Genomic DNA, 144179 nt, shown 5'->3' with positions numbered 1-144179 from the left:
TTGTTGAGCTAAAACATCTCCTACACTTTGGTCTTTGGGTTCTCATGTATGTCCATCTTAATATTTATGTTGCTGGCTTGCAAGGCTGGTTCCATTTTGCGGTCTTTCCTGTGCAAGGTCTACTCACCGACCTTTACCTAAGAGTGATAACATTACAAAACAACAGATTAAATTTGTTTGCATGACTTGCATGAGTTGTCTTGTTCTTTCAGATAAACATATTAACATTTTGATATAATGTATTCTATATTAGACACATAATAACCATACCACATAGTCATACTAGTCATATATGAACATACTAGATGAGGACCTGGTGGTAGGATAATAAAGTGGTAGGCTAGCCTTGCAGAAACAACTGCACAGAAACAACTGCACACACAGTGGTTTAGTAGACACCTTGTAAACACCACAATGCTTGAGACACGTGTTGGTACCAGACTGAAAATACAGGATCCTGGTGTTTGAAGGAGATTCCAGAAACCAGAATGTGAACTACTACACACAGAATTAATGTTATTACTGGCTTTAAATTTATATATGTGGTAAGGATTTTCCCATGGCTGGTCTGGAGTCCAGGACAAGATTACAACTCTAGCAATGGAACCTGAATTAAAATCAAGGTACAAAAGGGGCAGGCAAGAGGCCACATCTACTGATTAGGGCAGGCAGCAGAGGTTCAGCAACAGCGAGCCCATGCAAAAGGTTGGTAAATAAGAAAAAACGGACTTAGTAGCTCTAAAAGCAAACAACTAAGATCTTCTAAAGTCCTCTCTCTATGAGCTACAAGGACCGGATAAACCCAAGAAGCATGACTACCACCCTCTTCTTTTCACAAGGTGGTTGGGGTATTTATAGCCATGCCTACAGCCGTGCTGCCATGGCTTCATCAGATCTTGTCAGCTCCTAAATGTTGACTAAGGCTGGCCTAGTGTGGACATTTCCACTTTTGCACACATGTGAAACATTTCCCCAAACTAGAGATGCAAAAAAGTACAGTATTTCCTCTTTACTCTTTGCTTGTGAAGAAATCAGTTGTCTTTAGCAAGTTATATTTACAAGCATTAATAATCAACAGCCTGGTTATCCCACTCAGTGATTTTCATGCCGTACTTTCATGGTGTCATCAATTCTCTACACTTGATGTGCTATCTTCGTGCATTAGATTAATGACGTGAAGGGCTGGACACAGAAGAGGCTGCTTGGGATTCATTTCAATATTTCCAAATATCCAACGCTGACCTTTTCCTCTTGGAAATGAAGGCGTGGCTTCCTGTTTTTCACAGATTGTGTAAACGTCTTGAAGTAAAGTTAGAGAGAAGAGCTTGGGTCTGGAAAACATCCCATGTGAATGTTGGAGCATGAAGCCCCGTGATTTTAAACTTCCTTTTACTTCATGTTTTATGTCAAAATAGCTAGAATAACAGAATGGAGTGTTTGTTCTCAGAAAAACATAAAACACATCTTTTTTTTTCTTCTGCCAGAATAAAAAAAAAAATGATATTAAGTGAGCGTTTCAGAAAAACTGTATGAGCAAGAATATTTATTTCTTTGCTAAAAACAAGGATTATAGGATTTGTCAAAAAGGTTACATTGTTTCTCTTTAATAGGGAAGTACAGTACTGGAGTTTCTCACACGCTGAACATTTTCATTTTTTCTCCGCCAGTTGTATAAACTTGAATCGGTTTTCGAATATAAATCAAAATCAGAATTCAAATGGGTGAAATTTAAATCATATGGAAAACTAATGAAATGGTTCAGAATGCAATGTACAGATTTTTTTTATATATATATTTAAACAGATCAATATGTATATATATATATATATATATATATAGATATATATATATATATCTATATATATATATATATATATATATATATATATAGTGAACATATCATAGATATACAGGGGCAAGAAAGCGTAAGTGAACCCGTTGCAATTACCTGGTTTTCTGCATTAATTCTTCATAAATGATATGATCTACATCCAAGTCACCGTACAGACACACACAATGTGCTTAAGCCAATAACACACAAACAATCTTTATTGAATACACCCATTAAACATTCATAGTAGTGATAGAAAAAGTAAGTGAACCCTTGGATTTAATGACGGGTTGAACCTCATATGGCAGCAATAACCTCAAGCAAGCTCTTCGGGTAGCTGCGGATCAGATCCGCACGACGTTCAGGAGGAATATTGGACGATTCTTCCTTACAGAAGGGCTTAAGCTCAGCCATATACCTGACAACAAAGAAACCCTACCACCATACCTCACCATTGGGGAGAAAAACTACACTTAAACACCAATAACCCCAACAAACATTATATATTTTCTGAAGCCACAACTCTATGCAGAGCTGGTGATTAACGCTAATATTGATGTGGAAATATAAATATTCATGTGGGGGGGTGTTATACAATGAAAAATGTTTCGTTTTTATTTCTTAACGCTTTAACCAAAAAAAAAAACATTGCCACCTTACGAACAGTTTGAACTGTGCATTAAAATAAAATTGTGCAGTGATATATAACATTTCAATGTGTCATGTGTAATTCGAGAGAATAGGTAAGCTTTGTAAGAAACGACTCCCGGGTGTCTTGCGGGGCCGGCGGGGGACATCTACGCAATACAACTTCCGGTGCCAGCACTGGATGTGCCAGCACCGGAAGTTGTATACACGTATTGCGTAGGGAGTCTGCTCCGGTAAGTCCGGGGGGGGGGGACTTAGACAACCTCCCATGCCGGCACCCCCCCGTGGGAAGTGCTGGCAGGGGAGGCTGTCTGAGCGTATCGGGGAGTAGGATGCAGGTCCCCTGCACCGCTGCGGGGGATCTGTATCCTAACCCCGCTGCCTGCCCAGCGCCCGGGACTGCATATAGGCCGCACCCCCACTTTAAAGACTTAAAGTGGGGGGAAAAAGTGCGGCCTATATTCGAGCCAATACGGTATTTGTTTGCTCTGGTTTTCAGCAAGTACTGTATTTGGGTTTAATGTGGACCCACCACATAAAACAATGTTACGCTACCAGACAATGCTGAAGCAGCTACTTTTGGTTTGGCCTCACCATATAGCTGAACGGTGGCACTGGATTGGTGGAGGTTCGTTCATGTGTTGTATAGAGTGGGGTACATGACCCCTGTTGGGTGGAAAATCATATGCACGGGAGAGCCTCTGCTTACAAGTACTGTCTTTTGGGGCAGTAGCTCTGATGCGTGTGGATGTAAGAAGTGGAGAGGGGGGTGAGATAAACACTGAAACCTGGGAGGTGCTGTTTGAGGTGGTGCCAAGAGTGTCGGAAACAGCTTCTGTTATTTTTGATAAATTAGGGTTGGAAGCAATTAGCTATCTTCTTTCATCTGCCTGGCTTTGTGGAGTAGATTCTGTAAACATAACTTAATGTGAAATATTGCTTTTAAAGCAATACTATCTTAATCAAGTAATACTACTGGCAGTGGTATTTATTTTATAGGACTGTGGGTCTTGGGGACAGCAAGTCCCAGGCTAGTTTACTTAGGGTAGATTGCCCATTTGGTGTTTTGGTATGCCTCATCTGCTTTATTTTTCAATAGGCTGGTTTGGGATACTAAAGAGCTCCATTGGAGCCAGCCTATGTATAACAAACATATAGTGAATATATGCTAAACAAAATGTGCATCACAGAAGAAGGGCTTCCACACTAAATCTCCTTACTAGGGTGTCACATGCATGCAAAATTCAGAATCAATTCACATTTAAACAGTTGTGTTTCTTCTGCAACAATTATGATACCAAAGAGTCTCAGCAATCGTTACTTAGAACTTTGTCGTTACATACACCACTTTAATCTGAGGCTCTACTGCTTTTACTGTGTTCAGTTTTATTTAATTCTGTAATATTAGGGTTCTCATATTTTTATCCTGTGATCCTGGGTATTATAAATCATACAATACAACTGAGCTGTAACGATGGGCACGAGCACCAATTAGCAGTATAATCATTTTAAGCTGCAGGCTCATTGGATGTGAGCTTGACCTTAAAATGTTTGCCTTTTTTCTGTATTTATTTTCTCTAGTGATTTCCCAATTTACAGCTAAATTGGAAAGTTAAAATTAGCACTAAAATACTTGCTTTGGCTTAATCTTTTTGTACTTTGGGGACTTGTGGGATGTAAAATCATGAAAAGCTCTATAAGTTTCCTCCGCTTAATTCTTTTTTCAATGAAAGAATGGAACATTGTTTAATGGCAATTAGGCTGTATTGCATCCCTACTCCAAGTGACTGTACAGGAAACAGGGTTAACCCCTTTGAAGGAATGAGGTGTTCAGCACATTCCAACACACCAGACCAGTTTCTCTTCCATTTTAAGGGTTAAATCACATTGCTTTGCCCTATTAACATGACCCCTTCACTACAAAAGTAACTTTTTCCCTGGAATTGACCAGAATTCACACATTGTAGAAAGGCTGTACTGGCAAATTTGGGAACTCCCTCTGTAGTCGATGAAACTCTTGTAGTGCTTAGACATCCCAAGGCATGGCCATGGATCATACCAACATGAATGTCCTACCTTCTCGGGAGATTAGCCCACTGCTGCTGGAATCCAAAAGTTAAATAAGTAATGGCAGAGTTTGTGCATTAGCCACCTAATAATGTTCAAGGTAAAGTTTTAAGGCCTTAAATATACCTTATATATTTTTATCAGGTGGCCACAGCTTAGAATGTAGTGTCAAACTAGGCACAATAAATATGTTATGCGAATGTCAATAAATGCTTTACATCTAAAATAAGTAAGTAGCGTTATTTTATCCTTATAGCAATTCTTTTCTTTGGTACGAAAGAGGTCTCCAGAGGTCGCCTCCGAAGAGACCTGTCACAAGTAATCATGTGGCCCGGGGCATTTTAGCAAACCAATTTGAAGGCACCGTTAGAGGTTGAGGGTCAGAGTGGAGCCGTCACTTAACCCTTTCCTGCCAGCTGGGCGCCCCAGTACTGAAGAGCAATAAATTGCTGGTCTTGCTGCCTGCTAAGGGTGTAAACAGCCAGAGGCTGCATTTGAAAGAACCCAACTGAAATTTTTGTATTCACTTGGATATAATGTTTCCTGTCTGAAGATGCATTAAATGGATTCATTCATCCAAATCCTAATCCATCCATTTTTAACACTGGTTAATAATTTAAAATGTTTAAAATAGTTTCTTCTGTGGACGACCCAATTTGAAATCCGGGCGCTGCTGTAAGAGTTTACATTTCAATGAAACCAAAAAAATATGAAAACGTTTGCATTGCTACATGATTAGTATTTTTATATTAACTTAAATACATGGAACAACAACAACAACAAGTATTTATACAGCGCTTTTCTCCCAATTGAATATAAGCTTTTTAGTTTCACCTATGGTGCCTATTCACTAAACTCTTAATTATATTTATATATATCTTTTTTTATTATTATTTATTTATAAGTGATTGAGTATACATGGGTTCAGCTCCCCACTTACATGTCGGGGGGAAAAAAACACACACACACAATAGAAATGAATTTGGGCTCTGTAATTTGACCAGAGGCCATAGCTTTTTCTCAAGATACTTTCTCGATAAGGATTGCATTAAGTATGAAGAAATCGTTATGTACTGGTGGACAAAAGACAATACTCAATCTCTAGCAGTTCTTGCTAAGCGTCAAAGGATTCCTATTCTAGAGAATGTGCAATGCCAAATCGGTGTATTAGAAGGAAATGTAGGCAAATCTAATTTTCTCTGATGTTCTCACTGATGAGCAATGCCCTAGAATGATATAGCCCCATGTGTCATGGTCCTAGTGAACCTTGATTAAATGTTCCCCATCCAAACCATTGGCCAGGTCTACTTCGGATTGTGCTGGAGCAATATATTACAGGCAATGGTGGTGATATCTGTGTATTTTCTGTAGATAATAATATCTTAATTTTAGAAAGTTTTAGCAGTCGGATTGGCAAATTTGGTACTTTATGTTTTAGGCTCAGATGTGGAGCAGCAATTGGATACACATAATACATGTCCAAAACCACACTCACATCATGAGCATGAGTACATTGCAAGAGCACATTCAATGAAACCTGGCCATTAATATGAATTAACCCTAATTTGAACCCTAAATTTTCCTGCAACTGACACCTGCAGAGAAGTCATCCACGATCCAGAGATATTTACTTTTCTTACATTAAAAATGTTATGTCATCGCTTGCGGCAATGCAAAGAATTCAGGGGAAATGCCTGAATTCAAATAAACAAATGGAACCAGCAGCCTACAGCTTAGGAACAATCACAACCATTTGTGCAGATTTGTCTTTTTTCCTTAATATTCATCATCATAATCTGTTTCTGTTTAACCAAATGTCCACCAATACAATTCATGAAAAGCGATACTGATAGGCAGTTGCCATAGACAAGAGTCAATGCCCTTTATCATTATAGTAAAACTATGCACAGGGAAGGTCTCCGTGTTCTTATATCAAACACTATCCTCCCAATTTGCCATTAAAAAGTATCATGTTTTCGGCAATTTCCATACCTTGACTCGTGTTTACTCTACTCGCTAACACAGTACTATCCATTCTTGCTGTTGTCATAGAAACTAAAGAGGCTTCTTAAAAGTTTCTGCGTTATTTTATATGCGATTAAACCTTCAGAGGAAAGAATAAAATGACAATTCTGCTAAGGATCATTGACTTAACATACTAGAGAGTGAATTATTGTTTTGCACTATATAAAAACAAACATAGAAACGTACATTGCTGGTATATGGAGTGGCTCTTATTTTGCTAACAAATGAAAAATGTTTTAACCATTTGACTTTAGTCGGCTAGTATTTTCAACGGAAAATAATTATCTATGGTTTAAACAGCAAACAAACATGGTATCCATACCTGGGAATGCGACGCTTTCCCAAATTTCTTAGTCGCTGTGCACGCCCAATTCCCGCCCTTTTCTCCTCCCACCCCCATAGAGTTCTAATGTAATCGGGCAGTAGCCCCACCCCTCTTCACACCACTCCTCCAAGAGCAGAGGTAGAATTCTGCAGAATTTGTAGCCCCCCCCTGCTACTTTCAGATCTACTTCACAGGAGGTCTAACAAGACTTTTAAGAAACCAATCAGTGGCAAGAAGCTGTGTAGCTGCAGCTTCTCCCTAAGCTATTTTATTTAGAATTTTTCCCAGATTGCCTTATAAAAATACCTATTTTTTTGGTAAGACTGTCAGGGACATTATATTGTCCCTTTAATAAGAGATAATAAGAGATCATACGGTATCCATCTGAAGTTTACTATATGGTGCAGGGCATCAAAGAGAACAAAGCTGCATTTCGGATCTCATTCTCTTTGCTGTTGGTGGCATAATAAACGGTGAGTGGTTTTAATACTCTCTGTGGATGCTTAGAACTACAGGGCTTAATGTTTTCAGACTTAATTAACTCCTTTTCTACTAAATTGTTGAGAATTTGAAATTACTGAGGGGAATCACCCAAACAGATCTGATCAGCAAAATTCTCCACGCAAAATACATGATTTGTCCCAATAGCAGCTGAACTATCTGGCCGACATTAGTAGAGAGTTTTGGTTTAAAATGACATAAACACATAACCTTTTTTTTATTTCCAAAATGAGTACCATTCAAATTATTAGAGCAGGTGTGACTGGGAGGCAGGGCTTTAAGACTTTTCATAGAAATCCATTACCAGCAGGAGCAGTTGGTGTAACTAAGCAGGTAGTATGTCATTTAGAAAATGTCATTTAGAAAACATTACTGATACCTTTATGGCTGTAGAAGCGGTAAAAACACTCAGCTCCCCCCCCCCCGACATTTCAGGTGTCCATCCTGACACACCTTTGTTGAGCGCATAGCCCAAGGTGGAGATGAGTGGGGGCATATCTCAGAAGGAGCAGGACCACCTGAAAGGTCACCCTGCTGTGCTCAGCTTCAGAGCTTTGTGAGGTGGCCATATGGGAGCTGTAATGGAGGTCCCTTGGCCACTCAAAGGAGATCAGAGGATCTTCCCATATGGCCAACAGTCACCATGGGCCACAGAAGCAGGACATTGGGACTGTCCCCAGAAAGTTCGACTGTCGCACAGAAAAAGGGATACATACCTTATAAACATTCTGAGATCCTAAAAAATTAGAGGAAAAGTGGAATTTGAAACCCAAAAAAACAGAATGTCACATTGTAAGTTTTTCAGTCATTTTGGTTTCAGATTGCCTGTCTGCCAATATATTTAATATATATCAAACACTCATCCTGGCTTTTCATTTATGTAACCAGAAGTGCACTTATTTGCTGAATTTCACCACAAAAATGTGAAATTCATAGTTTACTAATTCAGAATATGACAGTAAGTACTTTTTTGCTGTTTGAGAGGAGGGACGACTTGTGTTCTTTAGTTGAATTCAACTGTTTGAATACATTTGTATGTATGCATATAACATTGCTCATTTATTAAATCGCTATCTTTTACAACCGTAAAAAAAGAGCACTGTTTTTTGTATGTTTTGCCTAAACCTCTAAAAAAACATCTTTTATCATATAAAAACTGTTCGATTTGTTTTTGCCACTGTGTGATTGAAAGTGTTTAGAATGACTAAAGGGTGAGACCAATAATTATCAGTCTGGAGTGATTCAAACACTTAGAAGATAGAAGGGTAATTATGTATTCTAAAAGTCAGGTGCTCTGAATCACATTCAGCTAGGCTTACTATCTAGTGAGGGTTAAGGTGAAAACACAGGGAAAAAAACACTTTCTTTCCATTGTTCTAGTGCCGCTATGTCTAGACTGGAACTCCCAGTATAAAAGCACACAACTTTATGTACTCCGTTATATAAAAACAGACGTGTCTAGTGTTTCTCTAATCTCAATGGTTACATAAGACAGCACGGAATAGTGTAATCAGACTGGTTTCAGACACTGGGAACTGTTTTAATTTGCAAGGACAGGAGCACGGAATGCGGAGTATAATTTATGAATAATACAAAACCTGAAAGACGCTAAACCAAGAATGATAAATGCACAACGTTTCTGTTCCACCTAGATAAAACATTAAATAACTTTACCTTGCTAGGAAATAAATCTTATCAGATCTGTCATTTATTCCATAAATTTCAGTTTCTATGGCAGCAACCTATCAGTGTCTGCTTTTTGTGGCACATGACAATTAAGGGTTCCTGGAAAAAAAAAAAATATGAATGAGCAAAAAAGATATATGATTAAAGAACTATATCAGGGGAGAGATTTGGGCAGTCGACCATGTAATATTTTTAATGACACGCCTAGTTACAACATTTTTAAATCCATCCTACTTACCATGGTGTTGTATTCATTCTTGTCTACAATAAACATGTTTTCTGGAAAAAATAAATAAAAATCCAACAGACTTGGGAAAATATCTTACCATACACTCAGTATCCTCTCAAGTGTCTACATTGTGGAATAATCCAACCTATATGCGCAGTCCAAACTCATGGCAATTTTCTTACAAATGGGAACCAACAGACTTAAACGTTCTTCCCATAATGGTCCTCATTAGTAATAGCTTTTCCTTTAACAGTTACTGCTGTATTAGTAAGTGTAGTCAACTTTACCTTACACTCAAGTCAGACAAGCTGATTACATTGGCCTGGGCGGAGGACCTAGCATGAAAGTCACTATGAATATGCTTAGGACAGTTTCCAAAGACTGTGATTGAATATGCATTGGTTTAAAACGTAATGCCAATCCTTAGCTTGTTCTAAGTGTGTAGGAATGTAATGGGTTTCTAAAACTAATTGAGTGTGAGTTAGCATGGTCCCACCTTTCATGTCTCCACTTTAGATAAGCCTGGCCAAGTTCTCTCCACCTTTCCCAGATATATTTGTGACACAGCAATCGCTGAAATATGAGAACCTGGAAATGAAAGCAAGTCTAGTGGCACATTTTACAGAGGAATTCTAGGCATATCAATAAATCAGTGTGGGAGATATAATATACGGCTGTACGGTAGATTGTTGATTAGTGTGTACACCCAAGCACCCAGCTTTCATGCAAAGTATGTGGTGTGGCCTTCATAGGAGTCTTATATGAACAATTTCAATTTATAGCTATGTGGTGTGTATAATGGAAACCAAACCAACTGGCATCTTCTAGAACATTCCCTTGACCAGAATTGACAAATAATCTAACCTTCTTGTAGTCCATATGTGAGCACCTATCTTATTGCACTCCATATTTTTGGACATTGGTCACAATCCTCATGCATGCCTGAAAAGACTACCATAAAAAATAAGGGAGTTATAATTGTATTGCAGTCTTATGAACGTTCGGTGGTACGGTAATCTTACAACATGTCATGCGAGGTAACAGCCCTTCAGGTTTATAGCTACCGTGCACAGTTTCTCTAGCATGGATTACTGTATGATGCATTTTGCTCATTAAACAGTAGATAGCACACAGGAGATGACAGGAAGCTTCAAGTCAATTCAGGACAATGCTTCCATATGTTCTGATCATGAACAAATAATCAAACAAGGTCAGGTGGAAAACAAAGATAGACAAATGGATAAATGGATCCGTGGCTGGCAGGAGAATGTGGATATAGTGAAATTGCGTTAGTAATCGTATATAAGACACAACCACAATGTGGATCATTATTAATGACATATTTAAAGAGTTATGTAAAAAGGAAAGGAATACTAAACATGCACATGCTAAGCAACATACAATAACATGGGTTTACTTTAAATTTTGATCTTTACGGCAGAAGAGGAAGAAAAGACAGTATAATGCATTTGTCCATCTACAAGATCTTAGGTTTGAAGTCATAAGTAGACCTTTTATTTGTTTTATAGGCCATGGTTTGATAAATAGTTTTATAGAGTCGCCATGTTCACTAAGCACACCATTAGTGATAAGTGACTGACTTTAAACAATTTAAAACAGCAGAAGTGGGTAGAGGCTTACTCACTGAGGGCATTTACAATGCATAGGCATAACGCTATCTTTAATCTAAGACAAGACCAAAAGGTTGATCGTGAAACTGGGCAGACTAGATGGGCTCAATAGTTCTTATCTGCCGTCAGATTATATGTTTCTATTATACTTAGGGATTTTGTTGACTTCAGTATATGGTTTAGTTGCACAAGTTCCTCATAAAGGTCATTTAGATATATTTGTACTATACATCAGGGGTAGGCAGCAACATTGCTCATGGTGGACATTAACCAGGGTCTGTGATGTTCTATAGGCCTTCGCAAACCTTGCCATGGACACTGGTGTCCTCGTACGGACACTTTGCCTATCCCTGATATATGTATATGATTATGAATTATGTATAGACAACAACTGCAAATAACCCCTTATAATAGGTAATCACTGATATTACTATTACTTAAAAATAATACATGCATTTAGGTGTCAGATTGATGGTTTAAATGTATATTGGACGGAATCTTTAATTAAGCCTATTCTATTATAAAACATGCCATGTTTTAGACAGCTAATTGACTTGACCTGCTTCAAAGGGGACGGTGCCAGCTAAAGCAGATTATTCTGTCTAGTACTGCAGAGACTGTGTGTTAATAAAATTTATTTCTGCAGTCTTGCCCAACTCCCTAATGTGTACTCATGAAATGTACAGGCTCCTAGCCAGTCATCACATAGTAACAGCTACAGAATGCTCAAAAGACTACTTCTCTACCTAGCATTCTGCAAAAACACAGAGCCGCGTTGGCAACACTTATTTCCCAACAACTCATTTTTGTAGTAAGCGTGAGAAATGAATCTCTTGTTTGAAGCAACACGCATTTTCTTATATTTCTATACCAATTTATATTAGATTTTTTTTTTTCTTTTCCCACTCATCTACGTTAGACATCAGGCCTTCCGGGTTTACATTGTGATTTCAATAAACATTTTAATTCACAAGAGAAAAAAAAATAATGTTTCATTTTTCTTTATAATTACTTAATATATATTTCTAAGCATTTTTAGCCAAATATATATATATATTTCTAGATTGCGCTTGGGAATTTAGTTGACATTAGTATGTTTACTATGTATCATGCTGTCTGGCCAGATGAACTGATGTTATTATTATTTTATTTCTATATTTAAAACGCACTAGCCATGCTTGGGAACATGATGGGTCAGTCATTGAGAGCTTGGTATGAAGTAGGGAAAGTTGGCAGAACCCTGGTGTTCGGAAAGTGAGTGGACACAACAAAAGCATTAAGAAGCATGAATTTAATGTTAAAAATGCCCTTGCCTCGGAGACCCAACTTAAACTCAACACAAAAGTAACCGGATTACAAGAACCCCTGTAATTACGCTAGTCGTTTTAGGAAGAAGAAAAAAAAAATTATTTCCCCAAGTACATAATGCTTAAATATGCAATTTGTTCCAAATGAAAAGAAAACCAGATGATAGTATTAAATATAAACCTGTTAAGGAAACCTGTTAACGAAGGATTTGAAAATTACGAATGTTTCGAATCCTCATAAAGCTTCGTCCTTTTTTTTTTTAATACCATGATATAGGAAGAATTGGTTGAGAGCTTCTTTTTTTCAATCAACAAATGAAGATAGCATAGAAGGTCGACTGTCTGAATTTCACTACACCCCAGACATATTCCTGGAATTTTTCATGTGAAATTCTGCCTTAATCAAATAAATGTCACAAAACAAACTATAAGGGGCTTTTTATCTAAACAGGGGCACCACTACAATATCAGCAGATTACTTACTACCCCTATTAGTCAAAGGAAGGAAGCGCAAAACACAGACTCCTCTTAAACGTAGGTGACTATTATCATACCTTGTTGCTAAACAGAATGCTGATTCTTGGTCGCTGGTCTTTGAAGTGCGACCCCTCTTAGTCTTTCCGCTTAAAAGTCTGGAACTCTCCTCATATCTACAGATGTTGCGCTTTTGTCCGTCTGGCATATTTGTCATGCCATGTGATGAGAATGAATATGTAAGTCTCAATCACGGCTGATCAAGTTGCCCTGAGTTCTCTGTAGTCATTTGCGTACACTGACTGATTGTGGCTGGAGGCAAGAGAGGTTATATCTTCATAGTTAATGATTTTACAAAGCTGCACATTAAATGAAGTGACTATTAAACAAACCGTGTCATGGTGCTACAGTTTAACCTCAGAACTGCAATTTTTTTTTTAATTTTGCAAAACAGTATATATTTAAGGCCAAGTATTTTTTTCTTTCATTTACAGATGATTAAAAAGGGTGTAAAAGACAGGCACTTGCTGCAGAACTCAAGGTGTTTTTGGTGTGAAGGCCACCTTAGGTTTTTGAACCTGAAGGGTATTAGCAGAATACTACTACATGACATTTTTATATGCTTACTGGGGAACTTTCAAGGTTTGACCTGGAGTCTCCAGTCAGAGCTAGCCTCGTTCCTAAGGGATTTTGATCACTAAAGGGAGTTTGCAGGAGAGTTCGTGGTCAGTTTATTTTTTATCACTCTCTGACCCAACTGAGCCTTGCAGCAGAAGGTGCTTGGCAAGTCCAGTATAATGCATAGTTAGATCATAAGAGTTCTTCTAAGTCTCCTGACACACAGAATTATGCTTACTACAGTGCCAGCACAGAAGTTCCTAATATGTCTGGAATCTACCGCAGAGTAGGTGAACGCTAGTGGCACTAGGAACCATCCCCAAACCATACCTAATATCTGAGAACTCCTCAGAATTGGCTTGAACTCCCCTTGTTGTTAGAAGGCAATGCTGGCTCAGCAAGGAGTCACGTTTCTAGCTATAAGAAGGATATATTCATATTAATGACTGTCTATTGACAATGAGAGTGATTTCTAAAGCACATAAAGGTGTGAAGTCTAATTAATCCTTTGGGTGTCACCACTCCAGGGATAGTCAAAGTGTCCTTACCTGAACACTGGTTGCCATGACAGTGCTTTTAGAAGTCGTTGATGCCTACAAGGCATTTACTGAAATGACTACCAAAAAGCCTTTTGCTGCCTACTCTTTCATGCTGCTTACATTCAGAGGGTAACACGTAAAAGAGATATGTGTAAAGCGAACAATTTAAAAAAAAAAAAATTCACATTCACAAATCTTGCATTTAACAAATCAATATACTGAATATTTGTATGTCATGAATCTTGATTTCCTCATTATAATTGATTATTCTTCTCTTTTAAATAATTGCTCCCCATGTTGAATACGTTTGCTTCCGGTAGCCTTTGATTACATAGTGTGGAGAAGACAGAAGGGTTCAGAACTAGAGATGAATTAGTAATGCTGGTTTTGCCTCCATCTGCCAACGAGCTCAGATGTGGTAGAATAGTAACGTACAGTGATCAATCAACTTTGATTGTCCTCATTGTGAAATTATGCCATCAACTTATCCAAAAGTTGCATAGAAAAAAAATTGGTCTAATCGAAGACACTTTATCTTTTGGTGATTTCCATTCCCGTACATAATTAACTTCTCCCTCTATACACTGTGAATGGCAAAAATATGACACTGTATAAGCTCATCCATAGAAGCTTTAGAGTTAGGAGGACGTGTTCTGTAACAAACATACTATATGGAATTTTTTCATGAGAGTAAATTAACAAATAACAATCTCTCGAAAGAAGTCCAGAAAAATGCAGGAAAACAGTCATTTTACTGACATTTTTAGACGTCATGGTTGTGTAATCTACTTCAAACACCAACCGAGAGATTAATCCACTCCAGAACCTTTGGCATGGCAGTCTAATTTGGGTGATTTCTAATTATCAAGAAACAGGTGCTTACAGGCATCTATTTTATACACACACACCAACATTCTTAACCTCTTTGCTTCCTGCTTAGATACAGCTTGTAACAACCTGACTACGATGAGTGGTCACTTTTGAACTTGCATAATATAATCACATCTGTTCTGTGATGGATCTAAAACCCCTGAAGGCAGGTTGAATATTTTACAACCATCTCTGCCATTGCTGTATACTGGCCTAGGCCAACTGGTCAAGAAGGGCCCTAATGAGCTCCATGTTGGGTTACCACTCAATGGGCAGATTGGGGTGCACTATGGAGGTCTATGCTTAGGTGATAAAGACCGTTTTAGTATCTCTTCATCACGAGCCCTGGGATGTGGAGCCCCAGGATATGCCCTAGTGCTCAGCATAGAATGCACACAGGGTAAGGAAGAGGTTTAATAAAGCTCCTAGGGATGGCCATGGGGCACTGCACAACAATACATCCCTGATGCCTGCTCTGGAAAATGGTAGGGGACTCTACTACCGGCATGTACTAACCTAGAATGCTGCCAATAAGTTCTCTGTATCCCCTTACTAGTGTAGGTGAGTCAATGGAATGTGGGGAAATTGTGCATGAAGACACTTATATGCACATGTTTGTAATTATTCTAATTAGTCATTAGTTTAATTAAAAATCTACTAATCTAACTGAACATGAACTTGCACGTAATAGACCTTTCGCAAATACACTTATTTATTTTAATGATCTGATTATATAACAAAGCTGGCATAGTATTGAATGACCACATCCCTCTTTCAATCACTGACCAGAAACCTTTTTATAATATTATTGTAGTAAAAAAAAAGTGTGCTAAAAATAATGAAAAGAACAGATCAGGGGCGGACTGGAAATGACGAGGCTGCCCTGTCGCTTTAAGTCTAGCGGCTGCCTGATGTTGTAAAGTCGGCCAGCATTTGCCCAATGTGCCAGATGCCCAGTCCAGACCTTGAACACATACAACTACACAATTATCTGCTTTACGAACCTAGGTTTAACGAACCAATGCAATGGTGTTTACAGATTAAAATAAGTAATGCACAAATATCTTTATGAAACAAATTTGGATAAAACTGCTTTTCCAAAAAAAGAAAAACATATTTAAAGTAGCAACAAGACCATTGTGAACCTGAACAGTGTTACCAATCCCTTTAGAACTTGCCAAGCACTATGTTCATACATTTCATTGAGAAATGTCTCTATCACTTACTCTTGTGCTGCTACAGATGAAAAAACATTTACATAACCGTGTAAAATTCGATGGATGTCAAAACTGTGTAGTCTGTATATTCTCTAAACCACAGAAGTACAGTTACAAAATGTAAACACTTTCTAACATGTTCCTCAACTAATATTATAGGTATTTCTGTTAGAGTGTTTGTGCGGTTACCAATATATTGGGAGAACCTCAAATTACAGAAATGGCTTGAGGAGCATGGTAGAAATGAACAAAAAGGCATAACACAACATTCATTGTCCAAACACCTCTCAGAAAGCCATACTAACAACCCCAAGGGCATGGGTTTTGTGCAATACATAAGGTTAAAACACATTGGAAAGACAATATTAAAGAGATGGGAAAGTAGGTGGCTCCCCATTTGCAGTTGTAACAGCTTCCCCTCTTTTGGAAAGGCTTTTGGAGAGTTTCTGTAGGAATTGTTTCCCATTCATCCAGTAGAGCATTTGTGAGGTCAGGCACTTATGTTGGATGAGAAAGCCTAGATCTCAATCACCATTCCAGTTCCTCCCAAAGGTGTTTAATGGGGTTGAGGCCGTGGCTCTGTGTGGGCCATTGTCCAAAACGTCTTGGTATCTCACCTTCAGCATACCAAGACATATTGGACAATGCTATTCTTCCAACTTTGCGGGAGGACTTATCCCGCGTGCTGGCAAGCAGATTTCACAGTACAGCAGATGGCATGAAAAAAAATCCTCTCTGGCCAGGGCTTTCAAACAGTTCCACACTCCATTTTTTAGATGTAATAAACTTTTTCAGACTTGCTGGCTGTTGTCCTGTGGGCAGCCATCCCTGTTGCTCACCCATTTGCTTTCTTGTTTTTCTTTAATTTATGCAGCTTTTAGATAACGCATTGTCTGCTTATTGCATCTTTGGAACTAAATTATTACTTTATTATATTTCATAAGTTCCTTGACCTAGGAAGGCTAAATTGAAAGCCTGATTTTTGATTTTGTTCATCAAAGATATTAATATGATCCATTTTTGCCATTTGTATTTTTTTCTTTAAATGAAAATGAAACTTCCCTTTTCCATGATTGTTGCATCCATCTTATTGGGTCAAGACGACTCTCCTAATGTATTAGTACATCCAGGATTTTTTTTAGTGACAAGGAGATGTTCCTGCTACTGCCCAGGAGATCCAGTTGTCTAGAGATAGCCTGGGCTACCAGGAGCAAGCATCAATGGCTCTGTGCTGAGAGAGCCAATGTAACGGCACCCTGAGCAAGAGCTGATACACCCTTACCGTTTGAATGTCTAATACAGAATCTGAGGCTGCCAGCATTGACCACGCAAAGATACTGGTACTGTGACACCCCACCAAGCTAAACCCCAATAAAACATATAAAAATAAAACAAACACTCAAAAAAGACCAACTGTATAAAAAATTAAACAAACAAAAAAAAGACCAATGTCCTTGTTTGGACTCTCATCACCCTCAACCAGGTGTGCAAACATAGCTACCTATATTTTGTGTCTTTTAGCATAAGTCGACACCTTTTAATGTGCCTACCACCTGTATTGGCTCTTTCTGCAATCTACTCATATGTACCACTACATAAAGATGATAAACTCACTAAGATGGGTGGGGACTATTTCCGAAAAATTTACACCACTTTTTGCTGTGTGTTTTTTGTTTTTTTTGTAACATATGAGGTTATAATAATGAGAAAAAAATGTTGGGTTGCCTAGGTGTTTCTGCATAAGCTTAACTTCTCCTGAATAAAAATATGTCTATTCCCCAAGGTGTAAACTGTTTATGTGGTTGTTGCCTAAATCGAGACCCCCAGGACTCTAAGGGTTAACTTTCTGTGCCCCTATAAGACTGCTTTAGAAATATTATTGTTTAATTTGAATGCTGTGCTGGCCCTTTTATGATTATCTGTTATTGGATTCGCATGCTTCTCATATGGAAATAGACAATTCCAAGTGTGAATTTGTATGATTTTTATAACACTGTGCTAATAAATATTTTTTGTACAATCAGTCTCAAAATACATTTACAAATCAGTAATTATAATCTTGTTATATATCTAATCAAGTGAGCTAATGCTTGCAAGTAAAACAGTAGTCATTCAGTATTCTAATGGTTTACATTTTTTGCAAAATGTTGCAGTCAATCGAAAATACCACCATGGGTTCTGTATGTACACTGCAACCAGAAATGTATTTCATGAGTGACAGTAAGTATGTGGCATATACACCGATCAGCCATAACATTATGACCACCTGCCTAAAATTGTGTAGGTCCCACTTTGGCGGCCAAAACAGCCCTGACCCGTATCTGTGGTATCTGCACCAAGATGTCAGCAGCAAATCATTCATGTCCTGTAAATTGCGAGGTGCGGCCTCCATGGATGGATTCAGGTGCCATGTGTTCTCCAGGTAAGTGACGCACCCGGCCATCCACGTGATGTAAAAGAAAACGTGATTCATCAGACCAGACCACCTTCTGCCATTGCTCCGTGGTCCAGTTCTTATGCTCACATGCCCCTTGTAGGCACTTTGTCAGCATGAGTGCCCTGAATGGTCAGCTATGCAGCCCCATACACAACAAACTGTGATGCACTGTGTGTTCTGACACCTTTGTATCAGAACCAGCATTAGCTTTTTCAGCAATTTAAGCTACAGTCGCTTTGATAGATACTGACCACTGCAAACCTGGAACACCCCACAAGAGCTGCATTCTCATCACAATTTGGCTCTCGAAGTTGCTCAGATCCTTACGCTTGCCCATTTTTCCTGCTTCTTACACATCAATTTTGAGGACGAAATGTTCCCTTGCTCCCTAATATATCCCACCTACTGACAGGTGCCATGATAACAAGACTATCAGTGTTATTCACTTCACCTGTCAGTGGCCATAATGTTATGGCTGATCAGTGTGTATATATGTATTCATTTATTTCATAAAAAAAACTATTATAATGGTTGGAAATCAATAAATAATTAGCTGATTAGTTTTATAATTGAGAGTCAATTATACTAAGTGTATAACAGAACTGCTTTATTTTGGGGTGTATTTAGATTTTAAGTAATGAAGTGTTGTCTCCCATAAAGACATACAGTAATTTATAGGCAAAGATTTCAGGATTAACTAAATGGGATATGGAAAGTATCCCGTTCACTATGTTTATAATATTCCAGCAGTTGTAAAACTAATATTGTTAAATAGCATGTTTCCATCTAGCAGACATGCATATCAGAGGAAGTCAGATGCACAGTCTGAGCACAAGAGGTAAGTAATGTAAGGGATTTTTTGTTGTTTTAGACAACGCTAACACAATACACAAATTCCACTGATTAGTGAAAGATGTATCCATAGTACCTGATGTCTCCAAACACACGCTCCTGGTATTAAACTTTTCATTAATAAGGAGCATCTCTTATAAACATGGTGCTATCAGAAGTAACACAAAGTATTTGCATTCTCCTTGGTTTGGTGAAACTACTTGCAGTGAGAACACTACTAGCATACCTTCGTAGGCTCCTGGAAGCTCTCCCTCTTCTGATGGAATGGCTTTACAAGGAGGCATATGGATATCCATGTATGAGAATGTGGCGAGCCATGTGATGGGGCTAGTCCCAGGCAGCATTAAATAGGTTGTAAATGAGAGGAGAAATGGGTGGAGAAGAGGTTAATAAGACTGCTCCCCCTGTCCAGGAGAACGAGGAAAGTCACCCACAGACCTGAAGAAGCAGAGCTTCATCCAAAGCCCCCAAATCAAACACTGAGTTCACAAGAATGAGTGCCAGCCAACATTTTCATAGGGAGAACCGAGACCCTGCTACGGCAATGATGTAACATAATGACTGTTCACAAATGTTGGGGCTCATCTGGCCTTTGGTATCAAGTCAGACACCCTTGAACTAGATTTTGTGGAAAATAATTATTAAGAAAAAAAACAGGAAAGAAATTAGAGATTCATTGAATGCATATTTAGTATAATGAAATTTGAATTTCAATGGTCGATGCCATCTGGAGATATATTCTTGTGTGCAGTTATTTATTCACTTTTCTTGTTTTTATATTTTTGTTTAAACCCTTTGAGTCCCTGGCAAAGTCTTATATTATACAACTACTTTGCATTTCCTGTCCAACAGAGAAAAATAAATGGAGAACAACTAATCACAGTCTGCATGTCTTTCCCTCATTTGAGGGTCACTATACAAACTTCCACAGCTTCCTGGAATTTGGAAATGTTTTAGTACGATAATATGAGCAGTATGTGTGTGTGTGTGTGTGCGAATAGTGTTTAAGAAATGGAAAAATGCTGGCCATGTGTTACCTCCCCTGACCAGTCCTAAGAGAATGCCGAGAGGATTAGCTCAGCTGTTCCAGAAACATTCATGGGGTAATTCACTTCCATTAGCAAATTCGCACTGACATAAAGAACAAGATAGGAGTCAGATCAGCCTTTTAAATAAGAAAACAAATCTAATGTATGCAGATTTCTGATGATTATCTTGATGGGCTCCAAGCCTTAAAAATAATGCATTCCTTGATGTTGAACAATTCAAATTTCTTAAATAATTTGCAACCAATATAATGCTTCCGTACATTATTCCAAGAAGGAGAACTCTTTCAGCAGGCAGTAGATAACAGTGTTTCATAATATGTATATGTTACATTTACCGTTCAGCAATGGAATTTAAATATATTATCCTCAATTGAATGTTTTTATTTTTCTTTTATCATTCCTACTTCATGAAGCTGCAGCTAATTGTACTAGAATTTTTATTATGTTTTTTTTGCTCAGCCCGGACCCAAGTAACACAGAGCAGTAACACTAAGTACAGGTGTGTTCTTATTTAGTAGTAAAGCAGTGTTGGTGGTACTTTAAGCATAAGCAGATCTCAGCCAGTTAAATTATTTCCAGACTCAATATTGAAGTGCCATAGATTGGCCCAAGGCTGCCCAGGGCAACAGCAGTAGGATGCAGTTTTCAAGAGCTACCATGTCAAAGAGGTACTTTAATGACTGAAACGCACATGCCTAGGGAACCGAACATTCAAAAATGTATACTGAAAATGTGATTTTGAAACATTTAATAAAATGTAAACATTTGCACATTAAGTAATGATAACTGAGGATACGGTGGCATGAATGTCATGTGTGAATACCTGTTGCAGAAGGTCAGCAGATTGGAAATTCACTCACTGCCCATTTTGGAGCTTAAGCTCAGCCTATTTAAACTATTAACGCTATCCTAGGCATTCAGTTGAGTAAGTTCTTCAAATAAATAACCAGTACAAGAAGCTCAGTTTACTTATGTACCATAGGGGCCGCCATCTTTACTTCTTGTTCTCAGGATCTATATATTATGATATTTTACCTCTATAGGTAAATTTTCACTTTCGGTGAAAGCTAATGCTTCAAGATGGTTCTTATATAATTTGAAAGAATAGGAAACAAATTGATAGTCTAGTTTTGCCACAGATATTACCTTCAGGTAAAATACTATATGATCTATATACATATAATATATATACATCTATATGAAATAATGTACACTTTATTGCACACATAATTCATGATTACATTTATCCAGTATGACATTTGTATAAATGTTACATTTGTCAGTAGAATAACTTCATATTATTACAGTGATATATTATATTATTTACGTATTTAGAGAATTATTTTCATATGCAACAGCCGCGAAACTGCATACATCTACTAATGTAGATTTGACTGTAAAGTCAATTAGTTAATGCATTTAGTGTGATAGCGCCACACCATCTAAAGCCAATATCACATTTAATGCTATTTAAACACCCATCCACTTAACTATTTATATGTATTATACTTAAAGAGGAAATTCCAGAAACTGCATTTTGATGGCATCATGGTAGCGGAAAGAAGTGAGTTGTAGGAAATGCCTGTTACGTGGGTCCAAATGATGTCATGAACTCTGTTGAGTACATCAGTATTGGCACATAACACTTAATATAAACATTTGTTACAAAGGACCTTACACCTTTCTTGTAGTTGCCCCTTAGAATCGTATCGTTAGTGTGAGAGACATACGCAGTGTAATAAAAACCAGAGAAAGAGAAACACAAAGAAAGGATCGGAAACAATTTAAATAATGACAGGCAGAGATGTGGTGAAAAAGAGCATCTTAACTCCCATCTACTCCAATAGGAGTGCTACTGAGCGTGTGCAGGAAGTAAACTTAAGTCTGCTTCCTGCTTACACTTCCTGGTTTGAAGCTGCTGGGGAAGGAATTCTAACTCGAGAAAAGGAAAGAATGCCTGCATTAATTTGCATATAGTAAAAGCCAATGGAGTCTACGCAACATTCATTTAAAAAATATTTAAAAAAGAAAATGGGGTTTAAACTGCTCATTTAATTAACCAGATTTATATATGTAAATAGCCATAGTATATCAATAGACCATCATTTGTTTCTTGGAAATAAGATACATGGATTGTACAATGTTTCAATAAAACACAACAAAAAAGCACAATTGAATTTAGTCACACATCAGTGGTGTGACACAGCCTCAGCATCATTTTTAGTGACAGATCCTTTTCAATAACCTAGGAGAAAGAAAAAAAAAACACTAATTAGCAAATGTATCAGTATCTCGATAAATCAAAATTGTGACCAGGCAGGATTTTCTTACTGCCTATTGTGTAGAGAACTGGCAGCATCCTATCTAATTCCCAGATGGGCTCGGCTTTAGTAATCCATTTCCATACATGTTCATTATCTCTGTTTTGTTACTGAATGCACATTTTTAGCATAAATTTGACATTCGGTTATCCAAGGAAACCAAACCTCAGGCAAAGCAGCTCACACATGTCCGTATTTCCATTGACAAAAAAATAGAATGATGAGGGAATAAGTGTTATTATTATTATAATTATTATTATTTTGTTCCCAAACTTGATGTATTCTAATTGAAATTAAAGGGGAAACATCACATTCCAGATTATCCCCTGTGCTAATTTTTACATCTACATACATCATATCAATCATGTTTGAGTATTTATTTTATCTTAAGTAGAAACAAAAAATTAATATTTAATATTTTTCTATTTGTCTGTAAAATTAGTCGGAGCTGCCATCTTGCTGACATAAGATATTTGTAATATGATTTATTGATTTATATAGGGCCATCGTATTCAGTAGCACTGTACAGTAAGGAACTGCATAGTTAGAAACAATCACTAGCAGTAGAAGAAGGAGTGTGGGATCTCTTAAAAAATCAAGTAAAGATACCTGGGGTACGGTAGATGGCTCGGGAGGGAAGCGAGAATAGTGCACAGAGGTAAAGCTCTGTTCCTTCCAGCTCTAAAGTTTGAGTAAATAGGCTATTAAAGTAATGAAAAAGGCATGGGCTGCAACGAACCTCCCTCCCAACCCACTGGTTCCATTGTTGGTTGTGTTAATATTAATATCAAGTGGGTTTGTTTTCTGTGGGTTTTTTTCTTCTTCATTCTTCTCTTCTCTTTCCAGTGTTGTCATATCAATGGTTGTTTGTCTCACTAGCCTAGTTCAGTGAAGAAGATTGGGGCAATTGGATTGGCCTGATGGGCTATCTGAGGTGCTAGTGAAGTGGGGTACATATATGTGCCCAAGGCACAAGCCATTGGCTCACATGTTGTTACCTATCGTTGTGTCCATGTTATTTATTGGGTGAGGTAAGAGGTTTATTGCTTACCAGGGGGGTTGGATTTTTATATTATGTTAGAACTGTGGGGGCTATGTCAGTCATGGCTTTCAGCACCAGATAATATTATGATTGCATCTCATGAGACAGTTGAAGATTAACAAGGAGGCTTTTCAAGTGTTCAAAAAACCCTCTCCAACGGCCCTCCAGTAGAGAATAGAACTAGATTTCCCAATCAAGAAAATGGCCAAATGCATGAGTACTAAATGATCTTCTTGCTTTGCAAACAGATTTACAAAACAAATACATAGATCAAAAGCCGGGCTCCCCTTTGTCACATCACCTCGCTGTACTATATGTAAATTAACTACTGTACCGAGGAATAATGAATTTGTTACTCCATGTAATTTTTTCCTCTTTCCTAATTTATGCATTCCTTCATAAATCTTCTGTCAATATGTACAATTGGTTGTTGGGTATCATTCCCACTGTGGTTTAGGTCAGAGAATGCATTAAGTGTGCTTTCTCTATAAAGTCAATTCTGATTTTAGAATGGTAAAGCTTTTCTCAGTATAGACACAGAGGTCCTGACAATGAATAAATGTCACAGATTTAAGAAGGTTAAAAGGCTTTAGAGCAGATTAGGAAATGGGCAGACTGGGTGAACCAAGTGGTCATTATCTGCTGACATTTATTGAGCTTCTATGTTTAGATTATTTCAGTAAATTATAACTATAGTCTTTATCTTTCCCAGACTTGATAAAGTAGGGTTGTTTGCATGAGGTACAACTAGGAAGATGGGGTTACCCATTTGGTTCTTTTTATGTGCAATGACAAATCAATCAAAAGGTACATGTATGTGTTCATACAGAGATTAGGTTAGAGACACGGATACATACACACACAAAAGAGAGTTAATCTGGTTCATATAATAATCTTGACATTTGCAAATGTGATGAAACATACCATCTCACCAACTTCAATGTTCATTATATAGGACTGAGCTGTCCCTACGCAATGCATTAGTATGTATTAAACCAACATGAAAGGACAGCCCTACCGTATAGGGATATAGGTGGCTGTTTAGGGCTCCATACTGGTGGAGTATATGGAAACAAGGATTATGTCAACAAGCAAATGCATACAGAAGTATGACATTGACAACATAGCATGTTTAACTACTTTGTGTTTCATTGTTTTCATTTAATGTCATGTATCAGAAGAGTACAAAAAGAGCAGGATTTTAGCACATGTCTCTCTGTCATTTGAGATACTGAAATTGGGTTCAGCCCATCATCTTAAAAATAAAATATTAAGGAAGTCTAATTTGTTCTAATAAATTGGGATCTCCATAACACCCAAGCTCTTCTGCTGTGAACCTTCTTTTTTACTTTAGTGGAACCTGGTAGTGAACTCACACATATACCCATATTTATATACTGTTCTGTTTTCACTAGCCCAGTCACTACATTCTTCAATGGGTATATAACAATTAACAAAAAAAAGCACCTCATATAAGTCATAAAGCTACATTTGAAACAACAGTTACATTTACAGTATTTGGAAAGTCTGTGGATCTTATTCACATGAATTTGGCTCTGTTAAAGCAAACCCTTTGGGGGCCATGAACAATGCATTTCAAGGAAACAAGTCCCCTACCTTTTGTGGAACACAAGGGGTTGATAGGCATTATTGTAGTAAAAGGGGAGATGTTGGGCTCTTTATTTCAGATGAACAAATCAGTGCATGTTGTTGGAAAGCCCTTTAATTAAGTATACACTTAAAATGCCTTTTCCAAACTCCATCGTCTCTGTTTCGTGATTCTAAAGAAATGAAAATCAATACAATGCCAATTTCATACATTTCCTCCAGCGAACACTGAAACGACCTAGTAAGTTAAACACTGTGAAAAGAAAATGGCATCCATTAGTACAGTGCAGAATTATGCTAATTACACATTATGTAGTGTATTGCAGTATGGTTCACATATCTGCTTATTCCCTCGGTGCCAATAAATGAAGACACTTATTTAAGACTTTATTTGCAAACGTTTTTTTCGACACGTCTCCTCCGCAGTCAGGGTGCTGCATTTATTTAGTGTCCTTTGTATTAAACCTGTAAAAAGAAGGTAGATAGGCAACAAGTGTCACTGGCACTTTATGTGGCCATGCCCAATAATAGATAATGACACAAAGGTACAGTTACAATGAATGGTCACATAGACTATAATAACTTAACTATAAGTAGAAAAACATCAGATAACTTGTTGGTCTTGGAAATTAGGTACATGAAGCTGAAAAACCTTTCCATTGTATCCCCCCAGCATGACCCTTGTTGTATGTCTGTCACTGGCCATAACTTCTGTTTTGGACTTAACTCAACAGGATTTGAACATCCGTGTTAAATTGCAAGTTAAGAGTCATGAAGAGCTGCAGTCTAGGAGTGAGCTTAGCAAATCTTGAGCTTAAAAGCATAGAACCCAACATTTTGCTGAAATATCATTACAATGGACTTCCCAATCCTCATGAATACAATCTCGATATAGATAGAATATTTTCAGTTCATAGGAGAGGCACAGGTATGCCAGACAAAGCTCATTTATATCAACTCCTTCATCCAGAATTACATAATTATTTTACTGTGCATAGTCATCATGTTACCTCGCTGCTGAGAACAGAGGGAGCAAATGTATTTCACAAGGTCACCAATAATGAGCTTTACTGACTCACTTCCCTCAGACCTAAAATCAAAATTAGTTACTGTTTGCATTTCATACAAAACTTCAAATTTCTTATCTGTGTTGGTACAAAATTAACCGCTTAATGACAAAGCCCTTACATGTACGGGCCCAAAATCTATTGCTTTCAATGGGTTTAGGGACCGCCCATTGTCCTTAAGGGGTTAAAAAAAACAAATTGTAGAGGAAGCCCCTGTTACTAGCCCTTGGCCTAATACTGGTCGGGTAGATGTGGAATAGAATAATGCCAGATGTGGCAATACTGTCTGTTGTACCCTTAGCTCCCTCTTCATTATCTCACCGTACCTCCTGCACTTGGCTCCTTCTTAGATAAGCAAACAACCGCCCCTCCCCCACCACATCCCATTGAGACATTCTTCAAAACTCATTTCTGCAAACTCTCTTTTGCCTGAAGAATGGCGGTGGCTGGTTTAAACGACATAATGCAAAGTCAATTTTATCTCATACAGCTAATACGTATTAAACCCTATTAATTATTGTATAATAATTATTGAGTGCTGCGGAATACGATGGTGCAAATAAATCAATAAATATAATAATTTAGGGTTTATGCAAGAAAACTCATGCTCTTTTTCTCGCTCATTATATGTCTATACGGTACTTGGGTTTTAGCTTGACTCGTCGAATAGCTCCCAAGTGTCCTATGATAACTATTTTTAAAGCTGAACTCTGCTATCCTAGCTTTCTTCTGCAGTGTCATGGTGTTTGGTGTATGAAATATGTATTCTGGTCATAACATAAAGCGCCGTTCCACTTAGACAAAACATTAATTGTACTGCCTAGCACACAAAGCAAATACGTTTAACCAGTCTGTTGTTTTATCCTTTCCTGTGATTATTTAAACCCTTAAAAACACACAAATTTTTAAGGCGCCTTCTCAGTTTCTGCAGCAACAACCTCTTAGTGCCTGCTTTTGCATCACATGGCATTTAAGAGTCCCTGGCATAAATTCTGAATGATATAAAATTTTACGCAATTCAAATTATTATTTTCAGGAAAATTTTGTTCAACCATTTTGGGGAAAAAAAATAAAAATTAATCAGTATTAGGTGTTTCTAAAGTAAGTGTTGAGTAACAGAAATGTTAAATAGAGCAGGGCAGATGAAACAGTACCTTTATGAAGGACATAGTGATTGATCAACTTGCTGTGGATATGCTGGCTAACATGGACCTAGTAGTGATGCCCCTAAACACCTGCACCCTGACCCTCCAGAAATGTTGAGGGTATAGTCAAATTGCAAAGTCTAAGACAACCTATGTAACTGCATGCTCTGTTAGCACCATAGGTGATATTAGTCAACCTCAAGCATGTTAATTTACCTGTACATGGAAATCCAATGTCTTTGCATCAAAAGAACAATTCTTCATTGAGATGTCCGATTCACTATGCTAAGGTAAGACCTCTTTCTGATCCCTATAATTTACTTTATAGAGTAAACATTAAAAATGTAATAATGAAGCTGTCTTATATGGAGGACAACCATGAGAATAGGGTATATATGATTAAGCATTTATTCAAGGAGATGGAATAACAAAATGTATGACCCTTACATGACATTGTGAGTCTCGAGGTGGATGAATTAGCAGTTGTGTGGCATGAAGTGAGCCTACAACAAGTGAAACGATCAAATATGAGACAGCTTTGGCATGGCTCATTCCCATCTTCCTCTTCACGGCCACTACAAATCCAGGCCACATAGTATATAGATATAAAGATATACACATGGATATTGTGAACTGCAATCGTGAGTTCTTGAATAGACAGTAGCAGCTACCATTGTTTTTACTTGTATGTCCTATTTACATTCGAACAAACACAATAACCTCTACTATTTTTAGAAAAGACAATAAGAAAAGGTTGGATCCAAAAATTGCTAACTGGCCTCTTTTCTCACATCTTAAATCTGAACACCCTTGAGATGCTTGAAGATACAGATAGAATACAATGAGAACTTTGAAGGCAACTAGTAATAATGTAACGTGGGTCGACACATTCCTCTCTATTCACTGGAACTGGGTATCCTCACCATGGAAACTCCATAATCACATGATACATGGGCCATTTATCTAGTACAATGGGCCTTCTGAAAGAGCCATGTTCCACCATGTCATGTGAACCTTTAAAGATTTTACAATACAGAGTTTATATTATCAATTGGATTGAGAAATCATTGCTGGGATATCGATCATCAAATTATGTTTTCTGTAATTTTGACACCATGAACATAATTACAGTCGTCTGTTCCTTTAGTATTAAAACCTCTTAATTTATAACAGACATTGAATATTCACCCTTCTGTGGAACGCCCTGAGTACCATCTGCTTTTGGTATCACAAAATTCGCTAACAGTACCAGTGTGCCCCACAAAATTGCCTTGCAGAAAGAAGTCTGGTAGTAAAACACGGCACACTTGATTAATATCAGGCATAACAAATGAACAATTGAATTATTTAAAAGATTATAATGCTTGTACAGCAGTGGTGGAAGATTAGTTTATCAAATTAAGAGCCAAGAGATATATCGAGCTTGTTTCATTTTTCCTGCTCTAAACAGTTGGACAAGATTTGGTTCATAGAAATCTGGTATGTCCAGACATACTGAAATTAATAAATGTGAATCTATTATGTATACAGCATTTCTCCTCACTTAATATTAGACAAACTGTCTTTAGCTTCTGTCTGTTTTGTTTTGTAGTCATTGTATTTTCATTTAAATGTGTCACCTACATGCCGGTCTACCACCGGGTAGGCTTCCCAGTGCCATGGGATCCCGTCCTCCAGCTATCAGGGCCATCCACCGACCGCTGTCCCTCGAAGCCCGAGGGGGATACTGCAGCCACTCCACCCGCTGCTCCAGCAACCTCTAACTAACTTTGAATTTCTGAGCCAAATCCGAATTTCTCCTATTGTCTTGTCCCTTTGCGTTCCTATAGTATTGATTCTGTGTCTCACCAAACTTGAACTTGACTACTCTGTTCTCTGGCTTCGGCGCTGTTATACGATTACCCTGAGCTTCGGCTTCCTGACAACGACTTGTTTCTGGCTATCCTATGTGTGCTCCCTTGGAGTTTGTCCCACGGCCACTTGAACCCAAAAGACTCAACTCAAGAGGAGAACTCTATTTTAATTATTATGATGATTATTATTTTAGCAGCGGTATCCAGTGGCATGCGGGGCAACATTTTTATAACCATACTCCCAGGCCAAGCAACCCGGACGTCTCAATCCTCCGGAGCAGGGGTTTCCTGTAAGGGAAGGGCTAGTCCTAGAGAAGCTTTAGTAGGAGGGAACTGGGCAGAGTTCCGTAGTGCAGGCAAACCTGGAGAAAACCTGGAGTAAAGAGTACAAGACAAAAGTACATTTTATCAATACAATATATATATATTAGCTTCTTATATGACTTAAACACCATTAAAATTAAACTGCGCCCATAACGTAGCAAAAGCCTACGTTATTGAATTTCACACAGCCCTTACATGAAAATGTTGGACACTTATTAAAGTAAGGAAGAAGAAAACATCTGACATTACTGAAGACAAAATGAGATCATTAAAATAGATCCAAAGTCTCCATTTACAGTGTTTGTGATTGTTCCCTTGGCAACTTTCAAAAAGTATTAAAAAAGGACTAGCATGTCTAATTGTTTTGAATCATCAATCAACACAGATGAAGCCAATACAAATATCAATGACATTAGTTCACTTTTGCTGTATATGGGAACTTAGCTACAAGACGTTTCATATTTTCCTTTACTCATCTACAGAAATGTAGAATTTGACAGCAGTCAAGATCCACTGGTGATATTTTATTTTTCTGTCTTTGGTTTAAAATCCCTGCGTGTGCATGTATTCTGGTTCTGGCATTAAGGTGGCCCTAGATAGGAATGCACACAGGTACAAATGGAGGTATGATGCTCACCTAATGACATGTCCACTCACCCATATGTAGACACTGACTAGGACAGACAGCTATAATAAAAATGAAGTGTCAAGGGTACCAGTTCAAACCATAAGGTGCTAAAAACAATATAAACGTGACTTCCAGTGAATAACTTAATACTAGTGAATATATATATAATAATGATAGTAGTACTTCCCCAGATGCTGCCTTAGAACAGCATTCTCCAGATGCTGATATCAACAAACCACACTTCCAATACAGGGGGGGGGATATAGTGGTGTATCCAGTAATAGTACGTGTAGTTTATCAACCAATGGTAAGTATTGCACACAATATCTTTCCATCTGGAATGATAGATAAAGCAAGAGAAAAGGAAAAACAGCTGTGCAGTATCTTGCCCAGGTGTAAAAAGGTAATAATAGGAGTGCATGCCCATTATTCTTCCCCTCCTCTTTAGAACAGAACATACACCGATCAGCTATAACATGACCGCTTACAGGTGAAGTGAATTACACTGATAATCTTGTTATCTTGGCACCGGTCAATGGGAGGGATATATTAGACAGCAAGTGAACATTTCGTCCTCAAAGTTGATGTTAGACACATGAAAAATGGACAAGCGTAAGGATCTGAGTTACTCTGACAAGAGCCAAATTGTGATGCCAAACGACTGGGTCAGAGCATCTCCAGAACTGCAGCTCTTGTGGGGTATTCCCGGTCTGCAGTGGTCAGTACCTATCAAAAGGGGTCCACGGTAGGAAAAGCGGTGAACCGGCAATGGGGTCATGAACAGCCAAGGCTCATTGATGCGTGGGGCACACTGCCGAAAGTGCCTACAAAGGGCACTTGAGCATAAGAACTGGAGCAATGGAAGAAGGTGGCCTGGTCTGATGAACCACATTTTCATTTACATCACATGGCACAAGGATGCATCCATGGAGGCCGCACCTCACAACTTTCAGGGCATTAAGGACCTACTGCTAATGTCTTGGTGCAAAATACCACAGAACAACTTCAGAGGTCTAGTGGAGTTCATGCCTCGGTGGGTCAGGGCTGTTTTGGCAGCAAAAGTGGGACCTACACAATATTAGGCAGGTGGTCATAATGTTATGGCTGACCAGTGTATACTGAAGCTTGTAGAGGCTTGAAAGATTTAAGGGGGGATATTACATACAAGTGATGAAAAGGATAATTACACAAGAAACAAGCAACATAAGCTGATCTTTTACAGTGATATAAATTCCACCCCCTCCATCTCTCTGAAGGGGCCCTTAGCCCAAAGGAGGCCATATGTAGCTACTTAATATTTTGGTAATGCCACGTGTGCATATATTAGAGAAGCCTTTGTATTTCGTATTTTTTTTTCTATACATGTTGAACCTGGTTTAAAAACCAGATCAATTAAGCCATGGGTTTGCTATCACTATGACAGCATTGAAAGGTAATTTCTACTCACTAGAAACGTACCAAAGTCCTTTCTTCCAGTGTGACAGTTGGCACATTAAAGGAGTTGTGTTTGATGACAAAATTTTGATGACGTATGACAAAACAACCTTTAGTGACAAATGAAAAAAAAACGTAAAAAAGTAAATGCCTTCTAACTTTATCCTTCTGATGATAATTCAGTTTTTCTGCAGTCTAACTTTCTTATCTTTTTCCTGCCATGATAGTGTTTTGACTGTGACACCACTGCGTATATCACATCTTCAGCAGAAAGTGCTGAAAGATAGATGTGGCTCATGGCCTCTTATCAACGGAACGTTTGTAAACTGAACGAAATTAACGGTCCCTGAAAGTTGCAACAGTTCTGTCTACAAAGTTTCTTACTACTTAACATTACTGATTGCTGATTAACAGGAAAAATAAGTTTGTCATTTGGATCACCCACTGTTTGCAGACATACAGAGGGTAATATTCTTTTCTACCCAAAGACGTAATAAGTCATCAATATTCTAATATTTTAGGATCTCAAAACACTAAACCGGGGCATTGATGTAAGTCAGTAATATATTTGCAAACAGGGAAAAGAAGAAATGTCGGTGCGTTAAGCTAGTCACAGGCTCAAATAATACAAATGTGTAATACGAGGCCTACCAAACAGGTGTAAGCATGCTGCAAGAAACAGTGTATTGGCTGTACAATGTATGCAAGAAACAAAAACTGTCTGCGCTTCTTACCCTAATAAAGTTGGCAACAAATATATAAACATATCGTATTTGCTCGATTATAAGACGAGGTTTTTTTCAGAGCAAATGCTCTGAAAAATACCCCTCGTCTTATAATCGGGGTCGTCTTCTAATCAGACCTCAAATAGACCTCAATATATATATACCGGTATGTATGTATATATATATATATATATATATATATATACATACATACCGGTATATATATATATATATATATATATATATATATATATATATATATTAACACTATATCAGCAACTATAGTCAGCACAATACTGGGCATATCACATATAAAATAATGAGCTTCCTCTGTGGCAATGACCTACGCTAACATCAATTAGAAGTTTTTCTTTGATGTTATCAGGCCCACATTGGTTTACATGTGGAATCAGCACACGCTGCTCTCTGATGATCAGATGTCTTTGCTAATTGAGTATGTGTAGACACTGACTACAAAAAAACCCCAACATTTTATGTTCTTTCCTGTTCTGAGTTCATAACTTGTAAAAAGAAAATATTGAAAGCAAGCATTTTCCTTTCCTGTGGTTTTAATAAAAAAAAAAAAGATGCCACAGTTTAATTAGTAAAATACTTTTAATATAAATCCATGGTTTACCCCTTAAACTTCATCTAACGTTTGAATAATTTCTAAATCCTAAATTCATCCCTGTGTTACTGGAAGGGAAATAAGTCCCAAATGTCTTGAAAGAGCAAATAAGGAACAGGCAAAATATCCATATGAACGTGCAGAATTCTTCAGAGCAAAAAGTCAATTCTAAGCTATTGAGCTAAAAATTCAGAATGGTAAATCATAGGGGATAGTCCAACGATTAAAATACAACGCTATTGCTAGGTGGCTCTTGGTTATAGAGAGCACAATTAACTTCAGCATAACTTTTTTGTTTTAGGGGATGTGGTTAGAAATGTGGCCAAAGGCAAGGATTTACTAATTTTGTTTTTGTGAATTTGTGTCTATTTCTAATAATAATGTATTTTATTTACAGTATAATTTCTAAACATATTTCCTGCTGTTTCTACACACATTACGTTGTGATGTTGAGGTGATAAGTCATACTTATCAAACATTCTGAGCTAACAGAATAGGGAATTGGGTCCCAAAGAGGGACTGTCCCACTAAAAATGGAATGATGCTTCTAATGCAACTCCCCTCTCAGTCGGGGTACCCCAAGACTCAGTCCTATGACCCCTTCTGCTCTCTCTTTGTGCCTGTTAAGGAAAGTTACGGGGATTTGCTCTTTGAGAACTTGTGTCCTCCACTCAAACTGAGTTACCGGATGATGCATGTGTATAAAAATAGATGACAATCATTCCTCACCCTAACCCTAGTTTTTACGGTTGGACCAAGAGGTTTTTTTTTCATAAAAAGGTAGCAGGTCATGCGAACGGACTGTCATTTACTGCTGAGTAGAGCGAGCTTCACACCTTTTGCAGCCTGGGGAAAGCACACCACTTGCTCGGTTACAGGAAAGAAACCTCCACTGCAACAATGTTGGTTGTAAATGAAACTGAATTGTTAACATGATGTTTTCCTGCTTAAAATCAGCACACACTGGGCCACCCAAAACATTTAGTATTCATGCATTATGCAATTTAATATCTCCAGACATATAAGGGACACTTTTTTCGGGGTATAGCTAAGGGGTAGGTCTTTATGGAGACTTTTTTAGGTGACTTTGTGACCCGTCTATACCTATTTATGCAAAGGAGTAAAGCTTTTAGAACATTTTAGATGCACAATGTAATGTCTATACCCATTTTATGTTCCTTCTATACACATTAGATGTGTATGTCTGTAGGGCACTATACGCTCCCACCCAGCAAATATTCTGTGCTCCTAGAAAAGAGGGACTGTACCCCCTCAAAAAGGGACACTTGAGACCTAAGCAACCTAACATTCCAAGTATTGCCACCTTGAATACCTACGTAGGCCATAATTCCAATTTACATTAGTATTAGGAGATCCAAGTGTTGAGTAGTTATGGTTTGTTAGTCCTGTTAATTGCATAAGTCAACATTAATGATGCATTACATGATCATTTATCTATATATTACAGGGCTGTATTATTCTGTCTTCTTCATAGACAAATTACACAAGTGTTGATTTATGTTATTGACAAACTTGTCAATGCTAATGTTCAGTGCCCCAAGATGTAGGATCAATGTGATTAGCTTATGCCGGTTAATCCCGTGACTTCTTAACACACAGCTATGAGATTTTAATGTGCAGCATTATGAAATGAACAATGGAAACACTTGACACACTTTTTGGTGTGTAAACTCCAATGTACGAGTTGGTAACCGGAAGAATGACAACCCAGTATTGGGGGCATCCATTAAAGAATATGCCATGTGCTTTCAAAGCTCTCAGGAGCTGTCTTCTTAATTCATAATATATTGTATGGTTTTGGTGCTTAAAGGAGAACTAGTGTATCTTATAGCATAATTAAATTAATTTATTAAACTACGTATGGGTTATGTTGTTTGTTTGCACATCTGTAATTGTTCCAAATATTTACATTAGAATGTTACTTTATGGATATTGGCAGTGGCTGCCTGTGTCAGGGCCAGCATCAGAACTCTGCCTAAATTACCAGTATATGTCCCCCTATTCTTCTCTGATGTCCTTTTTTTATAGGACCTCAGACTATTTGGCAGCCGTATGTAGCCCTAAAAGGTACAATATTGTGTATATCACAGCATGATATTATTTATTAGCATTATTATATTTTATTTATATAGTGCAAACAATTTAAGCCACAGTGTTACCATATGAGCCATGCCTTTTCCCTGCATCCCATTATGGTCATTTGAAATACTGTATAACGCAGTGGGGAAAAAAATATAAATAAAATAAAATAGTGAAAAAATATATTTTTTTTTCTTCGGGTCTTTCTTTTTAAATATTTACCAGCGCTGTAAAAATATTTTCTATTACTGTCTAGAATAATGACTACCAGTTACAGATGCGTCATAACATTAATAGACAACAAAAAACACTCATAATAATCATTATTATGCTAATTTGTATTTACATCATTTAATGCTTGCTTCTCTAATAACAATTGCTGTAACTGCAGGGGTATGTTCTCCTCCTCCTCCAGGGTACAGGCCTGAACTACAACTCCTATCACACCAAGGCAGCAGAAGCCGACGATCAAAAGGAGCCTCCATGGCACACTGGGTGGCTAATTGTCAGGAATGTCTTGTGCTAAGTGAATACTTGATTCCCCTTTAAGACTGAGTGAGTGCTTAATGTCTCCTCCTCCCTTGGTGACACATAGTTGTAAGTGTCCTATCAGTAATTTAAAGCCCACAGACTCCTCCTTTAAGTGAGAAACTGTGGGCTGATGGAAATGTAAGCGAGCAGTCTGAGACAGGCACTGGGTGAATCATTAGCCAACTGCTTCATTGGGGTGACTGTGTCTGGAGTGTAAAAGGGAGGAATACTCCTAGATCCTGCACGATCTGTTTGTCTGACTTTGTATTGTGGGCTTTTATGAATACACTAAAGTGGATGTAATATCTGGTGGAGCTCCAGTCCAAAATGCTGCTGGTATCCCAGCGCATACAAGCACCACGCATGGAGCCATACATACCAGTAAGTACCCCAGTGGCATGTTTTACAATCACATTAACAAAGTGGCATGTTTTACACTTACCCCCCTCATCCCACCCCACCTGCCTTGCATCGCCCTCTGGTCCCAGGGAGGGTGTCACTGCTCGTAGTGCGAGGGTTCGAATGGCTTTGATGTCAGCCAGAGCCAAGCTTTACCGTATGATCATTGTCTTTACTTGGATAAAACTGGGGAGAGAAAGGCTTTTTTTTTTCCTGCTTCGGTTATAGCGAAGTCCTCGGTGTTTAAATGGTTTCAAAGTGAGAGGGTGACAATAGTGTTTAAAGGGAGTCTTTGTTGTGTTGCAAAAACAGCAAAGTGTGTATTGATCACAATGTAGTGACTGTAATTCGTGAGTTATTTCATAGAACGAGTTCTTAGACTGAATTAAAGTGGTATGCAGAATGTAATCCATGAGATCTAGGTATCATATATATATATTATATATATATATATATAGTATATATATAGTGTGTGATGGTAATGTTAGAGATCAAGGACAGCTGATCTGGAGTGTCAGACAGTTGTGTGTCTATTTAGAGTGCTCTGTATCCTCTTGCTGCAGGTCCAGGGCTAGTAGGGTGCTGTCTGATTTATCCTAGATTAATGCTGACCGCACAGGGACTAATAGGATTAAAAGCTGCCAATAAACTCTGGGTTGAAAGCTCTAATATCCCTGTGTAAACAGAGCTGTACAGGAAAGGTCTGCTTTATATCCTAATGATCTGGGTCTTTTGAGAGGAGGATAGCACACATGCTGCTTTAACCCTGTTGGCAGCCAGAGGGGTTTTCACCCTGGCAGTGAATGGGTTACACAAGCCTCCATGTCTTTTCCTTGTCACCTTACAGCATGCTGCACTGTATAATGGTAGTGAGGATCTCTAAAGAAATACCTTATGTGATGGTGGTTTAGGGGTCCCTCTACAGAGCAATAAGTGAGGGTAGTAGTTACTTAATTGCACTGTCTGGTGTTTTATGGGGGGTATTAGAGACACTCAGTGTTAATGACTACTTCATCTGCAAAGTCAGATGGCTTTATCCATATGTGTGTCATTTGCAGTCAGTACACCCAAAGAGCTCTTATTACATGTCAAGGGTTAATCCTTCCAGCATAACCATGTATATTCAGAAATGGTATAATTATTATTGTTGTCTATGACATTTGTATCATTGTATGTGCATCAGTAACACATCTGAAGCCTCTGCTGCTTTATTAGAAGGTAATGTGTTATAAAAAAGCTATTTTTAATCCGACTTGGATTGCTTTTTTTGTGATCACCGGTTTGTAGACTTGTTTAATCCTGCTATTGTAAAATGACACCTGCCCGGCAGTCTTATGGTGTGTAGATAATGACAATGCTGAGCATGGTGTGTAGCAGATCACTGGAGCCCTGTCCAGCAGGGGGTGAGGCTGGATCTCTATGTAGAGCTCTATGACATTAATTTGGAAATCATTGTGTAAATAAATCCATCTTTCCAGCACTGCATGTGTTAATTATTCTGTGCGCCCCCCCTGAAAAAAAACGGGGTAAAATATTTCAGACACATCAGGGGGTTGATAATGTTATTCTTGTCTTAACCCTTTGAAGTCTCCTGATGTTGGCTAAACGGTTTATGAACCCCCCAGTTTCAGGCACCTGTAACTGAAGAGGGTTATCTGTTCGCAACACATTATCTGCAGCACTCCACAATAAACTTAAATATTTTCTAATTCAATATTTATTGTTTTGATTATTATTACAAACTAAAACCTTTAGACCACATGACACACCAGAAAGACTGAAAGCTAGATCAGATTGATACCTATGCATTTGGGTACCTAGCATTCACTCTTTACTCCCCATTGAACATGGAGAATAAGGCTACTGAAAAGGTAGTGTGTAAATTTAAGGGTTAAAGACAGTAATCCTTAAGGAGCCACAGCTAGTTGTAGTTTACGTAAGCCTGTATGCGTATATTATACCTTTTGCATGGCGGAAGTTTAAGTTACAGTATTGAAAAGGATTTCAGTTTGCTTAACCCTTTGCCTGCCAGCTGGGGAGGTCAGTCTTTTCTAATCAACATAATACTGTGATACAAGACTCTATGGACTAAGAGGGCTTATACATGCAACACTCTACATTGGATGGTATGGGAGAACACGGCTGTCCTGAAGAGCTTACAATTCAAAAGCTACTTTCCAATCTATAGAACCACAGCTTTTGCACTATTCAGCACCACAGCTTTTGCACTATTTACAAAGACTTGCAAACCTGATTTTGGAACCCCCCCAAATAAAACCGTTTATAAAAAGGCAAACTGGTATCACAGTGTTTTAACCCTTTGTGTGACACAGACTAATGTTATGGATTGCCCCTAGTCTCTTTGAATTGATATAGCCCACTGTGGAATGTGTGGGTATTTTATAAATGAAATACACATGCAAGGTTTTGCACGTGTCTCTGGCACTGAAAGGGTTCATAAGGGTCCTTATAAGCCTGATTTCAATTTTGCCAACACATTTATAATGTGTTTAACTCTTTGTGCGCTAGATGGATGTGACATTTTCTACTTGTATGCTACTGGAAGTAACAGTTTATAACAATGTTTGAATTGTCATTAACACATCGTGTGCCAGCAAGATAAATGATTTCAGTGTTAGTACAATGACCTCTTTAGTTCCTTGGGAAGGACCAAAAAAGTTTTTTGTGTATGACATAGTACCCGCTTTCTCCTCCCACCCTCTTGTCCCAGCGGTGCCAGGCCCTGGATCACAGACTTGGCTTTTGTTATTGTGGCATCCTGAGGCTAATCCCTCTTGTCTGTATCTGGAAAGCAGAGCCAATACTTATTTGCACTGCCATGGAAAATAGGCTGGCGGTCATGGAAAAAATAGATCAGGGCCTTTTTTTTTTCCTTTTCAGATAACCTCCTGACACTGTATCACAGTTATTCAGTGTATTTTAATAAGCGATTATTGAAAAGCCCAAATAGAAGTTGGCTAATAAAAGACTAGTTCGCGTAATCATTCTTGCAGCTAGCATGAATAAAGCTGCAGTTCCACTGGCTATAGACATTAAAAATGCAACATCTACAAATAAGCAGGAATTCTATTCCTATTGTATAGCTCCCACGTATATCCCTTTTCTTTGTCGAAGCAAACAAAACCGAGGAATGCCGTTTCACATAGTACTCTTCTGAAAACATTCTTTATTTGTTTTCCTTCTTTATTTCTGTAGTGTAGAATGTTACTGTGTCTTTTTTAAAATTAAATATTTAGACGTTAACCACACCTGAGCAAGATCCTTATTCCTTTTTATTTATTTCTTTAAATCGTCACAATTTCTAACATTGGTTGAAACTCCATCTATCTATTATATATAATTAGCAGTTTTGTTGTGTTTTCGATGTCATACTATATGGTGTAGACAATTACTTCTGGTGTGATTATATGCCTTCAAATTCCCTACTTTCTTGGCATGATTGCCTCATCATAGAACGTTTGGTCACAAAATCACTTTTGCTTCAATTTGAGTTTTGTTAGTAGTCACATTCGGGGTTACTAATGACCGTATAGTGTGGATTTGTATACTAGAAGTATAACCTATAATATTGCCTGACTGTGTGTTATGCATTGACGTATCCTGGCTTAGGCAGACTAGGCCCAGGGCGGCAGGTCCAGGGGGCAGCATCAGGACTACATAGACTACATTAGAGGGCATTAGGGGCCTTTAAGACGCCGTGCGCAGGGATTAAGACACGGCGCTCTATGTCTTAAAGTAGTGGCGCGTCTTTCAATGCAGGGAAGACGCTGACCGTGGAGGGGGTGGTTGGGGGAGCTGCCCTAGGTCAGGAGAAAGGCAAATACAGCTCTGGTGTTATTTACCGTATTTCCAGGATTTCCACCACTTCCACACATCAAATACTTAGAAATGGAAGCGAATGAACTATAGTCTATCCCAGGGATCGTTTAAATGGTTGCCCTGACTTACTTACTTCATGTTTTTGTATGGCTCCCAGCCTCGTTGGTAATAAGTAACTTTGTCGTACCCCTGACCAATGTTTTTGGGATGACAGCTATTTTGTCTCACTACAAGTTTGTCTAAAGCTCCGTCATATTAAATGTTTGAGGCCTTGAAATTAAAATCATGAAATAATACTGATATTTCAAAACAGTGGGACATTCTAAGGTCGGAATATTTAATGTCCCTCAGATGTGAAACTGACATGTGATTAGCATATTACTTTGGAGCATATAGTGGCCCTGTTAACCCTTTCTAAATGCAGAGTGTAATACTTGTGCCCTGAGTTTGATTCTGTGATAATGACAAATTATTGTCACCCGTCCCCTCCCAGATGAACTTTAATGTTTGTATATATTCAGTTTTAAAATGTAAGCTGTGATCTTCTTTGTTTCCATGACACTGGAGAAGTCTTTTGAGATTCCTTCCCATAATTCTGCCCTCCTCCCCTTGTCTGCATCAGTCAAGGCACCAGAGATGGATTTGCATGGGAAATTGTTCAGTTTGCAGAGGATGGGGGCAGTTGTGGGGACAGACATCCAGGGTGTGAATTCCCATCTCTCCCTCCTTCTGCTCAGATACTAAGTAACTCAACTAAAGAAGAAGTGCAAGAGACGTATGTTTCTGGCATGGAGACGCATGTTTCGGGTATAGAGAAGTGCAAGAGATGTATGTTTCTGGCGTGGAGACGCATGTTTCTGGCGTGGAGGCGTATGTTTCTGGCATGGAGACGTATGTTTCTGGCATGGAGACGCATGTTTCGGGTATAGAGAAGTGCAAGAGATGTATGTTTCTGGCGTGGAGACGCATGTTTCTGGCGTGGAAGACGTATGTTTCTGGCGTGGAGACGTATGTTTCTGGCGTGGAGACGCATGTTTCGGGTATAGAGAAGTGCAAGAGATGTATGTTTCTGGCGTGGAGACGCATGTTTCTGGCGTGGAAGACGTATGTTTCTGGCGTGGAGACGTATGTTTCTGGCGTGGAGACGTATGTTTCTGGCATGGAGACGCATGTTTCGGGTATAGAGAAGTGCAAGAGATGTATGTTTCTGGCGTGGAGACGTATGTTTCTGGCGTGGAAGACGTATGTTTCTGGCGTGGAGACGTATGTTTCTGGCATGGAGACATATGTTTCTGGCGTGGAGACGCATGTTTCTGGCGTGGAAGACGTATGTTTCTGGCGTGGAGACGTATGTTTCTGGCATGGAGACGTATGTTTCTGGCATGGAGACGCATGTTTCGGGTATAGAGAAGTGCAAGAGATGTATGTTTCTGGCGTGGAGACGCATGTTTCTGGCGTGGAAGACGTATGTTTCTGGCGTGGAGACGTATGTTTCTGGCATGGAGACATATGTTTCTGGCGTGGAGACGCATGTTTCTGGCATGGAGACGTATGTTTCGGGCATAGAGATGTATTAGATGCAGGTGTTCCAGGAAATCCAGCGGATTCATAGAATAAATTGGTGCCATGATACTAAGCCACAAGAAGATAAAACAACTCCATGGACAGGATCCTGAACCCCTAAAGGATAAATTAACCCTTTTTGTGCAGCAGGGGTTGGAGTAGTAAATGTGTGAGCAACACATTTCTAATGCGACTTTTTCCACTGGTACTCAAACCATTACATTTAAGGTTTTAATTCATAAGTTCCTTTTCTGTAGGACATACAGCAAGTTGGTTCTTTCTTAACTCCTGGCTTCTCTGGCTCCAAATGAGCATGGTCAGGAGAACGGGCCTGATGCACAGCTGCGCATGTTGGTACAAGGACAGAGCTTACTTTCCCATGCTCTAAATGTATTCCCTCGGAAGCCTGGTACAGCTGGCACCCTATGAGTGCCAACAGGCAGGAAGGGCCATGAGCAAGGCAAAATATACCGTTTCTCATGTAAATGACGCAAGAAATCAAGATGTACTTTCCCATGATAAAAAATATCGCCGGCTGTTCTTTTAAAGCCAATCAGTTCTTATCTTTCATACATGTAACTTGAAATGATTGTAACCAATTTTTGGACAGGGGGTGGATTCGCTATGCTACAGTCAGGAAGGGGTTAAGCCTGATCCGATGACACATCAGTAACCGCATAGGATAGGTTCTTGCCATAAATAGGCTTATTTCCCTACCGGTTTCCTGTTGCTGTGGTCATGTTGCTTTTGTGTGTCCTTTTCATGGCAAATCTCCATGGCTGTTACTTAAGACTCCTATTGAAAATACAGGGAGTCACCTCCGCAGCCTCTCCGGTGATGTTTAGTAAAAGTTTGTTTTAAAAGAAACCCTTTGACCAGAAATCCAAACTTTTTTATATTGGAGCGTGCATTTAAAACATGTTTATAACAACTATATTCTGTCGCATTTGTTACAAAACATTCTCTGTTGTTACATGTATCTCAGATGATAGTTCTGGAAATTGCTTAGTGGATACCGTCATGTTCCGTGAGAGATTTCTGAAACATAAAGTTTATCAGCAAGGCGATGCTTGAAAACCGAAAGGGTCTGGCCAACAAAAGAAATTGCTGTTTTATTCTTTTAGGAAGGCCGGTGGCAGCTGAGAATACAACATTGTAAAATGTAATGATACCATATTATTATTTAATCACATTAATGTCTGTAATACCGGAACCCAGTCGGAGCACAAGAACCCAGAGAAATCTGGAGAAAGATTTAGGGATTATTTAAAGGAACCACAACCAGTTTAGTCTCTTATACAGCCCTTGGGAACATGTATTTAAGCATAAGTGGTTGACACTTACAAGGTTAACTAGCGTGTATAAAACTGCAAGCGGCCCTGTCCCCTGGTCTCTCCTTCTCTTTCTTTATGTTGAATTCACAATCTCGCCTTCTGTACTTCTGCAGAGTGAGATTATCGAAAAACCAAAGCTGCTGATGTGAGAGATTTAACATATGGTGTCTTCATAAGAGGGAAATCAGAATGGCCTTGAACTTGCCGGACTGCCCAGCTGCTTTCTGCCAGCGAGAACGGCTAATCAGCTTTTTGTTTCATCAAGGAGTCATCTTCTCAAACGAGCAGCTCGTTTTCCAAGCAGTATTTAATTAGTTGTGTTTTTTGGAAGGTTTGCTGTCGGTTATGTAACCTGCGTGATATGGAAGGTGTTGGGGAAGACTTACAGAGAGTATACAAGAATGTATTATTAGTTAACAACATTTATTATTTCATTTCACTTGTAATATTATCTTGAAGTATTCTACCTATTTTAGCCAAGTGTGAGAAAACGGTGTCCCTGGGGAACATAAGTATTTTTGGTTGAGCAGTGTTATTTTTTTGTATTTTTGTAACTTTCAGCGTTCATCTTCGGACCTGACGGCTGTCATCGGAGCAAGTCAGTGATAGTTAGTTTCCACCCCCTACTCAGAAAGCACACTAAGCTGAGTGCCCCAAGAAACTTTTACTCATGGACTTTCAGATGGTCCTTTCTAAAACATAAAGATGGAGGCAGTTTATGATTCACCATAAAGGCAATTGATATGGATCTTATCTGTGTGTGTGCTAGATTAGGATAAGATAGTGAAACACTTACACAAAACAAATATGCACTTGCCAAAAACATTGTATTTTGAGAAAAGTATCGTCTCCGTGACATTTGTATGGGGATTAGTATGTCCAGCCATCAGCTGCACTTGGCTCATTGGTGGCCGCCAGCCGTTTAGCGCCAGGGCAACCACGCCGTGCCCAGTCTGGACATGACATCAAGTGTACCCTCAATAGTTCGTCTTTCCACAATTACTTACTTTTCTCTAACGTTACCTCCCATTAATTTGCAATTTGTCACTCAACTCTCCAGAAAGGATTTTGTTTCACTTTAGCGCTACCACTTCTTCATGTCATCAAACCCAATAATCTTACGGCACTATAGCATCAAGTCCTATACAGTGTGTTTATGGTAAGGTAAGCCCTTTCCTATATTCCAGCTATTTTGAGCTACAAATCCCAGGAGGCATAGCCAACCACTTGGTCGGCCAAGCACCGTAGAATTAGTCACCTAGCAATGGCACATTTTGCTTATTCCTTCTTAACACATTGTGTAGTTTGCCAGTTTGGCACAGGAATGGTTAAGGAAAGACCAGGATATTCCAAGCAAAGTTGAGGCGTTCTAACGTTTTTCCTACTGCTGACGTCAAGGGTGACAAAGATGTGTTGTGTGGGTTGAAGCCGGAACGTCACAGAGTTTTGAGCTCGACCAGGAAACAGCCTGTTGCCGAGAGGTTGGAAAACAAACAACATATCATAGAATTCATGGCTAGCATCTTGGAGTTTTTTTCCCAGCGAGTCAGGGTAGTAAATAGTTGTGGTTTATTTCACACAAGGTAGTTTACAGGCGCTCAGTCCTTTTCTGTGTGTGTAAGCCGATATATATATAATTCTCCACATTAACATTGTTTATTTTAACCCTGTCAGGGTCACAGCTTTAGGCATTAACCACCTACTGGTAAAAGTAACATGACATTGTCCTTTATACCAGCAACCTGGATGTTGTATAATGAACCTCCACCTTTTGAACATAATATCTGTGTACTGATGATGTGTGTGCAACACCCCGCATTTAACCACACTTGTTCTTTAATGCATATGGTCCCTGAGTGGTCCCCGGACATTTTTGTGTGGTTCCCTTCCAAATACACACTGTGCAGGTTGAAATAGTATGTGCTGTTGTAGAGATGTTATTAGACTGGGCACTTTCACTGCAGCACTACAGCCGCCACCACCGTCCTCTGCAGAGCTCCAGGATATGACATCATAGTCCAGCGCTCTGCCTCAGAAGGAAGGATGGCGCTGGGTAGGGCTACTCTAACTGGATCAGTTACAAGAGAGATCTTTGATCAGCGGACGCAGCAGTATATCAGGGAGCATGACTTTCCAAGAGAGTGTCTACTCATGGTTTCACCAACTCCTAGGCTGTCTCTAAACAAGCTGATGCCGGGTTTAGCCTGAGGGTGTTGCACCCCTGTCCTTGAGGGTATGCGCTGTTGTCATAATGCAGGTATTGAATTAAAATAAAGCTTTCGAGAGCTATACTGGAAGAGATGTGGCACTTTAGAGTAGATAAAAAAATATTTATTGTCTTAAGAGTTTATTTAAGAGTTTAGTATTATATTTAGGCATATCACATATATTCTAGTGAGGGTTAGTTGTGCTTGAATAGGTACGTGCACCACCCCTCCCCCACAGACAGTACATGCTGGTCCCTTGAGAACTACTCAGAAGTATCCAGAGAACTACCAGTACTGGCAAGTTACCTGCCGAAGAACCCCTTCGTCTGAACTCTCCTTATTCTACTCAAGAACTTGCGGCAGACCTTGGACGCTCACTTGCCTATTAACCCTTGTGTTACAATGCAGTCCAGCATTGCCTTATTGCCACTGAAAGTGAGATAAGAAGTCAAAGTGCTTTTAGACTGTAAGCTCTTAAAACAAGTAAAGCGATTTGCCATCTATTGAAAAACATTGAAAGCTGTTTTCTCTATCTTGCCATAAAAATAGCTTTTGTCAAGGCTGACTTGCATTTCTGAGTTGGATCAAATGAAATCTTCATCACTGAACCTCTCCAATCTCAAAAAGCACAGCGAGGTCGTTATTAACGTCACGGAGGTCTCACCACTGTTAACTAGCCGCGTAATTTAGAACCTCTTTTTTTTGGAGAATATGATACAGAGAAGAAAAACCCCATTATTTTATAATACTGATGCTGCTAATTCGAGACCAATGTAATAATTCCTCCATTAGGCTATTTAGACGCTGGAGTTGGGGCATACGGAGGGGTGCGTCTCTTCTCTTTTGAAAACTTCTTTGAGTTGCTGACATTTTGTAAGTTCCAGATCTGCATTCCTAAGTAGTTAAATAATGTTCTGCAGTGACAATTATCCTAGGTAGAAAAAGTACTTTAAAATGTATGTGTATATATATATATATCTATATATATATATATATATATATATATATATATATATATATATATATATATATATATATAGATATATATATAGTGAGGGTGTCAGGGACAATAAACTGTCCCTTTGAAAAGTACCCTTACCCTGTACTTGTTATTTTAGTCACCTGGTGTCTTTAATTTCCTTTTTAACTCATCTTGTTTAATATTTGTACTGTAATACTGTATGGTTTTGTCTAATGTCATAGGGGACTTTATCAGTTTTTTAATATTGTAATAAATCAATAAATGTACAGCATCTAGATAATTACAGTGCATTTCCGTCCAAGAAAGTGAGAGGCCCTGTTTCTATAAAGGATCTGTAATTTTAGTCTAGATGATTTGTACATAATATCACTTTCACTTTATTTGTTATCATTTAAGGCTCTCGGGGAGTTATTTTTGCCAAGCTTTTTATTTGATCTCTAGTGTTTAGAACCAAATCTGAAGGCTGTGTTTAGGGGCATTTCGTAATAATAATAATGATTGTATGAACACACATATGTATATTTCTATTTATTTTTTAAGGGGGTAATGTTATAAAGCAGGGCTTTTATTCCCGTGAGCTCTAGGGCAATTATCTTGCTGCCATAAATGTTGAAACACACATAATGGATGTAACTAAAAAATCTCCTTATCCAAGCAGAAAAGGCAGGGTGTTTGTTGGAGCAGACAGAATGCTGAGCGTGTGAATAGACAGACCCATATGTCACTGGCTCGGGAGATAAATGATGGACGAACAGGGTCTGGTTACTATGGATCAGCACAATAAACCAATTCCCATCATACACCTCTCCTAATAATATACAGGTTTAATGCCATTGATGGGTAACCTAGGTAGCACCAGCCAAGTGTAAGTTTTTCTCAATGATCTTTTATCTATCTTACAAAAGGGTTGTTTCAGATGTTGGTGTAACATGGTATACAAAATAAAACGCAGCAATTTATTACTAATATTTTTAAATGTATTTTTAGAAATTTATATTGTAATTATATATTTATTATCATTAAAAAGTAGAGACATGATGGTTGCCAAGGCCTGGATATTAATTTAAAGTTACTGTTCTACCTACTGATTTTTCCCTCCCATTCCCAAACAATTATTTAATTTCTCAGCGGTTGTTTAACTGTCACGTGACAAAAGCAGGCAACAATAAGTTGTTGTCATAGAAACTAAAAAAGGTTTGAAAACATTGTTGTTTTGTTTTTAGGTAGTTAAACCTTTAGCAGAAAGAAAATCATAGATCTGTTAAGGATTATTTGTTCAACATGACAATCATTTCAACTAATGTTTTGTCTAAGTGGAACAGAGCCTTTAAACAAGAATGTTATATCAGAAGGATGTGATTTGTACACTAGATAATGAAATTTTTCCTAGATTTGCCATGATTTATTGGGGTTATGCGATTATGTGAAGGCTGTCCCTTTAATTATGACTTCACTGGTACAAGAGCCATTTAAAGTTAAGGTGAAGGAACTGGGGCAAACATAAGGAAAGAGGAGCGCTAAAATAATAAGATGAATGAATGTGGTGAGAACTGCAGTAAACGAGGAATTTGAGTGAATGTAGATGAATGGAAACGTTTGAATGGGTGAATGAATGAAAAATCTTAAATTGTGGCTTAGCCTCCTTCCTAGAAAGATTTTTCAGTGGGTACCCATGCTTCTTGAGGATCTAAAGTCATGCAACATATCAATCTACATGTATAGATTTTAATGTATTTGAACACCTATCTTCCTTTAAAGCTTACAATCTACTTTAGATCAGGACAGATTTTGTACAGTTATAATTTCGTCTCTTTCAGTAGCTTTTTTTTTTTGCTCTTTTGTTCAGAGAGCCCCATATTCTGGCCCACCCCATGACAGTAGTGGCACAATGACAAAGTGATTGAATAGCGTCAATCATTATTTCCTGCAGCTGCTCCCTCTGTAATAGAGATCTGTGATGATAACCTATGCGGTGAGGTGCGCAGGCACGGTTCAATGGTCTGATAGGTGTAAAAGAGGCAGTCCTTTTGAATACAGATAGATACTGCACTGAACAATCAACCAGTAAGAAGTAGCAGACAAAAGCCAAAAAAAAATATCTTGCTTTGTATTTTACATATTTATGTGGTAATATTTTACTTTGTAACCTCTAAGGAATTGGGCAAGAATTCCATTTCGCTGAAAGGGATGTAGTGATTTTAATATTTATTGTTGACTGGGAAGTTACAAACAATATGTCTAAAACTAACAAGCTTCTCAAGTTAAGCTCAATTCTTATTAAAGCCACTGTCACTTTCGTAATGTGATAATTTTTTTGGTTTTATTATACGTGTAAGAATAACTTAAAATAAAGTCTTTATATGGATTTTATATATTTAAACATATGCTTTGTAGCTTTTTTGTTTTAAAGTAGACCTGCTTGATCCGCAGACCTGGAGGTAGCCATTGTAGGTGGTCATGTGATATTTGGTTGCCATCCACTGCTCACAAACTGCTCCGTGCTGGTTGCTTTGTAGCAGAATTGCCTTTAGCCGTACATTCTTGTTAGTCCATTTTTTTTGTCCTGTGAGATTGGCAGAAAAATTTTATGGCTTACAGAAAGACTTTATGGTTTCCTGCTCTACACAAATCATGCTAAAACTATTTCCGCGTTATAGTTAATTATTATCTAAAGATTATTCCAAGGGACTACATTTTGGAGTTGCAGGAGGTGTGACAAGGACCAAGTACCAATATTCTGTATTCTTGGTCACATATGTTTATTGTCCTGCAACCCAAATGTCTTTACTTTTGAGACTTTTGATGCTGGTTCTAACTTTTTAACCGTGTAGCTGGCTGTATACATATTCCAGGTTTAGTTAATGATTTTCATGGTAGTGTAGATACAGAAGCCTTGAGCTAGTGACAAGCACTGGATTATGGTACAAGAATAAAAGCTATCAAACCTGAGTGTATAAGTGACACTGTAGGTATGTTAATTACCCCTGTCAGATATAAATAAATCAAATAAATTGGACAGCACTGTGTTATAGTAGTAATTAGCCTGTCACTCTCCTAGTCATCCCGGAAAAGACATTGTCTTTAACTATTGGATATCTCTTACTTGTACTTTTTTTTAGTGTTTAGAATTTTTTTTTCAAATATTGAGCTACAGCAACCTGATCGATTGGTGCGGAAGATCTTTGAGTAAAGGTGTTTATATAATCGCTGTTTTACTGTAGATACGTTTACCAATATAAATTTTCCAGGATTTTCCGAGTCTGGCTGGTCATTAATATCAGATTACAGGCCAGCCTGGGTGCCTGGCTTTTACCAGACTTTAATCTACACTGGGCTGCACACTGATGTGGGTTTTTTTTCTTCCCAATCCAGCTATTCCATCTTTTTCTGTCTGTTCAGTCTTTTTTCATATTGGAAAGTTTGTTTGCAAGAGACAATTTATGATTGATTTCTGTGGGATCTCTTTTCCTGCCAGTAAGCAGCTAGAATTATGAAGAGTGGAGAGGCCATTGTTATCAGATAAGATGTAAAAAGGCGCACGTTGGTATACCTCGTCTTGTCTGCTCAAGAGACAAAAAAATATAAGTTAAAATAGAATGCTAATCTTTTATTAAAAACTTCCATCTGGTATGATCAATGTGTAAACAAAACATGAACTCTGCTTCTATGCTCTATAGATATAGAGTCTTTTTAAAATGTGTAAACCTCAGTGGACTTCACAATGCCTTCCATGTCTAGTTTACCCATTATATTGCGGTGTCACGCACTTCATATTTTTTCGGAATGGTATCTAGGCTGTTGTAGTGTTTTTCTGTGCAAAGTAATGGGGTTCCTCAAAGGAGACGTTAGTTAAACTCAACTTGACAATGCCCCTTTCTCAAATGAGTCTGTGTATTTTTCATATTGATAGACTAGACATTCCCAACACAAGTATTGATTTCACAGCTCAGCTAAGTTTCCATGATAAGACACTGCAAACCGACCCAATGTGGACATTTTGGGGATTGTGGTATAATATGGCCATGTGAAGTATACAAAACCATTATCTGTACTTTGATTTCTGTAGAGCTCCTGTGTTCTGGATTAGGTGCCCTTTTCTGTACATGGCATTCTATCTGCCACGGTTACCGTTATGTATTCTTAAGGGGACGCAGCTGGCCTGTCAGCCGGGGATTGATTACCTTAACCTCTAATTAGTACGTATACACTGCTACACGTGTTCTCCAAAAAAAAAAAACACGTTAGGTCTTTGGTGTATCACCCTTTAAAGTACAAGATGCTTTGTGATTAAATCATTGTGCTGACTAATATCCTTCTGTATGTTTACCGGCCACCTGCAAATTCCTGTGATCTCAGTGGTTTTATGTTGAAGATATATTCTACTTGGAACACTTCAAAAAGGAGGAGATAATCTTATATTGTTGAGATATTTGACAGTTGTTGACCTGCTGAAGGAAACTAGTTATCATCCCCATAACCTATGCTTTCTTAAAGTGGGTCTGGGTTTAATCGTGTTCCCATTAGACCATTGACAGAAGACACCTGTTTCCTATTGGTCACATAAATGGACCGTTCACTGTCCCTGACTGACCCACAACCCCCCCTCCACTAACCTGAGGTAGAAGCTGCAGAGCTGCAGTTACCCTCCTCCTCCATGGTCTGACAATTCCTGTTAGTGATTGGCAGTTTGAAGCAACCAATCAGTCGCAGGGAAGTGCTCCCGTTCAAATTAATGGGAATGCTTTTTGAACGTGCAGAGGGTTCTTTATATATCACCCCACACAGTATTCTCTGAGCCAGGTCTGGAGCTGACTGGTAGTAATTACATTATGTGTACGGTGATGTGTTCAAACACATTGTCTACATGGAACATTGCTGGGGGAGGGCATATATATATATAATGACTGCAGTGTCCCTTTAAGGGAAATCGATAGATAACATGTCTTGCATGCTTTATCTATCTATCGATCTATCCTGAGGATGTCATCGACAAGGTACAAACTGGCAGCAAAGGAAGAGTGATTTCAAGAGGAACATCACCATCACACCTATTAGCAGAACTAAAATTGTTTTAATTATTAAAATGACCTATAGCTTGTGCTTTTTGATTTTCATTCTTTATTAACTCAGTATATCTCAATGACAGTAAAATCTCCTCAGAGTGAGGTATCTAGTTTTCTTTTACATTGTGCTGGAACAGTCCCTTGTTGCTTCTAAATGTCAGCTGTTAGCATGGAAATGCTATATATTTTTACCTTTGTGGGTGTCTCTGTTAATACAGATACAAGTAATGTTCATACTACACCCTTCGTGTGGGCAATGATAGCCAACGTCAACAAAGCAATTTGGGGAATAAATGTGTGTGCTTTTTGAAGATAATGGCCCAGTATTTAGATTAAGTTACGGTTTGTTGGATCTCAAAAACTTGATAAGCTCATAGTTGAATAGCCAAATGGAACAGGAGATGAAGTATGGTGTCGGAGAGCTCATTTTTCCAATAAAAAGAGTAAAAGTAAAAGAGACATGTTACACCCACCAACTTCACTCTGTCACCTCTCTGATATCTCTGTGAATAAAACAGTATATTGATCAGCAGGGCCAGGAGTCGGATTCTTGCATCTTCTGGAAGGAAATGCATTACTGCCATATATTTCTTTTATAGGTTTATAATTCTTTATCAATCTGCAAGTAAAATAGTAGATATGGTGGCAAACCCTTATCAAGTGGGCTTAATAGTGTGAGCTTTTAAGTAAGCATCTTTTCCGTGCCATGCTATACGAGACATGCACAAATGGGAAATTTGATTTGTCATGTAAATGTTGATTAATCTGCATTTTTTTAAACGTTAATACAGATCCCTTGTGGGTTGTTTCTTCTCATGAAAAGTTAAGTCAGCAAAATCAATTTTTTTTGGCTATAAAATCAAATGCATGCAGTGCTGAGAATATCTGAACAGAACACGTTCTGGCTAATTGCATGTTGTCTATTTTTGGATTGGAAATTTACATGCTTTTAATTTTTTTTGGGACAGTATATATAAAACAATGCGTCTGCAGGGATGAGGGTCATCCACTGCAAGAATAACATTCATACACTTGATATATATTGATGTATTTCCTTCTGTTCACTCACTTTGCGTTTTGTTAAGTGATAAAAATAAACTATTAACATTAAACGCTTTCTCACTTTACAGTTTTTTCGCACCTGCCTAGAACTTTGGCACAGTACTGTATGTATGTATGTATGTATATAGTATTTATATAGGAAGGAGGCCAGAAGGTCAGTAGAGCTTTGAAAACAGTGGTAGTTCCATTAGTGGTTACATTGAGGCTGTGGGAGGAAGCCTGTATTATAAAGTAGCGTCGGATGATACTACAAAACGGGTACTTGATAGAGTCAGCAGGCAGAGAGAAGATGTGAGAGGCAAACGGAGCCTGCAATGCTACTACACAAAGAAGATTGAAGATGAAATGCCTTGTGATAGCCCCAGAGCTCTTCTTACAGCCTGTCAGCTGTTATGGAGTGATTTGATTACTCTGTAGTGTTAAACTAAAAGAATAAATCTATGTGCCTTGGGAATGGGGAGCCAATCTAACAGTCAGAGGACAAACAAGCTGATAGATGTGAAGTACTTCTGTCATTACTATAATGATGGGATGTTCTTGCTTCCCTTGGACAAAGGTATTTCCAAAGCCACTATTGGTTTTCACAGGGTCATTTAGCATGATGCTTACCAGGCCAAGAATAGTTATAAAAAATACAAGAAAGTAAAAGAACCATTTTATCGTATTTATAACATGACAGTCTGGTTTTGCAAGACCAGTAAAAGGGACAGCTTTGTTGCGGTTTAAAGGAAGTCATATAAAAAAAATAGTTTGTCCCATCTACGCTTCCTCTAGGTTTCTCTGCACTTTACTCTGTGCCTTTTACCTTCATGACCTGTTAGTCTGTTTGGCAGGATAATGTGCCATTGGCACATACAGGAGTTGGCAAGTTTAAAGTCTGCAAGTGAAACTCGACTTGAAAACCAGCATATACTACTTTACTGCTTCTTGGAAGGAAAAAGGGACATTACTGCCCTTTGCTTTAATAGGACATAATTATGTATTTAACTATAGTGCAATGGTTACATAGTAGTGTTTTGGAATCTAGCCATTACATCGTTCTGTTATGATATTTTGTTTCATATATTGTTTCTCATCCTAGTTGGTATAGGTTTCTTATCTGTGGCTTATTAGCGAGCAATGTATTTACATATTCTTACCTGCTGTAACCATTGATTCTCCATTATAACATATAGAAGACATCTTGCCCTCCAATACTTTGAGTGCCTGACAAAAGAACACGTGGTACCAGAACTTTCAAGATTACCAGACCTTTCATGACTATAATGCATCCATCCAAAGAGAGAGCATAAAATCCTAAACAGAGAGTAACTCCTGGATCCAACATGATATACTCTCATGCTCAAAATGCAAAGAATCACGATCATGGTCCATTGTGGGTAATGCATGAATGCGTCCTGCCTTTTTTGTACTTTGGATCAACTTAAGTGCTGATTGCAGGCACTTTCAGACTTAAAATCTGTTTAGATACTAGAGCAACAATGGTTTTTTTGTGTTCAGACTGCGCTATTGAAAGCCCTATAGACTCTTTTTTTTCTTTGTGTCGTGAAAGAGAATTCACAGCATATCAGGAAGGAATGCCTTCTTTTTTCACCTGGCTAATAATATTCTGGTAGACAGCCTGAGGTCTGTAACTGAGAGGTGTTCAATTACAAGAAAGAAATGGGGTGGGGGGGTCAGCTTGGTTAATGGGTAGCAGAGCTATGCACTTAAACTAATTTATAACAGCAGACAGGTTTGCTTAGCACTGAATCCTCCGGAAAAATTGTAAGTGTGAATGCATCCCTCTGACTTTAATTGTGACAGCTTGTGAACATAGAACAATATTAGCATGTGACTGGTTAATTCTGGTTAAGCAACAGGAACAAAAGTAATCATAATTTGGCAAAATGCACCACAGTTTCTCACCAATACATAATAATAAATAATACATGTGTTCTACCTTTGAGTGTCCTCCTAAACCATGTGGGCTTCGGTTTTCCTTTTGGGTTTCCATCGCTTCTCACCCTATCCATGGATAAGTCATTCCACAATCTCATCCAAGATAAGCATGGATTGTTGGCCCAACCATGGCATTTAGTAATGGCGAATAAATTCAGAAATGTCATGTTGTTAGTATGGCAAACAAGTGTGATTAATGCCCACCTTGCATATGTATGGAGTTGAAAGGGCAGACAAATGTTAAAGTCTTATTGTATATTTATGAAACAACATTAGACTGGAACATTGAAACAGATGGCCAGGCATGTTTCACTAAGGTTCCAGTTGTCAGTAAAGTTAAAAAGGTAACTTGATTGACTGAATTTGAAAAACAACTCTCCAGTCCTTGAAAGCAACTTTTTCGAGACAAAAGGTTTAGTCGAGCATTGTTAAATTCAACTGCGTTTCACTACAGGTTGAGTTTATTGCTGTTTGTCAGTTGAGTCGATGAGTTGTGCAAATGAGCAGTCGAGTCATGCAAGGCTGGGTGGATAAACCCTACTAGGTTCTGAATCATGAGGAGCAGAGCTGATTTAGAGATTTGAAGCCCTTTTCCAACTTGGCTGCCAGCTATGCGCAACTTGAATGTCTGCGAATATGAGTTGCTTTTCACAGCAACTCGCTGGGAGCTGAAAGTCAAGCCAACTTTAACTTTAGTCTCGCTGACAGCCGAGTTCACAGCCGAGTGAATAGACAAGTGACTCCACTGACATGTAGTTTGGAAACGCCTGCTGTAAAACATAAAGGAATAAACTGAGGCCTTTAACGTTAAGTCTTGACTCATGAGATAAACCATTCAAGGAATGCTTAACATCTTACCTTAAATTCAAAAGTATCTACTTGAAATAAAGTGGCAATATAATTACCCAATAACTTATTTGCACCTGTTAAATACTATCTGGCATGGAAAATGATTTCTTCGTTATTTAAATGGTAATACAATCCTGTCCCCAGTACTACTTTTTTTCTTATTTTATTGTTTTCTTCTCTTTAAGCTATTGTACATGTAGGTAACTCTAAAAAAGGCATTTAGTCATAAGAATTAAAATACCACTCGGTCAAATTCCATAAGAAGATTTCTTATAGAATAAATGTGAATCTACTTTAAAATTGAAAAAACTGATGGAGCAGATCCAATTGTGTATACTAAACATTTATTTAAACTGCCATACATAAAATATTAAGCAAACCAATTTCGATTCCATTACCCAATATAACTTGGAAGAAAACACACAGAGAGCTGCCCAAATGTTCAGCTTTGCAAATGCTTTCAGTTTGCTCAAGCATGATCGCAGCAAATAAGGAGACGACAATTTAATTAATTACCGTAAAACAAAAAGGAAAGGCTTATTATAAAGTAATATTTTTATAGTTTAGGAAACATCAGGATTCCCTCAATCTCTCTCTCTCTTGTCTTCCGAGCCTGTCGGCAATTAATTCCCATCTCCATCGTCCAGCTTTTTACTAATTGTATTGATTTTTATTAAAATGTGTACAAATCAATTTTATCTGTTATTGCCCTGAAAGCCTCATTTCAGCATTCATGATTTTTTTTAACTTCTGCCATTTCTCCCCATTATCTGGTACGCACGTTCCATTTGCTCATGTCAGATTACTCAAAGCCCTTTCTTCAAAGGAGGTGGAGAAGGAGCTGTCAGATACATTATTAGAGGAGAAGTAGCAATAATTGTAAAATATTATGTTATATATTGAGGTTTTCCCATCTACTAACACAAGGATTCAGTAAAAACTCAGAGACATGAATTTTCAAACATTATTACAATCGCAAAATGCAGTTCTGGTACATTTTGAGTATACTTAACTTTTAGAGGTGGGGATTTGTTATCCTTGGCATAAACTGCAGTAAAAGCTCTCAGCCAATGACCCTGTATTGCAATACGAAAAGCCGAAAGCAGACACTCCTTTAAGCATATGTCCAAAAAATTGGAGCAGTGGTATAAGTGTCTGTGAGGGTGCAGGGACGTGGTGGGATAGACAGAAATATATTGATGCAGTGGCTATTCAAAAAACAAGTCAGTGCCAGTCACAGTTTTAATATTTTGAGTATTTACTGCCTAATGTTGGTAAAGGAATACAAGAAGATGAGATGAGACATCTCTGTGTTTTTAATATGGTTTAGGTAATAGCAAATGTAAGAATAAGAGCTCAACAAAGATGCATTAGGTGGTTTGTGCATCGGATATATGACGCCATGCGCCACCTGTATTTATGCAGTTACATCACACACTACAATGTGTGTGATGTAATCGACGCAGTGTTCCAATCTTCATGAGGTTTTCAGGTTGCAAGGATAAGCATCACAAGCATAAAAGAATCAATCATGGGTGGGCGAGTACCTGCCTGAAACACTAAAGTAAAATTACGGGAGTTTCACTTACATACTTAATGCTTTATTAAAAAAAAATATTGTACAGGATAGTGAGAATTCTCCTTTAAAGAAAAAACTCCCACAGTAATACTACAAAAAATGTGCTAAACTCAGAACAGGCAGAAAGATCCCAATTTCTTATCATTCGAATATTGATGTCCTGTATATTTTGCATCTTAAACAATAGGCTGACACGATATAGAAGCTTATGTTTAGACAAAAGAAACCCAAAAAACAGAAGGACCCTAAGTGTGTGCTTGACATTGCCATTATATCTACCCTATTATGTTGTGGGATTTTGTAACGGGGGACACTATTTAATTGAAAAACAATCAAGAAATAGCCTGGGCTGTCACAGAAAACTGGAGATTTTGCAAATCTCCCTGCGCTGGGCATCAACGAAAGCTCAACTGCTCACTTAATCTGACACCAAAATGAACAGTTCAGCCTGAGTTGTCAGACAATACATCAAGATCTCACAAATGAGTGCATTCCCTAACACATGGGAAATAAACAACAACTTTATTTCATTGAATGTTGGGGGAAAACACAATTCATTTCATTTATTTTAGAGCTGAAACAACGAATCGATAAAATCGATAATAATCGATAACGGAAATCATCGATAACGATTTCCGTTATCGATTAATCGAGTGATCAATTCGTTGTTGGAGCACTCGGCTCCTTTTACTTACCTCCGCGAGCGTTCCCCGCTTCTGCTACACGCTCTGCAGTCTCCGCCTTCTTTTAGCTACGTGACGGATGTGACGCGTTCCGGAGGTAAGTATTCTTCATGTCTATGTACACGGATCGCACAGAGCGAATCGCTCTGTGCGAATGGAGCCACTCGCACAGAGCGGTTCGCTCTGTGCGAGTGGCTCCACTCGCACAGAGCGGTTCGCTCTGTGCGAGTGGCTCCATTCGCACAGAGCGGTTCGCTCTGTGCGAGTGGCTCCATTCGCACAGAGCGGTTCGCTCTGTGCGAGTGGCTCCATTCGCACAGAGCGGTTCGTGAGTGTGGGTGCAGGGCAGAGTGGGGGTGGGGGTGCAGGGCAGAGTGGGGGTGGGGGTGCAGGGCAGAGTGGGGGTGGGGGGTGCAGGGCAGGAGACTGGGTGCAGGGCAGAGTGGGGGTGGGGATGCAGGGTGTGAGTGTGGGTGCAGAGCAGAGTGGGAGACTGGGTGCAGGGCAGAGTGGGGGTGGGGATGCAGGGCAGGGTATGAGTGTGGGTGCAGGGCAGAGTGGGTGCAGGGCAGAGTGTGAGTGTGGGGGCAGGGCAGAATGTGGGGGCAGGGCTGGGTGCAGGGCAGAGTTAGAGACTGGGTGCAGGGCAGGCTGTGAGACTGGGTGCAGGGCAGGCTGTGAGACTGGGTGCAGGGCAGGGCAGGGTGTGAGACTGGGTGCAGGGCAGAGTGGGGGTGGGGATGCAGGGCAGAGTGGGGGCACAGTGCAAAGGGGTGGGGGCACAATGCAAGTTGTTTTTAACATCTAGTTCTTAAAATTATTTTAAATAAACGAAAAATTTGCATATTGATTTTTTTATCCGATTAATCGATTAATCGAAAAAATAATCGGCCAACTAATCGATTATTAAAATAATCGTTAGTTGCAGCCCTAATTTATTTATGCTTTTCTGTTGACTGTTTTATACAAATGAGATTTTGCTCCTCTGTCAGCCAGAACTCCTATACCGGAGAAGTGATGAAGTTACCTTGATGGTTGTAGAAAACAATGACATACAGTTGTGTCTACATTCCAGTCACATTAAGGAATATAGCTGACAAAATATGAGAGAAATGTCAGTATCTGTATGGGGCACAAGAACATGTTGCATGTATATTAGTCATTCCATTGGACAAAGATGGCTACCTCAGTTTTGAGCCAATCAGAATACAGCCGTGAATTCAAATCATTATCATTGGTCAGAAAATGCAAAGATAAACAAATGTGTCTTTCAATAATGGTAAAATACTACAAGAACAAAATATGTTGGGTAAATCACTGTTAACTACACAATTAATCTCTCCTTTTACCAATCGATTCATGTTTACTCTTTATAGGGGGCTACATAAGGGGCAAAATCTGGTGTTAAGTAGTAAAAATTAAGCAATCAGCCGGAACATTCCACTGGTTGTGTTGGTGTTCACACACTTTTGCTCCAAAGTGCTCTTTATGCATAACCACCATAACACGTGAACGGCTTTTGAGGACGTCTAAACCTTCTCCATTACACAAACACGGCTCGGATTGTTAAAAGCATAGCAATTAGCTAAATGGCTTATATATGTTCGGTTTATTGTGTGCACATATTGGTTTTATTTTCTTTCTGGTTAAAACTTGGTAAATTTTGCAAATTATGTAAGTCATTACAGGATGGATGCAGATCTGTCCCAACGTTCGCAATGACCAAAGAGGCATATGGCTAGGTCCAGGATATTACTGATTATTTGGCCCTGCTGTAAGATATTTAATAAAAAAAATATTTTTTTTAATTACCATGTAAGCAAAAATATTAACACATCTTTTGTTGTTTCTATACACGTTATTGTGACTTTTAGGGCTGTAGAACACTTTGATACACTCAAACGTGGACAACATTCTTAGCTGCAATAAAAGAGGAGGAAAAGGGGACTAAGGGATTTTGAAGAGTTATCATTATTTTCATTATTCTAAATACATTTCCTGATGACATAAGCAGTATATGACTACATACTCCATTATACAGCGGTGCTAAATAAAATAATAATAGTAATATTAGTTATTAGCGGTGCTAGCCTTCAAATACTTGGTATTGGTCAACCAGTTGTGAATATGGTCAGCGCACATCCCAGGCCTTCCTCATTACTTATTTATAAAGTGCCAACACGTTCTACTAGGCAATATATCTCAAGTACCATGTTGACAGACAGAAATAAATGTATGTTTGACTAAGATCCTTTGGGTGCTTTTCACTTAGTCTTTAATTAAGTGTTTCTTGAACAATAAAACCGTCTCATTGCAGTGAATGGTTTTTTTGGGTCTTGCCGTTTAGGCCATATTCCCAAAATGGCAGTAAGCTGCGCGTGTTAGGAGTCCGCAGAAACAAACAGCACTACAAGTTGTGCCTTCTGAGCGAGACCTGTTGGAGATTAATCATGTGGGATGCTTTGTTGTGGTAATAAAATTGTACCCTATTGAATCATGACAGATGTTAGCTGCCCTTGAGAGAGAGGAGGAGGGATATTTCACTCCACTTCTCTCAGTGTCAGAGGTAAATTGCAGTTTGTATTTAACTCTTAAGATCAAGGAAGGTGCAGCGAAACAGGAACAAAGGAAAGATTTTTTAACCCATTTCATAGACGTATATTTTGGCTGTGGGCTTTCTTTATCTTGACACAAACGCATTTAAAGTCTAGAGCTTTTGACAGAATTAGGGATCATTTTACCGGGGGAAGCAATTACCCTGTGCACTTTAGCATGAGGCTGCTGAAAGAATGAGCAAAGGTCCAAAATAAAACAGAAACAAATGAGATGTTTTTTTGTAGACATAACATGGTGGGTACTAGTCACAATCGGATACAGGCACTCATATTTCGTACGGCTTTTTAGGACAGCACAAAGCAGCCTTACAGAAATAAATAGATAATCTCCTTCTGCTTACATATTAACAAAAGGCAGTGGCAGGGATCATAGATGGAGTAGCAATCAAGCATTCTAGCTCAGAGGAGGTTCTAGTTCCTCCATGCAGTAGAAACTAATTTGAATTGTTCTGTGTAAGCAAATCCTGAAACATTCTTGAGATTTATGGTGTGAATGACCAAAATACAAAAAAAGGAAAATGATGGTTTTTTATATATATAATAAATTATTTTTCTAAAATGCCTGCAATGTAGGGACTGTTTAAGAACATGGTATTCCATGTCACTGTCTGTAATTCATACATGACCCATCTAGAATATTCAATATTGATTCTACAGATGGATACACCTTTATTTACTAGAGACTTATAGAACCCCACTTACTCCTAATAGTGTTCTAGTCTAGGTTATGTACTCCTGATGCTTTTGCTAATGGATGCAGATTGATATATCTGTGCAATCACGGCGGAAGCTGGACTCAGTCAAGCCAAGGAACTTTATGTCTTACAAATGCAGCAAGAACGGTGGAGAGAGGTCATGTCTTCTAGCAGGCAGTCTAGGTGAAGGTGAAGGAGAAAGTGGATTGCAGTGCTGACGTAAGCAGAGAATTGGCTGCATATGTGCAAATAAGAGATTTGAATGTGTTTAGCATGTCCTGTGGCTTAACACATTGCTATCTCGGTGCAAGAACACTTTCTGATGGCACGTCTTCCTCGATAACCCTTTTGTATTGTGAATCGCACACTGGCTAAGCTATCCGAGGGATCATTATAACACACAAAAGATAAGTGTACTTGTTTTGCTAGAAGCTGTCTTGAGGCCTTTTGTTATATGTATCGTACACTGTCACTACATCACAGACTCATCCTTGCCCTACAAGCCTGTCTAATGGGATCCTCCAATGCTGAATCCTGCTTACCATGACCTACTTCTGCTCTTGTGTCCCAGCAAGCTGTCAGGAGCTATCAGAGCACTGAGATCTGAAATAAACACTCACAGAAGAGAAAAGGCGAGTGTGTCTACTAAACATAATTAGCCCTTACTGCCTTGTGCTACTCTGCAGTGGTTTTACTGCTGTTTTTTTGGAAAGAGTTTTCACGTTCAGATATATTTGAGTCTAGAATTTCACAGGATTGAAAAATGAAACATCATCCCTAGGTTTTAGTAAAGGTTATGTAAATAGCTGATTTTCGTAGGGTTTTCAAATGAACAAAACGGTATTTGGATACTCTTTCCATAAAAAAACAAAGGAAACAATCCAGGGTTCTATAACCTCAAGCTGTTGGTGTCCAATGTATGTTATCGGTGGCCATTATCTCATTAAATGTCATCTATCAACCCTAGCTCTTTCTATTTATTTTTATATATCATATTAATAGGTTCGAGCAGGTAGCTTTCATTAATTTGGTATGGGTTTTGTGTTAAAACTTGCTTTAGTATTAAGGGCCAGAGGTCGGCGGGTTTCAAGTAAACCAGCCCAAAGGTCGTGTGGTCATCAACCTTGTAAATGAGATATACATGGGCGTCCAGGAATTTTCCTAGATTCCTAAGTGGTATATCATGTCTTTTTATAGAAAATTAATAAGAGTGAGTGTTTAAACAAAAAAATAATTATAAAAACCTATACCATTTTTTTTAATATACTGTTTTTCACCTATACTATCATTATATGTAAACCTCTTGTATGTTGCAGGGGACACAACAGAAGAGAAACATGTACTATGGTTGCTATGCATACATGCAAAATGTAAATGCAGCGTATGGCAATATTATCAAAATATTAGCTTTAACTATAAATCTTATAATTTTCTTCCGTTTAACCCTTTAATATATCCTGTTGGTCTATAGGCTAACCATTTTTCCCCTCTGAGCTCTCTCTTTCTCCTTTGATTGTATATTCCACCCAATGTTACAGGATATGTGCTTATTATCTTCTTTAGTGACTCCGCATGTCTAGTCTTTCCTCTTTAGATGAGTAAGCTTTTTGGGTCAGGCTCCTTCGTCTGTGGTTCTTTTAGCCTCCCTAGTACTGTAAGTCGCATGTCTTTATATGAACCATTTTTAGCATTTCATACCTTTTTCCCCCCAGTAATGCATAGTATGGACATAATGAGTATACAGCTGATCTATGTGTGATTTGGCTGTCCTCCTGCATTAAGCAAATACGTTGTCATGAATCACTCAACCCTTTGTTTGTTTTGACTGTTTCAAGGATGAGTGGGGTACATAAATTATTGAGTTTTACACCTATTTCTGAGCCTGAAAGGGTTAATAGGTTATCTCAGGCAACCTTCCTTGAACCATTTTCTGCAGCTCAGCTTGGTATAAAATTAAACGCACGGTAAAGGGATGCTTCGCTGCCCATTCACACACTCATGTATAGAAATGCTCTGTGATACAGGGAGATTTTTTTCCATTGTCTGCCGGCAATCACCAGCCTGGTGAACATGTATCTGCTCCTGTATTACAGTCAAATCTATATCATCATTTTTGCTTTGCAGAAGAGTAAGGTTTATTATGGTGGAGATCAGACTGAATCCTCACACTATTGCTATTACAGCAGAAGTTTTTGCGTCCATTATTACTATTTATAGATTTATATAGCTCCATCATATTCCATAGCATATAATTCTCCATGCCTTGGCATTTTTTAAAACATGGCACAGCCTAGTGGGAAGTTTGGCACTGACGGTGAAAGCTAAATCGTTAAAAATGTTATTGTTTCTATATCGCTGTTGTATTTTTTGTGTATTGTATAGTCTTGAGTGTCATTTTTATCACCCTGCCTAATGGCTGAATTAATTCTACTGTACAGTTGAATCTTTGGTGATCACAGGCGCGTGACCCATAGCAAATAAACTAAACGGAGTTGGTTAACTCCGAGTTAACAGTAATCGTGGTATATTAGTGCATCCTATAACTTCACCGACGTCTAATCAGGCCTGACTACATACAGTATTCATAATTTGTAAGGTGGTACCCAAAACAGCCTTATCGATAGCATACATAAGTCATCCTGGACACATAAGATAAACCGTCCACTGACATCCTTTTATAAAACCAGGTCCACCCTTTGTGTATCCATTTCCTTTTTGACTGTAACCCTTCTCTTCCCAGCTTGTTACTATTTGTTGCCTGTTGAAAAAGGCAAAGCATGGCTATTCAGCACGATATCATTTCATCATCAGACTACACCGCACCATTTGTTTCTATTTTTAATTTGTGCTCAATTGAAAGGATACCTATTTACGATGATGGGTCAATGATCTGCTTGCAAAAAAAAAACCGGGTCCCGGCATTTGATTGGTTAAATCCTGCATCTACATGTGATCTGTTGAAATATTTAGAGGCCCAATGAGTCATTCCTAATTACAAAAGTACTCAGATGGCAACCAATAGGAATCCTCTGCAGTAGAATTCGCTGGAAGAACTGTTCAGCCTGCAAGGACATCTCTTGGCTGTAATGTTCCTATTTGGGTTTTAATCAGATGAGTTTGACTTTCAGCTTCTAGGTCAAGTGAGTTAATGTGATGTCGCTCTGCATCTAATTTTATAAAGCATTATATAAAGGCAGCTGAAAATGTAACACAGCGCTAGTTAGCCATTAAAGAGACACACCAGTGTCCCATCCAGGCTCACCGATGAAGAATGCATATTAAAGTTCCTCCGACAGAAGGCAAATTCATATTAGGGGATTCCGCGGAATCTCGCCATGCATTTGCAAGGGGGGCACACAGAAAGGGGACACTAAACTATGATATGCGCTAAAGTGCTTGTGATGGCTAAGATCTCTCCTCTACATACGCTGCAGGACTAGTCCTGACAAGGACCACGTTGGGCCTAGCTGGGTCAGAGAGGAGGAGGCAGGGGTAGGAAGCAGGAGGAGCCAAATAATTAAGAGATTAGGCCAGCCGCAGAGGTCCATGAATCATTTTGGCTTTGGGACATATAGAGGTCCCAGGTGTGCAGACTGGTGTATACAGTTCTGTAATTTTAATAAAAATAGTCTTAGGACTGTGATCTGGGTCAAGCACCAGCTCTTTTTTTTACCATTTGTTTCAAATTATTACGGGGAAAAGCTTAAAACAATGTTCTAGCAGCTGGCGTTACGCTTCCCCAAATAATCTCCTTTGCACAAAATCTTTTTTTTTATATATAGTTGCGGATGACAACCAGCATGTAGGCTAGAGACGTCAAGCTCTAGGACTCAAGGGCTGGAGAAAGACCACCGGTTCTGTGTATCCTTGCTAGGGCAGTGATTTAAACAATGTAACCCCTTTGAACTTCCTGCGTTGGTTTGTTTGAGATCCTGAAGGCACGGAGGACTGCTCTAAACAAACAGGTCAATTTATAAGGAGCTGCCCGTGGTGTTAAAGACAGGGTAGCGCTTGTAATTCCAAGTATCTCCTGTTCTCCTGGATTTCCCATGGACAGCCTGATCATCAGACAGGAATAAATAGTAATGATTAGATACCATACATGTTGCTGGGTGGATACTGCCTGGGGTTTTACAGTCTGTCCCATTAACATGCTAAACATCAAATCAATATTAAATCTTTAATTGTTTATGTAGTGTCCAGTGATACCATATAGGATGATGTCCTACTTTGTGTCCCTTTGTTAATCTCGTATGGCTAGCATGGACAAATATTTCCTCAAGTCCGCACAGACATTATTTGTCCGTTTAAAATATAATTTTCCCCTTGCAAATGCATGGGGTCGACTCGGCAGCCAATCAGTGGCCAGAATCGTCAGCCCATGTGGTGGGAGGGAGCTGCAGCTCTGTAGCTTCAGCTTCTCTACGGTAAGTGCTTTTTTTAAAAAAATTTCTTTTAAGAATGCACATTAAAGCAATCATAATGTACTGGCTGCCTGCGACATAATACTTCCCCTTCAGGTTTTAAAGTTATGATTGTTTCAGCACGTGGGAGGCACAAAATACCCCCTACTCTTTTTAGTTTGATAACTAAGGACCAATTTGCTTGTACGCTGCTCCACTTTTGATTTGGTAGATGTGGACCAGGCAAATTTACAGTCGGCCCCAATTTTTATTTTATTTTAAAAATAAAAACAGTAGGAGCGGCGTATTTTGGACTAGGTGTAGGGCAGATCATCCTGTTTGGCGATCTAGTCTGGTACACAGTAGCTCCTTGGGTCAATTCAAACTGGCCTCTTCAAACTTTTACAGGGTTACCCATAGGCAGGGGCTAGGATTTCAAGTGTGAGGGACAGCTGGACCTCACTTTCCCTAGGACAAATTCTTCCTTTCCCGGGCCCCAAAAGCCAGGAGAGCAGCCCAGATACCTTAAATTTCTAATGCCATTTTCTGTAAACTGGATTGCAACCAGAAAGTTCTCCCATATACCACAAACATCAAGCGTCAGTGTATGGAGAAACCATCTCTGCACACCTCTCTTGGGTAGTTAACCTATAGCAACAAGCTTCTTACATCTTGATGATCCTGCAGCGTGTTGCATCGCAAGTATCCAACGCAACGCCCCCGTTACGTCTCCAACCATTGAGATAAGCAAATCCCTATTACATTTCATTTCAAGTTAATACCTGTTTGGCTTGGTTATGTTAAATGACTCTTCCAAGAGAAAATGATTCCTGGAATCCTTTCAAACTCGCACAGCGGTTCTGCCAATCTCCACACAAACAGCCCTCTGTTGTTGTCAATTGTCAGAGGACACAAATGGCTCGTAAACCCGAACACTTCCTGCAGCCATACAAACCACACATCCAGCGCTGCTGCTGGTAATGCTCTGTTTCTTCATATTATATTCCAGGTAAATGCAGTTTAAAGGACATCATTGCTTGCGTGTAAAGGAAACAGGATCCAGTATTCAACAGCACAAAAAATCTCTACATGTTATGATGCATATCGGGATTGATATATATATATATATATATATATATATATATATATATATATATATGTATATATATGTATATATATATATATATATATAATTTTTTATTTTTTTATATATTTCTGAGAAGTACTTACTAACCGCAACAGCCCTTTTTAGTTTTTTGTTAATTATATGCATTGTATGCACCTTTCAAAGATGTGGATGTGTGTTAAAGTACAGTTTTTAATTACATTGTACTTGCCTAATAGCTATAAAATGTACAGACCAAAATATATTTCCTGGATTTTTGTATTTTTTTTCTTTTTTTGGTTATCGTGGTGTCGAGGATTTACCAGCAGTAGAACCTAGAATGTATGTTGTTATGCAGCTGTAGCACTTTTAAAATAAAAGACGTTTCAGTCTATACATTTGCTATGAATTTATTTGGCACCATGCATAGATCAAAATATGAATTACCAATGTGTAGAATACCCTCAAACTTAAAAATCCGTTAATTAGTGATTTGTGTATGCCGTGAAAAAAAACAAATCCGTTCTGAGTTGAGCTGGTCGAGTTTTATTCATTTTCAGAAAATTGGATATAATTCCAACATGGCTACAAACACAAAGAAGTGCTGTCTATAATGTGAATCTAGCGGCTTTCCAGAACATGGCCATTCATTCTTTAGCTAGATGTTTCTATAAATAATTGATTTTCTCGGATGTTAGCCAGAGGCTAAGTGACAACATCATTAGCAATCCTTGCTTGCTTTCTTCGGGGAGGATAACAAAATTACACCAGAATATCTAGAATAGACTATCTGGAATAGAATTAAAAAAAAACAACAACAACACAACAATCATTCTTCCATTAGAGGCAATAAAGATTCCAGAAGTCACCTTTAATTGGTGTTATTAACAAGTAACGAGTAAGTAGAACAGCACCTGTAAAGGTGGAGTCTAAGTTCTAGATGGTGTGACCCAAACTCCTGGGACAGAACTTAATTATGCGATGCAGGTTTTACCCTGTAGTTCTACGATGTGGAACTGCATTCCTTTAACATTTACCGTGAAGGCAGGCGAAATAAACTACAGAAAGTCTGTGCTGCTAGGAACTGGGATTTCTGTCATGCCCACTTTGATTTATACACTCCCTAAGGCCTGGACATGATTCATATCTGGCCAAGTAATACACTGCTTTTTAGCCAAAGCGACACAAACAAAGCTCTCTTTGGAGAAGAATGAAAATTGGAACAGACCTAAAGCTGTTATTATTATGTCACTTGTTAACTTGAGATGCTGTGACAACAGTGAATGTACTTTTTGTTCGGTGCTCAGAAGCTGTATTTGGTAAACACTCGTAAATGCTTTGCTTCACCCCATTAGCTTGTTACTTTATCAGATTTGCTCTGTTTAACATAGATGTTTACTCCCCGTATCTCTTCTAAGTGTTTGCAAAACACTGCTTTCCCCTTTTGTTCCGGATCTTTGTATGTCATCTGCTGTTAGATACTAAGCCAAGCCAGCATGCACAGGGGCATTACACTTTTTTTTTAGAAGTCTGGAATTATTATATTATTATTATAATCTAACTTATTATTTATTTATTATAGCACCATCCTATTCTGTGGTGCTGTATAAATAGGACTTAACCCACAGTACATAGCAGTGAATCTTACCATTTCTTTCCTGTGGATTCTTACCAATGCAATAAGGTTATATTGTTTCTCCCCTATTAAGAGCACCGATAAGGCAATTAATTCACTGCGGAAGAACAGAAAAGTACTGAACCGGTCTCACCCCGGTGAAGGGAGTAACTTTACACCTTCTTCTTAATGGTTCTATTAGATGGGTCTCCAACCGGTAGCGTGAAAGCTAGTGGCTCATTTACTGCGGCAAAGAATCGCAAGTGATCAGCTTACTTGCCTGCTGGAGGATGGTGGCGTATATTATAATACAGCTTATCATTGGATAGAAGAACAGAGAAAAAATAAACTGATAGATCGTAAATCAATACATGAATAAACAAGTCGTGAAATACTTCACGGATCATAACTAGCTCTTATAAAATGTAAAGTGGGAGACCTTTGCACCATAGCTGCAGGTGAACATCTAGACTAACATGAAGGAATTATGACCAATCCCTGTCACGGCATCTGCTGCCGGATTGCGTTGGAAAGAGAGCGGCTTTTGTGCATGGAGATTCAGTATAATATGCAGGTGACGCTATTACCCTGATTTGCTTTTTCTCCCTGGCTTAGCGTTACCTGTCCTTGTGATATGTGACATAAGCAAAACCTCATAAGGCTGACCTGGAACAGCTAATGTCGTGGTGTAGCGGACTGTGTAGCAGCGTTGTGCTAGTAATATGGTTTTTTTTAAATCAGATTGGTGGCTGTTTCCGTAAATTTGTCAGAGGCCCCATTTATATTATGTAACTATTTTACAAACTTTTTGACGGACCACTTTTCTTCGATATCCACTAGTACTGTGTTATCCATTACAGGCCATGAACTTTGACTCAAGCACACCTGGCTGACAGCCTCATTTGTGCAATTAGACTTTTTTTTTACCCCGATTCGGTGGGGGTCCCTCCAAGCTCAAGCCACATTCTGGGGTCAGTGATAGAAGAGAAGAACAAGTCAGAGCTGTAGCTGATGAGTGAGATCCCTCACTCCACAAGTTCTAGAGGGTACCTCTGGTCACACATGGTCCTTGTGTGTCTGCTCCATGAGCCAGCCCGGGCTCTGCATTGGCCTCTGCCATTAGTGCCCATTTTCAGGATTGCCCACCAATAATATTAAGCACCTGGCCCGCATTTTGTCTAGCTATTCACAAGCTGACTTTAAAAAGAGGATCTGAAAACAATCGAATAACCTGATAGAAGCCATTAGATGAATCAATGTTGCTAGTTGGATCAAGGGACATCGCTTAATTCATTGTACATATCTAACAATAAATTGGCTCTACCGACTTGTCAGGTGTTAGTTCACTAATGCCTAAACGGAATGAGTTTTTCAGAAGTGAAATTCAATGGGGATAGTCCCTTTAACATAAATTGCTGCTGTCTAAGTATAATGCATATATAATTTGACTTCACTAGAGGGATTGTGCTTACAAATTGTGTTTTTCCATTCTCCTTGACCAGTGTAATCAGAAATGTTTTACATTTCACTTTACTGGAGAATGAAGCAATTTCTCTTAAAGGTTATTGAATTGCCTGTGCCAGAGAATGATTTATCGTTATATGAGCTGCGATATCATTAAATAATTTTCAGAGGCTGGTAGAGGCTTCGTTAATTTATGCTACAAAGCTCTGATTGTGGCGAAATCTGCTTTTAGCAGCGTTGCCTTTATATGTATATATGAGAGCAAAACACTTGTAGATTGTTAACGTTTTCAGTTTTCGTTAGCCGGGCAATTTGTGAAGGTTAGTGGAAGTTTAGGCTGTTAAGTAGTCTGTAACTTAAGACGGCCAACGCATTTAGCATTAAAATAACAAGAGATTTAACCTCTTTTTCTCCTACAAGTTAAACAAGTGCTTTAATAAAAAAAATGTATCTTTGTAATGTTTGTATTGCTATTAAAAAAGTTCATACTCTTAAAGAATACGCTTCTTTCCGCTTCATTTTTTTAATTTTATTTGGGCTTGAAACCCATGTCTAACTTTAGATATTTGGAACGTTGTAGCAGACAGTGTTAATAATGTCCCTCTGTAACAATGCCGGAATATACCTCCTGGTGATTGTATAATGTGCTGGTTGTTCCAGTTGGTTGGTAAGCTAGATTCTTGGCTATGTCAGCAGGTAGACACCGAGGAAAGGCATCTTGAGGTCATGCCTTGAAGAATTGCACAGTTACTCTAAAGCACAGTGAAATTTAATGTCTTTTTTTTTTCTTAATTTACCCAACAAGGTCATAAAAGGTCACGGTTTATCTCACACTATCTTTCACTATACCTTTGTTCCACTTGAATCATGGATCGGATTTGTAGGTACATTTTGTCATCGTTGTGGATTTCCTGGAAGGCTGTGTGATTTTCGTAAAAAGATCAGGCTTTTGAAGAAGAAGTGATACATGTAATAAACTTTTGTTTTATTCCGGTAATTATTCTGGAGCCTGACATGGTTTTTATTAATCATTCTATGCATGCCCTTCTTGCTACATCTCCCAAGGAGTTTGAAGTGAGGGAGGGAGACGAATTTGGAGGAAGAGGGATAGTCTGGAGACGGGCAGGGAGGAGGGAGACTCTGGAGCCGGACAGGGAGACAGTATTTTTACCAGACTTTCTGACACCAAAAAGGCTGCTAAACTGATTTACTTTGTTTAACTGATTGTGCCATCATTCTACTTTAGTTCCAGGTATGCATGTTACAGGCTAATGAGACACGTTATGTTAGCAATGGCATGTATGTGCTCATTAACCTTTAATTAGAGGTGTTGTTCCACTTTAAAAAACAAGCATTAATTGCTCTCGCTGGCATTTTAAGAATATAAACCTTAGCAGATCCACCTAAGGATTAACCGCATAAAAACAACACAGAAACATTTAAGAGGCAACAACATAGCAGTACCTATCATATATGTTCATATATGAAAAATGTGGGAATAGTTCCTGCTTTCAATAGCACTAGGAATGTTGTTTCTGATGTTGCATTTACTTACAAAAGTATGAAATTTAGCAGACTTGGTGGAACAGTGCCTTTTTATTATGTAATGAAATAAAAAATATTGGCTAGGGGCCAACCCTAGTCTTAAAGTGCTTATTTTTCTTCTTTAAGCCTCCATTAAAGGGAGACTCCAGCCATCATATTATTATTTATTGTTTTGTATAGCGCCATCATATTCTGCAGTGCTGTACACTTTAATGCAAATGGTAGCTCTGTGGTCCCTTTAAATTTTTATGTGGTTCATTCTGCAAATGTATCAGGGGATTCTTCAGAATCCATCCATATGCATTTGCCCCTTTCCATACCCTGCAGCCAAACACAAGATACTCCCAACTCCAGTCGGCACCAGCGCTGGTCGGGCAACGCTGCGGAATACACTAATGTAACGTACTAATGTGTATATATATATATATATATATATATATATATATAAATATGTGTGTGTGTGTGTATGTATATATATATATATATATATAAATATATATTTTGTAAATATTGTTTAAGAAGTAATAATACTTGGCTCCTACTTCTTTATATAGTTAGCCTGACTTAGTTACTCTCATTAAGGTTTGATTAAATCCCGATTGACTCTGCTTTTTAAGGGAGAGATCGACATGAAATTGTACTCATTTGGCTGTTCATTGACTTGCTCCTGGAATGTGGTGCCTGTGAATTGGCCAGCTTTGTGCTTCGTAGAATCAACTCTTTGTCTGGAGAAGAACAGTCGTTTTGTCTGCATTCCACTGGAGCTTTGTGAGGAGTCTTTCTTGTTTGTGCCTGCGCTACTAATGCTACAGAGACGTAATAATATCTATTTGTTATGACACACAACCATTAATAATTATTTTAACTACTTCTACACTCAAATGGTAAGGCAGGCGAATCTTACCCAAACTGTAACGCGGTAAACAGAGGAACGTTGCCTCTGGCGTCCAGTGTTTCTGCCCATCGCACGGCCAAGATGTTTCATGCTTTCAACTCTCTACACACACAGGATGTGTCAGTAGGTTTGATATACTGTGGTAAAGGCCACTACCTTATTAAAGGTCATTGTGTATTTGTTGTAGACTCTAGGGAATTTGTTCTACAAAGAAAGGAAAAGATAATAAATTGAGGCAAAGAAACATTTTGAAGCTGGCAGAGCCACCGTCTTGCGCGGTGATCTTTGTCTGCTTTATATCTTTATTAAAAAATCTGATGCGTATTATAATTTATTTTCTCCAGACAGCAAGAGAAAATGAACTGTATCAATTTAGATTTTCATTTTTTTTAAAAAATATTATTTCAAAACACGAATGCCATTACTGGCCAGGTTCAGCTGGACATGGATAGGTAATGGCCTGTGACATTTAACTCAGTTTCTCTCTATGCAGAATGTTATGTATGCATCTGTTTTAGTAAGACCATGGTTTGTAAGACCATGGCGAGGACTTAATGCCCCCCCCCACACACACGATCTTAATAGATTTAAGGAATATGCTCTTATTTTCCCTAGTGTTCTCCTTTACCAGGAACATCCTTTTTCGGCTTATTAATGTTTTCCACTCTTTTGAACGATGCTAATATGTCATGACAGCTTCAGAATAAGATGTACAATGAAGGCAGATGGGCTCATGACAGGGGAATTAATTACTATGCAAAACTGTCAACACAAGGCAGAACATGGCACAAGGTGGAGCTCTGCAAAGGTAAAATTGTCCCTGACAAATAATTATAATATCTGAGATATAATAATATTTAATAATAATAATCTGCCTGGACGCCAGTGTATTTTACTGCATACAAACCAGTGCAGGCATTCTTTAGCTACTGGAGTTACAAAAGAAGCCTCTGGCATTTAACTTTTCCTCCAGCTGCATCGACTGAAAGCAGGAAGCATACTTAAGTACACTTCCTGCATATGCTCTATAACACTACAAATGATCAGATGATCTTCAAGTGGCATACACAGGAGTAGCTGCTGTTACTTGGTATATTCCCCAATCGCGTTCTGTAAATAGATGTGCCACGTAAGAACGTGTCCTTATTCAAATTATTGTACAATAATCTGAAACATTCCAATGAGCGATAAACATTTTTTTCTAGCGAGCGGCCAGCGAACGATCTTAGATGTAAAAATATGTGATGACTGGTGCGTGCTGCAATGTTGCAGAAGTCACTGAAGCCGAAATCTGGCTCAGTTGTTTTCCCTTCTCCAAATTCCTGTGAAATAATGAGAGACACATTAACTCTAAAAACATTGTGTAAACCTGGTGGGGTTCTGTACGGACACAATTTAGGGCATACTAAAAATGTTACATATATGTACATTAAAAACACATTATATAGAATCGATGATTTTTGCATATTGGTTCTGCACTTGGTTGAGTTCTGTTTTTTGTTATTCTCAAGGTAGATGTTGTTATACAGCAAAGCCTTTACGCTTATTTCAAGTAGGTTTGCCACCATAAACTTTGTCCCCACACTAACTGTGAACACAAATACATATATTTTAAGAACTCAAGTCGTATTATTGCCCTTGTTATTTATCGCATATTTTACAAAAGGAGCACGCACACACGCATATAATATTTTCTGTATATATAGCTTGGGATAGTTGTGTTAGTCCAGTAGAGTAAATTGAAGGGGGGGGGGGAATGAGTACAGCAATATTAAATAATACCTTTTTATTGGACTAACATTCCGTTTTAAGGATGAGCTTTTGAGAGTATAAAACCTCCTTTTATCAAATCAAAATCAATACTAACCACAAAGCATGTAAGTAAGACAGGGGCAGCAGTATAGGGGTTGAGGAGAAAGCTAGAGACTTCTAAGATACAGGTCACAGGAGTTTAAGATGGTGATAAATTAGTTTATTTTGTTATAATTTGGAGCTGTGGGGGGGGGGTGATAATGACATTGTTAAAACAAAAAACTCATACACGGATCTTTAAAAAAAATAAAGTGAGGCCTGTTAAATGCATACATTAGAACAAAATCACAATACATGTACGTATATATATATATATATATATATATACACACACACACACACACAGTATATGAAAATAGTATCTTCCCTTGTATGTTATATTTTGGTACCGCTTTAAACATTTTTTAATAAACTGTTTATTTTCTTAGTTTTTGTAAAGTGCTTTATGAGTCATAATATAAACCAGATAATGTGATTTATTTCTTGCTTGTGTTAATTGTACCCAAGGTGATAAATTAGCTAATTTAGCTGACTTCTACTATGTCTGTTGAAATAAGGACACATGAAGATACAATTTATTTAGAAGTTTATTTAAATACCAACCACAGAAAAATAACAATCCAGATTTTGACTTGCAACCATTGAAGCTCAGGAGTATGGTCCAGTTTATCTTAGATTCACACTAGGATGCCGTATTTTTCTGGAGACCATCACTGAGTAACAAGCTCTATCGTGACTTGATGTCTAGGTCCCAAATTTAAAAAGGCATCTTTCAAGCCCATCATATGGCGGAGGAGGCCACCAAAATCCTAGACTTTACAGTTTAATGCACCACTTGTGCCTATTTAGTAAATTTATACACCAAGATTAAGCACCATATGTGTAAAGCACTTACATTGGGTGTACACCGGTGGAGTAGACCACCTTAGCTTCCTGTTCTCAGGACCTTCATGACTACTCCTTCATGGTTATTGTTGATTGGATCAGGCAGCCTTTGCCAGGGACAGGAGATAAGCTCAGGACATGGAAATGATTAGATTGTTTTGTACACGTTATATAAGAATCACGCTGCACACAACTGCATGCTTCCATATAGTGACATCTTTTGTATTAAGAACCTGGGAAATGAAATTAGAATATTTTTTCACAGTTATAGATTTTATACATAAAGAACATTTATAAAAATGGAGTAGTCAACAGGACATTCAGGTGGCTGCTTTGCTCCTATTTTACAAACTTGTACATGGATGATTGTAAGTAACTGCTCCGGGAATTGTCAGGGTTATGATAAGAACGGGCGGTATTTGTAAGCAGTTGTGTATTGCAGGTTTTCATCAATGTGCTTTTTGGGTTCTCTGCTGAAGACGGCATGGCTTCCTTACTAAATTATAAAGTTAGAATACATTTTACTTGTTTCACTCCAGAATAATCTCACAGGGAAGCAGGGTTATTGGGTTCACCTGCGGATTTCACCAGCCATTTATTATAGAAAATCCCACATACACTGCAAAAATAAAAATTTCAGAAACACAATACTAAAAAATCTCCTTTGAAATGTACTTTTTATAAAATTATTTTTCCGGTATGCAGGTGGGTCAGTTCAGTAAAAGATAAGCATATTCATAAAGTTTTTGTTTCACGATGGGCAAGGCAAATTGCATAAAACTAGTTCAAACTAAAGCAATATCCCTCTAAAATAAAGGGGGAAAAAATCATGATCATGATCACATGACCTCGGACATTGCTCTGGTTTTGACGCAGTCCCCTACACCAGAGGCTCTGATTTAAATCATCAAATGTTCAAGGTACACTTGCACACAGGCAGCCTCAGTTGCTTCTTTCTTCATGTAATCCCAGACAAATTTGATGTTGAGGGCTGGAAACCCCTGTCTTACTTGAAATGTCTGCCTGAGAGACCTTGCGCATGCAGTATAACTACCTTGTGGCTCGTTGCTGTGCTCAGTCTTGCCATGATCTACGACTTTTGCCATTAAACTGTCTTCGGCAACCTCACCTTGTTTGGCTGTTCCTCATCCAGTTTTATTCCTCCTACACAGCTGTTTCTGTTTAAGTTAATGCTTGGTTTTCAACCTACATATTAAAGTGATGATCATTAGCACCTGTTTGGTGTAATTGTTTAATCATACACCCAACTATATGCCTTCAAAATCCCTGCCTTTGTGCGGAAGTGTACCTGGAAGAATTGATGCTGTTTTGAAGGCAAAGGGTGGTCTCACCAAAAATTGATTTTATTTATGAATTTTCTTCTGTTCATTTTGTTTGATAAAAATAAACTATTAATATGTCTATTTTATAAAGCATTCTTACTTTAAAGCACTTTTTCGCTCCTGCCTAAAACTTTTGCTCAGTACCGTATATACATAGACAAAAGGAACAATTCTGTTCAGTGACATTATCTTTTGGACAAAAGCGTATTATCGTTATCAAATTTTGTATTGTGTGTTATCATTTATAATTCAGAAGATGGTCGTAGAAGCTGCATTTTATGTGGCTTATTAAGGCTGTGCGATCATTATTAGATCCTTAACGTATCCAGAGCTAGAGGGGCCGTTTGATTGTGCTGCAGATTAATAAACTAACGTACCACAGATTAATCCATTCCAGGCACTTTCTGTAATATGTCTAAGATTTTGGTTTTGTCTTTAGTACCAAATGAATGAAGGGATCATTCATAGTCATATGATGGCTTTAAGGTTTCTCAAATTGGACTGGAGGTTTCAGGTCACATTCTGTTATTTGTAAGCATTCTATTGTAATACTGTCATGTTTATATATCACATACACTCTATGAATTACGTTTTGAAACGATTCTATGAAGATTATGTGATTCTGAGAAAATCAGTCGGATATTCTTCAGTCAGGAAACTGAAAAGGGTGTTTTAATTTTAAAAGCGAGAAAGAGATAACCATGCTTGTTAGGGTATGTATGGTTTGGGCCTCACTACTGTGGAGCCAAATGGAGACAGAGGTCTGGAATGTGGCAGGAAATCTCCATAACAATAGCTTGTATCCTGTGGTAAGGGATTGGATTCATCCAGAGCCGCTGACTGAGTTTAAGGTCAAAGAAAAATAAATATATATATATATATATATATATATATATATATACATTTATTATAATTTTTTATACTATTTAGCTATTGTAACCGTAGCTATTGTTACTTATAAACACATTTTGGGGATTTTTATGTACGATTGCTATGTTTTAATGCTGCGGCGAGTCACTGGATTTGCTGCTGTCCAGAGAGAATTGTTTCTCCTGCTACGGCTCATCCTTGTCACCATGTAATTAGTCATACAGGTACAATGGAGAATCTCCAAGGACAAGATACCTGCTGGTGATGCGCTTTCATTGTGTTTAGAAACAGATGGGCATGTCCCGAGGCCTCAGAACCACGAACATTCTAGTTTTACTAATGCAGACAGTATTGTTACTAAGAGTCGTGAAGACCGGTATTACAACCAATTTCCTTGAACAGAATATACTTACAAAAGGGTGGCTACCGCCGTTCTAAGGGACTGAACACATCCAGAAGGACAATTTCCTTAATAAATCAATGCGTTTTATTGTACTCAGGGCAATTGTGGAAGAAGTTAATAAATATTTTATATTTTCAAACACATTGTAACGCCATAACCCTGTAATTAAATAACAATATAATAATATGACTGGTATTAGCTGACATAAGTCTTTCTCTCCATAATGATTTTTTGGGGAAAGCTTCTAGTTAGAGAGATATGGTTTTGAGTATAAACCTGGAATCACAGAACTATATTTGGAGCAGTCACCATAGCAACCAGTTAAATGTTTTACTTGATTACTCCATCTTTTTCAGCTTGCTTTAATCTAACTTGATAGATATGGTTCTGATAATGTAAGTCTCTCTTTGTGGACAGGCAAACACTAGCAGTATTGATGCTACGTAGAGAAAGACTACAGCTGTTGATTGAAACCATTGAACGCGTAACTGGTAGCATTGCTACTCTGTCCACCACGCTAATGGTATTTCTTAAGAATATTTACAATCTCTTGATTTGCCCTGTCTCGTGATGTATTAGGTTACTGGAATAGCGTTATTGATTAGGATAATCAATAGTGATGGAAGAACAAAAATCAAATAGGACAGAGAATACAACAAAAACATACCGTATTTTTCGCTCCATAAGACGCAGTTTTTTTCCTCCCAAAGTAGGATGAAAAATCAGCCGCGTCTTATGGAGCGAAGATGCAGGCCGGGGGGGGGGGGGGCAACGATATACCGTATTTATCGGCGTATAACACGCACTTTTTTAACTAAAATCCGGAGCTTAAACCCTACCTGCGTGTTATACGCCGATAAATCCGGGGTCGCAACTGAGGCAGGCGGCGGCCGCCAGCAGAGGAGTCCTGGATTTCTGCCAGTCAGGGGGGCCCAAGGGGTGCCGAGCGGTTGCTGAAGACAACCGCTCGGCAACTCTCGGGCCCCCCTGCCTGACAGATATACAGGAATCCTTTGCTGGCGGCGGCCGCCGCCGCCGCCACCGCCGCCTGCCTCAGCGCTTCAACTCCTGTGTTGGAAGCGTTTGTCTCGGGTGCCGGCGCTTTACGCTGGGCGCCGGCATATGACGTCAGACGCCGGCGCTCAGCAGTGAAGAGCCGGCACCCGAGACAAACGCCTCACACTTCCAACACAGGAGTTTAAGGTAAGTGACCGGGGCGGGGGGGGGGGATCCTGAGAAGGGGGGGTTAGGGAGTTAGAGGGGAGATACTGAGAAGGGGGGGTTAGGGAGTTAGAGGGGAGATACTGAGAAGGGGGGTTAGGGAGGGAGGTCTTACTGTGTGTGTGTGTGTCTTACTGTGTTTGTGTGTGTGTGTCTTACTGTGTGTGTGTGTGTGTGTCACTGTGTGTGTGTGTGTGTCTTACTGTGTGTGTGTGTATCTTACTGTGTCTGTGTGTGTCTTACTGTGTCTGTGTGTGTCTTACTGTGTGTGTCTTACTGTGTTCATAGCTTATTCAGTTATTGTAATAAATATTTTAGCCCATTTTTTAGCTCAAAATATTTTTTCCTTTTTTTTCTCCTCTAAAATCTAGGTGCGTCTTATCAGCAGGTGCGTCTTATAGAGCGAAAAATACGGTATATTTAGACTGTAAGCTCTTTGTGATATATGCTTCTCATTTTTTGCTTTGATATATTGGCGACTAATTTTTTGTATATACTGAAGTGATCATGTTGTGTACAAAAAGTCGTATTTCTTATTAGAGAGTGCCTGTGAGTTTGTTCTTTGAACGCCTGAGAGATTCCCATTACTGTATCCAATAGAGCTGTATTGTTGGAATGGGAAGGACACCACAGAGCCTAGCAATTATTCAGGGATGAATGGGCATTCACAAATATTTGAGGGCCCATGTGCTACCAGCAGGGTTAAGTTAATGTTATACTATATAATAAACTGAACTCAGTATACCCCATAACCCAGTTTTAAGTCCACGGAGTGCTGCAGTGTTCAGCCAAGTGGAGTTTTTGCTTGACAGAACCCAGTAGGACATCAAGCAATTCAGTAAACTGTGACTTGGCCAAATCCGCATCATCTGCAGAGTTTATTGTGCCCTAAGTCAAACCGAAGAGCAGCTGACGTCTATAGCTAAAACTCCGTAGTTAGGTAATGTCACTAAACAACGAGTCCTAAATAATTACTATTTAGATAACTTGTTGGTTAGTACATCTTAAAAAGAGTTAACTAAAGTTATTTTAGGGATTTAAAAATAAGTGACAGTCATCAGTACACCACTTGACAAGCCTGATTCTATGAAGCTGGAGACACGGCACTCATCAGCTGCTAATTGCAACAAATTAAATTCTCTTTATCCGAAGAAGCTTGTTAGTGCAAAATCTTCTTAGTGAGGACTGTTATGATAAACGTTAGGGAAACAGAGACACCCACTGCATTAAAATCATAAGCATCAGTTACGTTTTACAAGCTTTCTAATAATGGATTGTATTTCTATATTTCAGTGGAAAGGAGTGGTTTAGAAATGACTAAACATTTACAGTAAATAAAGGATAAGGAGGATCTTATGGTTAAATCTAGAACGCAGTACTTACCAGTGTATATTGTAAAGACGTTATTTTAGTCTGTGTTAAAATGAACATTTTGTGTAATTCGCTTTCCTGAATAACACATTACAGCAGTCATTTTGCCCCTTGTGCATGTTTTTTTGTTTTTTTTTGCGTTAGCCTTTTATTCCCCCGTTTTTATTTTGTCTTCTCTTTCACTCTTGTGATTCTTCTTGCCCTAATCGGGGCATATTTTATAAAGTGGGGTTAATAGGGCCAGGATTGAACATAAAATTATTTAAAGGAGACCAAAAAAATAATTACGGTAATTAAAACATGAGTGCCGTTCAGGATCTGTTGATAGATTGTCTCTTTTGCACAGATTATTGCGGGCTTTAGGTGAGTTTTACAAGGTCTGTGCTGGAATTGCATAGAGGATAGGTGGAGGATACCCCAAGGTTTATCCGTAGAGAACCAGTGTACATTTTATTTAAAGGGTGAAATCATATACCAAAAAGTTTGAAAACAGCTCAGCAGAGGAGCTCTGCTTCATAGCAAGCAGTCATAGCCGCTCTGGAACATGAATGCCAAAATACCATATGTCCTCTGTACGAGGTAACCAACAACCACAGATGTAAGTTTCGAGCTTCATCGTAACTTGGTGCTCTGGCAGTTGAGTCTATGAAGGCCTGTGTTGGCGCAGTACACGCCTCTATAGTGCGAATGGGCCGGTTGGATATATCCGAGATCTCCCCTGTAACCGGCCCATTGAACAGCGGCAAACCTGGGGTCCTGATCGCCCAACAGGATGATCTACCACCAGGTCTTGTGGCGGCGGGCTGCCTTCCCCCTGGACCAGCTGCCCTATGCCCAGGCCGGAATACATGTGTTGCACCCACGCAAATAACTTCTGTCATAACTTCCCTTAATTACAACTTGTTCAAAGAAAAACAGTATTTTCCGCAAAGTGTCTGGGTGGAAAATGCCTGACTGTGCTCCAGATGAAATGAAACTAGTTTCTTTACTTGTCAAACATGAAGTTAAAGCAGAATTAAACATTGGTTTTAATTAAATAAATGAATAGCCAAGAGCACTTTTTGGAAGCAACTGGCTGATGTGTGCAGCAATGTATTCTGGCCTAGGCCAACTATACCTCTTGGGCAATCTGGCCCCCTGGTGTGCTGCTTCTCAATGGGCTTGTTACCAGCCATTTACATTGTGGTGGCCTGTGCTGAGCCGACATTGGCTTCCATAGACTGCATTGAATGCTGCACCATTAAGACACAAAACACCGGGATATGATGTCATAGCGAGGATGGCAGCCACTGGGAGGGGGCGCCTCGGGGTGATGCCCTGGATCAGGGGCAGCTGCAGAGGTAAATACGTCTCTGCTTGTACTCTCGATGACAGGCGTCTGCGGTGATGAACACCCAGTGGAAAAAAAATTTCCTGCCCCTTTAAAATTATGGTATTTTCCAATATAATCATTATCCTATTAACTGTTTTCAGGGCAATGCTTACTTATTTCTTTACATTTTTTTTTTATGGTTTTTATCATTTGTTTTCTTTTTATTTATAATTCTCATTCCTGTGTGTGAAAAAAACAATATTTATTTGTATTAATTCATGGTATTTTGTAATAGTTTTTTTGTGATATAGTTGCTTAAGACCTCAGGGGTGGCTTCTTCACATATTAGCGTGAGGTCTGGTGTGACGGTACATTTTATTCCATGACTGTTGGTCCACTGTGAGATATTACATATTCTTTGACTATTTTCCTTGGGACCCGTTTTAGAATATCAATTTTCTGTTTAACTTCTGTTATGTATCCTGCTGACAATTATCTTTTTGCTTCAAGATGACATCTCCCTGATATCCTTTCTTCTCTGCCATTAGCTTTCTCAGCCTCAAGGAGCCAAATGAATGAATCAACACAAATGGACATCAAGTCCATTATATCTGCTTGGTGTCTCTCACACATTTACCATAGCCGCCAACTCCCCTGTGTTTTGGTGGTACTCGCGATTTAGGACTTGAGTGAAATCTTTATGATTTGTGGCCAGCAGAGAAGGTAGATAAGCATGATGGCGATGTACGTTGGTGCCCATGTTATCTGGCTCACACGCCATGTCTCAGCTTAACGTGGCTGATAGACGCAGTTTATTTCATGCCCCAGGCGTTCCACGTAGGCTCCTGAATTTTGTCTCAGATTGTTTGCTTTTCAGTTCAAATTAAATGAGACATATCACCAAGTATGGAAAAACGTAGCTTTATGTGTTTAATAAAACGCGGGTACTCCCACTGCAATGAGACACACCATTGAAAGTGAATAGAATTAAATAGTGCAGAAAAGAGAAATCGGGCGTGCTGTGTGCTTTCCAGCCTCTGCTGTGTCGATGCTGTGTCTGTTATTTGTAAAAGTTCACTTCACCTTGTGGATTACGTTACCTGGATTTCTAGATTCCAATAGACAATCTACAGTCTGACAATAAGATTAACACATGTAAAGACAAACTGGTGCATGCAAGCTTGCAATCTGTTACCAAGTATCATAAATATAAATGTGTTTTTAGTATTGTTTGTAAAATCTGCATTAAGGTTTTTCTTAGTTTGTCTTATAAAAACCCCAGAATGTATGCATTGTATGAAGAGCTGTGTAAACTGTTGGCGCCATAAAAATAAAAGATTATTATAATAATAATGATAATAATTAACATTTATATATATATTTACAGGTATGTATATATATAAATATATGAAATAACCATTTAACATTTATTTATGTATATATACACAGACACATACACATATATATGTATAGATATATATATATCTATATATATATATGTGTGTGTGTGTATATATATATATATATATATATATATATATATATATATATATATATATATATATAGTTAAATGGTTATTTTCAGGCTTAGAGCAGGAAGTGTAACACTTGTGATAATGGCATATGCCTTTAATTATAGTGCCTCTCAAAATTCCAAAAAACAACTGATTTTTTTTCTTGAATTCCTAAATTGATCTTTCTTGGAAGGCCCTGGTTTAGTTTCTGTTTGTTTAGTGTGTTGCTCATCTACTGACCACGACTGGCCCATGGTTACACAGATGTGTTTTCACATCAATACTGTACCGGTCTTACTTAGACTGTAAGCTCTATGGGACAGAAACCTCCTTTCCTAATAAAAACATAGGATTTGACTGCGGATAAGAACCACTCTAGCCTCGATAGCTTATGCATGTTTAAATTATCTCACTGTACTTGCGCTGGGAGGCAGTTCCATCAATCTACCACTCTCTCAGTAAAGTAAATTCAAATTCATATCTATTGTACCCCAGTAAAAGTATTGTACCGCCCTTTGTTATACTGTAAACTTTAAAGCACTAAGGAAATCTATTAGCACTCAATAGCTAAAACACACACACACACACATATATATATATATATATATATATATATATATATATATATATATATATATATATCCATACACATTATGGCAGGAGACGGGAGAAGTGTCATACTTCCCAACATTTGATTTGAACCCAACTGACCCATTATCCCCACTGCCTGTAAAAGCAGGACAGAGGGCCAGCGAACAGGGACAGTACCTCCAAATTGTGACTGTTCTGTGAAAACTGGGACACTTAAGAGGTATGGTTTCATTATTAACTACAAAGTACAAAGCAAATGAAAAAATACAGCAATTGGCCAGTCGTCGTAGAAATATATGTAGAAAATAAGTACAAAGACAGATTGGTCATTAAAAAAGATTAGTATATGTGGGTTTAATAAAAATTAGGACAATCATTTATTGATTTAAATTATAGCTAATCAGCTTGTATTTATACATGTCAAGCATGTAGCACATAGATTAAGAGCTTAAAAACTGCTTATGCAATGAAAAAAACACGTAAAAATAAAGTATTTTATGTTCTGTCGGTTATATGAATATCTGGGTGGTTTGAAAATAACACAATGGCATTTAAGTTTATTTGTACTGACAAACTGCTTCCTCGTACCTGCGATTATCCTCATAGAGCTATTTTTATCTTTTTTATAGATTAAAGGGGAATAGTCATTTAGAATAAGTCATTTGTTAATAAAAAAATACCTATAGCTCGTGCCTTTTGTTTGGCAATCTGATTGTTTTGGAGATATTTGGTTTAAACATTAACCTCAAGGATGTTGAGATCTGTGTCTTAAAATGACACACAAGGCCACCCATGTAACCGTATGTAAGGAATCAAAGCGTGGCGCATCGTGTGCCTTTGTGTGCATGTTGTATGCCTTTTGTGCTTGTGTCAGTCTTATTCATATCTATGTTGGCGTAAGGTTACAGAGGATGTCATGTTTGACCCACCAAAAGAATACAGAATTGTTGGTTGGAATGGCACAGCCAGTGTTATCTAATTAATTTCCTGTCCAAAGGTTCTCTCCCTTCTTCTCACCCACCCTGACAAAGGCTTCCTGAACCAATCAAAAACAATCAGCATGTTAACAACAGGGCAGAGATAAGGTAATGGACGTAAATAATCTTGTAAATACACCGTTTAAAGTGCTCAGTATTTAAATGCAGTATATCAGGTATATTTTAACACTGAGCGCTTTATAAGGTGTATTCCCTTACATTGAGCGTGGGACATTTTATTTTTCGATTTGATTTAGTGCCTGGTAGACCACTTGCTAGCCGTAGTACATTAAGACAAATACTTTTAACTTTTTAAACCTGTGGAGGGCTGTCTTGTAGTTTCTGTAATCCCATAAGGAAAGACACATATATGCATTGTATTTAGTATGCTAATTGGAAAGGTTGTTAAGAAGAACGCATACTCAAAAAAAAAAGTGCTGTCTGGTTCTGTCTCTGACCTAATTAGTCTCTCTCTTCATTCTATGGAGCTTATTAATGAGGCTTTCTTGACCCAGAGGACATAAAACTGCAATTGATGTGAAAATGTGGAAATAAACAATCAATATGGAGATAACCTGCAGTTACAATGTCTTCCCTTAAAGGGCCACTCCAGCCATCATAATTACTTTAGTGCGTATGATAGCTGAGTGGACCTTTTCAACTTACGTGGTGCACTCCTTGGAAATGCAGGAGGGGATTCTGCAGAATGCCCCATGTGCATTTGTCCCGTTCCCCAACCCCCTGCTATATGCCGTTACAGGGTGTGTGATCAGCTCAACACATCTCCCAAAATGTGGTCTACTTACCTCCAGTCGGATCCAGCACATGTGCAGCGCGCATTCTAGGGAGTCTAAGAGAGACCCCCATGTGTATGCGTCGAAAGCACTCCTATTGATTTCATTAGGAACACTTTCCTGCCAAAGATTGGCTGCTTACAACCAGGCAGTGGAGTGAATCTTCAGGGTATGTAGGTGTCTTTGTGCTGCGACTCTAGAGCTGCAGCTTCTCTATAAAGTTAATTATTTTTAAAGAATCCATATGAAAGTACTCACAAACGTTTTTCAAATGCATTCTTTGGTTAGGTTGCCTGGGACATTAAACCGTCTGTTCAAAGAAATGATACTTAAGTTAGGATAAGAAATGAGTATTGATGAATGTATACCATTTACAACATGTTCATTTAATAGTAGTATTACGCACTTTTTACTGCTCGATTCCAAGTGCCTGCAGGCTATGCAACTCTTTCTCCAGCTCCCTTGAACTCTTCTGTATATCTAAATGGAACGCTGGTAACCGAATTGATGTCCAGAACAATTGATGTCACAGGAAGTAACCCGAGATATCTGAGACCAAAAGCAGGTCATGAAAAAAGAACCATTTAAAAGTCAGGGAGAGGGTGGGAAGTATCAGTATTTAAGTAGTTATTAAAGCATTTGCTGTTTCTGAGATCATTGGGCTGGTAAGAGTGAGGTTTAAGTTGTAATTTTAGTTTTTACATAAATGTAAGCGAGCTCATGGAGCTCGCAGGCTTCTTTGCTGAAAGATGCAAGAGTAAAAAGTCTAGGTCAGGCTACGTTTTGGCAACATGTCTACCAGCAAACATTCATGTGCCCAGAACTGCTACAGTTTGTGCAAAGAAACAGCGAATGTCAACATCAAATGAAAATGTGATTACTTATGTGATTAAGGTCCTGTTATTCCTCACTGAACTAAAGTCAGATCGCGATCTTGACCTTGTCCTTGGGTTATAGTTTTTTTTGTCATACGTTTTTACCTCCTCATACTTGAAACCTCCCCTCGAACACATGTTTAAGGACAGGTATGGGAAACCTCTACATGTGGTCCATAACGCCTGACTTCCATTAGCAGTACTGGCATTGTCAGAATTTCTAAAATTCCTGTCGTTTAGCCCATGCTACGTTTCCGAGATCCAGACTCAAAGTCATATTGTGTTTCCGGGGGTGAATAATATATACAAAGTCATCATTGAATTAAGCATCTGCCATGAGGGGTTCACTGTCTCTGACCCCCAGTTTTTTTGCTTGAGATAGACGATGGGTCTTAGCTTCAGTCATCAATGTAACCATGTTTAGAAGAGGTTGACCTGAATTTTTTTACATCACCGCTATTAGGACTATCCAACTAAATGCTTTCAAGCTGAACCCCTGGTGCATATGGCGTTTCACATCCTGGCTCTGGTAAATATCTAAAACCACAAGCCTGTTGATCTTTATAGCTCTTTGAATGTCTAGTTTTTAGTTTCTTTTTGTGGTTTCGTTGGTTGTACATGGGATCTCGTCAGAACTTGTTCATCGTTGGGATCACTAATTAATCATGGATTTTTTAAACCACAAATAAACCATTTTTACAGTTTTGAAATGATTTGAGATGCCATTACAAAGCTAAACTTCCTATATATGAGTAATGGACGATAATAATGTTGTTTTCCCATATTTTCACAATCTATGGTCATCTTTAATGATGCTGTGCTAGATTTGTTATATCATTGAACATAAATATACTTTAATTTCTTTTTCGGCCAATTGGTGTTTACTGGCCATTTTTAGATGTCAGTGGTATGGGACACCAAAGTTTTAGCAGAACGGCAAAGGTATAAATCCATAACTAAATTTATAAATTTTCCTAGTTTTAAATATAATAGTATATCCTGTGTTTTGGAGTTGCACATTTCTTGCCCTTCCATGCAGATGCCTATGGCTATAACCCTTGAGGTAGAATTGAATGATTTTGTAACTCCTTGTGTTAATGGGAACTTACCTGACGTAAAAGTCATTTATGATTTGAAAGGTTTTTACTCTGTGAAAATGTTATTTTCTCATTGTAGAAGGAGCGGAAGACAGTTTGGTAAAATTTCCCATGCTTCCCTTGTGAACTTCCCATGAAAATACGGATTTGGTTTGTAGCCAACATCCCAAGCACTGTGTCCAGAAACCTTAAGTGCGTGGCTATCTATTTGTAAGCTGCCCTTTCAGTCCATCCTCCAGTAAAGTCAGTGTTTATGTTGGTGGTCCAGCCTTTTAGTATTGTGACTTTGTAAGGAGTGCAGGAGAATCTGATTTTTTTTTCTCATTGCGTGGAGCCATGAAAATAAAAATTAGACCACATTTGTGGACCTTTAGGATGTATGGGGAATCAGTGGGCAAGCTAATGAATAAGCATATGAAACACTAGATGACCTGACTTTACCTGTAAACACTGTTTGCAGGACAAGAAACAAATGCATTTGGAAACTACTTGTACTCCATTAGATCATGAGAAAAAAAACAACTGGCATTTATAATTGCAAGGGGACTGAAGTGCGTGACTCTTCAGCCATCCCCATATCCGATTCTTCAAATATACTATTTTACTATGTTTATAGAATCAATAAAGTAGCATTTATTAACATTGTTACCCAAAGTAACTTCTTAAATGTTGGCAGGTATATGCAACGTTTGCACACAAAAGCGTATATCTACAATCCTCATAATGAACAGCATGAACGCCAAATGCACACAGAAGCATCAGAGAAATGTCCTTAATTAACTGACCCAGGAAGCAAATTATTTATTAAACAAATTGCGGACATCAGAGTGAATCGCGCATTTAACAAATAGTCTTATTTCTCCTTAACATTCACAGCACACTGGATATTGTGCACAGTGCTAGAACATGCTGCCCTCTAATATGTAAATATGCCTCTAAAATAGAAATGCTGCTAATTAATTGTATTTTTTACAAAGAATCCACAGGGCTTCTGTAGCTGATCCGGTCATGCGATACAAGATCTACTGCTCTCTGTGTCCACAAACTTCCATAGCCGCCCCTTGCGTCCCTCTTTTTTCCCCTTAAAAATATGTGAAATTGCAGTATTCCATGAGCAGATTACTCCTATATCACGCAAGAATACCTTTAAACTGGACAGTGGCAGTTTCCGTGGACTGTCCTGCTGTGATTCGTTTCCCACCATTGCGGGTTCTGGTGATCATAGGCAAGTTGGAGAGATTGGTGGATCTTCCCAGATTGGCCCCTAGAGCTGTAGAAATTATTGAGGTCTGCACTTTTGCAGCAAAAAACTCAATCACAGTTCCCACGTGCCCACCCCATAACTTATAGACAATATTTTCTTATGTCGCGAGGTGGCTGTATATGCAAAGCGACACCCTAGCCCTGGCATTAGCCAAATATTTTAATCGAGCAGTACTAAATATTGTAATGTATGCACACCTTTACCAGTCCCTCTAAAATAAATGTGCCCCTGTTTGGTTATTTAAAATATCAGAAGGTGAGAGCTATCTACATTCCAATTTGGCCTGTATAGATAGATTGACAGATAGAAGAGCTACATCTATGGAGAATGGTATAATCGAAATATTAGGATCCAGAAATACAATTTTAGGAATGATATATGTGTTTTTGTTTTATAAGTTTAAAGAATATACACATTTCCAGATATAGTATAGGGTAATCATATTGAGCCAGATGACTAACCTTCAAATGACCTTGAGTGTCTGCACATGCGATTGTTGCCATGTAGCATCTGACAAATATATATTTATGTGTGTTTTATTTCACGCTGTTTGGGAGTAATATCTTTCAAAGATTAATGCTTTCTGGTGATAATTACAGCAAACAAAGGTCAGGATGTTTTTTATTCTGGAATAAATATGTGAAAACAAGCTCTGTTCCTCATTCATTCGCATAATCGCTGGATTCACTAAGACCTTGCAATTTCATGTTTAAGATTTCTGCAATAATTACATCAACCAGGGCCCTACGAAAAACATAATAGATATTTATCAAAACATTCTTGTTTTATTTTCATTTGAGCCTTGGTGCGTTGCTGTGCATTTAGGTGTCACGGACTGGGTCCAAGCTGATGGCTGGAAGGACCCAGCGCGCCCGATGTAGTTTGCAGGAGTCTCGATGCAGTAGCGGAGTCTGGGGCAGGGCCTGGTGCAGGGTGACCACACTCGCCCAGGCGTTGAGCACCTAGGTTAGTGCAGCCAAACACCAGCGCCCTGATATGGCAGCAGATGAAGTCCAGAACAAACGAATCCTGCAAGCACCCTGGAGCAGGCATGAAGCATATCACTGAATCACGAGCAGGATGCTGCAGGCTGGGAGAATGGAAGCTAAGCAAAGGGTTAATGTAGCAGACACATAACAAGCAAGGGAAAGGGAGACCAGGCAAGAAACATGATATAGGATATACAGGAGAAGTGGCTAGAAACATGACATGAAAAGCGTAAAGTATAAACAGCCACAAGACAAGGAATAAACATAACCTGACAAGACATACATGGTACAGGGCACAACAAAGGACAGGGAAGAAGGCAAGGAACACAGGGGAAGGAATGAGGAGCCGGAACCCTCGGACGCTTCTCCTATAAGCAAGGATAGGACATATTAACTGGGACATGGGGAGAGGAGAGAGGAACCGGAATCCTCAGATGATTCAAGGAAGAAGGGCAAAGGTACATAGGAGACAGACAAACATGAATACAGAAACTAGCCTAGGACTACAAGATAACTATTGGAGATTCAGTCACATGATATGGCCATAGTATGCTTAGCCCACCACTACGCCAAAGTACTCCAATGACGGTGGGTCCTAACGCTAATCCCTGCAGACAAAGATACAAAACAAACCACACATGGAAACCAAACACATAGCACTGAGACATACCTTAGACTGCAGACTGCAGACTGAGACAAACAGAACACACAGGTGGGGCACACCTAATAAAGGAAGCAGAGCAGAAGCAAAGAGCCGGAGCAGAAACAAGGAATGGAAAATAGAACAAAGCAAAAGGAAATCCAGGAATGGATCAAAGCAAAGCAGAAAAACTACAGCAGGACAGATATGCAGCTCCGCAGCCTGGGCAGACCGTGACAGTAGGTGACTTTTGTGTGTGTTAATTGGGGAAGCTCTATAAGATTCCCCATTATATTGTGCAGGGATCCTAAATATTCTTCAGGGCATAGAAAAATCTTCATATGCCAATAAAAAAGTGTACTTGATGTTTGTAGTATTTTAAAGTACTTCTGTGTATGTGTAAGTGTGAGCAGGAGTGTGTATCAGAGATAGGATGGCCCAATAGCAGTCCAACTTGGACTACTCACACAGCTTTAAGAAAAGGCTCTGAACGAGGTGAGAGGGTAAGGCTTTAAGGGAGTTAGGGACGGATATGTATTTGTGAGTATGTTAGGGACGGATATGTATGAGTAAGTGTGTATGTGTTAGCATGAGTTTGTGTACAGGGGTGCTAGTGTGAGTGCATAAGTGTATGTTGGCATGAGTGTGTTTATTAGCGTGTATTAGTGTAAATGTGTGTGTTAGTATGGGTATGTGTGTACCATGAGTGTGTATGTGTTTGTTAGCGTGAGTGTTAACACAAGTGTATGTATGAGTAGGAGTGTATGTTAGCATGAAAGTTTGTTAGTGTAAAACTGTATTTGTAAATAAGTGTGTCATTGTGTATGTTACCGAGGTGCAAGGGGCCAATGGGGCCACTTGGACTTAACTGCACTGGGAAGCCAAGGCCTAGTAAGACTGTCTTAAGCATTTCTACATTAATGCTGATGTCTATAGGCATTTCCTCTTATACAGTCCTTTTTTTAGTTTTGGAAAGGATTGTTTTATACCCTCTAGCATGAGCAGATTGTTGGGAAAACAAATCCTACTCTGTGTTTTACATCTGTCCTTTGAAAAGCTCTTAAGGAATCCAGCTGTTGCCATGTGATGTGCCTTATAATGTCAGCAAATATTTTGTTAAGTCATGGGTTGGACTAAATTTTCTTAACATCCTCTTCGTAGCCAGAGATGCTCACTGAAAGAATAACTAGTTTTCTGAAATATGCATAAATAGCAGGTATCTATTATTATTTTGCACTAAAAAGCTTTTTTTGGTATTTAGCTCCCTCATCATTGTATAATCTGCAATATCTGTGTTTTAATAACTGAAGGTTGAGTCTGAAAGAGTGGGGCACCAGGGAGCCTTTAGTGGGGGAGAACTGGGTGGAAAGCAGAGGAAAGTGGGTGGGGAGGGAGTTAACATGGCCACATGCTTCTCCCCTACCTGAAGAAAGTAGTGTACCTGGAGACTGCGAATCAAACCCACATACTTCCCGGATATAGTCAAAACACATGGGAGATCTAAGGACTTAAGTATGAGCTGGCGGGAGGAGGAGATTTAATTTAGTCATCTAATGATTAGCTTCAGGAGACTCACTCACCTTCTAGCCCTCTACATGTCCAAAAGAAGAGGGATACTACTTTGTAATGTCCGAAGAGCATAAATCGTTTCAGCCTATAACTTGTTTAATGCAGCGAACAATCAATTATAGGACTCACATTTGTAAACTGCGCTCATGTTTATTCTGTGAGGTCAGCAGCTAACTGTAAGATCTCAGTGTGATACAAAGAGCTAGATTTGGCTTATGGTGTAAGCGGTTCATTATTACAGGTACAGCAACAAATTGAGATTCAGTACAGAGTGTTCTTTTATCAAAGATTCAATTTTTTTGTTTTGTTTTCGTTTTGCTTTTTTTACTTTTGGCTGAATTGTAGTGCATGAAACAGATTGCATGGGAGTTGGTAAGCAAAGCAATACCAAAATAGAAATATTGACAAAAATAGATATCAGCTAAATGGGAAACATTAAAATGTATGAGTTCTAATTGTGGTTTTCTCATACCACCCAACATCTGTGCGATTCTTCGGGTTTATGGGTTAGAGACATGACTAGGGAGAAGGTCTTTACCAAGACTTTTTATGTGTCTTTGTGACCTACTGATATTTACTGGTATTTATTTAACCGAATAAAGTATTTAGATGAAGAATATATTTCCCTTTTACAGTTGTATTTAGAAGTAAATTTTTTGGTATTTTAGAGCAATTATTGTGTCCTATAGGACTGTAGAACACTGTGTTACCTATATCCCTTCCAAACATTCCGAGATCCTACAGAAGATGAACTTGAGGCGGGGAAGAGGGGCAGAGGCACTTAAGACCCCCAAAAGGTGTCCCTAATAGAGAGATATCCCTGGGAAGAACTGGCTTTTGTTACACACATGATGATGTCACGACATGCTTTACAAACTATTTTCAGGAACTGTGCTTATCTATAGTTCCTGAAAACGACGATGTCCATAGAATAATGTCCATATAGTATTGTATATCTAAGCCAGGAGAAGAATTGCCTATTATGGGATCAATGCATTCCCCATTGGGTGTACAAAATTATGTATACACTTGTTGCAGTAGATGTTTAACTACATCCAAGCTTACAGCCTATTGTTAACAGGTATTGGTTTTTCACATAATTTTTCATATAATGGAATCTTAATTTAAAAAAAAACGAATCCCTGGTCTAAATTATGCCCTTGTCTATGCTCAAATGATCCGTCAACGACATTAACTGTCATAATAATGTTGCCAGTGTTTGAAAGCTTTGATTTGTGTAAACCAGAGTCTATGGTTTCAAATCATTACCCCCTTTTCTTTACATTCAGTTTCCCGCTTGTGTGGACAGCAAAGTCCAAGACCTAATTTCATGTCATTTACAAGCAGGTCATGGGTAGTAGAATTCAATTGCCTTGTGGTTCTACCACAATACAAACAGTCACAGGTGAAGTCAAATACATAAATAGTATTCAGGAACACTGAATGTGGATTTACCTGTTTTGTCACATCTCTAATCCTTTGCACACACAGCAGTTATGTGCCGTATAGGTTCGTATAGGTTCACTTGACCTATACGTCTTTTATATGGGATCACTGCGCCAGCTGTAAACAGATACACTTTATGTAAAGTGCTATACACCACAGTCTCAAGGACACAGTGTCCTGTAACCATGAGAAATGTAATTTATGTAACTGATAAATTTGGAGGAATTTCCCTTTAAAATTTGTTGCTTCTGAACCCGAAGAACTTATAAGACGTAGTGTTCTGCGCGTTCACAACTTGGAGGCCTCAAGCTGCACTAATGTGTGGTGTTCATACATATACAGTATAAGTGTTGACCATTAAACTTCGCCATTTGTAAGATATACAGGTATGCAGGTGTTTCTTAACTATGTGGAAAACATAATTATAATTATAAAAAAAATAACTACCTCCTGCCTTTATCATTTGTAGTGCTTCACTGATTTCAGTTGCACTGTGTTGCGATACAAAATATCATACTTCCCATCATTTCAGGTGTCGGGACACCTGTGTTGAGGAGGTGAGGCAAGGAGGATCCATAAGGTGGCCACCCAACCACCTTACCAGAAGAGCCACAGACCTACATTGATTTAACAGCTCACTAGAAGGGTCAGAGGAGATCAGGGGATCCCCACTGCCCAATAAAACAGGAGAGCGGGGCAGCTATCCGGGACAGCGGGGCAGTTCCTAAAAAACAGTCCTGTGAAAACTGAGAGTGTTGGGAGGTAATATTGTCTGAAAAATAGAAATCTCGCCCTTCTAGTTGTCAGGCAAAAGCTGGAAGGTCTCAGCAGAGCATCATTACTCATTACACCACTGGACAGCAGTAATTACAATCAACGTGTATATTTCCTTTCTATCCTGCCTTGCATTCTTTGTGTCTTGATAACAATGCAAAGATTTCTTATTCTTTGTTTGCTGATCTTCTGGACCATAAAGATTATTTCTCATTACGTGAGGCAGTGGTGTTAATGATAGATTAATCAAGTTGACACACAGGTCATAGCTATTAAAACAGAGGCTGCACATTATACAGCTTAATGGAGATTGGAATTTTGAGATTTGTTCCGTTATCTTTCTGTATTGCGTAAACAAGATTTTCTGCATCTTGTATAATGGACTGACACTTTTTAGCAGTTCTAACATCTTACTTACAAAGGAGGTCAATGTCTGTTGGGTGGGTTCACATGGAACATGCTGCAACTCATTTCTTCGTCAAAAGTTAGTCGAGTGACATAGCAGCACATTTAGTGACCAGACCCCCCTGTTGCTGAATATGGGGCAGAGATGGTGAGATGGCATGTGCAATGCCAATGATGCTTCTACAATATGGGAGTTGTCAAATCGACAGGGAACATATCATTTTTTAGTGATTCATACCTTCTTAACACATTTGCTGAAATAAACTACCTTAAATTGTATGTATGGAAAGAAAAAAATCTTAGATTTTAGACATCCCACATTTATTTCCAAAGATTATTTCCAAAAATGAATTTGAACCAAAATTCACCCACACAATGCTATCTTTCTATTTTGTTAAATAACATTTAAGTTTCTAACCTATAATAGCAGTGTCCTTTATTAAAGAAATATATGGTGCTCTCTAAACATTACTGCAGATGGCTGTTGTTCTTGTGTTATCAGGTGCTGCTTCCAATATTTTGACCTTATAGTAATATAGTTTGTTGTCGAGACATCATGGGAAGATCTAACATTAATTAAAGATTTCAGTTTACTTTTGACATTGGATATATATCTATGCTTTATCTAATTTGTAGTGATATTTTCCCTTCAGAGACCGAGTCTTACATATGTATAAGCTGTTCAAACATACACATTGAAATCACTGCTTTGATTACATTCATATTGATTTTCAAGTATACATAATAATGTATATCCATCTCTTCCAGCTGCAAGGATCCATAAAGAGAAAAATCGAAGATGACAGCTCCCCAGTGTCCTCTGGAATGAATGATATAATATTTCCAAGTGACAGCAAAAGACTTTGTCTTGACGATGTTACCCTTTCTATGGGCCAAGCCCAAAATACCAATTCTGCCATATCTTGCTCAGACTTACAGCATTCCCCATTCTCGACCAATCATAGTTCTTCATCCATGGGAGTGAGCAGTCATTCAGTTTTGCTGGAAAATAACCATATGAATGGTACGGGCATGACGTCTCCCTTTTCCGTATCTCAGAATACAGAAATGGGTCAGAAAGCGCCATATGACGAAAAGTCTGGTAACCTCCAGTCTGTAGACCAAGAACTGCAGGATCTCTTAGAAGAGCTCACTAAAATGCCTGATCCATCTCCAAATGAGTTGGACCTCGAAAATATATTGGGAAGTAAGGCAGAGGAGCCAATTGTTATAAGTCACTCTCAACCAAGCTTGAGTACAACACCCAAGCTGTCCCCACAATCCACATCTCACATGGACAACCATATTTCAAGCAAAGATTTTTCCACTGGTTGTAATCCTACTAGCGTGGGCTCCCCTCAGATTAGACCATCATCCACTGGAGCAAATTATTCAGTTCCTTCAAATAAACCAGTTCAGTCTCCCATACCCCCTTCACAAAATAAGAGCCAGCCACAGTCCATGTTACCAGTATCCATGGCAAACATGCCTAGTGCAAACTGGCATGCGCAACAGCTTAAACAACTGGCTGCAAGTAAACAAGGGTCTTCATCTAAGCAGCAGGGGCAGACTCCCAACTGGCCAACCATGTCACCTACAGGTTTGTCCCCACCTTACAGGCCGGGGTCTTCTCCTCAACAGCCATTCAGCCCACAAAATGTTATGATGTCTGGTATGAATGCAAGCAGTTTGCAAGGGAATAATATGCAAGGTTCACAAAGTACTCTTCTTTCAAACATGACTTCCACCAGCAATCAGGCCAGCAGGCGTTCTCCACCTTACGTATCTGAGAAGATTTCAAGCCCAGCTCTTAACCAGCAGCCCTTCAGCCCACAAAATACCATGTTATCAAATATGACGTCAAGCAGCATTCCACCCAATGCCATCAAAAGTCCACAGAGTAGCATGGTGTCAAACATGACTTCTTCAAATGCAGGGCCATCACCACCATATCAGCCTGAAAAACTATCAAGCCCAGCACTGCATCAACAGCCATTCAGTCCCCAGAATACATTGATCTCAAATCTCACCACTTCCAACAGTCAGTCTAGTATGCAGAACTCACTGTTCAAGCCAATGACTACCAACCAGCCCAAAAACATTAACATGCTTATGCAACAGCCTTCCAATGGGCTGCAGACTGGGATAGTTGGCGACACACCAGTATCTCATGAGCAGTTTTCTTTTAATAACACCAAACCACTGTCTCATTTCGCACCTGACTCTGCCAGCCAAAAGATGAATATGTCTTCAAGCCCTGGGTCTTTAATCCACTATCTACAGCAACAGCAGCACCAGGCTCCACCAGTGCAACCAACTCAACAGGTCAGCAATAGCCAATTTCTTCAGCAGCAGATACGGCAACTGATGCAGCCGTCACGGATGCAGAGACAGATGCAGCCTGGTGGTTTAGCACCTCAAACAAGACAGGTGAGAGACCATGTTTAAGGGTTGTAGTTGATGTGCAGTTAATTGTCTGAAGATGGTAGAAATGGGGGGCATTTGGATGACATGTCCAATGGAAAGGGACAGTATAGTTCCACATCTAAAATGCAGAGAAAAAGAGGAAATATGTATAAATGTTGTTATACAGGAAGTAGAATTAATTCATAGAATATCTTCCAGGGAGGGGTGACCTTCACTATTATAGGGTGGTTAATATGAACATGAGTAGTTGTAAAGCCTTCCAAAACATGAACAGAGTTTAAAGTCTAAACAGGATTTTACATTATAGAGACTATGCTTAGACAATGTGTTGTGCAAAGTGTATGGATCAAGGCTTTCTGAGTGTGCCTACCAGATGCATAAAGTCAACTCAACACAGGGGTAAAGAAGCTCATATATACATCTATATATATCATTCACCTTACTGTAGGGCAAAGAGTTAAATGTTATTAACGCACTCAGTTTAATGAAAAGATTTGCATGGTTTGCATATACCCTTTGAATAAGTCAACAACTAAACCCTGTGCATACTGTGAACTTTTTGTAATTGGTGCCGTACAGTAAATGGTCTATTGTCACTCCAGTGAATAGCTTAAGAACAACCATGTAGACTATGGGTTCAGAAACAAATTGTTTGGTCATCAAGTTTGTCTGCCAGCCTGTCTACTTCCCATGACTTAGAACCCTGTAAATATTATATTGCAATACACGGTGCTTGTTGTACTGCTTTTCACAATTCGTTTTTTAAGAGGATTTAGAATCGAGGCATTTTGACTCTATAGGATTGGAACTGAGGCTGTAGGCTCGATTTTTCCCCTTCTATAATGGAAAGAAGTGCTGCTTGTGTATGGGGAAGGAATGTGGACTCCTGCCAGTTGGAGTGGGAACACACGAAGACATGAAATTTGATCTTTGCAGTAAACAGCAGAGCAAAGGGAAAGGCACAGCTGTTGTGACACAAACCCACAGGAACAGGCTTTTAGGTACTCTCTCACACTGGCCGAGTGTGCGCCAAAGGCATTTAACCGTCAGTATTCCATACAATGATGTTACTCCATTGTGCTCATACATTTCTGAATAGTGCATTTAATGGACGCCAGTGAGAATTTTTATTTTCAGGGTAATATTGCGTATTTTTATGTGACGCGCATGCCTCTCAAAGAGGGAGAGTGTCAATGAAGATTTTTTAATAAAGGGTAAGTTGGCACTTTTTATGAGTGCTCCTGTGTTTAACTCAACCTTACAAAGGAAGGCCAAGCTTTGGACCCTAGTAGAAGCAAGTTGGCCGCGCCGAACATTTTCACCTTGGCGCTTCTATATAACTTGAGTCCAGTCAAATCCGTCTTGATCCTACTCGAAAAGTTGAGGCCGAGTTGATGTTACCAAGAACAGGCAAGTCACTCAAGTTGTTTAGCGTGGATTTCAAACATTTGTGTGACAATGCTGCCTTTAGTCAATCACATTTCTCCATATTCTATCCTATCCTTGAGAGCTAGATATACAGAAAGTCCCCGACCTACATAGGTGGATCATTCGGTAACTCTATACGTAAGCCGAGTTTTGCGTAACTCGTTGACATGATTTATTATACACTGTACCTTACGTTGCCATGTTGTTCTGTAATATCCATACATATTTGCGAACATCAGTGTTTTTTATTGTGGAAAAGCTCACAAAACCTACATAATAAGGTATCTAAAACTATTAAATGTTCATAAACTCACTAGTTGAAGGCAAATATTTTGTTGTTAGAGTAGGGAACCTATGTCTCTCCAGATGTTGTTATTCCTAACAGCTGGCAAGCCAGAGGTTGCCTGTCCGTGCTTTAAAGAAATCCCTCGCAGTGATACAAACAAAGCTTCATAGGTTTTAATTAAAACAAATATGTGATCTAATTTATTACACAAGATAAGTGGAAGCTTGGTTCCATCTGTATAGAAACAAGAAATGTTCTGACACCTAGGGCTTTTTATTTTGGGGGAAACTTGCCATCCTTTAATGTTTCAGACCCCAAATTAAATCTCCCTTGACTGAATTCACATGACCCTTAAGGAAAACGGGAGACAGTGAACAATCCTACCCTTGCCGCACAATTCCAATTATGCCAAAGCTAAATTATGATTTTTATTTATTGAGTTGCATAGATAGTAAATAGACCTCATAGGATACAATTCAGTTATTCAATTCAATATATATAAATATATACCGGGTATATACAGTATATACATATATATAAAATTAAACAACTCAAGCTAGGACTATACACTATACCAATCCGGGTTTACTAGCAAATATACAGATTGAGCGTTAATATAGTTGAAAGTCTCTGCATTTGTTTATGTTATCAGAATAAATCAGGTTTTCATATTTTTGTTATCTCCTAATTACATATAACACTACACAGATACATTTTTATACATTATACAGTAGATATGGGCAACACTCCCATAATAAAATGACATTATTAGTTATTGATGCCAAGTACTTATATTTCAGGTATTTTTTAAGTATAGATCCATTTTGACTGTAAAATCTACCCTTCTTCCTCATGACCTAAACCTGGACTTCATTAAGACGCTTACAAGGGCAATGGAATAAGGGTTGGGTTCTCACTAATTTTATACTGCAGTAAAGTAGTTCTAGGTAAAGATCCATCAAGGACAGCTGGGAAGATAAACATTTTAAACTCAGCCACATGGCAACTTTTATTCCAAGAATACACTGTGATAAGCCTTGAAATTCCCAGCTGGCACATGTACAAAACAAAGTGCTACATTATATTCTATGTGCATTATTTTAAGAAAATGTATAGGGGTTGGATTGCTCATATTAACAATATATCAGGCCTAAAGTTCAGATTTCTTGGGTTCTGAACTGGGACGCTCCAGCCATCACATTGCCTTTAAATGTTTGTGTTATGTTACAACAGTTGGGATCCTGATAGAAAGCTTCCTAGACTTTGCAGTACATCAAGCAGCGGAGTATTTACATATGGCCTAGGCCTGACCCAGGGCAGCACCCCTAGCCAACCCCTCCATGGCCGCCATCTTTACTAGAGGGCTCAGGCATGTTATGTCATATCCCAGCACTCCGTGTCTTAAAGGCACAGCCTCAGTAGTGTAAATGGGACAGTTGGGGAGATCAGCAGAACATCAGTCAAACTGATAACCCAAGAGGGTGGTCTGCCCCCCGGTTTCAAAGCACGTGTGCTGACACCTCCATGGATCTGCCATCGTAGACCTAGTCTGCCGGAGCCAGGATATATAGCTGACATCATGTCTGTGAGTTTTTTTCTGACCCAGTGCTAGACCCAACAGGCTAACTATGAAATCTAATGGTCTTCCTATATTCTCCAAAATGCAGCACTCAAAAAGCTCAGTATGGCAGATGTGCCACTGTTTTCCAGGTTTTTACTACACTTCTCAGTATGTTATAAAATCCAAAGCAGAAAATGATATAATTTTATTGAGGTATAAAACACAGCTGTTATAGGGTTGAGCAGAACTAGAATATCGGGAGTTAAAACAGTTCTGTCAGTTTACCCAACTACTACATTTTATAGTTTTATGCACTAGATAAACTCCTGCAACTGTGTTTCTAGGTTACATAATACACACACAAACACACACACACACACATATATATATATATATATATATATATATATATATATATATAATGTGTATATTTTGAGTAAAGTGTCCCAGTTTTCTCAGTACAGTTTACATTTGTGGGCACTGGCCACCTTGTCATGAACCTGGCCACGCCTGTAGACACACAGGACACTGGTGCCTTGATTTCAACACCTGACATTTTGGGTGGTATGCTGTTGCATTGTAGTAAAAATATAATAATCAGTAGATCTTTGGAAGCTGGCTATAGGTACACTTGGAAACTGTCAGGCATTTTGCCCCAATCTCAGAGTCACACAGTCTGGAACTGACTGCTGTGATCATATATAAAACTCCCAATTGGTGCTTTTGCTACAAGTATGTTATGGTTGATAGTTATGCTTGAAGGCAGACTCAATTAAGTGTATCTTTAACCATATCACGCCCGGAACATCACGGAAAAAAACATGCAGTTAGTGACAACTGACGTGCCTGGTTTTAAATTTGCTTAGAAAACAATCGACAATCGCTTTTTTTACTCCGCTAATACACATTGAAGGAATATCTGTGTGGATGAATCCTTGATGAAGAGAAGATTGGGATTCACTCAGACCTTCAAGGTGTATGAAGGAAAGGAAAGCAACCTTGACCCTCCAGGAACCAGTGCCATAATTGTTTGGGACCTAATATTCCCTCTTATGAACAAAAGGGTACCATTTGTATGAAGATAACTTCTACACAAGTGTCCCTTTGTTCAAGATACTGTATTGTTTTAATACAGTAGCTTGCAGTGCTATACGTAAAAACCACATAAGTAAAATACCAGCATGGTATCTAGTTTTTAAAAATATATGGTTTGATAGGGGTAAACTGAACTGGTCGGCTTCAAATATGTCCTAAATAGGACAGTAGTGCAGGGTGATCAGTTGTCAAAATTCCAGCCCCAATTTAGCCCCAAACAACCTGACAAAGATATGCATGGGCGATATAACTGTACTCAGGAGGTTTGATGTGGGTTAATTGAATTGGCCAAATTCAAAGATGTCTGAAATATGACCAGATTTGAAACAAAACGGTTTTGAAATAGCGATATGCTTCTTGTAGGTATTGACCTTTAACTTGGAAAAAAACAACAAAAAAAACAGCTTTTGTAGATAAGTAAAAGATGAGTAAAAAGTCAGAAAAGGTTTTTTTTCTGTTCATATTTCCACCATATTTTTTATAGTAAATTAGATGATATGATCAAAAAGTATCTAAAGATACTTTCATTTTTGTCCTAAAAAAACAATATATTATTTGTGTTGGTACAGTAAACGAGAGAGAAGAAAACTACAGCTAAACCAAAACACAGCAGAAATGTCGAAGGGTACAAAAATTTTAAAAACAGCCCTGTTGCAAAGGGGTTAAATAATGACCAAGAATAGTAAAATAATAGTAAATAAATAATTAAGGCAGTCAACCTATAACAGGTGTATGGACGACAGAAAGTTGTTTGGTTGGCAACTTGAGTTCAGCATTTGTGACCCCCTTAGTTTAAACTGGCTACATAGTTCTTAAAATATTTGGGGCCGTGTCACGTTTTCAGGTTTGACGTAACAGAACAGGAATGTAAAACCAGATCTGAAATAATTAATACCATAAGCATAAAAACGAACACCGGCATTTGCCTTTAATATTGAAATCAGCGCAACAGACGCTTGTGTCTAAGGTACAGAGAAAGACATCTGTATTACTAACAGGGCTGTCTGACAGTCCAAGCTTTCTCACACCCCCTTGTGTATCGTTTTAAAGTTTCCCCCAAGTCCCAAGGTGGGGAGAGATTCAATCGGATCTTTGCCTTTTTATTCTGACCTTTCATCTTAAACCTATTTCTTGTGGTCTTGAGAGCTATTAATCATCACGGCTTGCCACACATATGTATTCTTCGGCGGCAATCCATCTTCACACTGCCATCGTCAAACAAGCAATGCATGTCAATTAAAAAGTATCGTTTTTATGATGTTTTGCATGTAGCGCTGGTCTTATGCTGTCCTGAACCGAGGTGGAAAGTTTATTGGAGAATAAATCAGTCTTTTTCTGTCCGTTACTATGGGAAGGTCCTTTAGAGAAAATGGCTACGGTGCAAGCAGTCTTTTTTCATTAAAGGGGCATTTCAATTAGAATGAGCCATTTTACTTGATTCAGCATCTACAAAACATAACACTTGGTTGTTCTTCACCTCTTCGCAGTCTCGTCTTGTGAACTAGTTGCGATACCAGGAGTATCTCTAGCCGCCCAGACAACGACATAAGTTGCTTTGCAGCAGGAGGGCTCATTAAAATAACAACCAATAAGGATCTTTGCTAATTACTTGATTATTGTAAATTCAATTACCTCACTCGAAGAACGGAGTGGGGAGGTGGTTTATTTGAAGAATTTAAACTCTTCCATGTGTCTACTCGCATGGATCCATATAAGCTATTAGCTGTTCAGCTGCTGCCCCCTCACACGTATTGCCTCCATAACGTGGACAGATATTTGACCAACTCTTAAATAGAATTTATAGCTTCCTGCGCTGTTGGCTATATCCTGGACTATAGCCGTCAGCCACCATTCAATGCAAAGGTAAAACTATATTGCCGTGTCCTAAGGAGAGTTGGGGAGACATTTAATATTTCATTTGCAGGTCATGTTCTGTGTGTTCAGAAGTATCGCCAGAGGCAGTGTTAGCTGACACCTATAGTGAAGCAGAACATTAGACTTTACTGCTGAGAATGTATTCCAATGTAAATACGATTAAAGTAACATGAAACGGATCAGAGATACAGCGTAGATGTTGTTAATGTTGTAAATGTTGTAGCTGGAAACAACTGATTTGTAATGGAAAATCATCATAGATGTACAGAGACCCTTTATCACTCTCATCACTCCTGTGTTCCAATGGCACGTTGTGTTTGCTAATCCAAGTTTAAGTTAGAGAACCCTTTTGCAATTATGTTACACAGCTAGAAGCTTCCTTCTTTTTGGGGTCACAGCTAAATGACTTTTGAATAGTAGTGTGTGTGTGTATATATATATATATATACCGTATTGGCTCGGATATAGGCCGTCCCCGTATATAGGCCGCACCCTAAAAGTTTGGTGCTTTTTTAAAGAAAAAGTTTTTTTCTTTAAAAAAGCACCAAAAAAAACATGCTGCCACTCTGTCCCCCCCCGAGATATGCTGCCACTGTCCTCCCTCCCCGAGATATGCTACCACTGTCCTCCCTCCCCGAGATACGCTGGCACTGTCCTCCCTCCCCGCGATACGCTACCACTGTCCTCCCTCCCCGAGATACGCTGCCACTGTCCTCCCCCCCCCGAGATACGCTACCACTGTCCTCCCCCCCGATATGCTACCACTGTCCTCCTCCCCCCCGATATGCTACCACTGTCCCCCCCCGATATGCTACCACTGTCCCCCCCCGATATGCTACCACTGCCCCCCCCGATATGCTGCCACTGTCCTCCTCTGCCCCCCCCTCCTCGACTTACCGGAGCAGACTCCCGGGTGTCTTGCGGGGCCGGCGAGGGACATCTACGCAATACGCGTATGCAACTTCCGGTACCGGTACCGGAAGTTGCATACGCGTATTGCGTAGATGTCTCCCGCCGGCCCCGCAAGACACCCGGGAGTCTGCTCCGGTAAGTCGGGGGTGGGCAGAGGTAAAACGCTTAGACAACCTCCCGTGCCGGCACCCCCCCCCGTGGGAAGTGCTGGCAGGGGAGGCTGTCTGAGCGTATCGGGGAGTAGGATGCAGGTCCCCTGCACCGCTGCGGGGGATCTGTATCCTAACCCCGCTGCCTGCCCGGCGCCCGGGACTGCATGTCCCGGGTGTCGGGCGCTAGACCCCGAATATAGGCCGCACCCCCACTTTAAAGACTTAAAGTGGGGGAAAAAAGTGCGGCCTATATTCGAGCCAATACGGTATATATATATATATATATATATATATATAACAGTATGGTGAGAACCCAACGCCCAGTGAAATATACCAGCTGCTATAAGAACTAGTGTGCAAATCCCACAACATGCTTTCAACATACAAATAAATACAAGGGTACAATTGTCCACGTGCGCTTGGTACAAAAAGTGTTAAATCAATAATAAATGTATAGTAACCTGATATTTTAGGTATTTTTAGGTTATAGTAACCGAAAATATCAGGTTACAATAAATGTATTATTGATTCAGCACTTTTTGTATACAATTGTTCCCTTGTATTTATATATATATATATATATGTGGAACATGGTTGGCTATAAAATCAGTCTTGTATGGAGCCATACTCTTTGCTACAATTGATGGACAATACAGACGGTGAAGGTGAGTCTTTAAAAAAAAACAGGTACTGAAGACTACGTATAAAAGCGTACCTTATTAATAGGTATTTGGCCTTAAAGTAATGCTGCATGTTAAATATATTCCTGTTTTGGCCCTCAGATTGACCTCCATGGTCCTTTGTATTGACAGGAATGGATAATCCTTAAAATCATTTGTTTTCCTTGAGAACTTGTAAGAGCTGCTTGTATAGCTACAATATTTCTTTTAAACTTTCCTCCTTGACATCCAATACAGTTTCTCCAACCGATAGCCAACTCAATAGATGCATCCCATAAGGGTCATGCCGCCCTTCCTTACAATTAATTTGATATAGTATAGTTCCCTTATGATTCTGAATAATCAGTACCGGTAATGGATCTTTATATCAGATTCTCTTTATGACATAGGGGTCCAAAATGAAACGACCGGTCGTGGCAAACCCAGATGATTAGAGAAGAGAAAGGCAACAAGGATTCCCTGATTATTTCTTTGTATTAAATCTCCCGATCTATTCTTCCTGCTAATCATAATGAGAGAAGTAGTTTACAAGCGATGAGGAGTTCTAATCCAACAGCAGACACCTTTCCCCAATAATGGACTGCAATCTCCCAAATTGCTGTTTCCCTTCTCGTTTTATTCATTACATATGCAAGTCAATTAAAAAACTGAGTTTATATGTCTCTTGTATATGAACCTTCCAGTTATTTAACCGAGTGTAAAGAATCCATTTTATATTCTCTATAAAATGTAAGTGCGCTTTTAATTATGCACAATTATTCAAATGTAATTCTGCAAGCAAAAAAAGGCTTTTAAAATTATGCATGTTTTTTTAATTGCATCGCTCTGTGCTTGTAAGGCAAAACGTTGGGCAATAATGCTGTACAAAGGTTGGGAGATTTCCTTGGCACGCAGATGGTTAACTAGCGAAAAACTGCAGCAATAATAATAATTAACAAAAGAGAAAATTCATGTATCGGAGCACAGCAATCTTACGGGATCATATAGCAGCGTGGAACCATCCGAGAGGGGTTGCAAAGCAATTAACATTCTTCTACAAGATACACACTTGAAACTTAACAGAGTTCTTTTTTGTAAGAAGGCATCGTTTCTACCCTTTGAAGTGTTTAATCTGAGGTGTGTGGCACTCGGAGCTGCAGGAAGACATTTCTTGCGCTGTTCCGAGGTGCTCCGGTACATTAGAAGACGATGGCGGAGATTTTGTTACTGCATAGAACTTAAATTATTTTGTTTTGTCTTTATATTCCCTTAAATGATTTTTTGAGAACATACCTGGGGTCTGGGGAGCGGCATTCTGATGCCCCCCGCCCATTTACCTCTTAAACAGCAGCATGTCCCGCAACGTCAACGCCACTGACGCCAGCGGGACTTACTGCCCGTAAAATTCCTGGGTATGCTTATGAGCTGTAAATAAGGGATTGTCAATCTGTCTGAAGAGCTTAAAGGAACACTCCTGCCATCATATACGCTTTAATGCATATGATAGCTTTGTGGTTCCTTTAGGCTTTTATGATGGCCCCCATATGCATTTGGAGCTCTAAGAGCCTTTTTTGTGCTGACTGTTAAAAGGACATTCCTTGTGTTTCCTGGAGGGGCATACCTGGCAGTTCTTAGGGTTGTTATAGCAGTCTTGGGGGTAATGGGCACATTCACGGCCTACAGCTGACTCCATATTTCTTTTGGGACCTGAGCATCCTGATACACAATTTTCATGCTAGCATACTATAGCTGAAATCCCTGCTTGAATGCTAAGAAATGAGGTTCTGACGAGAAGGTTGCTTTAAGGACGATTGCTAGAACCACCTGCTTACTACATCTCATGAGCTGTTATTTTCAGGGCATCAGTGAGTGGAGCTAATGCCCTTCCTTTACCTAAACGTGCAGAATTTCACTGAGAAACTCCCCAGCTCCAAGGTGTAGGATTGATGCCTATCAGCTACCATGTCTTAGTCTGCTGAATAAGCCTATGGGTCATTAATGAATGTGGGCACCATTTCAAAAGTTTAAAGGGAATGTCCCAGGGAAAAAAAGATTTTGCTGTTTGAGCATAAAATCCAGCTCTGTATTCACTAATGTAGATTAGCATTGGTTTATTGGTTCCAATAAACTTGCTTTATCTGTAGACATGGAGGCGGCCATTGTTGTCAGTCATGTGATATTTGGTTGGCTTTCCCTGCTCAAACACCACACTGAGCTGATTCTTGATGGTAACGAAGTCCGTTCCCCCATAGACTTTCATTAGTCAGAGTGATTAGGACCAAATCACTCGGTCCACTTTTTGCTTCAAAGAAACGCTGCGGCATAATAAACCCCCATGAATTAGCTGCACAATGTCATTCTCAGAAGCAAAGTTCCGTGTAAAATGCACACCGTGGTGACGGGCCGGGGAAGGGGGCTCTCTTTGGGCATTTTGGAGAAACCCACGGTGTGTAGGTGGGGAAAAGCGCAGCTGTAAACAGGAACCGATATCTGCTGAGCAGCTTGGAGAGAGACAACTTGTTTTATTAGCTGCGTCTCACATCTCGCAGTGTGGAAAATCTGGGATGAATCACAGTTTAATGATTAATATTGGAACAAACAAACTGTGCCATTACCGAACAGTTATAGTAAAGCCTTGGGCTCAACAAGACTTTTTTTCCAGGAACACTCTCATTTCTATTAATAATAGGAGTTTATGAAATGTAGAGACCCATGACCCGAGTCTTCCATGTAGATGCTATCATCTTGCTAATGCCAGCGTGTTACAAATCTCACAGTCTGTTTGCGCTAGGTCTTACCGTATAAATCTTTCCGCACAGCGAGGTCGGATAATATTGTGCTTTTATTAGAGGGACAGAGTCACAATTTACCAACATTCATATTGTGGTGGAAATTGTAAAATACATCAAAGGGCTAAAGGAAGCACAGGAGGGAAGCATAACTCAGAAAGAGAAGTGCCAGGATTCGAGGTCATATACACTGCAACGGAAGCATGCCAGACTCTGGGGAACACGGAGGAAGTGCTGTGTTACATCAAGAGCGGTAGATCTGGGGGAAGGCGTCCTGGTAGGGGTGGTAGAGCCTAATGGGCAGATTTGTAAAAAGTAGAAGCGGTAGATGGTAAAGGGACAGTTTATAGTCTCTTACGGCCCTACAAAAGAAGAATAAATGATCAAGCACTCTCTGAGTACTTTAATATGCCTTCTTCAAAAATAAAAGACTTTCTTCAAGTAGAAGCTGCAGCTCTGCAGATAGAACCCTCCACCTTCATGGTCTGATGATTCTTACCACTGATGGCTGGAGCGTCCCTTTAAAATGAATTTCAATGAATCCGGTTTTGGGATGTTTTAGTAAGACTTTGGTGCCTTCTATACCTGCTTGTTGTGTTTAGAACATCCTTGCCATTATGCGCCTGACTTCTGCCTTCTAATTGATGGCCTTTTTTTTGCATCACTTTATTTTTCTCTAATGCCGCAAAAATGGTACAGAAATCAGGGTTAAACGGGTCCCTTTTGTATTATCCCCCCTCCCATTTTGGAAATCAGGTCAGCTGTTACGTTCTATAATGTTGTGTGGAGCGGCTACGTAAATAACCGCACGGTTAACAAACCGGCACAGTGTGCCATCACAAAGCAGGGCACAAATTCAAAGAAATAGTGACTTTTATGTGACCTCTGTCTGTCGTAAAACACCCTGCACTGCCCAGCGCTGGGATGTACACAAAGTCGTTTGTGCCGTAAACACCTACTGGTTTTGGCTAGAAGGCATCGCAATAAAACCTTACCCCGTAGACAATACTGCTGTCCTAACGCACGCGCAGTGCCGAGCGCATCCAGTCCTGCATACCGGGAGATGGCTTTCATTTCCCCAAAACATAAACACTTTGGAGCGCTAACGTATAATTATATACGCTCAGACGCTCACTCAAAACACTATAAAGTAACTAGCAATTTAGAATTATAGAGCTCTCTGTATTTTAGCAACAGACATAGAAGTAAAAAGCAGATATTTATGTTTTTGTATTAATCGTTCCGGATACGGTGGCGATGAACAGGGACGATTCTAACTTCAGTTTGGATCTGAGACGCAGAAGCCTTATTAAAGGTCTAAATGATATTATGTCTGGTACAGATGAATGGCATGTAATGGGGGCGCGTAAATAATGGGTATCGCAGTGCTGTGATCATGTTCCCCAAAGTGTTCCCGTTTTAAAGCCAAAGTATGGTCCCCCCCCAGATCAGGGAGGCAAGCGAAGTGCAGGAACTACATGGTAACAAGGTCACCTCCATAGGATCATGCAAAAGGCATCCTCGTCTATTGCCCTGAAGTCGTTGATCGGGCCACAGCAAGCAGTACAGCCTTATGCATGCTCCCTACAGCATGGGCCGACGTATATATATATATATGGTAAAAATTGCTAAAAACCCCCCCAAAAAACTGCAACATAAATGAATTTCTATAGATCACTTGTAGTTCTTTGTTTGAAATGTCACCGTGATGCCTCCCAACTTTTTGATTCACTCTGGACACGATGTAAGTACAGAAGTATGTTAGCTCAGACTGATTTAATCCTTTAGCTGCCAGCTGCATTCCTGGCACCCCTGGGAGAAAGCATTAACCATTTAAGGTATTGCAGTTATTCAGGGCTCATTTGTAGACAAACTGCTTTACGTACTAGGATGGAGAACGGGGAGCAGCCTTGGCATGCAAGCGGTTAATCCATTTATCCCCCTAATAAACTCGACAGTCTGACATTTGTGCTGTCTCCAATATCGTTCCCCACTTATTAAGTTGTGGGAAAACAGACTAATCTGTACTATAAACTGTGAGCCGTGCGTTCTGCAAAGTCTGCAATCTGTTTCTCTAATAGGGGAACCGTCTGCTATGTATCTTCGGCAGGATACATCATTTAAAGCAACAGCCGCGCAGCCCCCTCATTACCAACATGTTGTCCTGCGTCTCTCATCTCTGCTACATCATTCGATTTTAATGGCGCCTCCATAAAGTCATGGTTGATATAGAAATACATCTCCTCAAAGAATTGCTTTGTTTGTTAGTTGGTTATATAGCACCTTCATATACAGCAGTGTTGTACAAGGGATAAACAGGCCATAACAATTTACCCTGCTGAAACCAGCTAGAGATAATTAATTTTGTCTCATACTTGTGTCATTTGAAATATATATATATATATATATATATATTTTTTTATTATTACTATTATTTTGTTTATTTAAATTCATTTAAATACCCACCTGCCATTACATCTCGCTGAGCCTAATGGTTCTTATTTGCTGCCTAATTCTGTATTTCTTTGTCAGATTTATTATTTTCTTTTCCATATCTGTACAACCTTTTTGTTCTGCAGTATCTCTTGAGACAAGAGAGTTTTCTTGAAATCCCCACTTTTCAGTAGTTTGCCGTAAGTGCCCTTTTTACGCACTTGTGCTGTAGTTTGCAGGCCATCGCATGACATTATTTTCTGGGTAGAGATCATTAGCTTGTCAATGGCCTGTGCATTCTTTAACGTTTAAATCTTTAAATCCAAGTTTGCTTTGATTTCCGTGCTAGGCTTTTGTGATCTCAGAAAAATCGCTGTCTCTCATTGCCCCAGGCGTAGAAATTACATAGCGTTTGAAACCCCAATTACAATGGAAATAAATTAAAGGTAATGACATGTTGCCAGTGTCGAGTTAGTATTCTCAATGTGTACCAAACTATTAACCAGTACTTAAGATAAAGAAGGAACACATAGATTATTATGTTATCAGACTCTGCAGTGTTAATATTTACTTCTTTACCTGCGTTGTAACCTTGGTTTCTTTCCGGATACGTGTCCATATGTGCTGCTGAAATATCCTTGTATTGGTATAAATGAACAAAATTAACATATAGAACGCTGCCAAGAAAGACAGACTCCATCCAATCTGGCATCCAATATGGTATACCTTCATATCATCATATCATAGCATCGTCAGTATTGATAGGGTTAAGCTATAGTTTATTAACTGATGTATGGATAGAATGTATCAGAGACCCCAAACACTTTAAATGGGAAAAGTATGAGGTCTTAATCTTGCATCCTAAAGTAAATCCTGAAATCACTGTGGCCAAGGAGCCTTGGAGTCAAACTCTGCCAGATTGGCGATCAAAGCCAAACATCTTATTTTATTAATGCAAAAAAACATTTTTTTGCTATATTAATTTTTTTTTTAAAGTTTCAATTTCCATGTAAATAGCCCTTTGGAAAGGAAGGGGGGCACGCGTGTGTGTTCCAAAAAGTAGGCATTAAAGTAATTAATTGCGATGGGAAAAGAGCTCCCAAAACAAAATAAATAAGCTGATGTCTTTGTAGTGGGTGGGAGAGAGAGGACATGCTCACTACGAAGAAATGGATATAAAAATAAAACATTCTATGTTTTAGTATTTTCATAGCCAGTGGTTTTAACTCACAAGCGTTAATGTGACATTTTCATTGTACTTACAGAATACATACTTCTCAACATGACAGGTTCGTCACGTGCCATTTAATTACTCTGTCTTTACAGCGCTCAGTGTGCTTTTTACCTTAAGCAGATGCGCATGCATGCCAAGGCAGGTGTTTTTTCCCCAGTGCTCAAGAAGATTGCAACCATGGGGAGGAATCATTGGCTATTAGGACCTAGGTCCCACATTAAGGTGGTCCCACACTTGGGGGAAGGGCTTTTTTTAATCTAGAAGTTGAACTAAAATCCTTTTAATAGTCTAACTGTATAATTACCCAAATTAATCAAACAGTATAATTAATCAAACAGTATCATTACCCAATTAATCAAACTTTGGCAAGTGGGCAATATGTATGTCAGCCACACTATAGATGAGCTGGAGCTCCTCAACCTAAAGGTTACCAGACTCCATGCTTCACACCAATGTCCCAAAAATGGAATACGTGATAATGTTCAGGAAGACAGTTGGTCTTCAGGGCACAAACACCGAGCTAAATCACATGAACTGCACCCCTGCACATGTAAGTGCTACATTTTATAGGTGTCATGGAACCCCGTGACACCAGAGAGCCAGCTGTGGACAGTGGGAATCGTATACCAAACAAGATAGTGCTTCTATAAGGACAGATGGGATAGGAACACTCGGTTACCAAGGTGAGAAGACCACCTTTAAAACTACAACATAACCCTCGTTCTTTCTACTTGGTTCTGGGAGATATAAGCAGCTATTGTGCTAGTTTATAAAACACGATCCTTTTGCAGTTTGTGTTTGGAGAGGATCCAATTAAGAAACAAAAAATATTCTATGAATGCAGACGCTTCAGAAAACTAATCTAAACTAATCAAATGCTTGTTCAAAAGTAAGAAAAATTCAGATTTGTTTCCATTGTGTATTGTATAGACAGACCTTGAAGGATCTGGTGCTTTGATATGGTCTGCATCCCCAGCCAAGTCCTCCTTCCCGGGGAAGCTTAAGCTGGGAAGGGCCTCTTTGGCTGCAGCGGGCAGACAGCTCCTTTCCTGAGTCCTGTGCAGGCACCAGACGGCTAAAGGAAGAACGGCACCATGCTGAATTAGATTGACTGCCCTGGACAGTGACATCTAATTGGATTACAGCTGTTGTTTTACACATTTTCCACCCAGCGGATGTCCACGTCCAAATTTATTACAACTCACAGAGACCTCGCACAAGTCTAGCAAATGTCTGTGTCTTAGTAGCAGACCTCCGTCTCTCAGTGAGTGCACGGTTGTGGAAGAACACTTAATAAAGTCCACGTGTCTCCTACTGCGATCCTTTAAATCATATCTAAAAAAAAAAATAAAGCAGGAATGGACACTCTGTGAACCCATACAGCTTCACCATCAAAGTATGCAAAAGTGCTTTCTTTATCTGTAATAAATAAAAAAAGCATATAGTTTTAGAAGAAGCTGCAGCTCCAGAGACGTACAACACTCTCTCTGCTGTCAACATTAGTTGCCAGAGCTCCAACTGGAGCTGGTAAGAAATCCGCGCATGGGTATTGGAAAACAGTGCAAGCATTCTGATGAACCCTTCCTTTATTTGAGTGGAAACAAAAAAATAAGTGAAAGTGAAGATATATATTATGAGATGCGTTAAAGTGCATACAATGGCTGGGGTGTCCCTATAAATATTGTTAATATTGTTGTATTTTTAATTTTTTTTTTAGTGCAGTCTAAATGTTAACAATTCAAACAAAATCAGCTCCAAAGTGTTGCAAGGTGGCCAAGAGGTTTTTGCGGCACTGGCCTTCTACCCACATATCTAGCCCACTAGCTCAAGGAACCGTATGATCAATGGAAGTGTTTGCTGTTTTCGCAAGAACAAGCCTCCATCGCTGCTCCCCCATGGCCGCGCAGTTGGGTATTAATTTGTGGGAGTCAAAAATTAGGATTGTAGCAGCAAACACAAAAGTCCGAGCTGCATAGTCACTAAAGAAAAACTGGCATTTGGACTCCCAGAAATGAATACCCAACTAAACTTGGGAAAGTCCAGTAGATGCGAGTTCAAACGAGCTCAACTGACTGCTAGACTTCTTAGTGAACAGATTGCAGAGAAAAAAAGATAATAATATTAGTAATAATTTAAAGATTTAGGCTAAAGTGTGCGGGGGACACTTTTGTGTTAGGTCCTTGAAGGAGTTGGCCATTGCCGGGAATGTTGTGTCTGACCTTATCAGGGAATTGTATCCATTCTATGCAATTTATCAAGCCAATTCAGAAAAACAATAAACATTTCCACGGTGCATCGCATGTCCTGTGTTGTTGGGGAGCTAGGAGATACACGCTAGACGCCAGAAGATACGCGTTCTTAGGCTACGGCGGGGATACTAAGAAGTTACATGAAAATGCAAGATCTTTGTGCTGTTGTCCCATTGTACAGCGCTACGGAATTTGATGGCGCTATATAAAACAAATAATAATAATAATCCTGCCACTAAACTTTGGAACGGTTTCCTGCAAAGTGTTCTACCAGTCGTTATACCTCGCTGATAAAACCACAAGGCATAAGCCTCAAAAACAGGTCAGATTCTAGAATCCTCAAAAGGGAAATAGCCATCTATGGTCAGAAAGTATCTACTGAGACCTAAAGCAAGAAAATCATCCGGGTTGCCGTCCGTCAGAAGGCGAATTTAGCAGAGATTAGCTGGAGATTTATGATACCATTAGAAATTAAGCTAAATCATTTTTAACGTGTATATTTCTGAACAGTTCCAAGCTATCCCCAAAGAGTTTTATTTTACCAACTTTATTTCTAATTTATCAATCTTAATTTTCCCCCCTTTACTTAAATTGTAATATAAGTAAATAGCTCTTTTATTTTCTTTTGTACAGTGAGAGGTGCCATGAATGCATGTATTTGAGATGGGCACGATCCCATATATTGTTAAGGTCCAATATAAACCTAGAGACAAAAATATCAATGTTCTTAAATACAGGTTAATCATCTTCTGGTGATGAGAGGACCACGAGAAAAAACTTCAATGACACATCAGACCCACAGTCTGAAAAAAATGGCTATACTTTATCTTTCATTATTTGGAACTCCGTGCAGCGCAATGCATTGCAGGCCAATCTGTCAATCAAAAGGTCAAAACAAAGCGCATCGCAACTTCACGGCACTCCAGCCGCAATGATGCAGCGTCAGCAATGCAGGCCTTCTGTGTTCATGAATATTTTATACCAGTTTCCCAGGAGCAGGGATGGTTTTTGACCTTTTAATGTCTTTCTTCCAATATTTGCTATTTGCTTTGTAAGATAGCTGGACATTTAAAAGAAACATAAGCTTAAGGCCTCACAAGGAAGAATGCATTAAGTAACGCTAAGAGGTCTAATGTGAGTTTAAAGTGTCCTCCTGCCGAGCAGATAATCAGGATAATGCTGCGGCTGGAAGGTCCGTCATTTAGCCGGAGCTGAACAGGTTAAAGGCAAGGAGGGGCAGCAGCGTGCATTTACCAACGTGGATATCTGTGTATCCTGTAATGCGCTTTGTGCCATAATTTTATTTCCCATGTCTGCAAGATATAAAGGCTGAAATACAGATTAAACTCCAAGACATCTGGAACATCTCAACAACTAATTTAGTCCATTCTAAAAAGACCTACCTGCCTGGGTCCCACATGAACCATTTTCATTTGTTGAAGGTATAAGGAAACACCGATGGGATTTCTTTATAGAGAGATGGACTTTGGAGTTTTTAATACGTAGGCAAAAAAATATGACTGCATGCTACCATACAGCTGTTGGAATATATTCTGTCGTTGTGCGATTATTATTTTTTAAATGCACAAGGGGGGGTTTACACAGGCTTTAGTAATCTTTAAAGGGGAACCCACCATTTTTTTTATTAGTAGTAACAGATTTAAAGTACATTTTCAAAAATATTGTGACATTTTCTTTTAACAATTCTAGTTGTTTACATAATAGAATATTTTCAGATAGTAGCATATGTGGCTCTGTTACATCAGCCAAATCTACTAGACACACACCCTAACTCCAAATCATACTGGCTGTAGTAAACAATAGAATGGCTCAGTCTTAATCACCCAGCCAGTCTATGGAGGAACGGACTTCATTAGCATTGCCATAAAGAATCAGCTCGGTGTGGTGTTTGAGCAGGGAAAGTCACCAAACATATCACATGACTGACAACAATGGCAACCAGGATAATTTTTGCTGAAATATAAAAATATTTGTTGCATTTGCATTTAAGAATAAAACATATTTAGCATTCTTAACGGGTAAGACAATTGTGGTGCCCATATGACATTCGCAAATATTTTTTCTAGAGGTTTTTTAAGATTTTCCTAATTAGTCTCTAAAGTGTGTGCTTATAAATTGCTTCATTCATATAACAAGTTTCATAGTAGAAACTAAAAGGGTTTTCCCATGTCCTAGTTTGGACAGCTTCTCTCGGGGGATGATGGGACATGTAGTCCACAGTTGCTCCTCTTAATAGCGTCTTAGACATAAATATTGGCAAAGACAGGATTCTGTATGGCTTTGAAAATAAATAACGGATGGTTTGGTGGGCGTGAAGGGGTTAACTCCCCTTGCTCATGGCTTCCCTTTACTGAGGCAGTGGTTTACTGGCAGAGGAACGCTCTTCCAACATTTCCAGACATACAGTGATTGGATTCCTGACATAGTTTCTAGGTCCACCCTGTGGATGAGACACTCGAACATTCTCACACATTAGTAAATGCAGGACATGCTTTTAGGTTGTACGTTTTAATCCAAACCGCTGAAAAGAAAAACAAGCACCAAAAAAAAGCATTGAAATGAAATTTGATGGTTTTCTGTTAGCTTTAAATGCAGTTTTACTTTTTATTAGAATATATTGTTCTGTAAGATTTAGCGCATACTAGATTTTTAATATATCATTTGGCACAACGGAATTATGTATGTATGGAAATGTGTATATTATCATCCGACATCAGCATGCAGCCAACATCGGTCAGTGGCTTGGCTTATGTGGCATTTTATGTGACCTTATGACCCGTTGAAACCTATGGATATAAACCGAGTAAAGGACTTCCCTCCTGACTGAAAAAAAGAGAGAGGAAGTAACTAAGTGCATGTTTAGATTAGATACATACTACCCAAGTGTCCCAGTTCTCACAGGACAGTAACAATTTTGGACCACTATTGTGGTTAGTTGCCCCTCTGTCCTGATTTTGTGGGCAGAGGGGATTATGAGCCAGAGGGGATCCACTGATCTTCTCTGACTGGTCCAGAGAGGTGCAAAATCAATGGTGGCCTGAGCTATCGCAGCCCCCACATGGCCACCTTGCGACATTATGAAAGTGGCTCTTTGTATAAGGTGAGTGGGTGGTCCTGCAAAGTTAAAATATGTGAACTTGTAACATAAAAATGGAAATCCCTGTGATCTTTCATCAGAGGTGTTGTGGGCTCACAAAAGTCCTGAGGCTTAAGCCCATACTAGCATCAACAGAACTTTATTTTAGTATTGCTCTATACACAACACAAATAAGTACACGAAAGCTCCATATGTTCTAAGTTTTCACTGCTATTTCTTGTATTTTGTCTTATTTCTTTCCCAGGACGACCCCTGTCAGTGCCTCTGTCTCAAATTTTAAGAGAGGGAAAGTCTGGCAAACTGACTTTACAAATGTAAAGGTCGATTGGATGATTTTGTATGTGTATGTGGCCTACCATCTGGGTCGCTGATCTGCACATATAAACCTTTAAACATGGAAAAAAAGGACGACTAATTGCATCCAACAGGGTAATGCTAATAACATGATTTTTCGGTTGCCAGACTGGTGGCGTTGCAGATAAAGCAGGGGGAGGGACGGTACCTTCCCATTTAACTTTTGGCAAATCGTCAACATTCCGTGACACAGATGCCAAGTATATCAGACCTTCCAGCACAACAAGCGGTTACCTAATCACATGAGCACTTGGGAAATGCTACATTTCGCCTGTTGCTCTCTTGACTCAATTGCTCTGTTTTACAAGCACATTACCTTTCACATTGTTCAGACAATAGCAGCTGTTACATTCGATTTATCGCCATTATAATCCACGGCAGCATTACCTGACGTGTCGTGTGATATGCGTTATAGTGATTCTGCTAGTGGGTTTGTGTTATCCAAGTTCTAAAAATGAGAATCCCCTCAAAAGCATTTGGCCCATCTCCTGCCCCCAGCTATTTTTCCAGTGTAGGATAGGTGTTTGGCCAAACCCAGCTCCCCGCACATGAGATACTTACCCCCAGTCATCCCCTTTAAGGATCTATAGAAGAAGTTCTGTATTTTGGAATTTAACTTATGGAATCATTTTCATATATTCCCTTCACTAAAATATTGCAATGTTGTGTTTTACAATTCAAAAGCAAGTTCTTGATTTCTTATTCCCACGGATGAGAAGTCCATGTGCCTCCAGTGCCTTTGGTTTAATGGCAATTGAATCAAGACATCATGGTATGAGTGAGTAGGAAGCAGGGACGGCCTTCATGTCTCCCTTCTTCCCAGAACATACCCTGCAATTAACCATTGTATAGATAGAAACACTAGTCTAGGAAACGTATCATTTGTGAGGGTACCTTCCTACTTGTCTGCGTTTGTTTGTGTGTGTCATGATTCTTCAACCTTTTTACATCTGACAAAATCTAGTCTTGCTTGATGACCTAATTTATTTTTCTCCTCTCCAGCTATCGAGCTTACTCATTCTCCTTTCCCTAGAGAGAACCTATTTAAATGCACAGTTCAGCTACCTTTTAAACTGTAAGATTAATTGGATTTGGTGTTTTACAGAGGAGGAAAAGAGTTCAGACAGGATGCCAGGTTTGGAGGCTCTGCATGGCATTTGTGCAGCCCTTATTGTTTTTCTGAGCTTTTTCTGATTTTAGAACAAATGTGTCTGATCTCAATTCACCAAGCACTAAAATGCATTTCACTGTTAACCCTAAAGCAGGGAGCTACGCCTTTATGGCATCCTCTTGTGACCTATGCGTGTTTATCGGGCTACAAAACGTGTAACCATTTTCATGTAATGGTCTTTCAACATAAAACAAGTATAGATGCGGGAAAATATATAGCCAAGTACCCCCAATGCCCATTTAGGTGCCAACAAGTGCCTGTTTAATACAATACCCCAGACTTGCCTTACAAGCTCACAGCTGGTTGGCATATTCTGCATGGGGTGGCAGTGGGATTTAGATCTGCCCTCTCCCCTACTCACCCACTTGCCACCAGGGATTTCATATTGACCTCTCTACTTAGCAAATACTATGTGTGCAAATGTCATTAACCATGCAGCCTCACGAGCGAACAATGCATATTAAAGTATGTTGTGAGCACTGTAGGATGCATTCTTCAAAATGGTAAAACAAACTAAGTGCTTACCTTTAGGAGCAGCGACGGACCAATGCCCTCTCCATCAATAGAAAAAAAATATAAGACCATAGTAACTAACAGACCAGCATGTTCCTGCACAACATGAGAACTTTAGTTTACAATAGCTGGGGTGGTAAAGATTAGCCACAACTACCCCAGTCTATAATTCCTATAGTAATCAGTCAGTAATGGCTGAGTGTATATCATGGGAACAACAAAAAAGTTGGTGTGTAGTGTACGCCACCACAACCCCAGTCTATAACTACAATTCCCATGAAGCTCAGCGAGCATTATGGCTGGCTGAATAGTAGGTGAAGTCCACATAAGTGTTTGTACTGTAGACTTAGTGTACCTCCAAGCCCAATCTAAAGCATCAGCTACTATTCCAATAACTAGCAATCCTGTTGGCTTAACATCAAGGGAGTTGCAGTCAAGAAAAGTAAAAAAAAATGTTGTGTAGTGTAGCTCTGTTATACACAGCAAACATTCCGAGGTATTACAAAAAAAAGAAGGTAGCTAGAGGCTGAGATTTATGGGAAATGTAGCGTCAACAGCTGGAGTGTTAATTAACCCTAGATGCAATACATGTTTGAAATAAACTACCTTGTGTCTGCAGCATGCAAACTGTCTCTGCCCAGAGACTATGTGCCTGTGAAGGAGCAGCTGCCGGAGTGAAGGGGAGTACACCAGCTAGAGGGAGAGGAAGAGAGCAGACCAAACCACTCACACAGAAGGGGTGTACAGAAATAAATAAAAGCTTTTTTGTTGCACTCTACTGACTACCAGGTGTTTTCTTTTCTATGTCTAGTTAACACAGCCTACTGTGTTTCCCTCCCCTGCTTTGAATTTTGAGGGGGGAGGGCAGGAAGTCAATTTGGTATTGAAGTATTCCAGTAAGTTTTATAAAGCTTTGTTTGTGTGTGTGTGTGTGTATATATATATAAATATATATATACACACACATACTTTAATTGTCCTCTGTTTTATACTGTATTATATAGATCAAAGGGCATGTTTCAGACGTTGACAGTACAGGGAAAGTTACTGCTAAAGGATCCTAAAAGACATTTAATTTCAAGGCGTAACGTAGGCCTTCTCTTATAGGCTGATGGCCCTCATATCTTTTCATTCTGTTCTTTTGTCTGTTTCTCACCTCTTGAGATTTGCCAGTTGTTTGCCTGCAGAGCTCTGTGTGCCTTACAATCTGCAGAAGACTGCAATGGATTTAATGATTTGTTGTCTGCAAAGCTCAAGTGACAAAGTCAATAAACGACAATGTACTTTTACAATGTACTTTCAATGATGATTTTAACCTTGTTAAGACATGTATTTGTATACAGGAAATGTAAGCAGGATGTTCCATTGTATAGGGAAAGGCATTAGTAGCAGTAGGCAGCCGATTATGCCACTTTAACAGATCTCTGGTCAGAATTCACTTAGTGTTTTGTGTGCCGTTTAGGAGACCCCTTCTCCAGAAGGATATTGGTACTCTGGAGAAAGTTTAAATAATGGCTACTAAAAAGTGTATGGTTTATGAGAAAGAGTAAAGGATCTTAGTATGTATAACATGAAGGAAACACTTAACAGAGTGGTGGATGTATGGAATCATTAAGTTTACCATGTACTGGAGAAGCCTAAAAGCTATTCTGCACAGGGCATAGCCAAGGTCCAAGTGAAGGTTGATATTTTGCAGAATGTAGAAACGGGAATTCTAGATGGGTTAAATCACTTTTGATCTGATCAGACTGGATGTCTATGCATGTTCTGAGTGTATTTGTCTCCTCTTGCTCTTGGGGAATGTTGAAGCCCCAGTAATTCTGTAATTCAGTGAAGGTCAGGTTCTCATAAGCCAAGAAATATTTTCAGCAGAGAGCCATTCGAGGTGCTGCTTTTTCCTCGGCTTCATACAGATGGTTAATGGAAGTGAGGGCATCGCTCAGTGTAAGGCTGTTTATAATAACTTACGTACCATACAATGTGCTTCTAGAAACTCATTGCCAGTTGTGGCCAATATTCATGCAGAAGCAGACCCTGTTTGTTAGTTACTAATAGGCAGTTTAAACGACTTTCCAACGAGAACCACCCTGATGACCACGTATGTGTGATTTTTGCCCTACACATTGGGCCCTACACTTAACGTGATAATGAATATTCCCATTAGTAACTTGAGTAAAACTCATAAATAAATGTCAGATTGTGTATTTTTGTATGTGAAAAATGCCTATGAAAGAATTGATGGGGTTAGCATAATTTTATACAGGCAACACAGGTAAGCGACACTCAAGATTACTCCCGTCAAATTAGCTCTGTAAACTTTGCTGTAATGATAATGGGATTTTTATTAAACGAGCCAGACACGCTTAACGCGTTTCGCACTATGTACTTATGGCGAAGCTTTTGAATGATCACCTAGTGCGAAACGCACGGTAGTAATCTTAAGTAACGCTTACTTGTGTTACCTGTATGTATCTGCTTGTGGAGCGGGAAGCCTGGTCTGGAGGCAGGGAAAAAGCAAATACATAGGGGGCATTCTAGTGAATCCCTTTATATATTTGCATGCTACTCATTTATTTAAAGGTGACGCTCAGATGTCATACGAGTTAGAGTGTATACGATGGCTGAAATCTCAAGTTAACGCTCTAATTTGAGAGGTCATGTGTCCCTGAATGTGACGTAAAAGGACTAACTTCAATAAGCTACCATAAGGCTGTGTTTTGGAGGCCTGTTTGTAGTTGGGAAAAGCGTCCGACGGCCTCGGAGAGTGTCTCTAATCAGACCACCCACCTCTTAGTATTGTTACATATGAACATGCGTACTTTATAGGAACTCTGTGGGGGCAGAATTTGCAGCTGCTAATTTTTGTGCACTGACTGCATTTTTCTTTTCTACTTGATGGAATACAGAGGAGTTTGGAGCATATGTTAATGGGGATGAGGGTCCTATTCTGTGACCCGTAACTAATAACCAACCAATCACGTGAAACTTCCAAAGATTCCAGCGCTAAAACATGAAATGCTTCAGTTGTCTACAAATAAACACCATTAATTGCCCTGTGAGCGTCTCGACAAATACAACACTTCTCGTGAATGTATTTTTTGCCTGGATACGGAGTGTGAGGGGAACTGAAGGGGTGAAATTATTTGAAATGTGGGAGCAGATTTACAGGAACACATAAAGAACTGTCAGTTGTGAAACGCTTCATTTTATGTGCTTGTCCCAAATGACCTTGCTCCAAGGATGAAAAAAAAAAGAAGCTGATGAAATGAGTCTGCAGATGGCAAGTAATCTCAACTCTGCAATAATGAAATGACACAAGGAAAAAATGGGTCCGATACAGTTTGTAAATACATTAAGTAGCCGGGGAAATAACTCAGAAAGCCTCCTGAGATAGATCTCTATGGGGGTTATACAGAACAAGTCATTCTGATACAGAGTTTAAAAAGTGGTCCTATCACCATAGCAACCACTAGAACGGTCCAATCAACAATCCATTTATTGCGATAGATATAAAACCTTTTTTCAAACTTTCTACCAGAAACACTTTTTCGTTATACAAAATGTTTTTCAGAGGCTCATGTTGGGGCATTTGCACAGCGACGTATCCCGGCCTAGGCCAGCAGGTCCAGGGGAGAGGCTGTACCCCTGGTACAAAACCAGCCCCCAGTGTCCCCCTGAACAATGGGCCGGTTACAAGGAAGATCTTTGATCCCCCCACCAACCTATTTACAGCCTCCATAGACTTCATTAAATGTGCTGCGCTGATGTCATATCTAGGCACCCCATTTTGTAAAAGCGCACACCTCCTTATAGTGTACCAAAGATTTGACCACAAAGGAAACTAGGTCATGCCTATGGTGGCCCCAAAGGTAAATATACCACTGAGTGTACATGCTATTGGATTTCCAGGGGTTTGCAAAGGAATTGTATGGCCGGTAATTATATGGGCTATAATATATTTTAATATAGAAATGTTGCACCATACACAATAAAGGTATAGGCCATGAAGCTATTGTGTCAAACGGACCTCTCTATTATTAATATGTAGGTATCGGCTAAGATTGTTGGAGTATAGTTAAAAGTAGGTGGGAGTAAAAAATCCACTGCACTCAAATAGGGTTTCTTCAAATAAAGCTATTAAGTGTAGGTATATTCTTATTAATTTTGGGACTTCTCCTGTCCCAACATCTGGACTGTCCAGGTATTTAAAATAATAATGATAATAAAAATAATACATATACCGTATTTGCTCGATTATAAGACGACCCTGATTATAAGACGACCCCCCAAAATCTGAATATTAACTTAGGAAAAAAAGAAAAAGCCTGAATATAAGACGACCCTAAAGGAAAAAAGTTTTACCAGTAAATGTTAATTCATGTAAACTATTTTTTTTAATAAAAGCTATGATTGAGAAAAATATTTTTTTTTGTTTTTATTTCTTTTATATTTTCTATTGTATTTTCCAACCTGTCCCCCAGTTACGCACATCTGCCCCCAGGCTTGCCACACCAATATGGCACTGTGGCCCATGATATGCCTTTTAACCCTTGTAGGGGACAGCTCACGCATGGGGCGGCAATGACAGTTTCACACAGGTTTCCAACGTAAAAGCGCGTTTATTTAGATGTTGTAGTCACAGAGCACCTTGTAAACAAAACAAACTATAAGCCTGTCCGGCTCTAACTAAACAGCAGGATACCTCTCTAGCAGCCTAAGGTCTGACGCAAAGCAAAGTAACCAGTTTTGTATGGGGTAAAGCTTCATACCTGGTGAGCTGCAGCGCTGGCTGTAGCTGCTCCTTCATTCAGTTTCTCCTCTCTCTGCAAACCTAACAGCCCTCTCTTTTAAGGCTTCCTCCCCAGTAACGAGCTTAGGAAGCCTCACCTGAGAGCACCTAGGTTTGCTACCATGCCTGGCTGAGGTAACCAGGTGAGATATATATCCCATCAACCACTCTCCCATACACTTTACCACATATCCCCCCCGTCGACTCCAGACCAGAGGTCTGGACAGCGTCAGCAACCATACAGTACACCCTGGACAACGCATCCGCATTCCCATGCAACTTCCCTGGTCTATGCTCCACTGTAAATCTAAAATTTTGCAAGGAGAGAAACCATCTGGTCACTCTTGCATTTCTCTCCTTATTCTGTTTCATCCATGCCAAAGGAGCATGGTCAGTCACCAACACGAATTCCCGGCCCAGCAGGTAATATCTCAGGGACTCCAACGCCCACTTGATGGCGAGACACTCCCTTTCCACTATGGCATAATTTGCCTCTGCTGGGGTCAGTTTCCTACTCAGGTACAGCACTGGGTGTTCTTCCCCATTAACCACTTGCGACAAAACTGCTCCCAAACCTGTAGCAGACGCGTCTGTCTGAACCAGAAATGGTTTCCTAAAATCTGGGGAAACGAGCACTGGCTGGTCACATAGGGCAGACTTCAGACTCTGAAAAGCCTTCTCTGCCTCGGGGTTCCACTTTACCATCACTGACTTATCACCCTTCGTTAAGTCTGTCAATGGTGTTGCCATTGAGGCAAAGTTGGGCACGAACCGACGGTAGTACCCGGTTATGCCAAGGAAAGCCCTCACTTGTTTCTTTGTTACTGGCCTAGGCCAGTTCTGTATCGCCTCAATCTTATTGATCTGGGGTTTAACCAGCCCCCTACCAATGATATAACCCAGGTATCTTGCTTCCTCCAGACCCACTGCACATTTTTCAGGGTTTATGGTTAGGCCTGCATCACTAATGGAGTCTAACACGCCCTGTACCTTACAGAGGTGACTTTTCCAGTCAGACGAAAAAATTACCACATCGTCCAGGTAAGCAGCGGCATAATCACGATGAGGTCTCAAAATCAGATCCATCAGCCTCTGGAAGGTAGCAGGGGCCCCATGTAACCCAAATGGCATTACAACATACTGGAACAGGCCCTCTGGAGTGGAAAAGGCAGTCTTCTCTTTAGCCTCCTCAGTCAACGGTATCTGCCAATAGCCCTTTGTAAGGTCAAGTGTTGTGATGTACCTTGCCTTCCCAAGCCTCTCAACCAGTTCATCCACTCGGGGCATGGGGTACGCATCAAACTTTGAGACCTCATTTAATCTCCTGAAGTCATTACAGAACCTCCACGTCCCATTGGGCTTTGGGATTAGCACAATGGGGCTTGACCATTCACTAGTGGATTCCTCAATCACACCTAATTCAAGCATGCGCCTGACCTCAGAGGATACCGCCTCCCTACGTGCTTCTGGTATCCTGTATGGCTTCAGGTTCACTTTACTGTGAGGCTCAGTTTTAATATGGTGTTTTATGAGGTGGGTACGCCCAGGTAGGTCCGAAAACTTGCGTCTGTTTTCCTGCAGGAACTCCCTCACCTCCTGCTTCTGGGGCACTGACAGTGCCTCTCCTATTGTTACTGGGGGAACGGGTTGCCCCACTTCTTTGACCCCTGCCTGGGTTGCCCCCAAAGACTCCCAATCTTTCCACGGCTTGATCAGGTTTACGTGGTAAACCTGGAAGGGTTTTCTCCTGCCTGGTTGATGGACCTTGTAGTTCACCTCACTCATCTTCTCTACAACCTCATAGGGACCCTGCCACTTGGCTAAAAACTTACTTTCAACGGTGGGCACTAAAACCAGGACCCTGTCCCCAGGATTAAAGGCCCTCAACCTGGCAGATCTGTTATAAATTCTGCTCTGGGCCTCCTGTGCTCTTTGTAGATGCGTTTTAACTATAGGCATCACTGTCGCTATTCGGTCCTGCATCTGAGCCACATGTTCAATAACACTTTTATATGGGGTGGCCTCGGTCTCCCAAGTTTCTTTGGCAATATCTAACAAACCCCTTGGATGTCGGCCATAGACTAACTCAAAGGGGGAAAACCCTGTAGACGCTTGGGGCACCTCCCGGATAGAGAACATGAGGTAGGGTAATAGACAGTCCCAATCCCGGCCATCCCTTTCTACCACCTTTTTTAGCATATGCTTGAGGGTTTTGTTAAACCTCTCAACTAACCCGTCTGTTTGAGGGTGGTACACTGAGGTACGGAGGTGAGTGATTTTAAACAACTTACACAGGTCTTTCATGACCCGTGACATAAAGGGCGTACCCTGGTCAGTAAGAATTTCTTTAGGGATCCCCGTGCGAGAGAACATGTAAAACAACTCCCTAGCAATATTTTTGGAGGCCATGTTTCTTAAGGGTACCGCCTCTGGGTACCGGGTAGCATAATCCAATACAACCAAAATGTATTGGTGTCCCCTAGCAGATTTGACAATGGGCCCTACCAAATCCATGGCAACTCTCTCAAATGGTACTTCGATGATGGGAAGTGGCACCAAGGGGCTACGGAAGTGTGGTGTTGGGGCACTTTTCTGGCATGTGGGGCATGACTCACAATACCTTTTTACTTCTTCATACACCCCAGGCCAATAAAACCTTTGGAGGACCCTCTCTTGCGTTTTATTAGTCCCCAAGTGCCCCCCAAACACATGGTTATGAGCTATGTCCAACACCAGGTGTCGGTATGGTTTCGGCACCAGAAGCTGTTCCACAATTTCCGTGTTAACTTTGGTGACCCGGTACACTAGATCCCCATTCATGGCAAAATGTGGAAATTTCTGGTCAGCTTCGGGTTCCTGTGGTACCCCATTTACTACGGTGACATTTGCCCGTGCAGTTCCCAGAGTGGGGTCTCTCACTTGCTCGGTCCCGAAGTTACCCCGAGACATTTCTAAATCTAAGACCTGTTGGCCGGGTAGGGAAGTTTCTTCTTCTTCCTCCCCAGCTAACACCTGCAAGGGGAAAGAATCTTCACTATACATTTCAGGTGGGCCTACATCCTTTTCATCATGCCCCTTACTGGTATCATTGTTTCCAATGGCCGTCTCACATGACCCATTATTTACAGGGAAGGGTACAGACTCTGCCGGAGTTTGTTCCCCCGCTGCAGAAACGTTCCCCCTTTTCCACAACTCCCAGAACAATGGGAAATCGCGGCCTAATATAACCGGATGCATAAGTCTTTTTACAACTCCGACTTCGTAGGTCACAGTTCCAGATGGGGTCACCAACTTAATGGGGGCCACAGGGTAAGCGACAATATCCCCGTGGATGCATAGCACTCTTATGTGCTTGTTCGGCACGTAGTCCATAGCCACAAGGCCGGCCCGAACCAAAGTCACCAGGCTACCCGAGTCCAAAAGTGCCTTCACGGAGCAGTCATTTATTGTCACCATACAAAAATGTGGCTCAGTCTCTGACTCTGGAATGGCTGCACAAACAGGTTCTGCAAATAGGGACTGACGCCGACTAGCGTCACACACCATGGGCTCTGAGTTAAGAGGGCAATAGGCGGCTATGTGTCCCCACTCATGGCACCTCCAGCACTGGGGGGTCCCTGGCCTCCTTAGTAGGGAGCCCTTTCTAGGATTGTGGGGTCCCAGGGGTTCAGGATCAGTCTTTTGCCCTTGCCCAAACTCTAGAGCCCTGCTCTCTCTCACATTTTTCCATACACCTCCAGCTGGAACTCTCTTACCCAAAGATGTCGCGGGTCTGACAGTCTTGGAAGGTGTTGGTGCCGCAGGGACCTCACGGAGGAAGTCCTCGGTTGCTATGAACCTTTCCACCATGTTGACCAGCTGCTCAGCAGTTCTGGGGTCTCCATGCCCAACCCACCGTTGTAGCTCCGCCGGGAGGGCGCGGAGGTAGTGGTCCACTACCACCTTTTCCACAATCTGGGCTGGTGTAGTGGATTCTGGTTCCAGCCACTTGCGTACAAGATGAATCAGATCATACATCTGGGACCTGGCAGGCTTGTCCATGGTGTATTTCCAACAGTGGACTCTCTTGGCCCGAACAGCGGGCGTAACACCCAGGCGAGCAAGGATCTCCATTTTTAGTTTTGTAAAGTCCCGGACATCCTGCTCCCCGAGGTCATAGTAGGCCTTTTGCGGTTCACCAGTCAGGAAGGGTGCAATCACTTCTGCCCACTCTGCAACTGGCAGTCTCTCTCTCTCCGCCACTCTCTCAAACACGGTGAGGTAGGCCTCAACGTCGTCGTCAGGTGTCATCTTTTGTAAGCCCCGCTGAACGGCCCTCCTCACGTTAACAGTCTCAAGGGGGCTTGCCTCCACTTGTTGGGACTGAGCCACAACAGTCTCTCTGAGCGCAGCAATCTGCTCCATTAACAGGCGATTCGTTTCCTGTTGTTGGGCCATAGTCTGCTGTTGCGCATGTTGCTGGGCGTGAAAAGCCTCTGCATGAAACTTCCGTTGCTGTTCCAAGGCCTGCTCATGTCTCAGGTTAGCCTGTATCAGCTGCTTTATCACTTCCTCCATTGTGCCGGATGGGCCTTACAGTGCTGCAGCCTTCACTCAGGACATATGCTTCCGGCCCTTTAAATGTCCACAAAATTCAGATGCTGTGTTTTGTCCTGCCGTTGCTCCTAGCACCACTGTGCCCGCGTTCTCCACCAATTGTAGGGGACAGCTCACGCATGGGGCGGCAATGACAGTTTCACACAGGTTTCCAACGTAAAAGCGCGTTTATTTAGATGTTGTAGTCACAGAGCACCTTGTAAACAAAACAAACTATAAGCCTGTCCGGCTCTAACTAAACAGCAGGATACCTCTCTAGCAGCCTAAGGTCTGACGCAAAGCAAAGTAACCAGTTTTGTATGGGGTAAAGCTTCATACCTGGTGAGCTGCAGCGCTGGCTGTAGCTGCTCCTTCATTCAGTTTCTCCTCTCTCTGCAAACCTAACAGCCCTCTCTTTTAAGGCTTCCTCCCCAGTAACGAGCTTAGGAAGCCTCACCTGAGAGCACCTAGGTTTGCTACCATGCCTGGCTGAGGTAACCAGGTGAGATATATATCCCATCAACCACTCTCCCATACACTTTACCACACCCTCTATATGCCACTGTGCCCCATGGTATGCCTTTTGACCCCCTATGTGCCACTCTGCCTCCAGAAATGCCTTATACCCCTATATCCCATTCTGGCATTTAGGGGGTTAAAATGCATATTATGGGGCAGAGTGGCATATAGGGAGGTATAAGGCATTCCAGGAGGCAGAGTGGCATTAAGGGAGTTAAAAGGCATTGTATAGAGCACTCTGCCTCCAGAAATGCCTTATACCCCTATATGCCACTCTGGCATTTAGGGGGTTAAAAGGCATATTATGGGGCAGAGTGGCATATAGGGAGGTATAAGGCATTTCAGGAGGCAGAGTGCACTATTAAATGCCCCCTTAACGCCACTCTGCCTCCTGAAATGCCTTATACCTCCCTATATGCCACTCTGCCCCATAATATGCCTTTTAACCCCCTAAGTGCCAGAGTGGCATATAGGGGTGTAAGGCATTCCAGAAATGCCCTACACACACACACACACACACACACACACACACACACACACACACACACACACACTTACTTACTTACCGGTGCTTCCAATTTCCTGGTGTATTGCCGGGGCAGCGGGTTGACGTCTCATTCCGCGGCAGCCGGAAGGAGGTGGAGTTGGCAGCGGGGGTTTGTATGCGTCCGTCGCAAATACCTTCCCCGGCTGTCAGAGATCAGGAACTCTGGAACAATGATCTCTGACAGTCGGGGAAGGTATTTGCGACGGACGCATACAAACCCCCGCTGCCAACTTCACCTCCGGAAGCACCGGTAAGTGTGTGTGTGGGGGGGGGCGACGACAGGAGGATCCAGGTCTCCTAATCAGACCTCTATTTGAGGTCTGATTAGAAGACGACCCCGATTATAAGACGAGGGGTATTTTTCAGAGCATTTGCTCTGAAAAAAACCTCGTCTTATAATCGAGCAAATACGGTATATTTTTAAGGCCAGAGGTTAACCCACAGAAAATACACTTATACGGTGCGTGTCAGAGTGTATATGTGAAATACATAAACATGGCCATATATAATATGGAGTTAACTATTCAAGGCCCTTTTATGTTACCGAAACACTACGAGCATTTAAGGGATCTAATCTAATGTTCTCATATATAATACCCAGAATAATACTAATCTATCTAATAATCTATCATTTTGTTTCCCCCAATGCTCTGCGGCAGCTTTGCTCAACTTCTGCTGGATGGCGGAGCTAGAGAATTCCCCAATACCGCTTTTAGCTATATAGAGAAATTGTATTGACACCGCTGGTCTATTTTGTGAGACCCAATTTTTCCTGGTCAAGAAACAGCTAGAGAGCCGTTGTCACATTCAATTCCCATTCTACACATGGACCTTCATATTAGTTACACCGTTCATTGTTACCGAAGTGTAATAAAGGAATAAACTATTATACAGACGACAAACACTAAATCAGCGTGGGTATGAAGCAATATTCTCTCGCAGAAGAGATACTAAATCCACCAAGGTCACAGAGGCAGCTTTGGAATGTTTAGACGAGAAGATAGCCTTGTCTTCTATATAACCATAAAGCCTTTATTTCACGCAATGCTAAATTTAACCCGTTGACTGTTGAAGGTTGGTTGAATGATCACTCTACAGGTACTTGTGTTTTAAGCCATTGTTAAATCTAAAGATCTTTCTTCGTAGAAGCTTATAATATACTCCAGAAGATAATGACTGTGTATTTTGTTGTGTTAATAGTCCCTTTATTTGACCTTTGTGACAGTTTTGTTTTATCGTTCTCTCGTATCACTATCTTACTAGGATTCAAATCCTGTTCATCCAGTTTAATCACCATTTATTCACTGTAAGCGTTGCCCACTCCCCATCTTAAAACAGTACATGATTAAGAATGTATTCATATGAACAGAGTGCGATCTGTCAAACTGAATCAACGATCGACTCTGTGGATAAAGATTGGATAAATCTATACGCTGAGCTAGCTAATAGCTAGCATAATAGTGCATATGTAGATTAGAGTAATTTTTTGGTATAAAGTGCAGCTACTACTCATCGTTGCGGTTTGTACGTCTCAGGGTGACTATCCATGAATATGTAAAGCAGTGCATCCCCAGCCAAATTTTGCAGAATGATTTCTGGGTATATGCAGTTGTGCATCATGATAGAATCCCAAACACGGGTTACAAATCATTTCCATAATAATATTACAATGCACGTGCGGGTATGCTTATTTCAATGAGCGCTATAGTTACAATCTTGGCAAATTCTTGCTTCCGTTTTGAAGCAAATATAGTAGAGATTGGAAATCTTTGTAATGTGTTCCTTTACTCTCCATCAGCGGTGAAGAGCTCCTTATAGCTCCCATCAAAGCAATTTTGCTTTGTTGTGTGCGCTTGGATGTGCTTGTGCCACAAGGACAGAATAAAGGCAAACCTAAAAGAACTTCTTTACAATAGCATCTACTCATGGATCACTTACAGCCTTCAAACAAGAAAAGCGCCTCGTAACTGACAGCCTCCGAGATAAGCGCAGAAACCTGAGCTTGATACCATTTCCACTTTGCTGAATATCAAGGAAAAGAAGGAACGATTGATAAAAAGAACCAAAATGTTCTCTTAGATTTATTTATTTTCCCTGAGTACGTACATCAGATTTAGCCCCTTTAAGTGTTTATCGCGCTGTCATTTAGAAGTTTAGAAGAAAATATAAAAAGAATCCCCGTGCGGCATAACAGTTGCATCAGAAGTAAACAGGAGGAAATATTAAAAAAGTGTTATTTTCAAACTAATAGAAACAAGAAGAACAATATGCACACGCTAAAATGCAAATCACTCCATGCAAAACACACTCCAGGGTGCATTAAAAAAGAGGGGCTGGAGTATCTTTTGAAGTAACGTAGACAGCTTGTGATTTGTGTGCGACTTGTAAATCTACATAGGAAGAGAACTTTAAACATTTCTTCTTCGAGTTAAGAAGAGTGGCTTAGAAGACAACCTGAGATTAGATCCCTTTGGATTCATCATCCTGCAGAAAATCTTTGGCCAAGTTGCGTGTTGGTGAATCTGCTTACTGACAGCACCTGCTACGAAGACCAGAGTTTCCACTAGTGACCTGTGGGCAACGCATAACAAAACGTTGTCTTACATTAGGGAGCAAGGCAGGACTGGGGTAGTTTCTAAGATGTCTAATAACATGAAAAGTAACCCTATATATCCATAAATTCTTACAAAATAAGGATGGAAATGTCATGAATGCTACATGGCAGGGCTTCTATTTTTTTTTTACATTCAGCACAAGTAACTTTTGTAATGCCCTTCCCTTTTAATGCCATCACATAGAACTAATGTGACATGTATGCATTCTTGATTTTCTAGACCACCCAAGATGCACGTGGTCGAGGTTGGAGCTTCTGTTAATATTCATCTACACATGTTATATATAATTGTCATCAAACCCAGCTCGAGATTTGCTGAATTCCCCCCCCCTCTACAGTGACATGTAGCTTTATTTGTTAAGAAATTTAAAGGAGAGCTGCGGGTTCATGAACCTCTTGTAATCTGAGAACAAAGACCATATTTTAGCCATGAAGTGTTGCATGTCTTGTTCAAGTTGTAAAGAAACACAGCACTTCCCACTAGTGGTGACAGACTTTTTTACAGGTCCTTTTACACATGTTCTGCATCCTTTGTCTCGGCCACTCAGATTGTTATCACACTCGCTCTTTCTTTTTGTACGCATCAAAGCGATTCACTATATGCCTACCAAAACAATCATTACCATTCCCCTTTAACGCCCGCAGTTCACATCACTAGAAGTTACAAAATGATGGCACAGAGATCAGAAATATATATGTGACATATTGTCGGACAGACCCTTGGGGCTTTTTGAAGTCTAAGGATAATCGGCCAAACATTGCAGAGATAAAGAATGGACTATACACTGCCGTTCTCAGCAAAATGACAAGGGGGGTTACATGGATACTAGAAAGGGGCTTCATTGTCCCCACTTGTTAATGAAATAGCCATGAGCAAGACATCAAGATGATTCTCGTTGCGTTCTGTTTGTTTTTTTCAATAAGAATCGACCGTCCGCACGCAACATGGAGAGCTTGGGTGGAACAGAGAGGCAGGAAGAGTTTTGGTGATGGAAGCAGTGCAGCCCCTTTCATCTGTAGAGTATTCAAACTGGATCCTTCCTCTTTCAAATATTCCCCCAGAGGCAATCCATATTATTCAAAGCCTAACCGTGACGGTGGAATAATAAATACTATCTGACATGGAGGCAGAGCACCAGCTGGCTATAGGCTTTGGGACTTTGTTAAAGGGAAGCTGTATTTAAAATACAAGTCACTCCTATGTGAAATAATCATTTTGTAAAAGTATGTTGCCTGAACTAGAGAGATTTGAAACGGCATTGCTACAATCTATAGCTGCGTATAACATCGAACTCCAGCTCAAGGAGATCTTTTAAGGCCACCTTGGAAGGACAATTGCTTCCCACGGACTGCTGGAGAACATCAGTACCTGGGGAGGAGATATGTTTTTTAGGTTTACCTTTAGTTTTCCTCCCAGAGAGTAGAGAAGACATAAAGTTTTTTTACTTTACGTTTTTTGTCTAATCAAAAAACCTTATGATTGGAGAATACTTTTTTTTAGTAATATCTGTGTAGTTATTGAACAAAGTGGTAAGTGAACAGACAAATTTAAGTGTAATGTGAAGCACCAATAATGCCTTTATTGTATCATAGAAGTGGCCAATTTGGTGATATTGGGTGTGGTTAGAGAGTTTTATCAATTATTGATCACAGATACTGACTTTTTTATGTAATTTAGAAACACATTTTCTGTTGTTCATACACACATGATTCTGTTTCTGTGTGGTTACATTGCACCGCGATACCCAGCAAGCTTCTACAATAGAGGGAAATGAGTGGGGCGAGAGGGATTTGTATCCCGACATTTGGGAGATCATATTCTTAGTGAAGTAGAAATGCTATGGGCAGATCGGCGGTTTGTGTACTACCCTTTGGGGTTTATTCACTGAACAGGCAGTTATTGGAGAGTTGACAGCACAACTCTCCCCTTAGTGAGTAAACCCCTTTGTTAAAGAGTAAATGAGCTCATATTATAGACAATAAAAATGTATTATTTTCTGTAACTATATCATTTTTTTGTGTATGTATGTTTTGTGTGTGTGTGTATATATTTTTTTCCTTAATAAAGTGGTTTACTAGGGGGAAAAAAACACTTGATTGTGTCTTATTTATTATATTAAGTTTGAGTTAACCTCAAACCTTTTTTGCCTTTAATACATTAGCCTTATTAGTAAATAGGAAATATTTATTATAGTTGTTATTAATGCGGTTTGAGCTCAGGGCGGTAATTAATTTGTTTCATGTGGCTCTGTCATTCTATGCTCTATAGCTATAAGCCAGAGAGGTTCTCACTGGGATTTGAAACATGAACATTGAGTTTTAAAAGGTACTTTGTCAATAAAAACCTTGATTGGTGGTACCTGGCTGAAGAAAGCTGGGGAACAACTGGAGCTAATGAAAGAGTGTCTCTGTCGTGAATAGCATGTAGTTAAAGTGGATGTATTACATTGAAAAATAATACATTAATCAGTATAGCCTACAAAATCTCGAACACTTGAAGAACTGTCCGACTGTTTTTTTGGATAAAGCCAATTTGGTCTAAAATTAAGTCTTAAGTCAAATTTGATTCCTTTTGTTGAGCCAGGTCTCTTTTTAAGATTATAATCCCCGATTCCTATGTGAAAGCACATCTGTGTATATATTTTTCTATGCTGGTCCAATGAAATGTGTCACCTTTGATTAAAGACTCCATCTTCTCTCGGACCAATACAACCATATCCATTTTCCTTATTAGCCACGTTATCGATGGGTTTAATTCTTCCAAGAGGGAAGTTACGGCTATCTTCCCCAGGATATATAATTAGCTATTTAAACTATCGAGCAAGGTCTTGTATAATTAATGACCACATCTGTCTGCACTGATAATGAACCAACTACAGTGCATTTTTACCCAACGTTGGAGTGAATGAACAATGTAAACGTTAATAATGGCATTATTTGGGGTGACTGGGGTCAGTAGAAATGGTTCTTGGATGGTGCCACTAGCAGGTCAACCAATGTCTTATTTAATTCTTGGTCGCTCAGATGAAGAAAAAAAACCCACTTAATTCTTAAAAAGAACTTTGTCTCTCAAGCTCTTTAACCCTAGAAAGGGCCAAACTGTTTTCCGGAGCTCATGAGACTTCCTGTTCCTTTTGTTCTTTTTTTTTCTCAAGCAGATTAGACATTGATTACAGAGAGATTATAAATTACAAGCGAGAAGTCAAGCCAATTTCTTAAAATTCATTTATATGATAACATTCGTTTTGTAACAAAGGAAGTTTGCTTGAGTTCAAATGAGGTGCATAAGGCCAGTAATCGCTCAATTCATATTTCCTAACAGAATTTTATACCAGCAGCAGGACATTTTTTTTTTTTGTTCGTCTTCGGTTCAAAATGTGTAATATGACACTTTTTAACGTGAAATACCTGGGTTACAGTGTCAGTTTACGTTGTGCTTTCCATAGTATACTAATTTTTAAATAATAAAAATAGCATATCCTAAATGAATGTACTTTAGATAATGTTACATTTGTTTAATGCTTTGCAACTCTCCAAGTCATGATAATGAAATATAAAAAGATTATTCTTTTTTTTTTGTATTATTAGTGGTACAACTTTTGGTTTTCTGCAGTAAGCCACATGTAGATGGAACGCATATTAAATAAAATCTGAAATGGAAAAATAGTGAGGTTTCTGATTTAATCAGAATTAATATATATATATTTTTTTTCTTTTTCTGCAGGATTCTGCAATTGTTCCCAGACTGCAGGAACCAGGCTCCATACCAAACTCGGGCCCAGGGTCTACGGCCCCTACACCTAATGGCTACATAAGGAACGCGATCTTAAAGGAACAAATAATGAGGAGGCAGCTGCTACAGGTTTGTCAAATTCTTGTTTAAAAAAAAATAAAATCCTAAATAAAACTTACTTTGTGATTTTCTTGTGCCACTTGGCCATGTTCTCTGATATTTGTAAAGCATCGGAAGGAGGTTACCTAAATACCCAATTTCATCCATCTGACCATTTACTTGTCTTCAGGAGGTTCAACTTATGATAATCATATGATAATTAAGAATGGGTTAGCAAATTTGGTTTGGATCTAGAAGCCAGCAACAAAATATAGGAGACATTCCCCCCCATTAGACCCATCTGTCCGATCGTCCACGGCAGTAACCTCAGTGTCCGCCTATAGCCAAGGCGGACCTCCCTGGAGCTGGGGGGGATTTCTGGTCGCCATGGCAGTCTGGTGCCGGGATTTGTCAAGCGCTGCCTTAAAGATAAATCTCTTTGACCGTAGACGTCAGTCTCCAGATAAATGCACCATTAGACTCGTTATTCCCAGTACTGTGCTGTCCACATCTTTCCCAGAAATAATTCTGTAATCGTGTGTTTGCTTCATTCATATTTTTGTCCGTGAGAACACTTGTCTTGTGACATAAGAGCAGGCACTGATAGGTTGTTGCCATAGAAAGTAAGAATGCTTCTTAAAGGTTCCTGTGTCGTTTTATGTGATTAACCCTTTACAGGAAAGAACATAGTGACAGGTTTATTTGCTTAACATACGAAAGATTGTTGTTCCAAAAAGGAAAGACGCATTTAATGTAACGCATATAACCCATTCCAAAAACACAATGGCTTTAATCTCATCTTGTAGGACAGTGATTCAGTACTGCTGATCACACAAGGCTGCAGTGACCTTCTCGGGATAAGCATTTGAACTGCCTGTTTTTATAGTGTCTCGGATCATCATGAATTGTGTCACATCTAAACTTACTGATTTAACCCTTCTATGCTAAATTCAAGATAGCCATATGCCGATCCCATGCATGTTTAAACCCCCCCCCATCTGCTGTATTAGCTTCTACCACTTCTGCTGGGAATCTGTACTACTTATCTACTACCCGTTTGTAAATTATCCTTCTATTGATCTGGGGCCCAGGTGTTTTTATTTTAGCTTATTTTCTTGACTCGCAATGAGCATTGTTGAAAAAAACTGATAATAGCTAGGCAAATCTAACAGCAAGATCTTTTTATTCCAGATATGATATTGTGACCGGTATCTGAATCATGAGATTTTACAGATTATATCTGAGAGTACATAAAAAAATTATAGCTTTAACATAAAAACCATACATCTCACTGTGCGTTTTGTATGTCAATCATTGTGTTTTAGAGACTTAGTTTGCACATTAGCCATATTGAAATTGAGATTGGTGGCAGTTTGTGGCAGATCTAGCCTTTTTCCGATCAACAACAATCAGCAATGTGACAGCAGGGCAGAAACGAGTTAATGGGGAGGAATATCCTGCTGATATATGGGTTTATTTAAAGACAGAATCTGCACAGATTGGAAAACATGGGTGGATTCTGCAGCCAAGTTCCGTTATTATTACTGTTATATGGGCTATGTTGTGTATATTTAAATGTATGGTAGTAGCATATTTATTCTCTTTAAATATCCTATTGCAATATGATCTTGGCATACAGGGAGCCATTTTGTCTCCAAGAGCTATACCTCAGCCTGTTTCGGACAGTCATGATAACAACGCCAAAGAATGCGTTCTCACCAGGATTATGTTATTATAGTTCTGTAATGGCTTGTTATTGTTTTCAACAGCAGTAAAGTGACTTTCAATAACGCTGTATGGAAGGCAGCTGGGGACACTGGAGCTGTAAAGCAGTGCTCACAAAGAAATGTATTCCAGCGATAAAAATGACATAAACACAGAATTGTAGGCAAGACGAACCTAAAACAGCCTGTTAAATTACACCAAACAGTACTTACTGTTTCAGTCTGCTCAAGAGTCGCACGCAATTTTGGATCAGTACCATTCTGTATATGTTGGGTAATGGCTTAGATTAATGGCCTTCTCTCTTTCTTTCAGGTAAAGCATAGACCTAATATGATGGGCGTGACACCTGAACAGCGGAGTGCACTTGTCGCCCAACAAATGAATCAATTTCAAGGTTAGAGACAAGGTTATTTATTATTGGCGTTATATATTTATCAGTTACCATCTGCAATGAAAATGATTGGGGACCAAAGTATTCCTCTAGATTGTAAGCTTGCGAGCAGGGCTCTCTCCACCTAATGTATCGGTTTGTCTTAGTCTGTCAATTCTTGTCTTGTCATACCCCTTGAATATATGTATTGTATTAGGCGCTGCGTAAATTGTTAGCGCTACATAAATAAAAAATAATAATAATAACAATTTTGGAATCAGGCAAGCTTTTGTAGGACAGAAGAAAAACATTGCCTGGTCTGTGCCCGAGTGCTTAGTGTGAACAAATCAATATTTAATGAATACATTATCCCAATATATTAGCAATTTCCATTAAGGGTACCATCTGTACCACTTACGTAGCAGGACTTAGTTTATTCAATAGTATACTTACGCCAAAAGTTTGGTTTTACAGCCTGCCCTTGGTTACCAATGCAGTTTTACTATTGTTATCATTTGCTTCACAGCAATCCCTCAGAATCTACGTGCAGACTGCGTCCAGCCGATGCCAACGCCTCCTCAGAATCACCGTATGATGACATCATCACAAGCACTTATCCAGACGAGCATGGGCTCTGGCATGACGCCAACAACAATCAATCAGAATAGTGGAGCAATGGTAATGATCCCACCCAATGCTGGAAAGCAGCAAGGGATGTTTCCAGGATCTTCTGATTTTAGTATGCCACTTAGACAAAATCAGAATGCACTGAGTATGAACTCTGCGTGCCAAACGGTTCACAGCCAATCCGTGGTGCGACCTGGTATGACATTGCCCGGATACACATCCAGTTCGTTGACAAATCACTCTGCAGCCCAGCAGCCCTTACGGCAGTCCAGCATATCCAGAATTCCGAATGTCTACGCCAACTCGCCTTCCCAGATGTGGACGCAAACTGGAGTCTCAAGAATACCAAGTCAGAACCAAATGGATGGCGGCATGCAGCAGTTTGCTAACAACGCCCTGTACACCAAACAAAATATCCGACCAAATATGTCAAGCCAGCAATTTACCCACCACGGAGTGGTGCCTCCAAATCAAATAGCTCCTGGGGTTCAGATTAGGCAAATGCAAAAACTAGGACTAACACAGACAAATCAAGGAGTAGGACCTATCAACAACCCAACTTTAGGGAATAATCTGTCGAGGGGACAGTTAGCAGCTATTAATTCTATGAAATCAATGCCCCAAGGCGTGCCTCCATTTAACCAACTCAATACTGGTCAGCTTGGTCCACCTTCTTATGGAGGACCACCGGTCCAAACCGCGGACGCATTTGAACGGATGAGTTCTGCAGTAGAACTGCACCAGTATGACTTTGTTCAGGCGCAAAATAATGCCGTCTTATCTGCAAACTGCAACGAAGCAGACTTTATAGATTGCCTAATGAAAGGAGGCAGTACCAGCAGTACCGATGAAGACTGGCTAAACAATTTGACAATACTGGATGATATTTTGGGGCAACACAATCAAAATCCTGGGCCTGTGTAACCTAAGCCAACATATCCATCAGTCAATCAAGCAACTTGAAATATATAATTCTTTCAACACTGATGTTACCAGGAAGGTTCATTTTGTCAATTATTTTTTTTTTCTAAAAAACTTGTACATAGTTAAATATTTTCTAAATTATGTTTTCCAACAAGAAACGGAGGTATTAATACTTCCATGAGTGAGTGGACATACAAATAGCATAATGTTTTGTTACATTATAGAACTTTGATTTATAATACCTTGTTTAAATATGCAAAATGTATCGTTAGTTTCGGTAATACTGTGTATTACAGATCTGAAAAAAAAAAAAACACGTTATGTTTTTTGACATAACAGAAAATGTAGAGGTGTCAAGCTTACTGAATAAAAAATCGTTTTGCCCAAACCTAGTAACAAAAAATAATGAAGTACCAGAAGTATGGAAAAAAAAAAAAAGAAAAGTCGCCGGCCCTTATAAAATTTAAGTGTATAGGTTTTTTATCCCAATATCATACAATAATACTTCCCCATTTATATTGATCTTCTTCAACTAGTTGATCAAACCAACATCAAGCATACTCTGTGCAACTACACATATATATATTATAACCATAATAAGCTCGTTCAGTGCAAATCTTATGTAAAATCAACCAAATAAAGGTAACCCATTTGTACACGTGTAAAATTATGTGACAATAATATTGTTGGTTTGCAATCCTCTGTATATATTTGTAATATACAGGTGACTTGTTTTAAAGGCCTTTCCACAGTTATGTTTTACTGAGAAAAAAAAACCCCGTTTTAAATGGGAAAGCCTATATATGCTAAGTTGTCAATTTTTGTCTATGATTTCTTTGTCCTCCCTGATAGTGTCCTATGTATATTTAAGAGTCTGTTTATATACAACAAAAATCCACTGTACTGTAAAGCTCAAATGTTCATACTTTTTGTGTAATCCTATTTTAATAGTCACACCATATTTCTGTAATGCATTTGTAATATAATGTCCGCATCAAGCACAGAATCGATGATGTTTTCTTCATACCATAATAAAGAACCAGGGGGAAAACTGTGTATTCTTCCCACATAGGGTGTGTGTTATGTATTTAATGTATATGTGCTATATCTGTACATACAGTATATCTTTTATGAGTTGGGAAATTGAACTTTGAAGCAAAAGGTAGAAACTATTCGCTATAGGTGAAACCTGGAGAGTTCCCGGGTATGATTGTTGGATGTTGGAGGACTGTGTTGAGAATGCAGAGCCTTCATAGAATGCGGCAAAAGACTCTGTGTTCCTGGATATGGCATCATATGCCGACACTAGATTGTTCTGGGTCAGGCCTAGGACAGCAACCAAGGTAGGTGCGCCACTCCAAAGCAGGGTGAAAGAGTACAAGGTTAACCCGAGTCTGCTTTAGTCCTTCCTAAGGAAATTCCTTATGTGGTAGCCGTGTTCAGCTTAGTTTCCGAAGCATATCTAAACTAAAACCCTCTTGCTTACATAACATTAAGCCTATATGTTTTATAACAAACTTACTAGCACAAGTTTAGAGAGTCTTCAGAGCTATATCGTGTACAACGGGACATTAAATGTTTTGCATGCTATGTTTACTTTCACATAATTCGGGTTCACTCACAACACTGGAATTGTCTAAAACGTTACCGAGTTTATTTAATGCAGTAGAGCTCATAAAAACATGTAGTTCAACTCTATTCTCTTTTTTTTAAATGAAGTGTGCACATAAAAATCACGCTCACAACTATTCAATTAAACATCCAGAGCATCATATCAAAAACTGACCCCTAAGTGCTCTAATGCCGCACACATCATCACCAACATCATCAAAATCCTCGTGTGCTGTTTCACGCCACAAATTAGATCAAGGAAAACCTGTAGTTGATGTTATTGGACATCATTGCCAAACCTAATTACAACCAATACCAATACAGCAAATTTACGAGTTACATCGACATCCAGAGCGTGCAACACATTCACAAAAGCGAACGTTATCACGAGAGTCTGCAGGACATCACTACTTATTATGGAGGGCTACCGCTAGCAAGTTTCTCCAGCAAGGAGCGTTGAGCTGGACCCTTATAATTGATAATTCAATTAATAAAGACTTTTAAGAACTCCCAAAGATTTACCTATGCATAATACAGGACCTACCAAGCTTTCTGCAACAGAAGCACACTGGCTAGGGTGGCCTCAGGGAATCTTGGGGGGCATGTGCCCTCCCCTGCGGACATGCCTGTTGGCATCATAGCCAAAGCAGTGGCACAACTCGTCTGTCAAACTGATTCTTACACGTCTTTTAGGTGTGATCCTCATTAAACACAGTAACAGGATACTGCGCATGTACTTCTCATTACACTTACTGGAGGTTCACGTCGACTGTTGGCATCACCGTTGTGATTTCTCTGCGTAGTACAGCCTGTGGAGATTATGTGTGTAACCAAAACCTGAAGAACTCACAGAACTCTCAAAGCCCCTTTCTGCATGCCTCCCTCTGTTCCCTCAGCAACAGGTACATTTTGAGGTGGCAAAGATGTCCACAAAGAGATATGTATCCATTGCTATAGAAGAAGGCACATGGTGATCTGACACACTATTTGGGTTTTAAACGCTAGGGCTCTCCCTGTCCCGACACTCTTGTCCATATAGTTTTTATATATTTATATATATATATATATATATATATATATATATACCCCCCAAATGGTCATTGGAAGCACCTAGATTCCATTAAATGTACTTAATTTGTATCTTAGTTGAAACACAAAACATTAACTGCAAACCAAACATGTTAAGACCCTGTTAACTTCAAATACGATTTAGATGGGTCATAGATGAACCATTCTGTCCATTTCATTTTACCCATTTTCACCCAACTATAATCCGTGGAATGTATCTGGCCTTTGATGTTTTGTAGAGGACGGCCTTTTGCACTATATTTTGAACACGCTCCAATACTGAAACAGTTAAGGGCACTTTTTATGAATATATATAACTAATTTAAAATATCAGTTACTCCTTTGGAATTTTTGCACCTGCAATAAAGTCCTCCCTTGTAACCTCTGGGGTTATGGGTTTGGCAGCTCTATAAAAGCTCCATTTCAACGCACTGATAATGCTTCATTGTTGGATTGAGCTGCTGGTACTGTGCATTACCTTCAATAAGCCTTTTTGTTAATTTTGGTATAAAAAGAATTATTATTTCAAACATGAAGATCAAGTTTTCTTAAGACTTTTTTTCATAATTTTACAAGGTTCAATGGGAAACTATGTTGGGCCATATGTATCATTCTATTGTTATTGTGATGCACTCTGTGCAACCAGAAAAAAAAAGTTTTACAGGGACATCTGCCCAATCAAAGACATAAAAAACATACAGCTAATGAGCTACCTTGTCTCGGTCACCCTCTAACCCCTCAACACTCGCTGGTCAATCTTTGGAAGCAGGCTTTCCCATAAGGCCAAGACATGGTGGTCCTATAGGCTGCATCATTATATAATTTGAATGTAAATTGGATGTAGACATGTAGATGGCAGTTCTCTATCCATTCTAGAATCAAGTATCGGACCTCTGAAATGCCTCCTACTCTATGTACCCTCAGTACAGAGCTACTCTACATGATGTCAAGATGTCCAACAGATCTATATTGGATGTCTTAATTATTTGTTTTTACATCAGGACCTCCAAGTTAGGCAGGTTTTGGCCTGGGACTTGACTACCCAAAGATCTAGAAAACATTGCAGACCATTACATATTTGTCAGAAACAGAGCTAGTTTTTTTTCGCACAATAGGCAGACTATGTTTAAGGTGCCTGCCTCCCACATTTGCTTATTTGCTAACTAAGTTAAGAGCTTCATGACTACACCTACCAGTTAAACACACTAAGTAGCCGCCTTATTTGCCAAAACAGTACTTAAGATATATTCTCCAAAAAGGTATTGCATATATCATTTATAAAAGGAGCACATAAAGTAACATGGATGTAAATCTGCAAAGTCTACATGGAATTTCAAATGAACACATGGACACATAATCATACCAGCCACAAGTGCAATCACCCTCTATGCTATAGGCTATAAAATTTCTGCCAACTCCAACTCTTTTCATCCTATAATCCGGCAAAAAGTATTCGACTATTAATGTGTATTAATAATAATAATAATAATAATAATAATATGCTGGTGTAAACTGGTACTCTTACTTGTCAAGATCTTTATTGCATTTTCACCAACATTACTCAAGCAGAGTTGCCGGTTAACTGAGAATTAAATATAGATGTCAAAGTTACAATATAGTTCCCTGAGTGGAGAAAGAAGACAAACCAGTATCCAAAACTGTAGTGTGAAATCATAGAGTGCTGCAGAATCAGTCACATTATAATAAGTGTATAGATTCCTCACAGAAGAAACAGCAACAATATGAATCCACTCCCTTGTGATATCCCATCTAGATTATTGCTTCTTCCTACTAACTGTTTTCCCTCTCTCCCGCCTTTCTCCTCTCCAATGCGTCCTCAACACTGCAGCTAGATTAATCTTTCTCTCTCTCTATCACCATTCCTCATCTGCTGCTCCGCTATGCCAGTCACTCCCAGGGATAGGCAAAGTGTCCGTACAAGGACATGGCAAAGCTTGTGAAGGTCTATAGAACATCATTAAATGTCCACCACAAAAGCCAGCAAATGTCCACCATGAGCAATGTCGGTGCCTACCCCTGATCACTCCACTGGCTCCCCATACCCTCCAGAATCAAATTCTGACATCTGACCCTGACCTACAGAGCCCATAACAACTCTGCACCCCCAATCTCTACCCTCTTACCCAAATACCATTGTGTTTCAAGAGAACAGTATTGCTCGGTGTGGAGTTCATGACTAGAAACTTACTTGCAGAAGACACAAGACTTAGTCCTATAATGAAATCGATATAACCAGTCAAATTAAGTGAAGGTGGAGAAAATTTTCTTGGATGATAATTTCACAAGCGGTCTGACACCAACACCAAACTGGCCGATTCTATGTGCCTTTCCTGGCACAGTTAAGCACCTGGGTTCCCTTGGAGTGTGCAGATTCCTAATTCTGTTCCCAAATGTTATCATTATCAGTTGAGGAACTTAGTTTGGAAAGGAAAATATCTCTCTTTGATACTTTATTGACCCTCCTTAACACTGGCTGTATTTTATTGAAGCATTATTTAATTTTGCATCATCCCTGTGTTATCTCGGCTGAAAAGAGCTGCATCTGACAAAAGTACTTCAATTTCATGCAGTGTTCCCAGTAAACAGAAAATTAAATATAGGCCAAAGTTACAATATGGTTCCCTAAGTGGAGCTAGAAGACCGACCAGTACTGTGAAATCATAGAGTGCTGCAGATTCAGAGTCACACAAGTGTACAAATTACTACTCCACTTAGCCCCAGGCCAATTTACTAATTCAAATGAATAGAATACTATTATAACATCATTTTTTTATTCATTACCTTTTATCTAAGAACATTTTAATTTATTTGCTCATTTTTATTTGATTCGCAGTGTGACCATTAACAGTAAATATATTTTCTTTACTTTATAAGTTTCAGGAAATTATTACTTACAGATCAATAGAATTTGTTTAAATTGCACTGCTATATTAAGTATATTTCTGTTTAAATCATGTCTTATTAGTTATTAGATAATGTACATTACTACAGCAGATTG

General features: G+C 39.4%; 1 protein-coding gene across 1 annotated transcript; it reads left to right on the top strand.

Moving 5' to 3' along the window:
* Positions 1–35842: 35842 nt before the first annotated feature.
* MAMLD1 (mastermind like domain containing 1) lies at positions 35843–139548 on the top strand. Its single transcript, XM_053472468.1, has 5 exons — positions 35843–36093; positions 94472–96133; positions 134728–134865; positions 136873–136954; positions 137457–139548. Exons 1-5 carry the CDS (start codon positions 36040–36042, stop codon positions 138479–138481), a joined length of 2961 nt encoding a protein of 986 aa, XP_053328443.1. The 5' UTR covers positions 35843–36039; the 3' UTR covers positions 138482–139548.
* Positions 139549–144179: the final 4631 nt, after the last annotated feature.

Source organism: Spea bombifrons, chromosome 8 (genome assembly GCF_027358695.1).
Source record: "Spea bombifrons isolate aSpeBom1 chromosome 8, aSpeBom1.2.pri, whole genome shotgun sequence".
NCBI classification, from domain to species: Eukaryota; Metazoa; Chordata; class Amphibia; order Anura; family Pelobatidae; genus Spea; species Spea bombifrons.
This window is presented reverse-complemented; position numbering and strand designations above follow the sequence as displayed.

Bases quoted from the DNA above. Each gene is read 5' to 3' on its own strand.
- MAMLD1 (XM_053472468.1), top strand. From the start codon at position 36,040: ATGCTGCTGGTATCCCAGCGCATACAAGCACCACGCATGGAGCCATAC. The intron at 96,134-134,727 runs GTGAGAGACCAT...CTTTTTCTGCAG, and splicing joins TAGCACCTCAAACAAGACAG to GATTCTGCAATTGTTCCCAG. The intron at 134,866-136,872 runs GTTTGTCAAATT...TCTTTCTTTCAG, and splicing joins TGAGGAGGCAGCTGCTACAG to GTAAAGCATAGACCTAATAT.